This window comes from Onthophagus taurus, chromosome 11 (assembly GCF_036711975.1).
Source record: "Onthophagus taurus isolate NC chromosome 11, IU_Otau_3.0, whole genome shotgun sequence".
NCBI classification, from domain to species: domain Eukaryota; kingdom Metazoa; phylum Arthropoda; class Insecta; order Coleoptera; family Scarabaeidae; genus Onthophagus; species Onthophagus taurus.
Genome location: NC_091976.1, coordinates 26,509,550 through 26,653,728, shown reverse-complemented (window position 1 = coordinate 26,653,728; position 144,179 = coordinate 26,509,550). Strand labels below are relative to the sequence as shown.

At 31.4% G+C, this 144,179-nt stretch overlaps 1 protein-coding gene and 1 long non-coding RNA gene across 4 annotated transcripts; both read left to right on the top strand.

The window, feature by feature from the left end:
- The first annotated feature begins 45,584 nt into the window (after nucleotides 1-45,584).
- LOC111414353 (POU domain protein 2-like) lies at nucleotides 45,585-129,643 on the top strand. Of its 2 annotated transcripts, XM_023045671.2 has the most exons (9): nucleotides 45,585-46,132; nucleotides 57,153-57,191; nucleotides 99,673-99,774; nucleotides 118,081-118,140; nucleotides 124,079-124,194; nucleotides 128,023-128,253; nucleotides 128,319-128,378; nucleotides 128,491-128,824; nucleotides 129,009-129,643. In XM_023045671.2, the coding sequence occupies exons 1-9, from the start codon at nucleotides 45,802-45,804 to the stop codon at nucleotides 129,557-129,559; spliced, it is 1,824 nt and encodes a 607-aa protein (XP_022901439.1). In that variant the 5' UTR covers nucleotides 45,585-45,801; the 3' UTR covers nucleotides 129,560-129,643. The 2 variants fall into 2 exon arrangements, with proteins under 2 accessions (XP_022901439.1, XP_022901440.1); XM_023045672.2 differs by lacking the exon at nucleotides 128,319-128,378.
- A 10,099-nt stretch (nucleotides 129,644-139,742) lies between these two features.
- On the top strand, nucleotides 139,743-141,438 carry LOC139431886 (uncharacterized). Of its 2 annotated transcripts, none has more exons than XR_011641922.1 (3): nucleotides 139,743-139,951; nucleotides 140,019-140,234; nucleotides 140,381-141,438. It is a non-coding gene; the product is annotated as an uncharacterized lncRNA (long non-coding RNA). The 2 variants fall into 2 exon arrangements; XR_011641921.1 differs by having other exon boundaries at nucleotides 140,378-141,438.
- The last annotated feature ends 2,741 nt before the right edge of the window (nucleotides 141,439-144,179 follow it).

Here is a 144,179-nt window from a genome sequence, read left to right as displayed (position 1 = left end):
TACTAATTTCTAGCTTAACCTAAAAATGATTAAAAATGAATATGTTCAAATAAACATATCTACTTTATTTATGGGAATAAAGAAATAATTTATACATTAAATTAAAGCCGAAACGTTTATCTTTAGGATGATATATAAACATCAGTATGGTAGATGATAAAAATTTTAAGATAAAAATTAAAATTTAAAATACCAATTTATAGTTTAACCTAAAAATCATTAAAAATTGAATATGTTTAAGCAATCATATCTACTTTATTTATGGCAGTAAATAAATGATTTATATTTTAAATTAAAGCCGAAATATTTATCTTTAAGATGATATATAAAGATTAGTATGGTAGATGATAAAATTGTTGAGATAATAATTAAAACCTAAAATACTTCTTTATCAGAATCAACATTCTGGGCTGTTTGGACAATCGTCTATGTCAATGTTTGAATTTTCTATTAACGATTTCAACAGAAATTTTTGCCAAATTGTTTATTAATGCCAACTGTTTTGCTGTTTTTTCAAACACTTTTGCCGAATTTATCAGTAACAGTGTTTTTACCTTTCTGCACAAACTTCTGTCCGTTTTTGTATTTTAGCCTTTTTACAGAAATTTTTGCCTATACCCTTTAGCAGTGTCTTATCGTTTTTGCAGTAACTTCCATGTGGGTCTTAATTTTTTATCACTTCCCAGAATTTTTTTCTCTCTGGAAACATTTTGGGTTGGATTGGTGTGTTAATTATATCTTCACTCGATATTGTGATGAGAAGAAAACGAGTGTTGTGGGAAAAGTCACAAAAAAAGCAAAACTTTTTGGAATTTTGGATAACAATTTGAGGTCTTGAAATCTAAATCTTCTTCTTGCAACAACAAAAAAAAAGTACTGAGTTACTAGTTTCTATTTCCATAGAAGTGTATTTGTTCGCAAAGACTATGTAAAAAAACTTGGATTCATAAATATTCCATATTTTCTAAAAAAAATAACTTCCTTATTATTACTCACCACCACTTATTATAAATAATTTTGAAAAAAGTTTTAAATTAGACCAATTTAGTGCAATAACCTGATAGGTATAAACGTATATGCACAACACTAATCTGACTAACTTTAACCTACAAGTACTTCGGCGTCGTCGTCGGTTCGCCATCTCCACAAACAGCTTCTAAGTATAGTGATCTCAGATTAATTTCAATACTGATCTGCATCGCGGGAAACCGACCGACACGGTCTGGGTTCAAACGCACACGAATTTTTCCAATCGCTCAATCGAACTATTCGATCCATACCCTATTTCTGAACAGGTACGACTCAGCTGGTTAACCGTAATATTATTACACGGTCTACTATAATTACGGTGAACGGACGGAAAGGGGGAAGGCGACTCCCGTGAACTTTACTGGAATCGAATAGCCCGTGATAACGTTTATTACGCGCCCATCGTTAAGCGGTGAACAATTTAGGGAAATCACGCGGAGGTGAACCCGCTCAAATTGACGGTAATTGCGTAAATGTTTCGATGACGTGCAATTTACATAGTCGTATCAAAAACATCTATAAAATCGATCTATCTATTTTCGTATAGGCACATTATGTGGCTTCGAATTAGTTATCTAAAATTGTTTGGTCACGAACTTTCATTTTAAGAAATATCATCCCATCAACTTTCTTGCACAAATATATAATATCAAAAAATAAAGAACAATAAGAAATTCCACGAAAAATGTTATTTCGCATGATATATCGGGTTCAGAGAAGGTCTTAATGAAAAGATATGTACTGTATACGTTTTATTCAGGACGCGGTCGTGTTGACCCCACAAACGTGCCTCCCCGGATCCCTTTAGAACTCCGGGGGCCTCCTCAGTAATGTGTTGTCCGGTGGGCGTTGCCCATCTGATTATACGAGGTCCGCGAATAATTATCGCACCACGGCAATTTGTAACCGAGGCTTAATTAGTTTTGTTTGAGATAAACGATCGCAAACCTGCGTTTTAATACCCCATGTAAATCGAACTGTTATTTTTTTTTTGCCAAAATGTAAAGGGTAACTTGTTATTTATATTTCTAAGTTGACAATAATTAGCCGAAAAATGATTAATAAATTCTGATTATGTTTTTTAATTACACAAACCGAATGACAATATTTTCAAAGTGTTTCAAAGATAACAAGGAACACCAAAAGGTTATTGGAGAGTGTCAAAATGGTACGATACATCGTTTGGCACAGACAAATTAGTCTAAGCACACATGTGAAGTGTATTACAGATGATTCAAAAATTTTGTTCCTCATTGGTACCAATCAAAACGGCTCTAATACACTAGAAACATCTGTAAGATACTTAATTAGAATGAATCAAATAGAAAATATTAGTTTGATGGTTTTTGAAAGTATTTCTAAGATACCACGAAATAGAAAAAGCTTGTTGGTGTGTGTCAAAATAATTCAGATGAACTGGAAATATCTGTCTGTTAGTTAACAAGGATGAGAAAGTTAAAAGTGTTGAAGGGGGCGTTTTCCAGAAAATTCCAAGAATTTCAAATATGAGAAAGTTCCCATTTTGAAGCCCTCTATTTATGGAGTTAAATTCATTCAGGAAAATAAGATAGCTCTGATGCAGTTTTATTATCCAGGTAAATATCTGCTTATTAGTAATTTTCTGTTCGCCTTACTCTGAAAGGAGAATGAAGAAAAATCTGCATCAATATTCATACAAATTTTGTCAGAAAATCTGTAATTTAAGAAAATGTAGCCTTTTTTTCTTCAAATTCTGACATATGTGATATATAACATAATATACAGAGTATGATATATTTTGGGATAATATTAAACCACCAATTTTTAAAGAAATGATTTATACTTTAAATTAAAGCCGAAACGTCTATCTTTAAGATGATATATAAAGATCAATATGGAAAATGATAAAAATTTGGAGATAATAATTAAAATCTAAAGCACTAATTTCTAGTTTAACCTAACAATCATTAAAAATTGAATATGTTCAAACAATCATATCTACTTTATTTATGGGAGTAAATAAATGATTTATACTTTAAATTAAAGCCCAAATCTTTATCTTTAAGATGATGTATAAAAATAAATATGGTATATGATAAAAATTTTGACATAAAGATTGAAATTTAAAATACCAATTTCTAATTTAACCTAAAAATGATTAAAAATTGAGTATATTCAAACAATCATAGCTACTTTATTTATGGGAGTAAAGAAATGATATATACTTTAAATTAAAGCCGAAACGTTTATCCTTAAGGTGATATATAAAAATCAATATGGTAGATGATAAAAATTTTGAGATAAAGACTGAAATCTTAAATACCAATTTCTAGTTTAACCTAAAAATGATTAAAAATTGAATATATTCAAACCATCACACCAACTTTATTTATAGGAGTAAAGAAAAGATTTATACTTTAAATCAAAGCCCAAATCTTTATCTTTAAGATGATGTATAAAGATAAATATGGTATATGATAAACATTTTGACATAAAGATTGAAATTTAAAATACCAATTTCTAATTTAACCTAAAAATGATTAAAACTTGAGTATATTCAAACAATCATATCTACTTTATTTATGGGAGTAAAGAAATGATATATACTTTAAATTAAAGCCGAAACGATTATCGTTAAGGTGATATATAAAAATCAATACAATAGATGATAAAAATTTTGAGATAAGGACTGAAATCTAAAATACTAATTTCTAGTTTAACCTAAAAATGATTAAAAATTGAGTATATTCAAACAATCATATCTACTTTATTTATGGGAGTAAAGAAATGATATATACTTTAAATTAAAGCCGAAACGTTTATCCTTAAGGCGATATATAAAAATCAATATGGTAGATGATAAAAATTTTGAGATAAAGACTGAAATCTTAAATACCAATTTCTAGTTTAACCTAAAAATGATTAAAAATTGAATATATTCAAACCATCACACCAACTTTATTTATAGGAGTAAAGAAAAGATTTATATTTTAAATTAAAGCCGAAACGTTTATCTTTAAGATGATATATAAAGATCAATATGGTACATGATAACAATTTTGAGATATAAATTAAAATCTAAAATACTAATTTCTAGTTTAATCCAAAAATGATTAAAATTTGAATATGTTCAAACAATCATATCTACTTTATTTATGGGAGTAAAGATATGATTTATACTTTAAATTAAAGCCGAAACACTTCTCTTTAAGACGATATACAACGATTATTATGGAAGATGATAAAAATTTCGAGATAAAAATTAAAATCTAAAATACCAATTTCTAGTTTGACCTAAAAATGATAAAAATTTCAATATGTTCAAACAATCATATCTACTTTATTTATGGAAATAAAGATATGATCTATACTTTAAATTCAAGCCGAAACGTCTATCTTTAAGACCATATATAAAGATCAATATGGAAGATGATAAAAATTTTGAGATAATAATTAAAATCTAAAACACTAATTTCTAGTTTAACCCAACAACCCTTAAAAATTGAATATATTCAAACAATTATTTCTACTTTATTTATGGGAGTAAATAAATGATTTATATTTCAAATTAAAGCCCAAATCTTTATCTTTAAGATGATATATAAAGATCTATATGGTAGATGATACAAATTTTGAGATAATAATTAAAATCTAAAATACGAATTTCTAGTTCAACCTAAAAATGATTCAAAATTGAATATGTTCAAACAATCATATCTACTTTATTTATAGGAGTAATGAAATGATTTATACTTTAAATTATTGCCGAAACGTTTATCTTTAAGATGATATGTAAAGATCAATATGGTAGATGATAAAAATTTTGAGGTATAAATTAAAATCTAAAATACTATTTTCTAATTTAACCCAAAATGATTCAAAATTGAATATGTTCAAGCAATCATATTTACTTTATTTCTGGGAATAAGGAAATGATTTATACTTTAAATTAAAGCCGAAACGTTTATCTTTAAGATGATATATAAAAACCAATACGGTAGATGATAAGAATTTGGAGATATAAATTAAATAATATCTTCTATAAATAGAGTTAATAGAACTTGTAATCATAAACAACATACTTTTTAGAACTAAAGTTTTAAATTTTTTCGTAACCCATCATAATAATTTAAACATAATGTAATTGTATTTTAGATTATTAATGAGTTCATCTTCTCTTGTGATCATTATAAGTATTATTTATTCGAGTAGGGAATAATTACGGTGTGGTTTCGATTACTTTCTGTAGCGGAACCTGAATAACAACTTATATGGGCTAAAATAATCGATTGAGATAATCTTGCAACGTTACAATTAAAAGTGAAATGTGTTTTATCATCGTATCGCCCTCGGTAAGTATTTAAAGTATGAATATAATGATTCATTGTAAATTTGAAAATATTCGCGAACAATTAAACACAAGTAATCTTAATTGAATTTTACAAGACAAGTAGAGTGAGAAGGTAATTACATCCATTGTTTCTATGTTTCGCCAAGCTGCATCCAATTTCTACGCGACACGATTCTTTCTCGACACGAAACTTACACTACTAAATAATTAGTCCATAAGATTGTAATGTAAATTTTTACAAAGTTGTGTTTATTAAATTAATTAAAAAAAGTAATTAAAAAAATGTTAATATAACTAAAAATATGTTGGGGGAAAAGGAGTTTTAATGAAAGCTTTAGGTTGAGAGGGACGAATGCGTGATGGAAGCGAGATGCTGAAAGCGGGTGGATGCTGAAAGTGGGATGCTGAAAGCGTCTTGCAAATCCCTTCTTAGATTAATCAGTATTCTGCGAGCACCGGACGGGCTTATATCAGCAGTAGAGATGGAATGAAATAAGGAAAACTTAGCAATTCCTCACTCCCCCAAGCTCCAGGCGCAGTCTGTACCACTATTTTGTTATGAGGGCAAAAAGAAAAGAAAATCCCAAGAAAAATGTATTAATATCAAAATTTTTTGTTATAAAAAAATTCTATTTAACCCATAAATTATCATATATATCTAACATCACACTTACAAAAACATTGTTACCTTGAGAACTTCTCAAAGAAGTTGTTAACAAACGTATTTATATTAACACCTTTACAAAAAACTCTTGTTGAATTTCCACTTTGCGTGACTTTGAATTGTGTGACTTGAGAAGTTGACCGATTAGAGGATGGGATCGCTTAATTAATCGTTGAATAATATTGAAGACGGTGTAAAAATTCGCATGTTTAACCCACAACACGCTTGGTCATAAATATATGCCATAAAACCGGCAGCACCAGCGACGTCGGTTTCCGTGCCAACACACCGAATTATTACCATGCCAATAAAATTTACATAATAGACGCGTAAACTGTATAATCAGCAAAATGGACGGGCTTCCCGCATTCACCCTGACGATCTGATTATATCCTTATTAATTTTTTCAACGGGGCGAAACGCAAATACGTGCAAAAATCTCTATTCTAAATTGACATAAAAAATATGTATAAAAAAATATTATTTTAAGCGTTAATAATAATAATAATTACATTTATTTAGCTTACAAATGTTTTGCATGTAATAAAAGAAAATATAAAACAGATAAAGCACAGTCAAGAGAAAAAAAAAATTATGAAAATGATAGAAAATAGTAGTTAAAGAAACTCCTCCACATCATAGAAAGCGCCAGCCATCAGGATACGCCGTACAACTTTTTCGAAGCTACAATTACTCATATTTTTTATTGGCAAAGGGCATTTATTATATAATTTCACAGCTAGGTGATTAGTGCTGGTTTGTGAGATATTAATGCGATGGTAAGGAATCTGATAATGTGATTTATAACGGGTTTCGTAGATATGAACTTTTTGGAAATGAGGTTTTAGAGGAATGTACGTAAAGAAGACTCCTTAGGATAAAGATGGAGGATATGGTAAGTATCCTATGTTGTTGAAAAAGTGGTTTGCAACTCTTTTCACCTGCTAAGACCCGTAATGCTTCCTTTTGTTGAATGAAAATATCTTTGGCCGCCGGAGAATTCCCCCAAATCAGTATTCCGCACGATGCCCTACCATGAAAGTTGGCAAAGTAGGTTGCTCTAGCAGCCTCATAGCCAGCAATAGACCGTAAATATTGCTACAGCCAGGCATCTTTGAAGATATTCGACATGAGACTTCCAGCTTAGGTTTGACATAACATATATGTCCAGGAATTTAATAGGTTCTTGCTCCCGTCCAGCAATTTTAGTTGTTAATAGTAGTTTTGCGTCTTTTCCAGATTAAGTTTCAAACTGTTGGTCCCAAACCATTCAGCATATAACAACTTCTGACTTGTTTTCAAGTGCAACTCTATCTTTCGACGTTAGCACAAAAGATGTATCGTCAGCATATATATAAATGTTATCAGCTGAGATGTTAATAGGAAGATCATTTATGTAAATTGCCCAGAATTGATCCTTGTGACACCAAACATAATATTAGTAACATCCTAAGTTCGACCTTTGCCCACACTGCACTCTATTGTTAAGATAACTACGAATCCTTTGATTTGGTATACCTCTTATACCATAATGTTCCAGTTTATCCAACAGAACTTCATGTTGGACGCAATCACAGGCCTTTGACAAGTCACAATACAATAATTGAACATCCTCCTTCTCGTCAAACTGAAAAAAAGAGCTGAAGTGGTAGACTTTTGTATCCGGTAACCGTGCTGAGCTTCATTAAATAATTTGTTAGTTTCCATATACTCAATAAATCTGCTTTTTAATAGAGATTCGAAGATTTTTGAAAAAAACAGGAAGTATAGAAATAGGTCTATAGTTTTTATAATCATCTGGACTATCCGATTTGAAAACAGGGACCACTTTGGCCACTTTAAGTTCATCACGAAATATGCCGGTTGTAAAGCAACAATTTCTGATGTTGCGAAACGCCATGAACTTGTGCTAAATCCATTTAAGTCTTCTGTTCTTCTGTTTTGCGGTAGTGTTACAAGGAGAGCGATTAAGCCTTTGATATCCGGTCAATTGGTGGTGGATGGCGAACCTCTTACTGTTTCTGATATAAAAATTTTAGGAGTCACATTGGATCATCAGTTGAGGTTTGAGGAGCATGTGGCCAGGTGCTTGAGGGGTGGGTATGGCGCCCTGCGTCTCTTGTATGCCCATAGGGATGTCTTAAGTAAAAAATTAAAAATTATGCTGTGTGATAGCTTGGTTCTAAGCAAATTAAATCACTGGTCCAAATTTAACGGAGGCGAGTGGGCGTCGTATCCAGAACCTTCAGAACGGTTATCTGAGGTTTATTTACGGAATTCGTAAATATGACCATATTAGTCATAAGTTGGCAGAGACTGGGTGGTTGAACATGAAAAACAGACGTAAACTGCATGCAACTTGCGTTTATTATAAAATTATTAAAAGTCAGCGGCCTCCTTACTTGCTGCAACGCCTATCTTTCAGAAGCGATGTCCATAACATTAATATAAGGAGGAAAAATGTATTGACGGTACCACGCCGCGCCTCGCACCGATCCTTTTCCTACCAGATAGCTAAAACGTACAATGATCTACCTATGAACCTTATAGGATTGAACTGTATTTCGTTCAAGAGTAAATTAAAATCCTCCCTCCTGCTTGAGTCATCATGATTTTTTTTTATTATATTCTGAGTTATTAATGTATCGCTTTATACTGGCATGTCGTCGTATTTTGTTATTTTGTTTTTTTTTTCATTTTGTTTATTAGTATTGTTAAAAACATTCTCATTTTTGCTTTATATATATATTTCCTATATATTCTGGATTAAGTGGAAGAGCAGTTGGTTAATAACCAAACTGAACTTCGTCCAGAAAATAAGTCTATTTTCTAAGAGTGTATTATTGTTTTCTTTCCTTTTTTTTGCGACTTATTAATAAAGGCATTATTATTATTATTATTATAATTTACCACATTAGTAAAGGGTATAGTTAACACGTCAATAACATTCTTAACAAGGTAGGTTGAGACGTTGTATATGTCAGGGTTTTTTTATTCTGTAGCGAAAGGACCGTCTGGAGAATCTCATGTTCAGTAGTAGGCTTTAAGAAGAAGGAGGACTTCCGTTCAACATTCTGGAGACAAGTACACTGGGATTTAGATTAGGACCAGGGATAGTTTCGACTGTATTTACTGCAATGCTGGAGAAATAACTATCGAAATTCTGAGCATCCAAACTCGAAAAGTAATTACTGTTGTTTTCTTTCTTTCCTTTTAGCTCCTTGTTTATCAGCTGCCATATAGCCTTTTGTTTATTGGTCGCAGTATTGATGATTTCGACGAATTATATTCTCTTCTAGTATTATTGTAAAGATCATTCACTTGAGCGTTCTTCATTACTCTATTGATAGTATATAACACATCCAAACGTTTCTTAATTTCTTCAAGTTGTGGAGATAATTGTAAGAAAGTAGTACCCCCATGCGATTTTATTACTGTTTTTTCAGGAGAAGCCGAGATAAAACATTCCATAAAATGGTCATGAAAAAACGAGTATTGCTGGTGTGGAAGCAGGAATGCCATTTCACACCAATGTACATCCTCCAAGAGTTGTCGGAATTTGTAAATATTAGCTGCATTAATTTTTCTTATGGTCTGATACATTCGGTTGAGTTGTTTCCGTATTATAATCTGTTATGAGAGAATTAATAAAAAATTGACTAGAAAAAAATTGAAGTTAACTAACACGAGGAAATGACACCCACGAAATCTCTCTTTCTCGCTAAACGTTAAGTTCGTTCATTAGGTAGCATTTCCCGTTTTCGCGTTTTAACGTTGTCGTCGGTTGATCACGCGTGTGCACGTGTGACGACATGCCCGACATGCTCAACATGCTCGGTTACGGGGGAGTGCCCCGTGTGTAAGCGCTTGCCTCCGAACGAACGAGATCAAATGGTCTCTCTCGACCGAGAGGTCCTTAAAGGAGCGCCGTATAATTAACAATGTCCGCTAACGAGGGTTTGAGTGGCGTGTGATCCGCCGGATCGGGCAATTACAATAACAATTAGCGGCAATGAAAAGCGAATTACGCTTTATTTACGTAAGGTAATTGCGTTAAGCGTTCGCTTAAGCAGCACGGGGCGTATACTCGTTTTACTACGCGTGTGAGATTTTCGCCGGCCTACATCAAACATGGGAAACTGACGGTTTAAAAAAAAAGTTTAACCACTTTGGTACGAATAAAGATGTCAAGTCTTAATTAAATAGTACTAGAATTAAGAGTGTTAAGACTGCGGGGTTAAGGAAAATGTGAGAAACTTGAAATGTCACAATCAAGTAGCCTACAGCACAAACCTCGATATAACTGGTTAATTCGGGGAAGAGAGACTTTGTAACTGTTTTATGAATGAACGTTTTTAGTCCTAGTTTTAGTATTTCGAAATAGAAATCTAAAATACAAATTTCTGGTTTAACCTAAAAAGGATTCAAAATTGATCAAACAATCATATCTGCGTTATTTATGGAAGTAAAGATACGATTTGTATTTTAAATTAAAGCCGAAACGTTTATCTTTACAATGATATATAAAGATCAATATGGTAGTTGATAAAAATTGTGAGATATAAACTAAAATCTAAAAATTCGTTGTAGTGAATAGCATAGAAAGAAGGTACAACACAAAATTGGAGACATTTTTGACAATAATTAACAGCAAGGAATTTGAGAAAACGACTATAAATAAGCAGATGAATCCAGATTTTGAAAATTAAAAGTAAAGTTGACGTGGCTAAAGCTCCTGAAGATGACTAAATATAGTTGAAACCAGTTGAGCCGAAAATAAAATGTATCCATTTCAAAAGCAAAGTTATTTTATTACCTAATTATTCTAACAAGATGAAAAGTAATAATATTAATTAAAATCTAGAATACTAATTTCTAGTTAAACCTAATAATGTTTAAAAATTGAAGATGCTCAAACAATCATAACTGCTTTATTTATGGGTGTGAAGAAATAATTTATACTTTAAATTAAAGCCGAAACGTTTATCTTTACAATGATATATAAAGATCAATATGGTAGTTGATAAAAATTGTGAGATATAAACTAAAATCTAAAATACTAATTTCTAGTTAAACCTAAAAATGTTTAAAAATTCAAGATGTTCAAACAATCATAACTGCTTTATTTATGGAAGTGCAGAAATAACTTATACTTTAAATTAAAGCCGAAACGTTTATCTTTACGATGATATATAAAGATCAATATGGTAGTTGATAAAAATTGTGAGATATAAACTAAAATCTAAAATACTAATTTTTAATTGAACCTAAAAATGTTTAAAAATTGAAGATGTTCAAACAATCATAACTGCTTTATTTATAGGAGTGAAGAAATAATTTATACTTTAAATTAAAGCTGAAACGTTTATCTTTACAATGATATATAAAGATCAATATGGTAGTTGATAAAAATTTTGAGATAAACATTAGAATGTAAAATGCCGATTTCTAATTTAACCTAAAAATGATTAAAAATTGAATATGTACAAACCATCATACCGTCTTTATTGGTAGGAGTAGAAAAATGATTTATACTTTAAATTAAAGCCGAAACGTTTATCTTTAAAATGATATATAAAGATCGATATGGTAGATGATAAAAATTTTGAGATAAAAGTTAAATTCTAACGTATCAATCTCTAGTTTAACCTAAAAATGATTAAAAATTGAATATGTTCAAACAATCATATCTACTTTATTTATGGGAGTAGATAAATGATTTATACTTTAAATTAAAGCTGAAACGTTTATCTTTAAAATGATATATAAAGATCGATATGGTAGATGAAAAAAATGTTGAGATAAAAATTAAAATCCAAAATACCAATTTCTAGTTTAACCAAAAAATGATTAAAAATTGAATAGGTTCAAACAATCATATCTACTTTATTTATGGGAGTAGATAAATGATTTATACTTTAAATTAAAGCCGAAACGTTTATCTTTAAAATGATATATAAAGATCGATATAGTAGATGATAAAAATTTTGAGATAAAGATTAGAATGTAAAATACCGATTTCTAGTTTAACCTAAAAATGATTAAAAATTAAATATGTTCAAACAATCATATGAAGTACTTTATTTATGGGAGTAAAGAAATGATTTATACTTTAAATTAAAGCCGAAACGTTTATCTTTAAGATGATATATAAAGATCAATATGGTATATGATAAAAATTATGAGATAAAGATTGAAATTTAAAATACCAATTTCTAATTTAACCTAAAAATGATTAAAAATTGAATATATTCAAACAATCATATCTACTTTATATATGGCAGTAAAGTAATGATATATACTTTAAATTAAAGCCGAAACGTTTATCTTTAAGATGATATATAAAGACCAATATGATAGTTGATAAAAATTTTAAGATAAAAATTAAAACCTAAATCAACATTTTTTAATTTTATCTAAAAAATGGTTAAAAATGGAACATGTTCCAACAATCTTACCGGCTTTATTTATGGGATTAAAGAAACAATTTATACTTTAAATGAAAGCAGAAGCGTTTATCTTTCAGATGATATATAGCGAACAATATGTTAGATGATAAAAATGTTGAGATAATAATTAAAATCTAAACCACCAATTTTTAGTTTAATCTAAAAATTATTAAAAATTGAATATGTTCAAGCAATCATATCTACTTTATTTATGGGAGTAAGGAAATGATTTATACTTTAAATTAAAGCCGAAACTTTTATCTTGCAGGTGATATATAAAGATAAATATGGTAGATGACAAAAATTATGGGATAATGATTAAAATATAAAATACCAATTTCTAATTTAACCTAAAAATGATTAAAAATGTTCAAACAATCATATCTACTTTATTTATAGGAGTAAAGAAATGATTTATACTTTAAATTAAAGATGAAACGTTGATCTTTCAGGTGATATATAAAGAGCAATATGGTAGATGACAAAAATTTTTAATCTAGCGCTGAATAACAACTAAATCTAGATCTAACACTAGACTGTAGAACTAGACTGTTCTAACGAGGTCCATTATATCAATGATTTGCTGTACTTTATTTTAGTAAGAAAGAGAAGGAATTGGTCTAGTTTTTGAATTATCGATTTAGAACAAGATGTGGTTTCTATTTCCTGTGAAACATAATGTCCGATTAAATATACATCATAACCAGTCATCAATCACCCAATACGTCACGGTGGTGTGTAATTTTCCAGGAGGGAAAATCCTTAGAAGAACTCGAAGAGACGAAAATTAAAATTAAGTAGCGGTTTTGCTTTTACAGGCGCCGTACCGCTATTTTTACCTGTACCATCCTAACCAAAATAAAATTTCCCCGACCCATAATACGAACCATCCATCTCTAGGCGATGAAAAGAAATCTTGGTACGAAGTAAAGATCAGATCGCATCAATCAAAAAACTAGACTATACTTTAAAAGAACGGGGCAGGTCTAGTAAGGTTCGAATTAGAATAGCGTTTTGCTTATTATAATCTGCCTCTTTCCTAATGAGACCAGTTCGAAAAATTCATTTGCGAACGGCCGACCTATACAGGGTCGGTTTTCAGGCACATTTAATTAGTGAGCGGCCTCGCCCCGGAACGCGGTTTCTTTGTCGACCTGATTGATAAACTTTCTGACCCTTATAATTTGCTAATTACCTCGGGCGTTATAAATTTAAAAAATTAATAATAAAAGAAAAATTTAACTCTATAAGTCATAATTTTATTTGTAATCATAGTTAATAAAACTAGACGCCACATCAAACGAAACCAAAAGGATAAACCGCGTCCGGGCGAACTAATTAATTCTTCTTTCCTCCTTCTTTTTGTCTTAATTTACATCAGTTTTACGACCGACACAATTAAGACGATAACGCCTTTATTAACTATACCGCCTTTACACTTTTAATAGCACCAAATTTCATAATAAATCGTTATTTAATTTTTAAAGAGAATCTTAATTATCCCATTTTTAAATATTGCAACAATGAAAATATAAATAACTGGAGAAATGAAGTAAAATGAAGGTGCATAAACGACTTAAATTACATTTTTCAGTGTCAGTGTGTAGAGATAGTGTCGGAGATAATGTGTCACGCATACATTGTCACGCGCGGTCGCCCTCTGGTGGACGCAATTAGCGACGTCACTTCCGGGCGACGTCGGCGTCCGCCAGGACAATTTTAATATCTTCTTCCTAGTCGCAATTTATTTATTTTACGGGAGGCGGAAGGACTCGAACCGGCTCGTTAAAAATGAATTACCGCCGGCTCGTTTTCTTAATCAGGACGACTTTTGAGGGCAATTTACTGGATTTCGTGTTTAATTTTCTGCGACGAATATAATACTCTTGATATACTTAAATTTGAGGGAACTGAAATTAACTAACACTTCATGATAATAATAATTTTGAATTACAACAATAAAAAGTTCGTTAAGTCGCAATCCCAGGTAAATCTACACTCTCATTTCTGTTTGTGGTCAATTTCGTTGGCAGTGCTTTGCATAATACGGAGTTTGCCCTAGAAATTTGCAACGATGCTAAAGGCGCTTTTGATAAAACCACATTCTCTGGAATTTACAAAGCTTTATTGGAACAATGCAACACTTTATGGCACAAATCACAACCCTCTGTGGCTTGATAAGATAAAGAACTGTTAAGTTAAGAACTGTTCAAGCATCCTTCAAGGAGCACTAGGAAGTCCACAAAAATGGAATCTCTCAGCTATCTCATAATACACCTAAATCTATCCTTATAAGAAGTATGTTAATGAACACTTAACCTAAATGGAAATTGCTGTAGTAAACAATCTGACAACCAATCAAGAATGGAAAAGGTTGTTTTCTGTCTTCTTCAAAATTTCGTTTAAACTGTCCACAAAGATTAAGTACTTATCACATCTTATAAGACCGCCTGATGTAGGTACTTGATGATTTGGCCATCACCAAATTATCATGAAAACAACTGTTCCTGGATTACTGCAAAGAGATACGCAAAGGCCCATGTTACATTACACCTACAACTAAAAATATTTGGGTTTAGCTATTTTTATTCGCAAATTCGCAAAATAAGTTCTTAGTTCTTTTGGTTCAATAAAAATGTACAATAATAAAACTAAAACAACTAAAACTAGACACTAAACCTAGAACTAGAAATGTTCGGGTTTAGCCGTACATCTTCAGGCGCTCAGCTTAAATTGAGTCTAATCAGGAATTGCGAATCTCTCAAACCACATTGCAAGATTAAATTAACCTAAGAACAGAAACCGCTTGACCATTTGAAACGCAGAAACTTTTCAGACTGTACTCTGCTAAAGTTTAGAGAAAAGCTAATGGCTTTGTTAATAAGCAAAATTTGCGGAAATGGGCAGCAACAAACAAGTGACTCCAGTACAATCTCAAAAAGTGATCGTTCATCGATTATCGCCAATAGAGTCCACTTTTGTGCAATGGAAGACTATTTTTTGCAAAAATTGTGTAAACTTGACATCAAAGAAATGTGGTTCCAAAAAGTTGAGAGACACAGTTTGTCAAACAATTGATCTATTAAAGTGGAAGTATGGTAACAGTGTAATTTCTTTATCGTATTTATTTAATTAGATTTATGCCGATATGTGTAAAAGGGTGGTTCAAAATGTATATTAGATCTGGAATAAATTTCAGCTCCATATCTCAATTATTCTGTGATTTATTTTTACATAAAATTGTTATGACTACTAAAAACTCGCTAACTTTGGGTGAGATGGCTAGCCATAAGTATAATGAAAAAAACTACAATTACAGAATCTTACACCAACTGTGAAAAGTATAGTGTAGGATCTGTGATGGTAAAGAGTCGTTTTCAGCTGCTGGATCGGTATCTTTGCACTTCATCGAGGAAATAATGAATCAGAATACGTATCTGGATATTTTATGATCCAATTCACCTCGAATCGTGGATAAATTATCTCTTGGCAGCGACTGGCGATTCTATCATGATAAGAACCCAACACACAACGCTTACAATGTATGTCGCTGGCTTGTGCATAATTGTATTCATGTATTTGAAACATCACTCCAAAGCCCGAATATAAGCTCCATCGAAAGTTTGTGATCTATGAATACTAAAGTACGGAAATATGAAGTTTTTTTTGGTTTTTTTCTCGTTTCCTCTTTTTTGATTAGCATTAAAATGTAATATTGAGCCATATAAAATTAGTTAAATCAAAAAAATGTAGAAAACTTTTGATGCTCGTTATCGATATTCAATCTGTTCGCCTATAAATCCACTTATATCGTGAAAACTAGTATACGCTTCACATGGAGCTATTTTGTATACGAAACGTTCGAGTCCGGTTTTGCGCGCGGTTTATTTACCTGGTGGATAAGACTTCGGGCGGGCGACGGTGGCGGTTGTTCGGGTCGTGTTTGCGTGCCGTGGCCCGCGATCGTGCCAATTACAGGGCTTAAAGTGTTCCCCGGGAACAAAACGAACGGGCCGGACACGGGCTTTTTATTCCCCGGGATAAGGCACCGCAATATATTATTGAACTGGCTCACCTACGCCGACGCCACTGACTCTTTCTACCCACGGTGGCGTATACACAAGGCCGAGGTCGTTTTTCAGGATTTCAGATTTCCTACTAAAAATTATTGATGGGAACACGTACGATTCGTAGACCTAATACAAAGATTTTCTTGTGCTGATTTAATGTAACTTTCATAAAAAAAAGGACAATTAGTAAGTTGAGCAATTTGTGAAGACATTTAATAAGCGGTGTAATGTACGGCCTTCGGGGCAATTAGCGCGAAACGCCGCGATTTCTATATAAACATAACATAAATTGTTGAAAACGTAACGGTCGCGTCCGGAGCTGTCGAGATCCCGACAGTATTTTTATCTCTGCAAACGGTTATCTTCTTGGAACCCTGTCGTAACTTTGAACGTCCATTGGCGATTTGTTCGATGCACTTCTGCGAGCGTTCGCGCTTTATGCAATTAGAAGCTGAGAAGCATTGTATTCGAAGAAGACCTCGACTTGGCAAGGGCGCTTCTATATTTATTTCTGATATTGGCACTTGTACCGAGATTTCTAGAACTCATTAGCAATGTTTAATGAACGACTTTAACAAAGAAACAGAAATGAATCGTGTGAAAACAATTCAGTCAATTCAATAATAACGTTAAAATGTCAAATTAAAGTAATAAATCTTTCACAATTTTAGAATATTGATAAACATTAAATGTACGTATAATTAAATGGTTTGGAAAACCACATTACGATCACGTTTTGTATTCTTATTGGTTCTTATTCAGTCATATAAGATGTGATAAGTACTTAATCTCTGTGGACAGTTTAAATGGAATTTTGAAGAAGATAGAAAATAATCTTTTCTATCATTTGTTGGATGTCATTACAGCAATCCCCATTTAGATTAAATGTTCTCAGCATCCTGCCAAAGAATTCATTAACATACTTGCTTCTTATAAGAATTGTCAAGGAAACTGCGAAGCCAACAATTTTCAAATAGATTAGATTTAGGCGTATTATGAGATATTAACTTTAGAAGTTAGCTGAGAACATGGCACTTTGCGTATCTTTTTGCAATAATCCAGGAACAGTTGTTATCGTGATAATTTAGTGATAGCCAAATCATCAAGTACATCAGGCAGTCATATAAGATGTGATAAGTACTTAATCTCTGTGGACAGTTCCCAGTTAGATTAAGTGTTCGCAGCATCCTGCCAAAGAGCTCATTAACGTACTTGCTTCTTATAAGAATTGTCAGGGCAACTGCGAAGCCAACAATTTTCAAATAGATTAGATTTAGACGTATTATGAGATGTTAACTTTAGAAGATTGCTGCGAACATGGCCCTTTGCGTATCTCTTTGCAGTAATCCAGGAACAGTTATTTTTGAGATAATTTGGTGATGGCCAAACCATCCAATATATCAGGCAGTCATACAAAATTTATAAGTACTTAATCATTCTGGACAGTTTAAATTAAATTTAAATTAATTTTCCATCTTTTATCGGTTTTCAGATATAACGTATTCTTATCGGTTATTTTAAGAGCGGTTTGTATGCTAAGCATGTTTCAACAATTTTTTTCAGGAACAGTAATCTTTATGATAAGTTGGTGATGGTCAAATCATCAAGTACATCAGGCAGTCATATAAGATGTGATAAGTACTTAATCTCTGTGGACTGTTTAAATGGAATTTTGAAGAAGATAGAAAATAATCTTTTCCATCATTTGTTGGATGTCAGATGGTCTATTGCAGCAATTCCCATTTAGATTAAGTGTTCTCAGCATCCTGCCAAAAAGTTCATTAACGTACTTGCTTCTTATAAGAATTGTCAGGGCAACTGCGAAGCCAACAATTTTCAAATAGATTAGATTTAGACGTATTATGAGATATTAACTTTAGAAGATTGCTGCGAACATGGCCCTTTGCGTATCTCTTTGCAGTAATCCAGGAACAGTTGTTTTCAAGATAATTTGGTGATGGCCAAACCATCCAATATATCAGGCAGTCATACAAGATGTATAAGTACTTAATCATTTATCGGTTGTCAGATTGTCTATTACACCAATTTCCATTGAGGTTGGGTGCTCCCAGAATTCTGCCAGAATTCATTAACATACTTGCTTCCTATAAGGATTGTCAGGGCAACTGCGAAGCCAACAATTTTAAAATAGGTTAGATTTAGGCGTGTTATGAGATATTAACTTTAGCAGATTACTCCATTGGCGATTTGTTCGATGCACTTTTGCGAGCGTTCAAGCTTTATGCAATTAGAAGCTAAGAAGCATGGTATTGGAAGAAGACTTCGACTTGGCAATGCCGCTTCTATATTTATGTCTGAGATTTCTAGAACTCATTAGCAATGTTTAATGAAAGACTTTAACAAAGAAACAGAAATTAATCGTGTGAAAACAATTCAGTCAATTCAATAATAACGTTAAAATGTCAAATTATAGAAACAAATCTTTCATGATTTTACAATGTTGATAAACATTAAATGTACGTATAATTTAATGGTTTGCAAAACCACATTACGATCACGTTTTGTATTCTTATCGGTTATTTTAAGAGCGGTTTGTATGCTAAGCGTGTTTCAGCAATTTTTTCATCGATTATGGTAAACGGCGACATAAACCGAGTGAGGCCGCGACAATGCAAAGAAAGGACTTGCGTAAACTTTATATTAGGTAATTCTCATTTTAATGGTCGCCGTTAAACGTACACAGAATTCGCGCGAATATTAAGATTACGTTATTAAATTACTAACAAATCAACTCGCGTGCGCGGGATTTGTATGAAAATGGATCTAAAAATAAAACTCGCCGGTTACAGCCGACAGTTTCCAGTTATGCGTCCAATTTGAATTTAAATTGACAGCATTCAATGTCCATGCATATACTGAGTCGTTTTATCGCAGTATTACATTATAGAAGTGTTTATTAAATCCGTTCGTTGAGACGCTTTTTGCAAGAAAACGTGCGCGCGATTAAGGTTTTTCTGATAATTACGTTTAGTCGCGGTCGTTAAAAATGGTAATTACGCAAATTAAATCGACGACAACACATATATCTCCCTCTCTACTTGTCATTGTCAAAGCACCTTAGCCCACATTTACAACATGATTTATAGACAGACCTTCCATCAATTTTCACCAACATAATTTTCATACTCGTCTAGAGAATTCCAAAAAAGGATGATAATTTTAATACCTAAAGAACAGGTGGTTCATATACCACCTGGATGGTACATACTTTGTACTAATTGAAAACTTTATAAAGAGATTACTTTTTACTTATTGAAAGAAGATTCGAGATCGAGGAGTTTTATCACCAAAAGATCTTAAAAAAATATATCTTCAAACAATAACTCTTTGGGTCGGTCTTGGTCGATCCAATTTGCGCCGCTGTATAAGTACAGCACCGAGAACGTCGATGGGTTCGGTCCTCGATCACGCAAAAGCACGACTTCCAAAGTGCCCGGGTGCCTTCTACTCCTTCTTGGTCCGGTGCACCGGCAGCACGAATGCAGATTTCCCAGCGGAGAACACCATAGCCGCGGCGGCCGCTCGAACGAACGGTAACGTACGAGCACATTCAAATGAGCTGGGTTCCGCGACGCGACCGCGCGACCACCCGCGAGATGGCGCTTATCGCCTCTCGGATCTCTCGGAGCGTCGCCGAGGCAGCTCTCCACCGCCCCCGTATCTGGTGACAACATCTACAATCTAGATCATGCGCACACCTAGGATTATAACGAATGTTACCTTTATAGTAGTAAAACCAACGATGATATTGTTTCAGAGTTTATGGTTTGTTTTAACTAAAAACTATTTCTAACAAAATAACTACATTTAAAATAAATTTCTTACATATTAGTTTCCCTTATATGTGCACTTGTACCAAGCGATAAATTGCCTAAGCCCCATCAGATACTCCTGCACACAATCTGGCAATAGGAACCAAGATTTCAGAATACAGCCATTAGGACTCACAAAAATATCTTTCCTTATCTCATCGTCTTGTTAACAAGCATTAAATTGGCATTTCTTTTGGCTAATTTTAATAAGAATATGACAAATAAAAGAGAGTGTTTAGTTATACAGGGTGTTTCATAATACATGCGCAGCACTTCGGAATGTGATAGCTTGTCCAAAAATTTGAAAAAAACTTTCTATCAACTTACCCCTTAAAATGCACCATTTTCCAGATACAGGGTGTTGAAATTTAATAAAAATAATCGTTTATCATGCAGAAACTAGCGTTTGTACACTGAGAGAAAAAGTGACGATAAAATCAGTCCGATGAAAAAGTACGTTGACACAATGAACCTTTTGCACAAATGGATGAACTCGTTCATTGATTAATGTAAATTTATTGCATGAATGAATACAACAAAGTTGAACATTATAATTATGTCCAGGATTATTCTGCCAATGATACTACTTTATAGTATAGTTTAAAAATGTTCATTACTGCAATAACATCATACAATGTAATTATGTACAGGTTTATCTTTCTAACGATGCTAGTTCATAGTATCAATTAAAGCTGTTCATTGAGCCAATAACATCATAGGTTCTTATAATGTACATATTAATCCTGCTAATGAAGCTACTTCATAAAATATTCCTTTATATTATTATTATAACATTATACGTTGGGACAATGAAATTATTTGTTGCTTTAATGCTAACTGTTAATTAACACTATGTCCCTTGCTTCTGTCCTCGATTATACCTGTAATGTGACATGTGGTAAAAATTGTAAGTATGATGAGGTAGTTGATAAGTTTTTCTTATCATAATTGTCTTGAAAGAAATTCGTTGATCACAGCGTATCTTTTATCCTTTCACATTCAGTAATTTTCTAACATAAATAAGGTAATACTAATCAGATAGTTAAACACCAAACTAATTTTTTAGGCTTTATTGTACTGCAACACATCATATATAAATAGGTGTTTTATGGCAACTTCAAAACTTTAAACTTTAATTTAAAAATATTCTCGCCAATGGCTATCACAAAAGGTTGTATTAGTGCAGCCACATAGCGGCTGCTACGCCACCATCTAGAATTAACAAAATTAATTCAAACAAGTTGTGAAGAAATCCTTCATCAGCATCGTTACGCATTTCTCGTAATTGATTTATGTTGCGCATGCCTTTTTCTTTGACATGATTTTTGTCACTTAGGAATCCATAATTATCTCCTCACATTGCTTCCAATTCAGTAACAAACTATCGTGATTAGTGTCAAACCCTGCCGTAAAGTCCATGTTAATCTGTAAAATAACATGTTGTAAGCTTTTCTAGTATGATTACGAAAGAGATATTGTTTATACCAAACGAAAACCCATGGCCTTTTATAAAATCGCCATTTTTCAAGTAATTCTGATGTTCAGGTTACCGTTTTAAGATCTATAAACTTTAACTGTCTGCAAGCTTTCCAAGCATGGTCAAAATCTTCGGAAGAGAGATTATCATCTGTTAATGATGAAATCATTATTATCAACATCTTAAAATACCTATCATCAATGCACCTCAATTTAAGTATCCTACTAAAATATTAATAGACATGTTTAAAAAAAAACAAGTTATTTTATCAAAAATTATCTCAGTTCAAATATAAATCTACAATTTAATAGTTTTTGTAACAGCTAAAACAAAACAGTATTTTACTTATCAAATTGCACAATTTACTAAATTCACTTCACCCAGTAGTTTCGTTACGCGAAGAAACACGTGATATAAGCGAATGAGCTAGCACAGAATAAAGAAACGATTCTTGGAAACAAGCAGAAACCGGTAGAAACAAGTAAACAAGGTTAGTAAGGGACGAATTGTAAATCATAACTTAGTGGATTCGTTTAGTTTTTTTTAATGTTCAGTACGTTGCGATAATCATTAATTAATTTTACGAACTTGGCGTTTTTAAATAATATTGTTATTGGCACAACAAATTATTTCGTCATTATAAGGAATAAAATACGTCTCCCTAATAAAATAATTTGTTGAGACAAGAAAGGTTGTTGCCAGAATAATAAATTAAATCGGGTTCATAATGTTAATAATGTTTATCAATTTTTCTTCGATGTGTACAGGGTGTCCCAATTTCGATGTCCGCATAGGCTATCTCCGAAACTACAAGAGATACAAAAAAAGTAGCTTACATGTCATGATCTCGTTTTTCGAGAAAATGCTAATGCCGAAAACTCCGAACAGCTATCGTCTTTTGTTTTCGCCCTATCGGCAAAAACTGAAAATTTTGCGAAAACGACAATCGCGAATATCTCACTTATTATCAACGATGGAGTATTATAAATAAAACATTATATGGGCAACTTTTTACGAAGAATTCAGTGGCGTAGATAGAATTTTTTTCCCATCTTTTATTTTCGAGATTTTAGAAGTAACTTTATTTTTTTAAATGGAAGCCATAGTTGGCTATGACCTAAAATAATTTGTTATTTTCTTCTGATAACAAATATATATAGTTTGTGGGGTATATTTCTTATAGTTATTGAATAATTAACAAAAATTCATTTTATTCTATCTAAAACTAATGTATGTATTTAAAAGTTAATGTTGCTATGGTGATAACCATACATACTATGATGGAATATAATGTATCAATTTTTTTTGTTCTTTCTAAAACTATTGTATGTATTTAAAACTTAATGTTGTTATGGTGATAACCATACCATGATGGAAAACATTGGGTACGTTCAGCAGGTGTCAACAGTTGAATTAAATCAGTCAGCTAGTTGTATGAGCTTTAATACAGCGGAACGAAATCGGCTGAACAAGCAATTGAGAATTAGCTGTTCAGCATAACCTAAAACTATGGCCAACAATAATATTTTTGAAAATTTTGTGTTATTACAAGAGATAATGGATGATGATGTTGATTTTAAGGCTCATTTCATTTTATACAGTTCTGCCAGTTTTCAAAATTAAAGGGGAGAAACAAAAAATATTAATCCTAACCTAGAATTTCACAACCGCTGACAAACTAAGCGCAGATTACTTACGTTGAGATATGTACTAAACTGCTGCGTAACAGCGCTGACTTAGCATATCGTTCAGCCGCGCCTGCTAATATAGCAACTCAACAGTTGACACCGGCTGAACGTGCCCGTTGTTTCCAATTATTGCCAAAGGTTGTACCTAGTAGTATTTAAAAATTCACTAACAACTCTGGCATTATGTGCTGGTGCTCCGTCATATTGAAAATATATCATTTGAGACTTATTTAATGGCAAATTGTCGACCAAAGGCACGATGTGCTGCCTTGACATATTGGGGTATTACCTGAGTTTAAGTTTTTATGGTAGATACTATATGCCAACATTCTATTATCTAAAAGGGCACACCATACATTGAACCCCAACCTTCTTTGAACAGTCAGAGACTTCATTGGTCCAGATGACATTTTGAACAAACAGCAGATTATTTAATTTTTCTAAATATCATCTACAAAATTCTAATCTTAGATTGACATCTCCGGCACGTAAATAATGAATTAGCCCCGCTTTGTATGGTTTATACATATTTTTCTTTCATATTCGGGAGCAGCGGCTTTTGGGTCAGATGTCTTGTTCAATTTCTCTGCAAGATGTTGATGGATTTATCGCAAGTGAAGTCAACATATTGACTTCATCCTCTTGCAGGCCATTTTGGTGTGTTTTAGCACGTGGTTTGGGGAAGGACCAAAAATCTATTAAATTTTCTGCTAACCGGCTGAAGGTTCTTACGTGCGGTTGCCTTTCTTCCGGATACCTTGTGAAATATAATTCCGCGGCTAACGTCGCATTCTTATCTGATAATATATAGCATTCCACATTCCATCATGTTACATTTTCATAATTTTCGAAATTCATTGTAATGTTTTATTCAGTTTTGTTATACTTTGACACCTAACATGCTGGTGCATCGTACCAGCTCATAATGATAGAGTTGTTATTGAATTTTTAAATAAAAACTTTGGCAATTATTTGATACATTATGTTCCATCATAGTATGGTTATCACCATAGCAACATTAACTTTTAAATACATACATTAGTTTTAGATAGAACAAAATGAATTTTTATTAATTATTCAATAACTATAAGAAATATACCCTACAAACTATATATATTTGTTATCAGAAGAAAATAACAAATTATTTTAGGTCATAGCCAACTACGGTTTCTATTTAAAAAAATAAAGTTACGTCTAAAATCTCGAAAATAAAAGATGGGAAAAAAATTCTTCCTACGCCACTGAATTCTTCGTAAAAAGTTGCCCATATAATGTTTTATTTATAATACTCCATCGTTGATAATAAGTGAGATATTCGCAATTGTCGTTTTCGCAAAATTTTCACTTTTTGCCGATAGGGCGAAAATAAAAGACGATAGCTGTTCGGAGTTTTCGGCATTAACATTTTTTCGAAAAACGAGATCATGACATGTAAGCTACTTTTTTTGTATCTCTTTTAGTTTCGGAGATAGCCTATGCGGACATCGAAATTGGGACACCCTGTACATTAAGGTGATGTACTTGTTCATTGACCAATAAACGTATACATTAATACTACGAATTCGTGTTATTGGTATTTATTATCAGCATAACGAAAAGTTTCATTGATGTAATGATTGAATACTTCGCCTAAATTAAAAAGGTTGTTGCCAGAATAATTTTTGTACATTAATTTCAATAAATCAGATTTTTAATATTGATAAATGCATTATAGAGTCACCAAGAAAAATCTATAACATTTTTGATAATATCGATGAAAATTTCAATGTGACAATGAAGTTGCTATTAATAAACGCTGATTATTAATAATACGTAGAAAATTTCTTTCAGTGAGATTGATCAATTCGGCTTGGACTCACTATATCAGAGATATAAAAATATGCATAAAATAAAAGGTGATTGTTTTACATAAAAAATAAATTAACCTATATAAGAAACAGTAATCTGGGACATAGTTAAACATAGTCGTGTATCAATAGTGATTTGTCGCGGAACTGCGCGTAGCTCTTCGTCCGTGGACCGTGAGAAATGCAAGAACGTTGGCGCAATACTCCCGCCGATGACGATTTCCCAAGCGCCGTGCTGCGTCCTTTAAAGTTGTTGCCTGTGGCCGGTTGACCGAGAGGTGGACAATTTTCTATTTTCAATCTTAGGCTTGGGCGGCTCGAGTCGTTTATCGCCGAGCAAACAAACGAAGCGGTGATAAATATTAATTAATTAGATAGAACGACGAGCGGCTTAGATGCCAAGTATGCATTATGCAAATTTTATCGCAGCGCGGTTCTCTTGATGTGTCCGTCGGAGGTAATGAATACATTATTCGAACGCGTTTTGCATGCACACTCATGACGGATTTGCCACTTTTTTCCAAGAAACGTCTCTCCGCAGACCGAGTTACGCGTTTATTGTATTCAAATCGAACCGGCACGCACGAGGCTCGTATAAACCCGGTCTGCAATTTACCGTAATTATCCTTCTACTCAGACTATTGCAAATTAACTCTCTTAAGAAAAGTACGACGGAAAAGGACGTACCTACATAAATACACCACAACAGAAGTTGTTTCTGTTTGCGTTACGCGTGAGCAATTTTTACTTAGCTACTGTGGGGATAGTTATCTGATTTTCAACTCCTCATTTAAATTTCTTTGCCAACAGCAAAAACTTTATACTTAAAAATTTTTTAGCTGAGTAAAAATTTAACGGCAATCCGGTAAGTTTCGTGAAGTCTACGCTAACACGAACTCGTGGCGATCTCGTCGCCTCTTTAATGACGTGTTTCCCCCTAATAAGATAAGGTGCGATCCGAGATAATATAAATTTAATACCGCGCAATCGTTCCAAGATTACAACGAGGTGTCGCGGTACGCACCGTTGCATCCTGTTCCTCTCTCCAACTCGAGAACCTGCAACTACGGCTCGTGTTCTATAGCGATACGTCATTGGGACCAGATCTCTTATCTTTAACTCGTGGTCGCAGAGTATCGATGCTCGAAATCACATATCCTATCTAACCAAATTAATGACAATAACGCCCACATTTAAGTGTAAATAATCTATAATCATTTAATTTTTAGAAAATAAATTTTTCCTGAAACATAATATATTCGCAAAAATTTAATTGATCATGACTGATAGAATAAAAGATGAGTTAAGCTAAAGAGTCGAGTCGGTACCGAACTAATGCTATCAAAGGCAGCTGTCGGCATCCGAGCCGCCTTTGTTTAAACGGTTTAATTGGGATCGCGTTAATCCAGCCAGCCCAATTTGCGGAGCCTTTTTGAATATTATACGAATCGAGCGCGAAAGGACGACGTCTTCGAGGTTAAACGCTGTGGATGCTAATTCCGAAGCGCCCCGCGCTAATTTACATCCATTTGCGGCGTTATTTATGGCCGCGCCGGCCGCTAATGAGCGTGATTATCGCTCGCATGACTCGACATAAAATTAAAAAGGGATGCGCCAACTGGAATTCCGCCTTCTTTTCATATATTCACGTATTTCTTTTAAATCGATCCGAATTTAAAATACTTTCATATAATTATAACTGTATTGGCATCGCAATCATACTTTTTGATAGTAAAGAAAATGTGGCCTTTTTCTGCGACACATTCTTTTCCATTTGCCATTGCCGAAACAATTGACCTTTAAACCTTGATTACAAACACATCCTGAATTCTTTGTTTAGCCAAAATGTCAACGATGTTATTATGAACTAACCAGTATAACTCTTTATCGATACATATCTACACGCAATTCCTTGAAGTATCCCATAAGTTCTTGCATTGCTTTCGACATACCTCCACAAGATTAAACGACGATTATTTTGCCTTTGAAATTGTCAGTTTGTTTGTGTATGCAAAGAGGTGTTAATTAGGTTAGTCACCATATCCCAAAGAATAGGTCCCCTGGGGATATAATTTGTGAGCCTTTTCTGACGCCTTGCACGTATTGACATGACATTCCTGAATCACCTAAACAAAGTCTTGAAGCTTTTCAAAAAGCTTCACAAGATGTTGTTAAATGTTCCTAAAATGTTTAAAGTGTATTACGACATGCTTACAATCTGACTATTGGATCAATTGATTCCTAGGTTGCATCCTATATGGACTTCCACGCACTTTGCATTTATGAAGTAAAATTGGTCTATACGGAATAGCTTAAAAATGCTAGGGAGCCTCCCTTATGATGCAGGTGATAACACAATCTGTTGTTGCAAAATCTCATTTTGGATTCCTTCCTCTGCAAAACGGTGGAACACTTCCTCAACTTTATAAGAAACCATTAGTTTTCTTCTTAGCTATCTTTGATCTGGTGTTATGCTTCTGACTTCATCGCAAATAACAGTCTTCCAAGCAGAGTATATGTTGTATCCAGGCAACTCTTTTTACTTGACCTAACCTCCAATTTAAGCCCCTGGTACAATACATAATGGGATAAATCTCCGCTACAGAATTAAAATACAATTACAGAGTGAGTTCATTACATACTAGGAACTGGGAAGAAGTACAAGACAACTATCTGGTATCCGGCCTATCCGGCCATTTTTTAAAATACGGCCAAATATCTGGTTTTGGCTGTATAATAAGAACCTATTACTTAGTACTCCACCATTTACAGGAATTAGTATATCTTTTAGGTGTTGAACACTGCATATAATAATCAAGTTCAACCCCAATAGGACCTTTTTCATTGAGTACAACTTTATTTATATCAGGTTTGTCTTTAGTAACCTCATTGTAACAATACCAATACGATATATAAAATCTCGCAGTTTCGTCTAGTTTCCTTCTCTTCGCTTGTAATTCATCATCACATTCATTACTAACAGAACTGTCGCTGCTATTACTTTAAATTATTAATTAAAGTATCCTCTTCTTAATTCAAAAAGCCATTTTGAAAAATCACTTTCAGTTTTTGAGAAATAAATTTTTGAAATGATCGACTTTTTAAATTTTCGTTGATTAAGTAAAAATTCGTATAAAATCTAGTTCTTGGAATATGAGTATGAAAGTTTCCCAAAGTGTTAATAAAAGTGTCTTTTTCCCAATGAACCAACCCATTTTGAAAAATAATTTTTAGTTTTTTACAATATTTGAAGTTTTGATAAAATTTTCGATGTTGCAATTTTAATCGATAATTTTCAAAATTCGTTATAAAATTAATTTCTTGCAGGATCCTTGTGGAAATATCACCAATTATTAATTAAAGTATCCTCTTTTTTGAGTTGCTTCGTTAGTTAAATCAGCATCAAAAAAGTTCATTTTGTATCGTGGATCCAAATAAGTTGACATATCTTATCAGCTTTCTTATTAATTTCAGAAATGTACCAGAAATTATAACCATAATGGTCCGATAGATATGCCGGATAACCGGATATCCGCCTTTTCGCGAAATCACTATCCGTTCCATCACTAATATATTCTGTTCAAGGAAGTTATTGCTACATGAGAAAACTAGAAACCAGAATGTCTCAGAATTCTTGAGACATTTCTTAAGAGTCTTGTGACGCATCACATAAATTTCAGAAATCTTAGCTATCTTTGATCTGATGTTATGATTCTGACTTCAGCATCAAGTAGTAGTGTGGCAAGCAGAGTGTACGTTGTGTCCAGGCAGCTCTTTGTATATGACCTAATCTCCATTTTAAACAAGGAGAAGCCCCCCCCCCTCTTGGTATAATAATAATACGTTACATACTAAGAACTGGGGATAAGTGTGGTATATTCTATCTAATCCTATAATAACAAGGAAGTACGATAAGTTAAAGAATAAACTGATTCAACGGTATCTTTATGGTAAAAAGACGAGGAAGTTATTGCTACATGAGAAAACTGGAAGCATGATACACTGGAATGCCTCAGAAATTTTAAAATTAGAATAAATTTCAGAAATCTTAGGTATCTTATGAAATGATTAGAAATTTCTGGATTGTTTCAGAAATCTTCAAAATATTATTAGAAGTTTCAGGAAAATATTTAAAATATTAATCAGTTTAGAAATCCTCGTGAAATCCTCAGAAATCTCTAAATGTACTTAGAAATTTTCTCTTTATAGATGAACTCAGAAGAATATCAACAAACTGGATCGCAGTGGCTCAGAACATGGAGTACTTCTGTCCAGGAGTGGACAGAAATGTATCATGATGAAGCCAGATAAATGGGACTAACAGCTTTTTGTCTTATGTGGTTTTTCTGGTTATATATTCATTTTTGAGATGTATAAAATTTTGAAAATAGTGAGAATATATTAATAAACATACTAAATTTGCTATACTGAGGTTGCAGTGAGATTGGCTGATTAATAAAAATGTAAGCTACAGATTTTATTTTGATACTTACTTCACACCTCTATCATTTATGGTACACCTAGCTAATGTAAATTTTTAGATAACTTCTTGTGGTGTTAAGTTTTCTGTTTATTTGAAAGTGATGTCTTAATTTAAAAAAATAATTCGAAAGAGAATTGCGATAGCGTAATAAAAAAAAGGAAAACGAATAACACCTTGTTAATTATGCAGAACACCGAATGTGTGTACCCAATATAATAAATGAACGGGTCGCAATACATTACGTAATTACGGTCTGGGCCCGATGTCCTTTGCATATATCGGATGTAATTAAAGCCTTCGTGTCCGGAAAATATGATGTCGCGCACAGGTGTCTCGAGACAGGTGATCAATTATTATTCAAAGACACCGTTGGACTTTGCATACAACTACGTCATTGCCTTTTTAAGGCTATACAACGAACCGATTTTGTGTACAGAGGAAATTTGCTACATTCTTGAATGCATTTAAATTTTTTTTTATACGTAGTTGAAGTTGACTTCCACAATGACATTTTATGGAAAATAACATCACGGTTCTTGTAATAACACGTAGGGGGTTTGGAACCCTTCGGCGACTCTTCCCGCAGGAGTTCCACCACAAACGATTTCGGGCAATCACACGCTCCGTTGACCTTTGCCCTAGCCATTTGGTAGTAAAATTCCTGCAAATGACATCGAAGCAGGGGGGAAAACGTAGAAGTAACTAAAGAGTGTTTTTTTGTAGATAAATTTAAAAAAGTTATGAAAATAATTCTTTACCTCAGGTATATAAGCTCAACAAAGTTTCTTCAGTTGAGTGAGCAGCTAAGAAAATAAATCTGTAAAAAGTGCTTTTAAATACTATTTCACACCGAATTAAACTCGATTGGAACGTCCATCACGTTGTTACAGGTTTTATTTCTTATAAAATGATGGTTTGGATTTCTCTTTTTTATGATTTATATTTTTCTATGCGGCAGGTACATTCTTCACAAAATGGGTATTTTTGGAGGCAAAAAATGTGCAGGTGAACTTCGCTTCGCAGAAATCTTCGTGCGAACGTTTCGGGGGGTCTTACGAAACAAAGATCGCGATTTTTGAACGCGAGTAGTAATTTTCTCGGTGGGACTGCTTAATTTGGACGACTTCAGCTGCGATTCTCACGATATAATAAAAAGGAGTCGCGGGGCCCTAGAATTTTATATAAATTTTATACGAAAGGGGGAAATTGCGATGTAAGGGTTGGTTCTTTTTTTCTTTTTTTAACGAATTGCGTAAGAAAGGGTCTCCGGATTTTAGATTCACTCTTTTCTGGAATCTCTATTCACGTGGAGTAACGGATTTTGCGAGATTTTTTCCCAGGATATAAATCAGATGTAACGTTTTTTAACGATTTTTTTTTTTTAAGAAATTTTTAGAAAGAAAATTTAAAGTTTAATTAAGCTGGGTCGATGTCCTTTTACACGTTCGAAAATCGCGCTTTAATATTAATGTTTACGCGCGTTCGGAGAATCGCCCCGTTTTACGAGTATCGTTTTGCAGAAGAGAAATAAATATCTAATAAAATCCGTTTGGTGACGGTGATCGCTAATTTCCATCACGTATGCCGCCTCACAAAATAATTAACGGTTTTTTTTGTTGTCTTATTCGCCCTCCTTCTTGATATCCCCCTTTAAACCATTAACCTCTCGCTCATTTCTTTCGTTTCACCACATCTTTTTTTTATGGACCGGATCCCATACAACAATGGAGCACCAAATAATGTTAAAAAAGAAACAAAAAATTAATTAAAGCAAAGCGAAATCTCTTAATAATCTTAATATGTTTGCTTATACTTATAAAAGAAGTCCTTTCAAAAAAGCGTATCTAAATCATAGTGTCCTGGAGAGCTCAAAAAGCACTCGACTCGAATTTCCACCTAAAATATACTGCCCACGTGTCATTTAACGGCCGAACGGGCGTCGAAACGCAATAAATCGTCAGTCAGTCCGATGTTAAGAATGGTTGAGGCAACGAATAATAACTCCATTGCCCAGTATCGGTTAACACCTTTCGCCTTTGCAAAAAATATAGATAGACGGGGTGAAGGGAATGGAGACGAAGAAACCTAGCTTCGTAAGAAGCTGAAACGTCGTTCAAGAAACTGTGCTGGAAGGACAATGGCGGAGCGTTCTTTAAACGAATTCTAATGCCTTCTCTTATTCGAGCCGAAAGTGCGAGGGTAGCCTCGGCATTGTGATTGTGTAACCACCTACGATATTGTCACTGCCGTTTTGGCCGAGGACTGCTGTCGGGGCGGGCGACAGCTGTGCTAAAAAATGAAGATTTCAACCTCCGACTTAGCCACAGTTAATTTAACCGGGCTGCTCCTTCCCATTTGCCAGAAAGAGCGGAGGCAGACTAAGGACCAGATGCTTTCCTAGATAAGAACGTCACACCACTACGATTCCAACAGGGTGCACAATACTTAATTATCTTTTAGAACTTTAAAGACATTTTTAGATTTAACTTAATTTCTTTAAACAAAATAAATTTTTAACCCTTTAATTTAACACCTTTATTTTTCGTCGTGTGCCTAACACAATCCTTTTTTTCTTGAGGGTTTTTTTTCTTGTAGGACGACATAAGGTGACGTTTTCTAGCAGCCTCCGCCACGTGTCCCTACTTTCGTTCCTTTCTCTCTTAACGTATAAAAATGAGGAGGCCCACCGTCGAAGGGGTTGGGACATTTACAATTCCAATGAACCGGTTGCCACGTGGCACCGATTACTCGTTATATAAATCGCTTCCCGGTCGTAGTAAAAAAAAGAAGTAAAATGGCCACCCCTTTCATCAGCCCTTCCGCATTCTTCTAACCCGACGAAACCGTTATAGTGAAAGGTAACGCCCGATTATGGTTTTATTTACAGCTTTACATACATACACCATGGGTATAAGTTATGGTAGGTGGTGGGTGCGAAATAAATGAATCCATTTTAAGCAGATGGCGGATCTATTTCGGTTTGATATATTACCCGTTAATGTTTAGAATTGAAAATCGTGTTTGTTCAAAAGATAAATTTTTACCCGCATCAACAAAAATATAATAAAAACAATCAATTAATCAATCAATTTTCGGGTTATATGGGGGTTGTTGGTCCAGAAAAACACCAACACAAAGCGAAATCTGCATTTTTTCTACCTGAACCCGCATATTTTAAACGTGAATTTATGCAGATTGAGGCTTAGTGGTAAGATAAACCTTATAAGGTGCCAGAAATAATCTCCCGTTATTAAGAATAATTGAAGACTAATTTGTTTAATAGGTAAACATTAATTGCTAATTGGATACCAAGAAGTCGACAGGTTAAAATAAATCTTAATCGCTAATTAAGATGTAAGTGTGTAATGAGTAAACATATATATGCTGTTAAATTAACGATTTCCGATTTTAGAAATGTGTGAAAATTCTTTTTATACAGTTTCCACTTTTATAGCAACTAATAATGGCAATTATTATTCATTATACTTTTACAATTTAATCAAAAGATAGATTTAAAAACTAAAACCATAAAATAATTAAGATTATACAGTAAATTTTACTTAAAATGCAATATATAAAAATATCTTTTCATAGAAACCAGGGCGTACTTATTTTGTCTCACATAAAATGCAACATACTAGGTCAAAGTCTAACGTTAGATACATAAAGTTACATAAAATATCACTATGTTGCATATTTTTATTGAACTAACACTAGACCTAGAACTAGAAAGTTTCGGGTTTAGCCGTGCGTCATCAGAGTTTTACACTATTACTAGCACTAACATAACACCTAGAACTAGAATCATTCGGGTTTAGCCGTCTTGAGAGCCGTGCGGCTAAACCCGAATGATCCTAGTTCTAAGTCTAGTGTTAGTTCTAGCATTGCACTAACACTATCACTAGAACTAACACAAGACCTAGAACTAGAATCATTCGGGTTTAGCCGTCTTGAGAGACGTGCGGCTAAACCCGAATGATTTTAGTTCTACGTCTTGTGTTAGTGCTAGTAATAGTGTAAAACAAGAACTAACACAAGATCTAGAACTAGAATCATTCGGGTTTAGCCGTCTTGAGAGACGTGCGGCTAAACCCGAATGATTTTAGTTCTACGTCTTGTGTTAGTTCCTGTTTTACATATGATTCCAGTTCTAAGTCTAGTAACTAACACTATCACCAGAACTAACACAAGACCTTGAACTAGAATCATTTGGGTTTAGCCGTCTTGAGAGACGGGCGGCTAAACCCGAATGATTTTAGTTCTACGTCTTGTGTTAGTGCTAGTAATAGTGTAAAACAAGAACTAACACAAGACCTAGAACTAGAATCATTCGGATTTAGCCGTCTTGAGAGACGTGCGGCTAAATCCGAATGATTCTAGTTCTAAGTCTAGTAACTAACACTATCACTAGAACTAACACAAGACCTAAAACTAGAATCATTCGGGTTTAGCCGTCTTAAGAGACGTGCGGCTAAACCCGAATGATTCTAGTTCTAGGTCTTGTGTTAGTTGTAGTAATAGTGTAAAACAAGAACTAACAAGACCTAGAACTAGAATCATTCGGGTTTAGCCGTCTTAAGAGACGTGCGGCTAAACCCGAATGATTCTAGTTCTACGTCTTGTGTTAGTGCTAGTAATAGTGTAAAACAAGAACTAACACAAGACCTAGAACTAGAATCATTCGGATTTAGCCGTCTTGAGAGACGTGCGGCTAAATCCGAATGATTCTAGTTCTAAGTCTAGTAACTAACACTATCACTAGAACTAACACAAGATCTAAAACTAGAATCATTCGGGTTTAGCCGTCTTAAGAGACGTGCGGCTAAACCCGAATGATTCTAGTTCTAGGTCTTGTGTTAGTTGTAGTAATAGTGTAAAACAAGAACTAACAAGACCTAGAACTAGAATCATTCGGGTTTAGCCGTCTTGAGAGACCTGCGGTTAAACCCAAATATTTCTATTTCTAAGTCTAGTGCTAGTTCGGAAAGCAAAACTTTTTTTTTGCAAAACTACCCAATGCCTATACTATTAAGCTATGTGTTGACCCCATTTTATGTGGGTCAATGCAAGTAATAGTAGTTTCATAACTGTTTACTGCATTCATATATTGCGAGTTATTTGAAATTTCCAGTATATAAATGTGGGAAAAATCTATAAAAGAAGATTAATCAAAAAAAAAAGGTTCAATTTCTTTATATAGGGTGGTATAAATAATTTAATCAAACCTTTTTTACAGAAACTTCTTTTTTATAAAAGAAATTTCATATTCACACGATCTCTCCAAAGAAAAAAAAAACATCAAATTCGGGGATTATTCCTCCTTTATTTTTCTTCTTTTTATTAAAAAAAAGCTTCTTCCCAGGTAAGCGATTCCTCAACTCATTTTAAGTCGGTAGATGCAAAATCGCAAAGGGATGCTACCTTTTTTTACCTTTTCACCCTAAAAAAAGACGTTGCAAGGGGTTCCCTCTTTTTCCCAGGAAACGGGATTTTTAAACGATTTTTTTTCTCTTCTCTTTCAACGAACGCCGCACCTTGCGACCTACTTTGCCCTATAACGTTTTTTTAGCTTTTTATTTATCGTCTTTACGGGAAAAACGATTATTTGAGATGCTATGCGAGAGGGGGGTAAGATGATCCGATACCAGATTGCGTCTATTTATACAGGAATCATCAGAAAACGTCGGGACGTTTACTCGTTTTTTTTTAGAAATCGATTTTTAGTGTGTGTGATGTTCTCACAAAGTTTTTTTAGGATAAAAATGTTGGTTGAAGATTTCAATAAAAAAGTTTGAATAAATAAGGGATGATTTATTAGAAAAAATTTTAAATGAAATAAGTTAATAAGATTGAATATTGTGAAATTTCATTGATTCCAAATAATATTATTAAGGATTTAATAAGATTCTGCAAGAATATTTAGGGATTTATATTGAGGCTCACAAATTTCTCTCTCAATAGATATTTAGAAATTTCTAGACAATTGCAATGTTATTTTCCAAAATATTCAAGGATTTTTCGTATCATTTCAGAAATTAACAAAAAATTTTAAAGAATTTCTTGGAATTTCCAAAACTGTTTAAAGATACATAAAGATTTTCCGAATCCTGTAACTTATCTTCAAGCTGCTCAAGCTTTTAGGATACTTCCAGAAATTTAGAAAGGAATTTCAAGGATTTGAAGAGAATTTCTTGAAATTTCCAAATGATTATACGGTTTTCTAAAAATTATCAAGGATTTTATAAGGTTCTCCAATAATACTCAGGGATTTTTATTGATCCTCATGGATTTCTGCGGTTTTGGGGACATTTAAAAAGAGTTCTGAAAGATATTTAGAGAAATTCCTGGAATTTTAAAGTGTTTCCTTGAAATTCCAAACATTTGTCAAGACTCAAGTATTGTCAAAGACTTCAAGAGTATTTCTTGCAATTTCCAAGAGAGTGTAAGGATATCCAAAGCTTTCCAGGGATTTTATAAGCATTATAAAAGACATTTAAAGACTTCCAGAAATTTATCGATTTCAAAACTAATTTTTCAAAAATTTCAAAAGAATTTCTCAGCATTTTTTTAGAGTATCTAGGATATCTAAAGATTATTAAGGATTTTTAAAACTTTTTCAATGCTATTGAAGAATTTCTAACAATTTCTCCAAGTTTTTGGGTATTTTCAGAAATTTGCAAGTAATTTTAAGTATTTCAAGAGAATTTCTTAAAACTCCCAAGACTTCAGTTCGGGTTCCAATGTTATTTAGTTATTTCTACTTATTCCCATGGATTTTCCAGGATTTTCAATAAATTAAGGATTTCAAGAGAACTTCTAAAATTTTTTAGCATATCCAGGCATTTTAAAAAAATTTCTGGGATTTCCGAAGGTATTCAGGGATTTCTCGATGTGGCAAGAAACTTACAAAGTATTGTCAAAGACTTCAAGAGTATTTCTTGCAAGTTCCAAAAGTGTCTAAGGATTTGCAAAGATTTTCAGGGATTTTTATAAGCATTATAAAAGACATTCATAATCTTCCAAAAATTTTTGGATATCAAAAACACTTTTTCAAAAATTTCTAAAAAATTTCTCCGCATTTTTTTAAATTACCTAGGAATACCTAAAGATTATTCAGGATTTTTAAATTTTTTTCAAAATAATTCAAGGAAATTTCTAACAATTTCTCGAGGTTGTTGAGTCTTTCCACAAATTTACAAGTAATTTTAAGTATTGCAAAAGAATTAGCAGCGTTTTTGGAATTTTAAGGACTTCAGTACGGTTTTCAAAGATATTCAGGGATTTCTACCTATTCCCATGGATTTTCGAGTGATTCCAAATATTTATAAGGGATTTTTAAAGATTCAAGAGAATTTGTTAGAATTTCTAAGAGTGCCCAAGGACACATAAAGACTTCCACAACTTCTATAACTTTTTTTCAATCTGTTCAGGATTTTCTAACTATTCTCAGAGATTTCAGAGCTGTTGCAAAAATGTATAACTGATAAATTAACGATTTCAAGAGAACTTCTTAGAATATCCTTGGAAATCCAGGCATTTTAAAAAATTTTCCGAGATTTCTAAAGATATTCAGGAAATTCTAATGATTCCCATTGATTTCTGGTTGTGTCAAGAAACTTACAAAGTATTGTCAAAGACGTCAAGAGTATTTCTTGCAATTTCCAAGAGTGTCTAAGAAGTTCCAAAGATTTTCAGGGATTTTACAAGCATTATAAAAGACATTCCTAGGCTTCCAGACATTTTTGGATATCAAAACCACTTTTTCAAAAATTTCTAAAAAGTTTCACAGCATTTTTTTAGGGTATCTAGGAATACTTCAAGATTATTAATGATTTTTAAAACTTTCAAAGTTATTCAAGGATTTCTAACAATTTGTCGAGGTTGTGGGATATTTCAATAATTTACAAGTAATTTTGAGTATTTCAAGACGATTTCTTAAACCTCCCAAGAGTGCCTAGAGCGTTTTTGGAATTTCAAGGACTTCAGTAAGGTTTTCAAAGATATTCAGGAATTTCTACCTATTCCCATGGATTTTTGAGTGATTACTAATATTTATAAAAAATTTTTAAGGATTCAAGAGATTATCTTAGAATTTGTAAGAGTATCCAGAGACACATAAAGACTTCCACAATTTTCTTTAATCTGTTCAAGATTTTCTATCTATTCTCAGAGATTTCAGAGCTATTGCAAAAACGTATAAATGAAAAATTAAGAATTTCAAGAGAACTTCTTAGAATATCCTTGGATATCCAGGCATTTTAAAAAATTTTCTGACATTTCCAAACATATTCAGGAATTTTTAATGATTTCCATTGATTTCGGGATGTGTCAAGAAAATTGCAAAGTATTGTCAAAGACTTCAAAAGTATTTCTTGAAATTTCCAAGAGTATCTAAGGATATCCAAAGCTTTTCAGGAATTTTATAAGCATTATAAAAGACATTCATAGTCTTCCAGAAATGTTTGGATATCAAAACCACTTTTTCAAAAATTTCTCAGCATTTTTTTAAAGTATCTAGGAATACTTAAAGAATATTACGGATTATTTTCAGAAATTTACAAGTAATTTTAAGTATTGCAAGAGAATTAGCAGCGTTTTTTGAATTTCAAGGAGTTCAGTACGGGTTTCAAAGATATTCAGGAATTTCTACCTATTCCCATGGATTTTTGAGTGATTATTAATATTTATAAAAGATTTTTAAGGATTCAAGAGATTATCTTAGAATTTGTAAGAGTATCCAAAGACACATAAAGACCTCCACAACTTCTATAACTTTTTTCAATCTGTTCAGGATTTTCTTACTATTCTCAGAGATTTCAGAGCTGTTATAAAAATGTATAAATGATAAATTAAAGATTTCAAGAGAACTTCTTAGAATTTTCTAGCATATCCAAGAATTTTAAAAATATTTCAGGGATTTCTGATGATATTCAGGGATTTCTAATGATTACCATTGATTTCTAGATGTGGCAAGAAACTTACAAAGTATTGTCAAAGGCTTCAAGATTATTTTTTACAATTTCCAGAGAGTGTCTAAGGATATCCAAAGCTTTTCAGGGATTTTTATAAGCATTATAAAAGACATCATAGTCCTCCAGAAATTTTTGGATATCAAAACCGCTTTTTCAGAAATTTCATCCGCATTTTTTTAAAGTATCTAGGATATCTAAAGATTATTAAGGATTCTTTTTCAAACTTATTCAAGAATTTCTAACAATTTCTCGAGGTTTTTGGGTATTTCCATAAATTTACAAGTAATTTTAAATATTGCAAGAGAATTTCTTCTTCAGTACGGTTTCCAAAGATATTCAGGGATTTTTATTTATAAAAGATTTTTAAGGATTCAAGAGAATATCTTAGAACTTCTAACAGTGTCCAGAGACACATAAAGACTTCCAGAATTTTTTTCAACCTGTTCAGGATTTTCTAACGAATCTCAGAGATTTCATAGTTGTTGCAAAAATGTATAAATGATAAATTAAGAACAAAGATATTCAAGAATTTCTAATAATTCCCATTAGTCAAAGACTTCAAGAGAGTTTCTTGGAATTTCCAAGAGTGTCTAGGAGGATTTGAAAAATACTCAAGGTTATCTAGAAATATCTTAAAAACTCTTCCAAAGGTATTTAGGGATTCTAAATGACTGATTTTTTTTTTAAATTTTTGTATGCATACATTTTTTAAAGAAGACAAATAAATTTAGTATCACAATGCTATAAAACTTTTGGTGGTGGGTTTTAACAATAAAGGTCGAAGCAGCCGGAGCAGAAATTTCGTAAATAATTCCGGACGAATAATTGCTTTATCCGGGCAACCCCTTTATAACGTCCGGGTAGTAAACCGGGGAGTAACTTTAATATTAGAGTGTTTATTATTGAGGAAGCCGGGGCGGGCGGCTTCGGCGCGCATACGGAACGTGCGACCCGAGATTCCCGGGACATAAGGGCGCGAATTGAACGGGGGCCCCGACATTAAAATCAATACAACACGGCCCCGTATATATGCCATAATATATCTGCAGTTCCTACGCTGACTTTCGCGCACAACTCCTAGACTTGACCGGATATACTCAACAATTTTTCATTTTAATCAAAAAGAAAATTTTTATTCCTTTTTCAATTTTTGTTGTTTCAAATCAATCCAAATTTTTTGATGGGCGTTTTTTTTTAGGATCTTAAGAAACGCCCAGGTTCTTTTTTTAGAATCACCCAGGAGTTTCAACGCCCTTTCCCCATTGGCGTCCCGACGCCTGGCGTCGCTCACGCATATTCAGATTTTATAGCAGAAAGGGCGCAGACGCTGCCACCCCATTAGATATGCACCAATGCGGCGGTTGGAAACGGTGGATGACAACCAAGATATTTTATTTTAAAACGCTCCCCCATTGGAGGATTTCGAGGGTGGAAGCCGATCCTTTTAAGATTTATTTTTTATCTTATTGCGAGAAAATTTTAAAACAACTTTAACAATGCTTAAACTTAAAAGAAGCTAAAAAACTAAGAAGTAATAAATTAACTTTGAAGAAAAAATACGCATGAGTCATAAAAAAAGGTTTTTTTTTTCAAAGAAAGAAAGTGTAATAAACTAACTTCTTTTAAAAAAATATATGCGAGACTTTCCTACTGGTTAGTAGCCTGGGTTTTGTTTACAAGTTTTATGGTGGCTATCAAATCGTTTTCTGTCATAAAGTAAAATTGAGATTTCTTCCAAGTAAAGAGAGTAATAAAAAAATAAAAGCACTTAATTTACGGAATCAATATAATAAAGTTGACGTTAATAGTATAAATTGAGTTTATTAACTCAACATAATGATTAAAATTTTAATCCATCAAAAAAAAACCGAAATTGTTATTATGTTACAAAAGTAATAAGCAATATCTAACCTTGTATGATACAACTATGAACGTAAACGTGGAAGCGCCCGGCGCAACTTCTCTCCATTTTTAGAACGCACTTAGCCAATGGCAAGGAGTGGGACGGTCATGAGATGCCATAAAATTTTACAGCTCGCGTTCGCGACTATGATTTCTAACGTATCTCGACACCAAAAAACGTTCAAGAATTCACTCCAACCGCATTTTTCTCTCTCCCGATTCTTTTTACAACCAAATTTTACATTTCAAATAATAACATATCAAAACCGATATGGACCATAAACATTTCTTGTATCTACCACAAATATACTCTACTATTAGAATCATAGTCGTTATTCTCAAAAGCATTTCACATTTATATCGATATAATTATTGGGTTTAACCAGAAACTAAAAATCTTGAATCGACTCCAATTTCAGGTAGATATTTCTTTTGTTGTGTTAGAAGCGGTAGTCTTTTACCTTTTTAAAGTGATGGTTTTGTGAAACGGAAATGATTTTGCAAATTTTTGTTAAGTTTTAAATGGTTTATTATGTCTTTATTTAAAAATTATACAGGGTGAATTATACAGGGAAATAATTTAGATGTTGTATGAGTCCAAAAAAGTCCAAAATATTTTGCCCGAATTGTCTGATTCATAAAAATTAAAGAACTACATAAACACAATAACCCATATATACGTCTAATGCATAACCATCGTGCAGAAGAATGCAAAAACATTCTGAAAGATTAATTTAAAACTATTATTGAGTTCCTGGTTTCGGTGGGTAGCCATAATTAGAATTCAACTGGTTGAGGTTCAATCTGAAAGGACATGAGACCACGTAATAATGTTCATGAAGGTGGTATTGTAATCACAATCCAGAGTATGGAGGAGTCACTATAATAAAATACCCATACAATCATCTTCCAACCCATCTCAAATACCCTGTGGAAGATTTGGAAAAAAGTAAAAAAGATAACATTAGTTGATTTCTAGAATATGTATTTCTGACGACAAGAATTGTAATGTGATTAATGCATAACACTTATTCTGGTTGTTCTGGAGTTTTTATACAAAATATAAGGTTACTAAATTGGTCAAAACTAATAGAGATTTGAATTTTTGTGTTTTTGGACTAGATTGGTGATGATGTTAAGATTAGCTGCTTCTTCATTTTTCTAAGATTTTCTAAATTAAGATTTCAATACTTTTTTGCCCAAGAAACTTTGATTGACTTTTTAATTTTAAGCGGTTTAGCACACCAGGAGGAAAGTGGGGTAACATCAGTATTGGAATAGCAGTATAGAATATTTCAAAGATTTTTTTTAAACTGGGTTGTAAGACGTTAGTGGTAATTACTCAAACTGAGGCAGTGATACATCTTTAAGTCGTTAGAGTCTGAATTACAAGCAAAGCATACAAACATTTTTGGAGTAAATCCAATATTCTTCTTCTATATTGGGGATATTTATTTTTGCAAACTTCTGACAAAGGTTTTTTTAATGCACCATGTTTAATTTCTAGCAGCTCTCCTTTACGTAGGACGCATTTATCACGCATGGTGTCCCATATTTTACCTCTGTTGTTTTTCTCATGTTGCGAGATTACCCTCCAGTACATCATTATACTCTGTTACCAGAGTTACTACTTTGGAGTTACCTTTTAGATAAATGTCATCCAATAGAGAGACTATTAGAGTCTATTAAGAGATACTAAAGTCTTTTTGATGCTTTAACAAGTAATACCAAGTCATCAGAAGAAAATATCTTGTTGTGGTGGGCTTATTTCATCCTAATTCATCAAGTGTCTTTGCAGTATAAATTAAATTTTATGATAAAAATGTGAGTTAAGAACAACATCTTCATTAATTGTTTCCACAATATCTATCTACTATATTGATTTATTAATTTTAAGCTGTTTAGCAACCCAGGAGGAAATTGTGATAACAGAAGTATTGGAACAGCAGCATAAAATATTTCAAGGTTACCTAATTTCTCGTTCACCAAGATTTTTTTTAAACTGGGTTGTAAGATGTCTTTAAAAAGATGAAAGATCAAATCTTATCAACAATTACCTATTATTAGTGGTAATTGCTCAAACTGAGGCGGTGATACATCATTTCGAGTAAACCCAATATTCTTGGATTATTTCCCTTTAATTTCTTTTTCAGGACGTGAAGTTATCTGGTTGTTGGGCACCTCTCTGTTGCAGATATTTATTTTTGCAAACTTCTGACACAGATTTTTTCTTTACATAGGACGAATTTATCTCGTATGGTGCCCCAAATTTTACCTTGTTATTTATCTCATATTGCAACATTATCCTCCATTATACTCTGCTACCAGAGTTACTACTTTGGAGTTACCTTCTAGATAATCGTTATCCACTATTAAGGTCTATTAAGAGATAGCAAAATCCTTTTGATGTTTTAACAAGTGATACCAAGCCATCAGAAGAAAATATCTTGTTGTGGTGGGTTTATTGCATCCTAATTCATATCACCAACGTTTTTTTTATATTCCCATACATCAAGTGTATCTCCTGTTCGGCATGTGTCTTTGCATAATTTAAATTTTATGATAAAAATGTCCATATATAAGTGACGTTTGTTAATACAGTGACGTTTTTAAAATTATTAATGTTTAATTTTTGTTCTTACAAAAGTTTACAGAATTGTATAATGAAAGAAATAAACTGGTGCAAAATAACCTTCTTTACTATAAAACTAAATAATAATAATAAACTAGTTATTTTTGATACAAGATAGCGAAATGACACTTTTGCATTCGAGAACGAAAGTTAATATCATCTTGCTGTTCCATAAAATTTAAAAAGTTTCAGCACCTGCAAGTGCTTTCTTGCAGCTGACTTGGGATTGTGGACCAGATCATCGTCGTTGATATATTCGCAGTCCAAAATATTCCAGGCAATATTTAGCCATTCCAGAATATTTTCATCATCCAGTTCTTCACAACCCTGAAAATTTTTTAACTACTGAAACACATCTAAAGCTGATTCATGGCATAAAATATTGTTAAAACATTTTTCAATTGTAGCTTTCACATTTTCATCATTAATTTTTTTCTGTACAACCTCTTCATTGTTTCAATTAACCCTGATCTATAGGTTGAATTAGGACGATCACATTTGGCGGAAGATACAAAACTGTGATATTTCCGTCCTCAGCTGACAACGCTTCAACTGGCGGATGAGATGGCGCATTAAAAGAAGCAATACTGCTTTTTGATGGAGACCTTTGCCGTCCATACATTTTTTTACGTGTAGAACAAATTTATTTTGAAACCACATATCAAAAATGTTTATCGTATCGATACACACTATAGATTTTTTTTCGAAAAGAAATTAGGCATGGAGAAGTACGCAATTTAATACAATAAGTATACGTAATTTGATGTAATCCTAATACAAAAATATATAGTGTTAATTAACGGTGTACGTGAAGACTCACATTCCGATGAGTTAAGAAATGAAATTGCTGACGCTATCACTAACATCTTCATTGTTTCCACAATATCACACGACAATGTAACTGGCGGCATTTTTGTGGTTGAGTAATTTTGTCATGGCACATTTGTAGTTAGTGAGTGCAGAAAATATACGATAGATTAGATTTTATATCAGCTTCAGTATTTTATCCAAAAATTGCAAATTATGATTTAGGCATCTTTTTCGTTAAGAGATTTTACTTAATTAAAAGCACTACTATTAATAATTTGAGTTACAATAAAAAAAATTTATCATCCATCACACCGTTTGCATCAAAAAAGATTATCAGCTATGTTTTTGCTCATACATTCTGGGTTGTCAAATTCTTTCTTAGCAATTCCATAACATACTTTCCATATGATATGATGTAATGGTGTGGTTGCCGAAATACCTATACTTGTTCTAATGCTAATATACTACAATAAGCAAACATTACGTACTTAGGTTCAAAAAAGAATTAGGCATGAATTAAAATCAACTTTGGAATACCAAGTTTATTGACACTTCGGATTTAGGTAAAAAAATGCATAAGCAAGATTATTGGGGAGATGCATGATCTATATATTTATATAGATCATATAAAAGAAAATAATTTTGATCATCTTTACTGAATTTCTTAGGAAAAGATGCAAGTAATACAGTCTGCACGCAAAGATAGGATCTTAATCACGATATTATTGATTTAAGTTCCCATTAAGGACATCCCGACGATGCGAATGAATGTTGGGGGGATTGAGGGGAGGTTCCTGGGAAGGGGGGACGAGGGGGCGGGAACGCGAAAAATAATCCTTTTCCACCTAATACATATATTCATACATACATAACGCTCGGCATAAATAAATAATCCATACAATTTATGTACTATTGTATATTGGCGGAGCCAACGTTGCGATTGGACGAAGAGTCATCCCCACCAAAAACTCTTCGGGACCGTCTTCCCCCACCGGAGGCGCGCACAGCATCTCCTTCGATGCAAATGCACGCTGTTATATGACTGTTGACTGTTGTGGCGGTAGCAACAGCGTTCGCATTCCCGTTTCAACCCCCATACAGACTGAAAGCAACCCCACAGTTAAAGAGACTTGCGATATAGTTACTGTCAGTATTCGGTTAAGAGTGGACGGGTGTTTTGCTGTACGTGCGTTTTATTTTTTTAAAAACAATGTTTCTAGAAAGGATTCGAGACTAGTATTTAATAATAATACAAGTTGCAACAAGGACAATCTGGAAATTGAGTTTTTTTTCTTATAGTTTGACTGTGTTTAAAAAAAATTGACTGATACAGAAAAAAATTGAGTGGTGCGGTTTGGACAGCTCGTAACCAAATCTGGCGGATTATAAAAGTGACCACGTGAGAAGGTGGGTAGATACCAGCTCACCAACTACCCACCAAAATCGTCACCACCGCCAACATCACCACCACCAACATCACCACCACAATCATCATCACCATCATCATTCGACCAACAACAATCTAAACGATCTCAAACTGAAGAACAGTCTCAATAATAATAACATCGACTTCTTGTCGTCGCACCAGCCTTATTGGAGGCCGTCGAAGGAAGACATGCCAATGCTTCTTCAACAGCCCTCACACGTTCTCCTTCCACCCCACGAGACGACGGACCAACCCTTGGACTTCACCATGTCCAAATTTAAAACAAAATCATCAGCTACCGTCGCCTCACAACTTAAACAACAAATTTCTAATTTGGCTGCACAAAGACAAATGATGCTGTTACAAACGAACGGAGTTTATTTTAACCGTACTACTAATAATAATAAAGGTTTTACTAGAGGTAGTTCACCATCTAGTAGTAGCGAAGAAGAAGGTGTTGGACCACCTACATCATCACCTAGATCATCACTACCAAGTCCTGGACCATTAAGAGGAGAAGGTAAGAAAATGTTTTAATCAAAAAAATTAATTGGTTTAAATGTAAAATTGAAGTGAAAGGATTTTTTTGTTAATGTTGCAAACAATTTTTAGGTACAACACATTAATTTTTTAATTAAATTAATAAATTAGACACATTTTTAGTATTTTTTATCTAATAAATAAACATGAAATATTAAACTCAACACTTATTGTTAGGCGGTAATAAATAATTTCAAAATCACACTTGATCATAAACTCAATACTAATTCTATACTATTACCACAACTGTTCCATGTAATTATTCACAGATATTGTGTTAAAATAACCATAACATTTAATCGGATAAATAATAATTTAAGTTTTTAGTTTAACTAGACGTTATCATTTCACCCACAACAAAAATGAATCTACCAGGACTTTTAAAAATTTCGCGTCTACCTGATGTGTTCGTTTTTCTTAACACCTGCGGTTCCTTTTGCTTAAAGTAGTCCTACTCAGGTAGATGGACTCCGCATTCTATACCGTTTCCTTTTGCATACGTTTTGACGAATTTGAATACAAAATGTATCAGGGGAGACCTTTAACATAAATCAAACGGTATAAGGAAACTGTTAAACTTTTTCTAAGTAACAGGATTTTTACAAAAAAAAAAACCTTTTTGAGGATGTCCTTGTTAGTTATTATTAACGATATCGCAGGTGCTACCAAAAACCGAAATAAAAGTAAATTTTTTTTTGCGGTTTCCTTAATATATAATTCTTTGGTTCATGGCGGCAAATTACCTCAGCTCCCTATTTTTTCGTTCCTTTTTTTGTTGTTGTTCTGTTGGTACTAATACATGTATAATTCGTTCTTGGAAGGGTTGATGGCCCACGCCATCCCGTGTATATCATGACAAAGAAACCAATTCAATTAAAAAAAAAACCAACAAACATTCTAATAATAAAATCGGAAGGTGTAAAAGCAAAATTCATTACTCATTGTCAGTAAGTTGCCACGACCGTTTATGTTAACGAAGATACGTTAATTAATTATGGTAACGAGCTCGCGGAGAAGATTAACGTCTTCGTCCTAAACGTTAACACGAAACTTTCGATAACTGAATTTTCTCAATAACATTTTAATTTCTGATGAATTTTTATTGAAAAATTAATTAATATAAACGTTTGGAATGTAATTAATAAGCGTTAACTTAAAATGTCGTTGAAGAAATACCTTGAATTAAAAAGAAACATAAGGATATTTTAGTAATTAACTTACTCACATATAGATAGTTTTATCAAATATTAAGAAAATGTTTAAATTATTGAGATAATCGTTTATTCAATCAAAACGTATTCCTATTAATAAAATCTTATCTTCTAATCTATCAGTGTTATAAAAATAGAATATCTCGTAAAGATTCTATGAAGATTAAGCTCTAAAATAAAAGTTATTTCATCTTTTAATTATCATTATAAAGATAGTTATGAATTTTTAAACATCTCACTTTTTAAGTATTCATAATGTTGTTTTTAATAAAATTATATCTTTTAATGTATGGGTGTTTTAAAAATGGAATTTCCCATAAAGATTTTAAAAAGATTAGGCTTTAAAATAAAAATAAATTTATCTTTTTATTCTAATTAGAAGCTTAGATATGAAGTTTTAAAGCTTGAGTTAAAATTTAATTAATTTAAATAAATGAAAACAATAAATTTCAATAAATCGCTGAAGCATTATTTTTGATGATTATTATGTCAAATTAAAGCTCAATTCTTGATCTTTAAGAAAACATTCAGTAATCATAATGTTTGGTAATCAAATTTTGAAGATATTCTAATTTATGGTTAGCTCTACTTTTTCATTTATACAACCTATTTGTGATATTAAAATCTTATCTTCAAAACTATTGGTGATATAAAAATAGGATTTCCCATAAACATTCTATGAAGCTTAAGCTTTAAAATAAAAGTTAGCTTGTATTTTTATCTTAATTAGAAACTTAGTTATGATTTTATTAAAATTTTGTTAATAATAAGATGAAAATAGATGACAACAAAAAATTAATAAATTGCAGAAGTGTTATTTTTGAAGATTAAGAAATGATTTTGATGTCAAATTAAAGCCCAATTCTTCATCTTTAAGAAAACACTCAGTAATCATAAAGTTTGGTAATAAAATTTTGAAGATATTCTAATTTATTGTTAGCTCTGCTTTTTCATTTATACAACCTATTTGTGATATTAAAATCTGATCTTGAAATCTATGGGTGATATAAAAATGGGATTCCCCATAAATATTCTATGAAGCTTAAGCTTTAAAATAAAAGTTGTTTTATATTTTTATCTTAATTAGAAACTTAGATATGAATTTTTTAAAATTTTGTTAATAATAAGATGAAAATAGATGACAAAAAAAATTAATAAATCACAATAGCGTTATTTTTGAAGATTAAGAAATGATTTTTATGTCAAATTAAAGCTTAATTCTTCATCTTTAAGAAAACAATCAGTAATCATAATGTTTGGTAACAAAATTTTGATGATATTCTAATTTATTGTTAGCTCTGCTTTTTCATTTATACAATCTATTTGTGATATTAAAATCTTATCTTGAAATCTATGGGTGATATAAAAATGATATTCCCCATAAATATTCTACGAAGCTTAAGCTTTAAAATAAAAGTTAGTTTGTCTTTTTATCTTAATTAGAAACTTAAATATGATTTTTTTGAAATTGCGTTAATAATAAAATGAAGATAGATAACAACAAAAAAGTTAATAAATCGCTGAAGCGTTATTTTTGAAAATTAAGAAATGATTTTTATGTCAAATTAAAGTTTAATTCTTCATCTTTAAGAAAACAATCAGGAATCATAAAGTTTGGTAACAAAATTTTGAAGATATTCTATTTTATTGTTACCTCTTCTTTTTCATTTATACAAGCTATTCGCGTTATTAAAATCTTATCTTATAATCTATGGGTGTTATAAAAATAGGATTCCCCATAAATATTCTATGAAGCTTAAGCTTTAAAATAACAGTTATTTTGTATTTTTATCTTAATTAGAAACTTTGATATGAATTTTTTAAAATTATGTTAATAATAAGATGAAAATAGATGACAATAAAAATTAATAAATCGCTGAAGCGTTATTTTTGAAGATTAAGATACGATTTTTATGTCAAATTAAAGTTTAATTCTTCATCTTTAAGAAAACAATCAGGAATCATAAAGTTTGGTAACAAAATTTTGAAGATATTCTATTTTATTGTTACCTCTTCTTTTTCATTTATACAAGCTATTCGCGTTATTAAAATCTTATCTTGAAATCTATGGGTGATATAAAAATAGGATTCCCCATAAATATTCTACGAAGCTTAAGCTTTAAAATAAAAGTTAGTTTGTCTTTTTATCTTAATTAGAAACTTAGATATAATTTTTTTGAAATTGCGTTAATATTAAGATGAAGATAGATAAAAACCAAAAAAGTTAATAAATCGCTGAAGCGTTATTTTTGAAGATTAAGAAATGATTTTTATGTCAAATTAAAGCTCAAATCTTCAACTTTAAGAAAACACTCAGTAATCATAAGGTTTGGTAACAAAATTTTGAAGATATTCTATTTTATTGTTATCTCTTCTTTTTCATTTATACAAGCTATTCGCGTTATTAAAATCTTATCTTGTAATCTATGGGTGTTATAAAAATAGGATTCCCCATAAATATTCTATGAAGCTTAAGCTTTAAAATAACAGTTATTTTGTATTTTTATCTTAATTAGAAACTTTGATATGAATTTTTTAAAATTATGTTAATAATAAGATGAAAATAGATGACAACAAAAAATTAATAAATCGCCGAAGCGTTATTTTTGAAGATTAAGATACGATTTTTATATCAAATTAAAGCTCAATTCTCCATCTTTAAGAAAACACTTCGTCATCATAAAGTTTGGTAATAAAATTGTGAAGATATTCTTATATATTGATACCTCTGCTTTTTCATTAATTCAATCAAAACATATTTGCTTTAATAAAATAGTATTTTCTGATCTATAGGTGTTCTTAAATTACGATTTCCCATAAATATTCTACGAAAATTAAACTTTAAATCTTTCTATCCTACGGAAAACCATAGATATGAATTTTTAAAGATGGTGTAATAATGAGGTGAAAATTAAAATTATAAAATTCAAAAAATTGCTAAAATGTTATTTTTGAAGTTTAAGAAATGATTTTTATGTTAAATTAAAGCTTATTTATTACTTTTTAAGAAAATGTTTAAAAACCATAATGGTTGATAACAAAATTATCGCGATATTTTCTTCTTTCAAGGAAAACGTTCGTATTAATAAAACTTTATCTTCTATCTGATAAGCGTTATAAAAATGGTTTTTCCCATAAACATTCTATGGGGAGTAAGCTTTAAAGTAAGAGTCATTTCATTTTTATACGCTAAATATGTTGGAGAAATGTTATTTATCATAAATTTTGTATTAAAATTAAGCTTTAAGATAAATGTTATTTCATTTTTTAATCGCAATTAGAATCAACATAATCGATTCTTAAAGATTGTGTTATAATTTGTTGTTTTACTCAAATCATGACATACGTTTGATGGTTACCGATCATTATATAATTTCCAATGAAGATTTATATAATAGATGCATGAGAATCATGTAAATCTAATAAGACATGGTGTATAAATCGACATGAAATCAGTAATAGGTTAACATATCACGCCCTGTTTTGAAATTTATATTCACTGCTACAAAAGCTGTAATAAAAAAGTCTGAAGAAGAAAAATGATCACTGAGACAAAAATCTTAAAATCGTTTAAGACTCGTTAAATGAATCTGAAAAAGTCTTAGGAATGATCCAAAAGTGTTCGATTTCATGTGAAATCGATTGAAATAGTTTAAATGATTGGAAAAGCGATGATGATAATTGACAATCATTTAAGGTACGTTAAAATCACCTTAAAATTGTTAACTTATAAAATAAAAATAAATGGGTTTTTTATTATCTAAAAAGAAAGAAAACATTACATCCTAAAATAAATCTTAACCGCAAATAAATCGAGCAACAATTGATTTAGAAAATAATAAACTTAATCGAAAGCTCCACTAATTAACCCAATTAGAGATAAATATTTTTTCATTTATTTTTACTTCTAATATTAACTAAAAATGACAGTACACTCCTTATTTATTCATCATTGAATAATGATCAAGAATAAATTGTGGTTTTTCCAACAAACTATTTTAGTATAGCATAATAATAAACGTTTTTTTTTTTCATAACAATAAACGTTTTTAAATGTTGTAACTGTGACAATGCATAACTAAATGTTAATTGATCATTCATTATAGAATTTTATACATTTTCTTTTGACTTATTTTTTTGTGTGCAGTGTTTCTTAATCACAATTAGTGTCGCAATTGAGTACCCGCCCGATCAATTATTGCTTTCCAAAAGTTAAAAAGATTACGAAACAAGAAACGCGAGCCCCCGGGACGTTTTCGAGTACCATTAGATGATGTCGTCGTTGTAGTAGTGGTAAACGGGGATCCATTAAAGACCATTAGAAAGAGGTTGTGGAAAAAGGGGCGATGAAGTGTGAAAAAAACTTTTTCTTTTGCTGCATACATTAAGTAATAATATGACAGGTTGACGATATAATACAAATTTAAATACGTCAATTAAGTTTTAGGGGGCTTCCTCCCCATTTGCATTTTTTTTCTGGCTCAAACTGGTGCGAACCATTTTCGTGATTCGAACGTAATGACCATTATCATCACTCTATGGAAAACTAATAATGAACCATTAATACCGGCCAATTTGTTTCATTATTGTAATTCATCGGTCGGCTTCGCGCGCCGATGGTCTTCGTTCTTCGCGGTGGGGCCCCCATATGAGTGAGTCAGCGGATTTTCAACGACGGACAGACGGCAAAGACGACGTACCACCAGAAGAAGTGACCATTAGTTGAACCGTACGGCGTCCCCGGCGCGATCTACGTTTGCTGGCTTCTTCAGATGGTACGGTCTCGGAGTATACCTGGACCCGCAAATCATTAGCATGGGAAAGGGGCCGCTGACTCAAAAACAAAGAGCCGCCGGCCTTTGATACCAAATGGTTTCGACCCGGTTAAACTCCTCTACTTCGTACCATGCAAATTTTTCAGTCGGCAAAAAAGTGACGGATGACGAACGATTCAACTTCCAAGAATCACATCAAATCAAAAAGAATATTAAAAAAATAAGTAAATTAAATACGATTTTTTGATTCAATTATTTTATCTTTGGCAGATTTTTATCATTATCATGTCTAATGTCTAACTAGAAAATGATGTAGTTATTAGCTTTTAGAATTATGTGAAGATATTTCCAAGATTTTTGATAACGTTTAACCTTTCCAGGTTATTTTTATACATAAATTTAACAACAAAAACGTTACTTTCTGCCACTCCACAGCAATGAGAACAGCATCTCCAGTCATCCACCAACCTAAATATCAATAAGAGCAGAAAATGCTAGATCTTTGAGATTTACACTCTCGAACAATGTAATCCTTAAACCATACAAGATTACACTTTTTTATCACAGCCACAACATCTTTAACATCTCTAAGTAGCTTGGTACTCTTGGGTTAGCTAACAACTTACGAATAACTATAAAACAAATCACTAAGATATTACAAGGACAAGACGACAGGTTGGGTGGCATTGGGTAGGGTGTGGCAAGTGTTTAGTTGAAGCAAATGTCTACGAAAGTAGTGATATTAGACACCAAATGCAGTACAAGAAACCTGTAAAGCAAACCAGAAAACAGTTTCGGTTTAATTTGAATTTTTCTGGTTTCTTTCTGCCATAACCATTAAAGAAGCCAAAGATAAAATAAAAGCCTGAAAGGACCCAATATAAATAGGAAAAATGGCAAAAAATGTCAAAATGAACTATGGCTAATAAATAAATCACAGTATCTTACAAATTTTCTTAAATTTGACACAAAAAAAGCTCTCTGGTATTAATAGCCCGATCAAAATCTTTATTCTCTTTGAAAACCAAATCTTACTTAAGCCCATAATTAGCTTGTAATAGCTAATAAAATCAGAGATTACGTGTTTGTTAACTTTATTCTCAAAAGACATCAAATTCAATTCTATAATACTTGATATTTGGAAATTTGGTATAGTAGACCTTTCTTCCTAAACACAAAAAGTTTAATTTCTCATTTCTGAACAGTTATGGAAAAAAAATTTTCTTTAGCCTTATCTTAGAAAAGGATGAATATAAATCGAGTGTTCAAATAACTCCTTGGAATTTCAAAAGAACGTATAATATAACTTTCAACATTCTTTTTTTTTAGAGAAAAAAGTTTTTTAACATAAAATACATCATGCTACTAAGACAACTGTTTGTAAATTCTCCTTAAATTCTTGATGTAAAAATAGAAAAATGATTTTAAAAAGTGTCCCATTGGATTAAATTTGATGATGATCTTCATTAGAAGTTTTCTAAATAAAGGTTTTACTCAGTGATGATAAAGGAAACATTAAAATAATGTTAATTTAAAACGGAAACCAATTAATAATGTTTTATTAACCTCATATAATTATTCCACTATTAAAAAAATAAATGGTACTTAACTTTATGAGATGATCTTTACAATCTTTTTTTTTTATAGAATTTAATTAATTTTTTTCCTTCTGAAATATGACGCAAGTGTTTTGTGTTAAAATTGAATGTTAAATAACAACTAAAACTAGAACTAACACTAAACCTAGAACTAGAAACATTCTGATTTAGCCGTGCGTCTTTTAAGACGGCTAAACTCAAATAATTCCTGTTCTATGTCTAGTGTGTTAGTTCTAGTTTTAGTTCAATGAAACATATATAACAATCTGGAGGTGAATAAAAACTAAAAATAGAGCTAACACTAGCACTAGAACTAACACTAGACCTAGAACTAGAATCATTCGGGTTTAGCCATGCGTCTCTTAAGACGGCTAAACCCGAATGATTCTAGTTCTAGGTCTAGTGTTAGTTCTACTTTTATTTTAATAAAAATATACAGCAATCTAGCTGAATAACAAGTAGAACTAGAACTAACACTCGATACTTGAACTCGATACGTTCCAGTTCTAGGTCTAGTGTTAGTTCTAGTTTTATACTATTACTAGCACTAAGACCTAGAACTAGAATCATTCGGGTTTAGCCGTCTTGAGAGACGTGCGGCTAAATCCGAATGTTTCTAGTTCTAGGTCTAGTGTTAGTTTTAGTATTGCACTAGCACTATCACTAGAACTAACACAAGACCTAGAACTAGAATCATTCGGGTTTAGCTGTCTTGAGAGACGTACAGCTAAAGCCGAATGATTCTAGTTCTAGGTCTAGTGTTGGTTCTAGTTTTACACTATTACTAGCACTAACACAAGGTGGTTAGCTGTCTTGAGAGACGTGTGGCTAAACCCGAATGATTCTAGTTCTAGATCTAGTGTTAGTTCTACTTTTATTTTAATAAAAATATAGAACAATCTAGCACTGAATAATACGTAAAACTAGAACTAACACTAGACGTAGAGCTAGAAAGCTTCGGGTTTCTTTCTTTTATTGAATTTATCCCATAAATAAATCAATCTGTTATGTATGTAGTCTTCTTTAATCATTTTTCGAGCCTTCCGCATGCAGTATCTGGGTTTCTATTAGCAGAATTTAGCCTACCGCCTGCAGTATCTGATCTTGTTTTAGCAGTATATACTCTTCTGCCTGCAGCATCTAGTCTGCTACAACCAGTGAGTTTACAAAGGACTAATAAGGTAGATTTAGTCTACCATTTGCAGTATTTACCATTCTAGTCTTGTTTTAGCAGTATTTAGCCTTCTACTAAGCACTAATCTAATTTTCTGTCAACATTATCTAATCCTATCTTAATGATATACACAGTCTATTTATCACTTTCTAGTCATCTTGGTGTAGATTGTTTTCTTCTGCCAGCAGTTTTCAACTAGTTTTCTATTACATAACTGGAAAATTCGTATCATGATTAATAAGCAAAACTTTTTGATCATTATTTTATAATCTTTATAATTAAACAAATTAAGACTTTGATTAAGAATTGGTCTGTTAGAAGAACTTTGCCAAGTGTCTCCTTTACAATAACGTACAACAATGATTTTTCAGTACGTTTCAGTACCTGCACATACTTGTTCAAATTGTTGTTTTTTAGATATTAGTATTTATCTTAAAAGTGATGAAATTCTCCATATTTCTCAAGAATTAAATAAAAAATGGAAAAAGTAAAAATTTTTTGTGAGAAACAACAAAAGACTTAATTTATTTTAATAAATAGACATGTTTCGAAACAAATGTTTCATCTTCAGTACTTAAAAATAATTACAAAATGATGGAAAAAAATTTTAAATATGTTGGGAATAGGTATGAATTTTAGTTATTTTTCTTAAATATTTTTCTTCTTTTTTTAGAAGTATTTTGTTTTTAAGAAAAATAACTAGAATTCAGACCTATTTCCAACATATTTAAAAAACTTTTCCATCATTTTGTAATTATTTTTAAGTACTGCAGATGAAACATGTCTATTTATTGAAATAAATTAAGTATTTTGTTGTTTCTCACAAAAAGTTTTTACTTTTTCCATTTTTTATAGTATTCATCTTCTTATCCTATTTATAACTATCATTCAAAATATTTATTATAATTTCCAATAATAACATAAAGTACATACTGAAATGTCTGAAGACGCACGGCTAAACTCGATACTTTCTAGTTCTAGGTCTAGTGTTAGTTCTAGTTTTATACTATTACTGGCACTAACACAAGACCTAGAACTAGAATCATTGGGCTTTAGCCGTCTTAAGAGACGTGCGGCTAAATCCGAATGTTTCTAGTTTTCGGTCTAGTGTTAGTTCTAGTTTTACACTATTACTAGCACTAACACAAGACATAGAACTAGAATCATTCGGATTTAGCCGCACGTGTCTCAAGACGGCTAAATCCGAATGTTTCTAGTTCTCGGTCTAGTGTTAGTTCTAGTATTGCACTAGCACTATCACTAAAACTAACACAAGACCTAGAACTAGAATCATTCTGGTTTAGCCGCACGTCTCTCAAGACGGCTAAACCCGAATGATTCTAGTTCTAGGTCTTGTGTTAGTTCTAGTGATAGTGCTACTTTTATTTTAAGTTTAATTTTAAGTTTCCGAATGTTTCTAGTTCTCGGTCTAGTGTTAGTTCTAGTTTTAGTCAAATTGAAGATGAGCAATCTATCGATGAAAAATAATTAAAACTACAACTACCCTTCTTTATTTATATATCGTATAGACAACTCGGGGAATACCCCCATTATCTATGAGGTTGGAATAGAGTTCAATAGAGCAATTGGGGGAATACCCCGAGTTGTACTATATCGAGATTTTACTTACTTACGTTGATTGGAATGAAATGAAGTGGAAAAAGTTAAAAAAAGGAAAATGTTAATTTTAATTATTAATGTAATTAATATTTTTTTAAATGTGACAAAGTGTTTTGTGTCAAAATCGAATGACTAAATAAAAGGAATATGAATAAAAGTAAAAAGATGATGGTGGAGTACGGCGGCGTCCTTCTTAATGGAAATAATAAAATTTGACTCGGGCAAAGCGTCACAATGCTCAATTATAAAGTAATTAGTCAGAAATCGCGCGCGAGTTCGCGGCCGAATCGATTTCTCTTTCTCTCCTCCTTGCTCACCTCTTCCATGGGACCCGTTTCGTTCGAAAACCCCCTTATCTTTATCTCCGTGCTTTTAATGCGAGAGGCTTCGCTCCTAAAATTAATCGAACTGCAGCAAACCCACAAACCGAAGTCGATATATCTGGGCGTACGGTCGGGGGCCGCCTCTGCGAGCTCCGCCCCACCGGCCGTATTAAAATACGTTTTGCATACCAATGATTTATTAGGGGTATAACCTTTTATTTTATTTTTTATTTTCGTTTTTTATCTTCTCGTTCCCTTAAGTAGTTAATAACCTCTAACTCGTTCTCTTACGTTTTCAGATATCGCGACCTCGCCCATCGAAACGGAGAAACCTTACGGTAAGTTTACAATAAAACTTTTTTTTTATTAACATTTAGTTTTAAATTAAAGTTAGAAGTCCTTCTCTCACTTATTGTCGTATTAAGAACTGTTTAATAATCATAAATCCGTCGTTAAATGATGATTACTTGACTATAAATAGAGGTGATTATGCTTAATATACATATATATTTTATTTTAACATTAAAACTAATCCTTGACATTCTATTAAATTTTAATGGATTTAATGGAAATTCTTAGGATTGGACAAAAAACGCTTTACTCATTGTTCCAAAAAAGCTTTTCTAGAAAAAGTAAAATCTTTCAAAACAATCCTTTTAGTTAAAAAGGAACGATTCTTTAAATAACTTTTTAAAGAATTCTTAAAAAACCCCTTCTGTCATAAATCAGAACACGATGGGGTTCTGCCCCCTGATAAAGAGGTACTCAATAAGGGTGACAAGTGTTTTGTAAATTCTTTCGCTAAGGGAACATAAAAAAAAGTATCGCGTCGTGCAGGCAACTGGTGTCTTGTAGCAAGTAGCATATCTTCTATGGGGCAAGGGTGTTTTACCCCGCGGCAAATGGGGGTGATCCAACAGGTTTAAATGCGCTTTTCATATCGCATATACATATCTCGTGGGGTTTTCGTCCCCCTTAGATTACTAGTAAACGCGTTGACAGAAACATGGATTTTATTCACCCCCAAGAACTAAAATAATATCAATTCGAATACGAAATATAACAACATTTTTATTCTAATTAATATAGACTTTCCCCCCGAAGAAATTCTCACCGCTTGTTTTACGAGCTTAATCTTTACTCGGATCGTAAAGTTTAAAAAAAAGGAATTTTTTTATTTAATTCAATAACTCGGTTGAATATTCATAGTGTGTTCGTTTTCTTTTTTTGTGTTCGTTGTAACGAACTGAGTTAATTTATTCGTCTGTGGGTTGTAAAAGTTTCAATTAAATTTTTCTTATTAAGAAAAGCTCTTCATATCACGATTCTTGATGTCACCAATTTAAAAATTCTCGTTAAAGGTGCCGCCGTAACGCGGTAGCAAAAATGCCCTCCAGGTACCACACCATCGAAACCGAGGAGAATCGCCCGAAAAACGAACCTCTACCTGGTGTGTGTAGCGAAACTCCGCCCAACTGACGCTGTACATATTTTAAAATGCATTAAGTTATAAAAGGGGGGCGCCAGCTGACCGTAATTTTGCGGCCTGGGACGAAACAAAAGAGGAAGTGAACAGGTATAAATTAAGGAACCTTCTTTTCTTCCGTTCTCTCGTTTTTTAAATTTTTTTTTCGCCCCTCGAAACCATCGAGGTGGTTTTATCTCTCGCAAATAGAAGACAACCGACGACGACGAGAAGAGTGAATGAACGTCTTCACTCTTCTTCTGCGAAGAAGAATGCCACAATGGTGATGCCACGCAGAACCTTCTATGGCCACCGGGAGGAGGTAAAAACTCGAAGATATTCCGCATCTTTCGTTGTCGTCGTTTAACTTCGCGGTTTTCCCTTCGCGTCTCACTCACAACATGAGAACGACCTTGAGCAAAACGCGGTGATATATTTATGTTGTTTACTTCTTTAGTCGTTCATTTAAAGTTCTTGGTGACTCGATTCAATGGTATTAACTTATTGAATATGTTGTTACTTTATAAAAGACTTTTACTTGTTTTTGTTACTCACTACGTTTTAATTTCACTCTTTTAAAACTGATTTCCTTCGCATTTTGTTCCAATTAAAGCAAATTTAATAATGATATCACATTTTTAATTGGAATTTACATAGTTTTAGAAAATTTCGTGTACTTTTTGATTTTATTTCTAGTTTATTAATGATTTCGTATTTTTTATCGAATTCTACACACCTTTTACTATAATTACTAAAAATTTCATAATTCCAAATCAATTTATAACAAAGCTATGGATTTTTCTATTCTTAAAAATCGAATTTTTTGTTGTTCTAGATTAAATTTAAATAATTTAAATGAAACAATACGATGTTCGATAAAACTTCTTTCTTGTTATATTTATTAAATTCCTCGCTACCAGTTTCAACCTAATTTTTTAGGTCATCATCAGCCGAATCTACATGACCAAGAAATCACAATTACAAACATTCTTTAAATAAGTTATCCCATACAAAGACAAAAAATAATAAACAATTCTTAATTAGAATTTTAACTTACGTTCAAATAAAAGTCTTTATAAAAAGGAGACACGAAATACACAATTAAACATTTTAAAAAATATAAGTTATAATGTATCAAAATTTACACACATTATAAAAATGAGAACTCTGCAAAACTGAACATACATTGGACGAAGCAAGATCTAAACTGCTTTATAATAAAATCTCTGTTATAAAACAAACAGGTTTCGCAAGAAAATTTAACAGACATAAATAACCTTTTACCAAAAAATATACAAAGAAAACGAAGCCACAGAAAACCAAAAGAAATTTATATTTTACTTAGGTGACTAACCAAAGGTGTAAATTTAATATCCAATTGCTCATTGATAAGTTAATATTTGTTGTTTTTAGTATTTGTTAATTTCTAGAGCTTCCTTTCTTTTGTTTTTTAGTATTTTTTTTTTTCAATAAATTTCGTGATTCCAATTCAATTTTTTTAAAAGTTACGATTTTCTTAATCCCAAATAGCTTAGTTTTAGGTACTTTTTGACAACTTGTAACTATTTTATTTCAACTTTATTAATGATTTCGCATTTTTTATCAAAATCTACACACTTTTTGCTATAATTACTAAAAATTTCATAATTCCAAATTAATTTATAACGAAATTATGAATTTTTATATTCTTAAAAATTATTTTTTTTGTTATTCTTGAACACATCTTACTTTCATGGTCCAGGACAATGTTAATTGAAATTTTTAAATTGTGTCGTATTTTTTATTTAAATCTACAATCGTTTTAGTGTAACTCATAAAAATTTCGTTGTTTCAAATTAATATTTAAAAAAGATATGACTTTTTATAACCTCTTAAACCTTCATTTTTGATGATTTTGGATACTATTTGATTTGATCACCTATAACAGCACCATCTCAAATTTGGTAACAATGTCTTAATTTTGATTAGAATCTGCACACTTTTTAATATAATTTCAATTAATGTCGTGATTCCAACTCGATTTTTTAAAAAGTTACGATTTTCTTAATATAAAATAGCTTAGTTTTAAGTACTTTTCGATTTGACAACTTGTAACTTTTTTATTTCAACTTTATTAATGATTTCGAATTTTTTATCGAAATCTACACACTTTTTACTGTAATTACTAAAAATTTTATAGTTCCAAATCGATTTATAACGAAATTATGAATGTTTCTATTCTTAAACATCAAATTTTTGTTATTCTTCAACACTTCTTACTTTCATCACCCAGAACAATTTTATTTAAATTTTTTAAATTCTGTCATATTTTTTATTTAAATCTACAATCTTTTTGGTGTAACTCATAAAAATTTCGCTGTTTCAAATTGATATTTAAAAAAGATATGAATTTTTATAACCTCTTAAACCTTAATTTTTGGTGATTTTGGATACTATTTGATTTGATCACTTATAACAGCACGATCTCAAATTTGGTAACAATTTCTTAATTTTGATTAGAATCTGCACACTTTTTAATATAATTTCAATTAATTTCGTGATTCCAACTCGATTTTTTAAAAAGTTACGATTTTCTTAATCCCAAATAGCTTAGTTTTAGGTACTTTTCGATTTGACAACTTGTAACTTTTTTATTTCTACTTTATTAATGATTTCGCATTTTTTATCGTAATCTACACACTTTTTGCTATAATCACTAAAAATTTTATAATTCCAAATCAATTTATAACGACATTATGAATGTTTCTATTCTTAAACATCAAATTTTTTGTTGTTCTTCAATACTTCTTAATTTCATCACCCAGAACAATTTTATTTCAACTTTTTAAATTGTATCTTATGTTTTATTTTAATCTACAATCTTTTTAGTGTAATTCATCAAAATTTCGTTGTTTCAAATTGATATTTAAAAAAGTTATGAATTTTTATCACCTCTTAAACCTTCATTTTTAGTAATTTCGGATACTATTTGATTTGATCACCTATAACAGCACCATCTCAAATTTGGTAATAATTTTTTAATTTCGATTAAAATCTGCACACTTTTTGATACAATTTCAATTAATTTCGTGATTCCAACTCGATTTTTTAAAAAGTTACGATTTCCTTAATCCCAAATAGCTTAGTTTTAGGTACTTTTCGATTTGACAACTTGTAACTTTTTTATTTCAACTTTATTAATGATTTCGCATTTTTTATCGAAATCTATACACTTTTTACTACAATTACTGAAAATTTCATAATTCCAAATCAATTTATAACGAAATTATCAATGTTTCTATTCTTAAAAATCAAATTTTTTGTTGTTCTTCAATACTTCTTACTTTCATCACCCAGAACAAATGTATTTCAATTTTTTAAATTGTGTGGTGTATTTTATTCAAATCTACAATCTTTTTAGTGTAACTCATAAAAATTTAGTTGTTTCTGCACACTTTTTAATACAATTTCAATAAATTTCGAGATTCCAATTCGATTTTTTTTTAATTACGTTTTTCTTAATCTCAAATAGTAAGACTTGTAACATTTTTATTTCAAATTTATTAATGATTTCTCATTTTTTATCGAAATCTCTCACAAATTCATCTCAAAATTTACATAAATAACATAATGGTTGTAATTTTTTACAGATATACTGAATTCACCCTATATTTTTGCTATTAAGTAATATTTTTTGGCAAGATGTTGTAGAACGTTATATCTTGAGATATAGCCGGAGGGTATGGTTTCTTTTTTTACCTGGGGCTAATGAATACCGCCCTCAACTACCTGTGCAACTCGCAGAACCTTGGCAGAGCGGCGCCAAATTTCTACAAATCATCCAGAAGAGACCACAGCCGTTCCGAATCCATGGGAACAATACATCAAAGTAGCAAATTAGAGGTTTTGGACGAACCGCGCTTTGTGTTTCGAAAATTACCTCTAAATGGAGAGGACGAAGCGATTTCTCCTCGTTCCTCTTTGAGATAACGAAGAAATAACCAAATATTCGTTCACGTCAACTTGAAAATAGCCGGACAAGTTGAAGAGGCCGGCGTGAGAGCTAATTGAAAATAACGTTGACATAACTCCGGGAATCGGCCTGTTTCATTATTCATTAAATTGTTCCGCGTAGAAAAATAGCGGATTTAATTGCGGCAAGTCGCGGACGTATATAGAAAAAGGTATTAAGCGGGAACGCGCGTTAAACTTAATGTCCCGGAATAGAAAAATGCGGTGGAAAAAGCGGCGACGAAATAATAAAAAAAAATCCCGCGGAGAAAAACCCGACCTTGGGTTCGCACTGCCACACGTGACGTTCGAAAGATACGACAATTTGCATAAATTATTGTCGGTCGCGCGACAAATCGTATGGGAATTAAGCCCCGGCCATCGCCTTATATGGCTCCCGCCCTACGATAACAATAAATACGTGGGTTACATGCTGAGTGTACGCAATAAATCGACTGAATAATTGCCGCAATTATCATTTATTGTCATCGACTAGAGCTACTTGCAGTTTTCAAGTCGACATTCCATCGTAATGTGTTAAGAAGGATTATGAACATTTACGTCGTTCTCGTTGTTCAGAAAACTCGATCCATTGTTATTAACTCAAAACTTGTTTTCATTGGTACAAATATTAAACATGTAGGTGTGGTTTTTATTATTAATGTAAAACCTCGTAAAACCACTTAATACAGGGATGAGAGTGTCTGTTAGACCCAAAAATTCGTTATATGGACTGCTACCTCCCAGCAACAAGTGTACAGCTCGAAGGCCCGTTCGTGACGTCAACGCTGAGTAACCATTAAATCTAGAACTAACACTAACAAAAGACCTAGAACTAGAATCATTCGGGTTTAGCCGTCTTGACAGACGTACGGCTAAATCCGAATGTTTCTAGTTCTAGGTCTTGTGTTAGTTCTAGTATTGCACTAGCACTATCACTAGAACTAATACAAGACCTAGAACTAGAATCATTCGGGTTTAGCCGTCTTGAGAGACGTGCGGCTAAATCGGAATGTTTCTAGTTCTCGGTCTAGTGTTAGTTCTAGTATTGCCCTAGCAAATTCGTTATATGGAGTGCTACATCCCAGCAACAAGTGTACAGCTAGAAGGCCCGTTCGTGACGTCAACGCTGAATAACCATTAAAACTAGAACTAACACTAGAACTAGCACTAACACAAGACTTAGAACTAGAACCATTCGGGTTTAGCCGTCTTGAGAGACGTGCGGCTAAATCCGGATGTTTCTAATTCTAGGTCTTGTGTTAGTTCTAGTATTGCACTAGCACTATCACTAGAACTAACACAAGACCTAGCACTAGAATCACTCGGGTTCAGCCGTCTTGAGAGACGTGCGGCTAAATCCGAATGTTTCTAGTTCTCGGTCTAGTGTTAGTTCTAGTATTGCACTAGCAAATTCGTTATATGGAGTGCTACATCCCAGCAACAAGTGTATAGCTAGAAGGTCCGTTCGTGATGTCAACGTTGAATAACCATTAAACTAGAACTAACACTAGACCTAGAACTAGAAAGTTTCACTAACACTAGATCTAGAATGTTTCTAGTTCTAGGTCTAGTGTTAGTTCTAGTTTTTGTTCAATGAAAAATATAATAATCTAGCGTTGAACACAACTAGAATGCTCTTAACGAACCTTAATGTCTTGCTCGGTGAAAAATCATTCAGATCCTTTGAGGAGATAACTGCGACCCAAAAATCGAGAATCTGATACGATTAATAGCAGGACAGAGGCATAAAACATGCTCAACCTCGTCTTTCGCACATAGTCGGTATTCAACATCATCGGCTAGGTCTAACAAGTTGAGGTGTGACCCATTTGAACTTTAATACTGCTAAGAGTCTTTGGAATATGGCTATAAAAATAGGTGTAGTAACTGCAGTTTTATAAACATCTTCTGGAGCCACAAAAATTTGATGGTATGCTCGTACGAGATTAATTTTCGCACAATATTGATATATAGATATGTGAAGCAGAAGCAACTGAACATGAAGATAGTCTACAAATGCCTAAAACAACCATTTGCTCAAATTTAGATTTTGCTATATTATATTTTGTTTCATCCAAGCGTCGTGGACGACAAAAAGGAAGATGAGTTTGCGTTATAATTCGATGTTTAACAAGAATATCTGATTTAACAAGAGAACCTGATGTGGATAAAGTAGTCATAGTATCAATTAATTTATGATTTCTAATAAGCCCAAATTTGTGAAAAAATCAGCACCAATAATAGGACGTGTTACGTCTGGAATGGTAAAAATAAAAGTAAAGTTTCTGCGTAGGTTTAAAGTAACGGTTAGCATCTTTTTACCATAAGTAGAGATAACAGAGTCTTCCGCTGCTGTGAGCAGTGAACTAGTGTTTAGAAGCATGCAGAACGTCGTTGAAGAGAAACTGGTTGATTTTTGAAATTTGAATGAGATTTACTACGTGAGTATCGATAATTTTGACAAAAATTAGATTTTATAAAGCTATTTCTGTCTTGTAATTTTTTCTCTAAGCTTTTTCTGGCTTTTGAGTAATGTTTTGAAGCATTTTTTAATAAATTGAATTGATTTGAATTGGATTGAGGTTGATAAGATGGATTTCAATTTTAATTATGACTATTAACTTGAAAGATTTTTTGTGATGAATAATTTTGTGTATTAATAATAATGGATTCCCAAACTTTATCTGCTATTTGTAAAAGGTTGCTAGTATTTTTTTTACCTGAGGCAAGGAAAGCTACAGGAATAGTTTGTGGTAATCTTCGTTTCCACAATTTTAGACTAATCATTTGTGTATAACCTACAGTATTTAACATGCCTCTGTAAAAATCAGAGGGCTTTTTTGGTGATTCCGAAAATTAACTGGTCGAGATGTTTTTCCTCACTATTTGATAAACGAAATCAATACATTTTTGATGTAATTATACAAATCTTGCTGTAGTGGACATGAAATAACATCATAAATACTAGCAAACATTTCTAGAGGTAAATTTGTAATTACTAAATTGTATTTTGTCTTGTCAGAAGTAATTCTGGATAAATTAAAATGTGCTTTGATTTGAGACAACCAGATTTCTGGATTTGAAATCTAGAAGGCGAAATCTCTCTTTAGCCTATGGTCCAATTCTATGTTTGGCCATCGCAAATGATACACCAACTGCTGCCTCTGAACTCACAAATGCTTTAGCGTTGCTCTCTCGTTCTAGCTCATCCGCCGCTTCATTGCCAGCAACCTCAGAGTGACCTAGAACCCAGATCACAAAAACTCTGTTATCACAACTCAGTGTGTTTAGAACTTTAAACTTCTATAGTCATTAACCAGAGCCAGAAATACTTAGCCAGATGAAATTAATTTGTAATTAATCTCTTCGTTAATTGACGACAATGTATCATTGCCTCAGCCTGAGGAATTTGGTATTTTGGATTTGATTACTTCAAATATCATCTCAAATCTTCAAGTAGTTAAATTACATGTTGGCCATGGTAAAAACATAAAAAAGTTAGCAACAATCTATTTGTAGGTGGGCTTGCCAAATTTCTAAAAAGAATCTTTTTAATACCTCTCCATTCGAGGTTTGATGTATGAACTTGTGTTAACAAATGATGAAAATATTCCTCTGACAATCGATTTTTTTAATGAATTTATCATCTGACTCATGGTGGACACGATCTAGTCCTAATCAATTCCATTATGGTCATAGTTTTTTTTAATTAAATCGCTGTATAACACCATTTAAAGCACTATTATAGAATTTTAGGAGGTTTGTTATGATTTGAGGTTAGATATACATGATATGCCATCTAGTAAAAAATGAGTTGAACGTATTTTATTGGATAAACCGGTAGGTACGGATTGACCGAAAATATCTACCAGTTAACGCTATCAACAAGATAAATCCGTTAGTTAAAGTTAACAACCACTTTAACTAAAAGTAGGCCTAAATAGATAATATTAATAGTATAACTTAAAAATATTTTGTTTTACTGTATAATTATTAATTTACAATACAAATTTTGAACTGTTAATTTGAAGTTGAACAGAATGCAAAAAAGGTGAATAAAGTTTTTTTTTGGTTGGTAGCAGGTACCCAACTGACCTACCTCACGGGTTTCTGAATTAATTTCTACGGTTGTTTGAGCGACGTCATCCATTGAGAAGGATACAACAGCCGACCAGGCTGTATACGTGGGCAATCCATCATCATCGTGAAAACTGTAATAACGCATCTGCATAATTTGCTTGCCGCAAATTGGGTTGGTTCTACCGCGTTAAGAAAACCAACCGTGCTGCCGCTCTTAAAGTTACTTAATAGCAATCGTGTCATTCTTTTTTTCGTATTCTTTTGAAGTTAACAAAATTATTCACTACTAACTTAGTTCAATTTACAATAATTAATTTACTTTCTATTGTATGTATAAATTCTTTGTTTAAGGACAGATATAATTGATTTAGTTTCAACTTCTATACCTAACCAGATAAACTAAATAATACGTCATGTTCAATTAATTTAAATGTCATATTACTTTCAACGTGATGATTAACGACTTAAACTATATCGTATCTCTATCATATTGTACGAATTACTCTCGTGTAATAAATATACTTTATGTCGTAACGTCCGAAAGACCTCGAACGTTTTTCGTGGTAGACATTATCTATTTAGAGTCTTCGTATTTAAACACAAGTGAGAGTCACGACAACAGGACTTACTATGTCACGCAAGAAATAAACACTTAAAAAGTAATTAGGGATAGTTTTGGTATCTAGATCATGCAGTTATGGACACGTCTAAAATGAAATATGCGCCTATTAACGAATCAAATAGTGTATTTTTTTGTTGTTGTTCACGTCACGGTGAGGATAGCTCATTAAAATTTTTAACGAATAAATCAGAGGGGAATTTTTAAATTTTCGTTTTGCTCCAATAGGATTTCGTGAACTTGGATGTGTCATTAAAGCTGGTCCTTTTCGTGATGTTGTGCGCCATTGGTGTACGTTTCCGTTCGGTCATTACGTTTTCCTTTGCAAAATTTCTCGTTCGGGGCCATCTTCGTCTCTCGGCATCTTTGTCTTTCTGAAGAGTAAAATTAGCATCTTTTATTACTTTTTTTTTTCATTTTTTTTTCATTTCCTCCCCGTGGAGATCCGCAATTAAATCGCGCGAGCTTTACAATTTAGATTAAATTAGTCCTCCTTTTTCTTCGCTCTTCGATTTTATCGCGTGGAGGACCCATTTGAATATGCATTACCAAGTCTGTTATTAAGACATTTGCGTGCTATTAAAAATGGGTGTTCTGATTATGAACAGACCCCGCTGCGAAAGATCCAACGGTGCGAATCCGGTACTATATATACAAGTTGACCCCACTTTTATGTTGCTATTTTACATTTCGAAATATAATTACAATAGAATGTTTTAAATAAAACTAGGTTAGTGGATCAAGAAGTTAGAAATAAAAGTATTTTTAAATAACCTAATTAATTAAAGAAAGATAAGTTAATCTTAATAATTTCTGTAATATTTTAATAATCGGTTTAGCAGTTCTTCGGCGAACGGAAAGATAATTATAATAAAAATTAAGGAATCACAGGTGCACTTCCGGTCGGCGAGCGTTCGACCGACCAGAAGAAGTTATTAGTCACACGAAACAGACCGCTGCATCCTACATTCTTTAGCTAACGACAACGAACGCCTCCGGATTCATTTCGTATGCACCTCATGCACCGCACGTTAGTTTTTAAAATTTTATATGTTAAATTTAAACGATTCCCCAAGAATTATTTTCACGAGAAAAGAAAAAAAAAATTTCATAACCGCCGCATTCGATGGCACATTAATTTTTTAATTACCGAACAGATTGCTCGATCCGAGAGATAGGCTCTGCGTTATAATTAGCGTAATTAATCCATTAATAACGAAAGAGAGCGGAGAGGTGGGCTCTACGAATAAAGGTTGCTTAAAAGTTACAAATATTCAGATAACCAACGAAAGAAAACCGCCGAAGTAGATTTTGGTCGTTATACCTCCAGTCTCTAAAGTTTTCTAAAAAAAATTGTTATAATTGGTCTTGTTTTCATGATGACTCTTCCCGTTTATTGTTGCTCTCGTTTACTCATCTTAAATTAACTTATCATTAAAACGCAATTTGGGTTGATTAATTTTTAAACGCACTTTTACTTAGATATGAATACACGTTTCAAATTCTTTTAGGGATGAATAAACTTTCTCTTAATAAAGATTATTCAATAAAAACTTGGGTAACAGTTTCTTAATTTTTATTAGATTCTGCATACTTTTTAGTACAATTTCAATTAATTTCGTGATTCCAACTCGATTTTTTAAACAATTATGATTATCTTAATCCCAAATAGCTTAGTTTTAGGAACTTTTCGATTTGACAACATGTAACTTTTTATTTCAACTTTATTAATGATTTCGCATTTTTTATCGAAATCTACACACTTTTTACTATAACTACTAAAAATTTTATCATTCCAAATCGATTTATAACGAAATTATGAATCAAATTTTTTGTTGTTCTTTAATATTTCTTACTTTGATCATCCAGAACAATTTTATTTCAATTTTTTAAATTGTGTCGTATTTTTTATTTAAATCTACAAACTTTTTAGTGTAACTCATAAAAATTTCGTTCTTCCAAATTGATATTTAAAAAAGTTATGAATTTTTATAACCTCTTAAACCTTCATTTTTGGTGATTTTGGATACTATTCGATTTGATTACCTATTACAGCACCATCTCAAATTTGGTTACAATTTCTTAATTTTGATTCTAATCTGCACACTTTTCAATACAATTTCAATTAATTTCGTGATTCCAACTCGATTTTTTAAAAAGTTACGATTTTCCTAATCCCAAATAGCTTAGTTTTAGGTACTTTTCGATTTGACAACTTGTAACTTTTTTATTTCAACCTTATTAATGATTTCCCATTTTTTATCGAAATCTACACTTTTTACTATAATTACTAAAAATTTCATAATTACAAATCGATTTATAACGAAATTATGAATGTTTCTATTCTTAAAAATCAAATTTTTTGTTGTTCTTCAATACTTCTTACTTTGATCACCCAGAATAATTTTATTTCAATTTTTTTAATTGTGTCGTATTTTTTATTTAAATCTACAATCTTTTTAGTGTAACTCATAAAAATTTCGTTGTTTCAAATTGATATTTAAAAAAGATATGAATTTTTATAACCTCTTAAACCTTCATTTTTAGTGATTTTGGATACTATTTAATTTGATCACCTATAACAGCACCATCTCAAATTTGGTAACAATTTCTTAATTTTGATTAGAATCTGCACACTTTTTAATATAATTTCAATTAATTTCGTAATTCCAACTCGATTTTTTAAAAAGTTATGATTTTCCTAATCCCAAATAGCTTAGTTTTAGGTACTTTTCGATTTGACAACTTGTAACTTTTTTATTTCAACTTTATTAATGATTTCGAATTTGTTTTCGAAATCTACACACTTTTTACTATAATTACTAAAAATTTCATAATTCCAAATCGATTTATAACGAAATTATGAATGTCTCTATTCTTAAACATCAAATTTTTGTTATTCTTCAACACTTCTTACTTTCATCACCCAGAACAATTTTATTTCAATTTTTTAAATTCTGTCATATTTTTTATTTAAATCTACAATCTTTTTAGTGTAACTCATAAAAATTTCGCTGTTTCAAATTGATATTTAAAAAAGATATGAATTTTTATAACCTCTTAAACCTTCATTTTTGGTGATTTTGTATACTATTTGATTTGATCACCTATAACAGACCATCTCAAATTTGGTAACAATTTCTTAATTTTGATTAGAATCTGCACACTTTTTAATATAATTTCAATTAATTTCGTGATTTCAACTCGATTTTTTAAAAAGTTACGAATTTCCTAATACCCTAATAGCTTATTTTTAGGTACTTTTCGATTTGACAACTTGTAACTTTTTTATTTCAACTTTATTAATGATTTCGAGTGTTTTATCGAAATCTACACACTTTTTACTGTAATTACTAAAAATTTTATAGTTCAAAATCGATTTATAACGAAATTATGAATGTTTCTATTCTTAAAAATCATTTTTTTTGTTATTCTTCAATACTTCTTACTCTCATCATCCAGAATAATTTTATTTCAATTTTTTTAATTGTACCATATTTTTTGTTTAAATCTACAATCTTTTTAGTATAACTCATAAAAATTTCGTTGTTTCAAATTGATATTTAAAAAAAATATGAATTTTTATAACCTCTGAAACCTTAATTTTTGGTGAATTTGGATACTATTTTATTTGATCACCTTTAACAGCACCATCTCAAATTTGGTAACAATTTCTTAATTTTGATTCGAATCTGCACACTTTTTAATACAATTTCAATTAATTTCGTGATTCCAACTCGATTTTTTAAAAAGTTGTCATTTTCTTAATCCCAAATAGCTCATTTTTAGGTACTTTTCGATTTCACAACATGTAACTTTTTTATTTCAACTTTATTAATGATTTCGCATTTTTTATCAAAATGTACACACTTTTTGCTATAATTAGTAAAAATTTCATAATTCCAAATTAATTTATAACGCAACTATGAATGTTTCTATTCTTAAAAATCAATTTTTTTGTTATTCTTCAATACTTCTTACTCTCATCATCCAAAATAATTTTATTTCAATTTTTTGAATTGTGTCGTATTTTTTATTTAAATCTACAATCTTTTTAGTGTAACACATAAAAATTTCGTTCTTCCAAATTGATATTTAAATAAGTTATGAATTTTTATAACCTCTTAAACCTTCATTTTTGGCGATTTTGGATACTATTTGATTTGATTACCTATAACAGCACCATCTCAAATTTGGTAACAATTTCTTAATTTTGATTCGAATCTGCACACTTTTTAATACAATTTCAATTAATTTCGTGATTCCAACTCGATTTTTTAAAAAGTTACGCTTTTCTCAATCTCAAATAGCTTATTTTTAGGTACTTTTCGATTTGACAACTTGTAACATTTTTATTTCAACTTTATAAATGATTTCGAGTTTTTTATCGAAATCTACACACTTTTTATTATAATTACTGAAAATTTCATATTTCCAAACCAATTTTTTCTATTATTAAAAATTTATTTCATTGTATGTTATAGCTTATTTTTAGATTCTTTTTGATTTATATATATTTTTAATTAATTAAAAATGAATTAATTCTTAATCAATTCATCATTTTGGCCACATCCAAATTTAGATTTCGTTTAACGTTGCATCAAAAGGAGTCGAAATCTTTACGATCGCTTGATGTGACTAAATAAGGAGACGGCATTTAAAGGGAACAATTTGCGCGTATGGAAATTGTCGAACATTAAAAACCGATTTCTCGACTTACATTTCCCACGGACAGAAACGACGTAGACTGACGTTTAGTAAAGAAATGACAGAAACCGTTTACGGAGGCGACCAGATCAGCAAAGAGACAGTTTCTTTTTTTTTCTGCTTCTTCGCCTTAGTGCCGCCGTCTTATGCATTACAATATGTGTTTGGAGTTTTATGTTGCAGCATTAGAAATGCAAAGTGAACGCCCGCGTTGCGCTCCAGTTTTTGCTCACCAAGCGACGCATTAATATTTAACCGGACCGACCATTATCGTTAATCACAAATGATCACGTTTCGTATTTTATACAAGGATGACCATAAGAAAACAACTTTTAAGCGGAAATTAGAATAACGAGTTAATTTACTTAGTGTTTTCTCTTCTTGAATAGAATATTACAAGAAGCAATTTTCTTGTGGTGTCGTTTATTGCGGTGCCGTTTGCGGTTGAATTTGCGTATTACGGATGGGATACAAAAAAAGTGGACAAAAACGGCGGTGTAGTTAGACTAAAGACCGTCAGTGAACGTCGGTTCTCTGTTCGTAGTCTTATGGCTAATTTGATTTTAATGTTCCAGACCGAGACAATGACGGCGTAACACCTATACCCACCGGCATAACATTTTAATTTAATAATCTCTTTTTTGTTTCTCGCGTCACATTCACTATAGTCAAGGAATCGGTTTTCACTACATTCAAGTCACTCTGCGTTAAAGTTGTTTCCGTTTTCTTAGTTTTCCTACAATCATAATTCTCAGTGTCCCAGAACTACTTTAAACTTGTAACCTAATGAATTTATCTAAGCGATGTAAAGAACTATGTACTATAAAATACATAGGTAAAGTGAAAGAATTTTTGAAAATGTCACGCTTGGTTCTTGAGATATCAAGTATTTATGTAAGTACAAAGGCTTTCATCTTCTGCGAAAGCTTCTTCCTGCGTGTGGCAGCCTCGGCACAAATTACTAGATATGTGGAAAAAGTGCTACCAACTGACTCGTATTTCGCCGATAGCAACCCTACCGACAAAAAACAGTTTGTACAACAGCGAATATCTGTATCCTCCCGATAACTTTATCGGCCGGATAGTTATCTGATAGATTTATCGGTATATTGTATAACCGGCCCTTAGTCATATACTCTTCACTGCCTCTGAGGCTTCTTAATAATGCATTTCTATTAAAAAAATGATTAAACCGCTACCTCTGCTGTTAAGTTATAATTTTGTGTTAAAAATAGTCTGAAATTTTTGTTTATATTCAAATTCACTCCCCTGCCTCGGCTGGTAAGCAGCCTCGGCTTCTATGTTACAGTTTCAGATCAAAAACCACATCATATTTTGTTAAGTTATTGAACCACTGAAAAAACTAATGTTTTTTTAAAAGAATTTGTAATCTTGAACTGCTTATGCTACGAATTCCATATCATAATTCACTTCCGTGTACGTCAACAGGAAGTAACATCGTAACTAGCTGTTGTATGTATGTAGTTTCACGTGGGTGTGAATTTCTTCACAACACTTAGGTTCTAGCAGGCCCTTTGCAGAAAACCAACCCAAGGTTTTAATGTTTTAAAAATGGTTTTATATTTTTTGAGGTCTAGAGGTGAAAGAATTTTTGAAAATGTCATGAATTATTAACACAAGCATCTATTTTGTTATAAAGATGTCCTTTTTGAAATATCACGCTTGGTTCTTGAGATATCAAGTATTTATATAAGTACAAAGGCTTTCACCTTCTGCGAAAGCTTCTTCCTGCGTGTGGCAGCCTCGGCACAAATTACTAGATATGTGGAAAAAGTGCTACCAACTGACTCTTATTTCGCCGATAGCAACCCTACCGACAAAAACAGTTTGTACAACAGCGAATATCTGTATCCTCCCGATAACTTTATCGGCCGGATAGTTATCAGGTAGATTTATCGGTATATTGTACAACCGGCCCTTACTCATATACTCTTCACTGCCTCTGAGGCTTCTTAATAGTGCATTTCTATTAGAAAAATGATTAAACCGCTACCTCTGCTGTTAAATCATACTTTTGTGTTAAAAATAGTCTGTCTAAATTTTTGTTTATATTCAAATTCACTCCCCTGCCTCGGCTGGTAAGCAGCCTCGGCTTCTAAGTTACAGTTTCAGATCAAGAACCACATCATATTTTGTTAAATTATTGAACCATTGAATAAACTAATGTTGTTTTGAAAGAATTTGGAGTCTTGAACTGCTCATGCTACGAATTCCATATCATAACCAGGATAAAAAGCAACCAGTCATAGCCAGGTTGCTTTTTATCAACATTGAAACTATTTGATTTATTATTTTGAATTGCAAAAGAAAATGCAATCGTCCTCACATCAACCGATGTAAGTGTTTCTTCATACTTCGAATGTATTTCACCAAACTTGCTTCATAATCTGAACTCAGACAGCTTTAACGACCTAACTTTCCTTTGTTCAAGTTACCAGATTGCATTCTTCTCATCAAAGTACGAGCAGAAACATTGTACGTACGACTAATTTGGCGAACTGATCCTTTACCATTTCTAAGATCTCCAATGGTATTTTGAAGATCTTCTTCGGACCATAAAGCCCTTTGGTTTTTTCGAATATACGTTCGAGGCATCTTAATTATCATTGAAATAAAAAGAGAAAGTAGGTAAAAGGGGTATATGCCGCTGCTTGAGGTATTATGCCGCAGTTATGAATTCTGACACATATTACCCCACAGTGAAGTTCATAGTTTAATAAATCACATCAGTTATTTTAGATGCACATGAGTCCTACTTTGTCATACCCCTATTCAAATGAGATCAAAAGATTTCGAACTGCTTTCATCGCTACATATAACCACACATAAGAAGATTTTCTTAAGGGTACTTACCTTTATACTGACGTTACCTACTAAAAACTTGATTAATTTGATTTGTGGATAATGTACACGTGCTTGCCACCTTACACTAATGTTTTGGTGCTAACACCGACATCCAGTGTGGATTGGATGTCGGGGAAAATTATGTGGCTTTATGTAGATGTAGTTGCAATTACCATCAACTTTTTTTGGTCTTCTTGTCATATTTTTATCTTATTCATGGTTGTTGATTCAGTGTTGGCCTGTTGATGAAGGAATCATCAGAAGTTACTATTGTGCTGTGGTTTATGTCATTGCTTAGTGGAGATAAAAGAAAAGACTTCAAGAACAAATAATCTTGAATTTTTTTGTAGTTTATGTTTTTGAAGTTTCATCATAATCATCAAATAAATCATTATTTTATCAAAAATGTTCTTAATATTTAAATAATTGAAAAAAATGATATATTTATTAACTGTTGGGTATCGTGTGTCGGCGGATGTTTTAGTTCTGCAGGTAAGGCAAAGAAGTCGCAGTCTATGGCGTTGATATACGAGGCAACCGGGCGGACTAATGATTAGGGAACCCCCCATAGAGAACGCTATGCCGGGGCATCGTAATAAAATCATCTCCGCATATAAATATTAGCCTACGATTATAAATACACGTGTTTTATCGCGTTACTTTGATTTCTATTGCGGGTTCCGTGCGCCGACCGCCCGGGATCGCTGAGAAAACAGGACCGATGAGAGCTCCTCGACTACGTCTTCGGCGGTGTTTCGTTCTTCTTTGCCATCCGCTTACCGCCCGCCTGATTAATGGCCCGACCCGCGTTTTCATTTGTTACCGCGCTTACATAATACCCCAATAATACGTTAATCAATTTTAACAATTCACTACTGCCATACATCATCTTGTGATCTTGTTTATTTATTTCCTCTTTGTTTTCCTTTTTGATACCACCGCTGTTTTGAAGTGGGGCGAAACGCTGTTTTGCTGACAAAAACTTAATAACTTTTAAATACATTTTTTTTTGTCGAAAGTTATATATATAAAATGATATTAATTTTTAAAGAGCTTTCCATTGATATATCACACATGTGCCAGAGGGTTGCATGCAATTACCTTATCGATTCTAAGCACATTTGCCCAACCCTTATAGTATGTTTAAAAGTGTTAGTTATTTTTTGTAATCTTTATTTCTAGCTTCTTGTGCATCTTCTGAAAGTTGTCCTATTGGTAATACAGCTTTCACCAAACTTTTTGGCATCTATAGCTCTTCCGCTGGCTAATGTTTGAAGAATTATGGAAAACCTTTTAATTAAATCCTACTCCTGTAATATCAAGCAAGAAGGATTAGAAAAGAGTCTTCTAGCATCGTTGCAATTTCTAGTACCTTGTCGAGGCTTATCAATAATTATACCTACTTCATCTCTAAATCGGTCTTCTACTTGTTTTTTTCTTTGTGTAAAGGATCAATGGCAGACCATTTTTTAAATGAAAGATTGTACGGGATATGAAGAACCAACTCCATAAATCTGATGTAAACGTGTAAAGATGATAAACCAAATTTATATGTATCTACCAGAGATGGTCTTGCTGTTACTTTCTCCAGATTATTGGTAGTTTACACTAAATTGCTTAACACCTATCATTATAAGTGTTGGCGCTAACTTATCAATTTGAGATTCTATATTTGAAGTTTCTTTTGCAAACTCTATAGATATCGGTCTATAGAATCAAGTTGAAGAAAGAGTTGGGTTATCCCATAATGTTGTTGTGGATGTTTTGGCAGAATTTGTTTATATTGGCCATCATATCCCCACTTACACATTAATATGAGATCACTTACCTCAAGATATTTTAACACTTCCTCTGATTTAAAAACTGTTTTAAAAGTCTCTTGGTGACGTGGTCAAGTCAACTTTGTAATGTTATACTGGCACTTACTGGTGTTATAGTTATCGATAGAGGATCTGGGTAACAATCTTTCTTTATGCTCTGAACTTGGTAATAACTAGATAAAAATTTACATCCTTGTGTTGCATAATATATTATACTGATACCTAGATAGTCCTATATCTGCCATCAGAGCCAACGAATTTTCTTTACTCAATGGACTTTCGATACCTTCATTTTGGAATAATACACGATAAACCAAATCTTGCTGTTCCATTGATGTATTTTTATAATATTTGCGTTCCTAATTTTGCCTTCTGCTCGTAGTCCTTGCAAAAATGCATGACATAATTGGTCGAAACTTTCAGCCTGCAGAGTTGAATTTATTCTCTTTGTCCTTTCATTGGAATCATCAAATGTTTTACACGGACGGTCTATTTTTGAGATTACTGCAGACATAGATGGTAGATTTTCCTCTTTTAGATTCATAACGAAATCTTTATCTAACCATTCAGAATTTTGCACTAAAAACGTTCTTTCGTTCTATGAGATGCAGACCATTTAATTTTGAAAGACGGCAGCAGATGTTGTTGAATAAATTCATTAAATTCGAGGCATAATTTTTTGATTTTTATACAAACTGAGACATTTTACCAATTGTCACGGTACTTACACTCGTATTTATACGTAAACCTAAACGTTTCGAAAATGTTTTTCTTTGCGGTGTAGCTAAAAAACAAACAATGTTTATAAATTTATTAATAACCTACATATTTTAGAATTCACCAAACAATACCAGTTTTAGAGTATAATATTTAAATTGACATATCACTTCCATGCCAATAAAGACGTAACATCAGATCCTTAGAAGGTTGTACCGATCGGAGAAAAAAAAATATATTTCTTTGAATGGGGCAAAAACGGGCAAGAGATTTTATTATGAGCAGATTCTACATTAAATGGGGAATCTTTTGATACCAAATCTAGTCGTAGGTAGATTTAGCTCAAACATAAATTATTCATTAACTAGCAGTCTTATACAAAAGAAAATCTAGCAAGAAAACTAGTGAAGGTAATGACATGTTCTTGTATAAAATGAATAAAATACATACCAAAGTTAGTATATACAAAAAATCAGAAGTATTTTCGAAATGGTTTCTAAAATAAAAAGATTTGAAGTTCGGCTAAATTTTCGGATTGTTTATTCTCTCTCGATTTTAACAGAGTTTTTTCCATACTTATAATTTTTTATGGTTTAATTTGATCTGCGTACTAAAATTGTCATTCTTTTTAGTACCTATATATCATTTCCTCCTTGATTTGAATATGTTTGATAAAATAGGTTTTATTGGAGGTTTAACCCACTTAACCCTGAACTATGTTAAAAATAATAAATAGATGTAATCTTTTAAAATACTTTTTATTGCATATACTTAAGCCAGTTGTACAATGGCTTATTGATGTACAATAATGTTTGCTAATTGAGTCGCGAGAATGTACTTCAAAGATTTGTTGATTGCTTAGAAGAAATCAGACTCTTTCTGCAAAAAGAAAGAAAAGTTGAAGAATACCCACAGTTGTTAGATGTTATGTGGCTTTCAAAATTGGTATTTTTTACAGACATATGCCAACATTTAAGTAACTTAAACATGAAGCTTCAAGGCATAAATGAAACAATTATCGTCATGATACATCTCATTCGCGGTTTTGAGGCGAAACTGCAAGTTTTCAGGTACGATATGAGAAAGCAGACGAAGACCAAGATACTGAACAATTTATTTCTGTGATTGATTCTTCAATCAGGGAATTTTCAGCGAGATTTTCTCAGTTCAAAGAATTATCGGAAATACTCAAGTTTATTATGTACCCTGATGTGACGTCATTTGATAAACTGAATTTGTCCCAATTCGATTGGTTGGAAATTGAAGAATTTGAAGTGCAGCTGATTGATTTATAATCTAGTTCAATATGGATTCAAAAATGTATTCAAAAAACCGCTGACAGACTTCTGGGACAGGTAATACATCAAAAATTAAGATGAAAAGTCTTAATATACCTGAGGTCGCAAATGCCTCCTTAACGAGATATAGCGGGTCAAAGTTTCTTTAAAATTAAACATTATCTGCAATAAAAATCCCTTTTTTAAAAATATTTTCAACTCCACTGCTAATTTTGTCAAACGGACAGTATTTTCGTGTAAAGTGATCATTTATCCATCAATTGGTCTTTTACAAAACTTTGATTAAAGCAACAGTTTTTGATTGAATTAACAAATTTTCTACAAACGTGTTTTTCTTAGAAACTATTGCTTTGATCAAAGTTTTGTAAGAGACCAATTGATAGATAATTGATCACTTTAGACTCGTAGAGAGCAATGGCGTAGATAATAGTTTTAAAAAAGTGCTTTTTATTGCAGATATTGTTTAATTTTAAAGAAACTCGCCAACGAGGCATTTGCGACGCCATTTATATTAAGACTATTCACCTTAATTTTTCATGTATTATCTACTCTATAAGTCTGTCGGCGGTTTTTTGAATCACCCTGTATAAACAGAAACATGGAATGCGTTACCAGACACATTTAATTGTTTGAGGATGCTGGGTCATGCTATTTTAACAATATTTTCATCAACCTATGCCTGCGAGTCATTATTTTCAGAGATCAATAACATTAAAGACTCGGTTAGAACCCGTTTGACAGATAACTCCAGTTTAGCAGAATGCATTCTGCTAAAAGTAACATCTTACAACCCTAACATATGTTATTTGTCATTTAGTCTGCAACAACAGAAGTCACACTAATTTTACTTTAATTTAAATTACGCGTATACAGGGTGTTTTAAAACAACGTTTAAATATTTATAGGGGTAGTGCAAAACAAGTCGAAAAGTGTTAATAAACATGGGTCCGAAAATCAACCGTTTTTGCGATACAGGATGTTCAAATTTTTTGGGACTCTACGTTTTTTCTTTTAAACTGTAACTACTCCAGATTTGATACTTGGCAAATCGATACAGTATGGAACTGTTTCTTTTTGAGAGTAGTATGATGTTTCCATTGCTTCCAGTTAGTATAAGTTATTCCATTACAAAACGTTATGCCATTAGTTACCAAAATTTGGCCATTACAAGGAGTAGGCTTTGCCTTACGTACAATTACAGCTAACATACATTAATTAAATGTTAAATATCGAAATAACCAAACTCTAGTAATTTGATTTTGCGAAACCTGAAGTGAAATCGTTTGCAATGGTCTTGTATTCAAATGCTGAAATGAGTGATATGGTGTTTATGTACGGCCGTGCCAATGGAAATAGTTTGAGAGTACATCGTTTCTATGCTGAAACACTTCCCAATTGCCGGCTAACAGGGTTGCCAGACAATTGGTGAAAACTACGGGCTACTTGAAAGAGTTCGGGCTTCCGTTGAACGTAGAATGAGAAACTGTATTGATTTTGCAGGTCGACATTTTGATGATTCAGTAAAAAGCTTCGTTTTGATTAGTATTACGTTGTGTCAATTCAATTTTTCTAATAATTTATTTTTAAAAATGTTTTCTTTTTCGGAAACCTTAAGGAGTACAATTTTTTGTTCTAATTAATGTTGATTAGAATTAAGCTATCTAATTAATTGTTAAATAAAATTTTTGAATTTTGAAGCAATGGAAACATCATACTATTCTCAAAAAGAGACAGTTTTATACTGTATCGATTTGCCAAGTATCAAATCTGTAGTAGTTATAGTTTAAAAGGAAAAAGTAGAGTCCCAAAAAATTTGAACATTCTGTACCTCGAAAACTGTTAATTTTCGGGCTCATGTTGATTACTTTTCGACATGTTTTCGACTGTAGTACTACCCCTATAAATATTTAAACGTTGTTTTAAAACACCCTGTAATTGAAAAATTGCAAAATGTTCCTATTTTTTTATAGTAAATAAAGATTTTTGAGTTGATAGTATTTATTATTATTATTTTCCCAATAATCACAAAGTCAAATACTAGGACGTTAGGAGCATTTGGGGGGAGAAAAAGTTTTTAATTATATTAAAAAAATCGTGACAATATCTATTTATTCATTTCTTTGCCATATACTTACAATTACATCGACAAGAATGGTCACTGCGTCTACCAAAACCGCAACCGCCGGTTCTCGTTTCGAACCAACAAAGAGTTGGTGTATATTGGTTGCAAAGTCCGCGGTGGTAATGAGGTTGCCACACTTACTCCAGTTTTAAAACCAACGCCATAACACCTTATGGGACTAAACGAGCAATATTAGAATGAACGAAGAAACCATATTTTGCCATAGAAGGAATCCGCTTATTTAGAACCGCGCGCGTCATAGAGTTACGCAAACGGCGCAAAACTAACGCCATCTGCAACCACCATTATCCCTCGAATCTGATGAAAACGTATCGGTATCGCCGTAAAAAAAGACGACTAAGTTGTAATAAAAACGACGACCGCAATAATAAAACAAACAGTATTCGGAAGGAATTCGATCCTGGTACATGAGATAAAAATTTTGGGGCGATAAAAATTTTTTGGGGTGACAAATGCGAGGTCGAGAGGTCAGCCCAATCCGTCCATTATCTCGTAATGGATATTCATTCTCTTCCCGAATATAAAGGTAATGATCGAGGTTCGGGGTGATTTTTCCCCTTTTTTTTTTGGTTTTTTCGCGGGGGTAGATACTATCGCGAAGAGCGCGGTAAAACGATTGGCCGTGCAGGGGGCCCTGTCAGATAACGGGAACGCAATGGACGGGAATTCCATTCCCGAATTCGAATTGAAATTTCTAAAAATTCCCCGGCCTCACCGCCAACGGTCAACATCCACCAGCGGTCTCTTTGTGATAACGTTCGATTGGAAACGAGAGCAGCTTCTCGGCATAATGGTCTTTGTGAAAACGTTTTCTTTGGGAAAAACCTTTCCCCACACAAAGATCAATAGACGGTCATGACAGCCTAAAGATAGATTCATTTAAATGTAATCTTGGATTAAATTTTTTTTTTGAAATTTTATAATAAGTACTTATAAAACTTGTTAAGTCTATTTAAGACAGAGTGGAGGAGATAATATAGATGATAATCTCTCAACAATTTAAGCGCGTGCTTTACCACGATGCCCTCAGCTCGTACCTCTTGATAATGACCTGGTACCTCGTACGGTTTTAATTAGTGCACGCCGACTTAAACGGTATACGCAACCGATATACGAAGAGAGAGGCAGGTGCGGTACCGGGTCTCGATCATATAACGAACCACTTAACGGGAAATAAGTCCGAATAAAAATTTTAATAACCGATCTCCGGTTTGTACTTTGTACCGGCATCACAGGTAAACAACCATATTCGAATACAATTGATTGACATCTGAATACACTCCTCAAAAACTATTTATTAAATCTTCGAGTATGGTACTACTAGAATTTCGCTTGAACCCAGGTATATTCCAATTTATTTAGGAATATCGTGGTGGTGGTGACGCGGGGGCGGGAAATTCAATTACCCCCAGCACGCCTGGGGCGCGAAGAACGAGCAAGAGAGAAAAGACGTAAGGGGCGTTCGTCTCCCTTTATCGTCCCCGGCCGACAAGACAATTCAATTACCAGTTCTATTTCTGCGCGAGAGTATTTAGCTACACTACTAGTTCGTGAGTTATAATGGGAAGACCCATCGTTTAAATCAAGGTGCAATCGGAAGAGGTACCTTCTTAACTCGGTCGGGTTTATTACACCTTCCAAACTTAATCGAACACATTATTAACTGAAGAATACAAATTTATATTGCACCTTTAATTAAATTAAACCAAAATTAATACAATGACGAAAACCTATATAAGTAAGGCTCTCAGACTTCTTCAAAGAAACCACGGCCTATATATGTATATACAGCGAGAAGGCTAAGAAAAAGCATAGCCGTGCCGACAAAGAGATCGAACGGGCCACTGATTAATCATATCGCATGTTTCAACATGGTATTATGGTACACAACATACTAACTGGGATCATAATTAGCATACCGTGATATAGAGACCAGTTTCAGGTAATAAATGCCCGCACTTCACCGCACCGCGCGCTTCTCCCCAGAGGTCGTCAGGGTCCCCCCTTTTCCTTCTTTCTTTTACCACCGCCGCGTGGCGTACCGACGAAGAAGAAGACGGAACCAAAATGAAAAACGACAAACACGAAGAAAGAGAAAAGGTCGGGTGGTTCTCTTTTGCAAATGAGATATTGTTAATAGACCAAGCGGAACGATGATTCTGTTACGGTTCACAAGTTGTATATTAATATTTTCGATTGTATTGAGAAATTGATTAAAACAAACTTCTATTGTTATATTACCACAATTTTTGCATCTTATTGCTTTAATTATAACCTAGTAACAACCTCATTAAATCTCATTGAAGCTAATTTCACATTGCTTGATTTTACGTACGATTTGTACATCATTGTACAAGTTATACACGTAAATATGCTATTTAACAGAATACAAGCTAATTAATTGTGAATTACTGTGGTAAATTAAATCTCCCGCTCAAACATAGAAAGACGGAAATGGTTTTATTAAGATCTTTGATCACCATTTACAATCAGTACTACACATAACAGAGCTATTTTACTAAATCTTCTTTAGTTTTCAAGCTTGCATACTTGTAACACCATAATAACGAGATTTATGGAAAATAAGAAATTATCTATGGCAGATTCAATCGTTATGAAATTAGCTTTAAAATGGTTTTTATTTCATCCTGATATCTCAATTTGTTTTTGAGATACGATTATTTAAAATTGGATTCCTCAAATCTATTACAATCAAATACGCAGATTTAGGTTTAAATAATAACCAAAACAAGGTTTATGGAAAATAAGAAATAATTTTTAGCAGATTTAATCTCAATAAAATTTACTTTAAAATACTTCATATTTCATCATGATATCTCAATTCGTTCTTGAGATACGATTTTAAATTAACGAAACCGCATAGTTATGTTTAAAACATCATAATAATGAAATTTATGGAAAATAAGAAATTATATATGACACATTTAATCGTTATTAAATTTGCTTTAAAATGGTCGTTATTTCATCGTGATGTCTCAATTCGTTCTTGAGATACGATTTTTTTAAACATCTAATGCTCAAATCTATAACAATCAAATACGCAGAATTAGGTTTAAATAGTAACCAAAGCAAAGTTTATGGAAAATAAAAAAATATTTTTAGCAGATTTAATCTCCATAAAATTTACTTTAAAATACTTCATATTTCATTATGATATCTCAATTCGTTCTTGAGATACGATTTTAAAATAACGAAAATGCATAGTTATGATTATAAAACCATAATAACGAGATTTATGGAAAATAAGAAATTATCTATGGCACATTAAACCGTTATTAAATTATCTTTAAAATGGTCGTTATTTCATCATGATATCTCAATCCGTTTTTGAGATACGATTATTTAAAATTGGATTCCTCAAATCTATAACAATCAAATACGCAGATTTTGGTTTAAATAATAACCAAAACAAGATTTATGGAAAATAAGAAATGATTTTTAGCAGATTTAATCTCCATAAAATTTACTTTAAAATGCTTCTTATTTCATCGTGATATCTCAATTGGTTCTTGAGATACGATTTTAAAATAACGAAAATGCATAGTTATGATTAAAAAACCATAATAACGAGATTTATGGAAAATAAGAAATTGTCTATGGCACATTACCCCATTATTAAATTAGCTTTAAAATGGTGTTTATTTCATCATGATATCTCAATCCGGTTTTGAGATACGATTATTTAAAATCGGATTCCTCAAATCTATAACAATCAAATACGAAGATTTAGGTTTAAATAAAAAACAAGGTTTATGGAAAATAAGAAATCATTTTTAGCAGATTTAATCTCAATAAAATTTACTTTAAAATACTTCTTATTTCATCATGATATCTCAATTGATTCTTGAGATACGATTTTAAAATAACGAAAATGCATAGTTATGATTAAAAAACCATAATAACGAGATTTATGGAAAATAAGAAATTATCTATGGCACATTAAACCATTATTAAATTAGCTTTAAAATGGTCTTTATTTCATCATGATATCTCAATTGGTTTTTGAGATACAATTTTATTAAACTTCTATTCCTCAAAGCTAAAACAATCAAATATGCAGAATTAGGTTAAATAATAACCAAAGCAAGGTTTATGTAAAATAAGAAATTATTTTTAGCACATTTAATCTTCATAAAATTTACTTCTAAATGCTTCTTATTTCGTCGTGATATCTCAATTCGTTCTTAAGATATGGTTTTTAAAATAACAAAATGCATAGTTATGTTTAAAACATCATAATAACGAGATTTATGGAAACTAAGAAATTATGTATGGCACATTAAACTGTTATTAAATTAGCTATAAAATGGTGGGTATTTAATCATGATATCTCAATCCGTTCTTAAGATACGATCTTTTTAAGCTACTATTCTTCAAATCTAGAACAATCAAATACGCAGAATTAGGTTTAAATAATAACCAAATCAAGGTTTATAGAAAATAAGAAATTATTTTTGGCAGATTTAAACTCCATAAAATTTACTTTAAAATGCTTGTTATTTCATCGTGATATCTCAATTCGTTCTTGAGATACGATTTTAAAATAATAAAAATGCATAGTTATGTTTAAAACATCATAATAACGAAATTTGTGGAAAATAAGAAATTATCTATGGCACATTAAACCATTATTAAATTAGCTTTAAAATGGTCTTTATTTCATCCTGATATCTCAATCCGTTTTTGAGATATGATTATTTAAAATTGGATTCCTCAAAACTATAACAATCAAATATGCAGAATTAGGTTTAAATAACCAATACAAGATTTATGGAAAATAAAAAATTATTTTTAGCAGATTTAATCTCCATAAAATTTACTTTAAAATGCTTCTAATTTCATCGTAATATCTCAATTCGTTCTTGAGATACGATTTCAAAATAACAAAAACACAGTTATGATTAAAACACCATAATAAAGAAATTTATGGAAAATAAGAAATTGTCTATGGCACATTTAATCACTATTAAATTTGCTTTAATATGGTCTTTATTTCATCATGATATCTTAATTCGTTTTTGAGATATGATTTTTTTAAACTTCTAATCCTAATTGATAATGGCCGATCGTTGTTTCTACTTCTTACAAACATTTAGTCAATAAAGTTAACGACTTTCATGCTATTTTGCTAAATTTTAGCTTTAAAGCTAAATTTAGAATTTTCTATTGCATATCCTTCCACCCCTTCATATCAGCAGTAAATCTCTAACATTTACAGCTGACTCTCTATTTGGTGTCACCAATATCCCTTGCAGTGACTTTATTTGATTTTTGAAAACTACTTTAATTTGCAAAATTAAAATCTACAGTTAGAAAGAAACTTTAAAACATCTTTTGTCAATGTTATAAATTAGCTTATATCATTACTACTAAGATTGTAGGAAATTGTAATGCAAATTCTTTGGAATTTTGAATATAAAGTACCGTTTGGTTTGTTTCCTTGTAGTTTCTAGTGGATCCTAGAGGGTAATTAATAGAGACGGGTTGAATAATCGTTCGATAAATCTCAACATCTGCATGCCGCCGTGCGCACAGCGAAAACGTGTTATCGTGCGCGACGCCCATAAAATCGCGCTTGGTTATTTATCAACGTCCGATATTTAATCACGGTTTGGTAATTTACTTAGTTTAATTTATCGGCTTCGAATGAATATATCATAAGTGAACGGACGTAAGAGTTCGCCACATTGTGCGAGCTTGATTTGTGATCTCGCGAACTCTTAAATCAAATACATTTTTGGACTCTTCCCAACTTCTCTAACGCGTTCCTGGAATGTTATATTATGCAAAACCCGCTTTATACCTCATTCAGAATATAAATTAAATCCGGGAGCTATTTTCTATTTTTTTGGTATTTACAGGCACCTATGTAATATATTCTTTGAACAAACTTATTATTTAATAAATAACAGATGGCGATACTGGTATAAAATAAAGATAAATAGTCTTATCTGAGAAGAAGAAAACGGTCTCGATAATTATCGCGAACCTACCGCGTTCGTCTCAATGTAAAACCAAACCTGGAAAAATCTCTACGAATTCAAAGGAAAAATCGCTCTCGCATCCATATCGGGTTAGGGCAAGTCGTTGTAAAAAACGCGACTTGAATGAATTAAACTTCAAGTTGTCGTCGTCGAGACGCCATTTATGATTTTAGAAAGTTGCGTGGGCTTGACTCTTTGAATAGTCCAGAGAGAGGTAGCAAAACAGTTTGCATAAATCATTACACCATTGGTTCCCATTTTTAACCAATCCACACGCGCACTAGCAGCTGACGCTTTGCTGTGGAGGACCATTTTTTTCAGCAGCTGGATTTAAAGGGTGACCCACCCTTTTTTAAAAAATAATATATAGTGTAGCGATTTTTTTTGGGTTGAAACATCCCTATTTGAACGCTTTTCCAGAAAAAATCAAAATTCCCATAGTTATATTTTTGTGATTTTTATTGAGGGGTGACAAAACCGTTTTTTCTACAAAAAAATTTTAACAATCTTTATTCTCTTATCTAATTAATAAGATACTGTTATGTCTCGATAATGCACGCGTTTCCACTCGTGTTTAAAGTGTGTCTAATTTTAATTATTTTAAATAAAACATATTAATTTAATAAATTCAATGTAAATTTAAAAAAAATCAGAGCGTTTATATGTTTTGTTAATTAACTCTAACAATGTAAAAATAATTGGAATTTTTTCATCCACTTTGGTGCGAAATGAATTTAAAATCCTTTCTACATTCAGACCACATCGTTCTTTGTCTTTCCCGAACTTCTTAAAGTTCTCGACTTGTTATCGTCTCGTTACTAACTTGTTAACATAGTCACAAAATTGCTTAGGGTTGTAGTAATTGTTTGTTACTTGTTATACTAAAAATACAACCACCACCACTACATTTTATTAAATTCTTAAAAAAATTCCTATTTAATTAATTAATATAAATCGTCCTATCTCAATTCGTGGATAATAAATGCATAGTTTTGTTTAAAACACGATAATAGCAAAATTTGTGGAAAATAAGAAATTAGCTATGGTACAATTAAATTTGCTTTAAAATTTCATCATTATATCTCAATTCGTTTTTAAGATACGATCTTTTTAAGCTTCTATTCCTCAAATCTATAACAATCAAATACGCAGAATTAGGTTTAAATAATAACCAAAACAAGGTTTATGAAAAATAAGAAATTATTTTTAGCAGATTTAATCTCCATCAAATTTACTTTAAAATGCTTGTTATTATATCGTGATATCTCAATTCGTTGTTGAGATACGATATTAAAATAACAAAAATGCATAGTTATGTCTAAAAAATCATAATATCGATATTTATGGAAAATAAGAAATTATCTATGGTACATTAAACCGTTATTAAATTTGCTTTAAAATGGTCTTTATTTCATCATGATATCTCAATCCGTTCTTGAGATACGATCTTTTTAAATTTCTCTTCTTCAAATCTATAACAATCAAATATACAGAATTAGGTTTAAATAATAACTAAAACAAGGTTTATGGAAGATAAGAAATTATTTTTAGCAGATTTAATCTTTATAAAATGTACTTTAAAATGCTTCTTATTTCATCGCGATATCTCAATTCGTTCTTGGGATACGATTTTAAAGTAACGAAAACGCATAGTTATGTTTAAAACACCATAATATCGAGATTTATGGAAAATAAGAAATTATCTATGGTACATTAAACCGTTATTAAATTTGCTTTAAAATGGTCCTTATTTCATCATTATATCTCAATTCGTTTTTAAGATGCGATCTTTTTAAGCTTCTATTCTTCAAATCTATAACAATCAAATATGCAGAATTAGGTTTAAATAATAACCAAAGCAAGGTTTATCAAAAATAAGAAATTATTTTTAGCAGATTTAATCTCCATCAAATTTACTTTAAAATGCTTCTTATTTCATCGTTATATCTCAATTCGTTTTTGAGATACGATATTAAAATAACAAAAATGCATAGTTATGTTTAAAAAATCATAATATCGAGATTTATGGAAAATAAGAAATTATCTATGGCACATTAAACCGTTATTAAATTAGCTTTAAGATGGTCTTTATTTCATCATGATATCTCAATCCGTTCTTGAGATACGATGTTTTTAAACTTCTATTCTTCAAAGCTGTAACAATCAAATGCGCAGAATTAGGTTTAAATAATAACCAAAACAAGGTTTATGGAAAATAAGAAATTATTTTTAGCAGAATTAATCTCCATCAAATTTACTTTAAAATGCTTCTTATTTCATCGTTATATCTCAATTCGTTCTTGAGATACGATTTATAACATAACAAAACGCATAGTTATGTTTAAAACACCATAATAACGAGATTTATGGAAATTAAGAATTTATCTATGGCACATTAAACCGTTATTACATTAGCTTTAAGTTGGTCTTTATTTCATCATGATATCTCAATCCGTTCTTGAGATACGATATTTTTAAACTTCTATTCTTCAAAGCTGTAACAATCAAATCCGCAGAATTAGGTTTAAATAATAACCAAAACAAGGTTCATGGAAAATAAGAATTTATTTTTAGCAGATTTAATCTCCATCAAATTTACTTTAAAATGCTTCTTATTTCATCGTTATATCTCAATTCGTTCTTGAGATACGATTTATAACATATCAAAAACGCATAGTTATGTTTAAAACGCCAAAATAACGAAATTTATGGAAACTAAGAAATTATCTATGGCACATTAAACCGTTATTAAAATTGCTTTAAAATGCTCTTTATTTCATCATGATATCTCAATCCATTCTTGAGATACGATCTTTTTAAGCTTCTATTCTTCAAATTTACAACAATCAAATTCGCAGAATTAGGTTTAAATAATAACCAAAACAAGGTTTATGGAAAATAAGAAATTATTTTTAGCAGATTTAATCTTTATAAAATTTAATTTAATATGCTTCGTATTTCATCGTGATATCTCAATTCGTTCTTGAGATACGATTTTAAAGTAACGAAAACGCATAGTTCTGTTTAAAATACCATGATAACGAGATTTATAGAAAATAAGAAATTATCTATGGCACAATTAATCGTTATTAAATTAGCTTTAAAACGGTCTCTATTTCATCATCATATCTCAATTCATTTTTGAGATACAATCAAATAAGCAGAATTAATACTAAAAAATAACTATCGAGATAATAAGAACATTTCTTTCAATAATAACCCAACTTAAAATCTATAAAAATCTCGCGTTTCTATTCACCCTTTCTTATCATACTTCCTTTCGCTTTTATCCAAAGAAAAAAAAATTAACAAAAGACCTCTTTTTAGCAATCCTTTAATGTTCCTAAAACTACCTGTAACCGAATACATTTTTAGAAGACGTGTGTCAGAAATGTATCAACCCTCTTAGACAATTTACAAAAAAGGATAAAGTACATAATAAAAAGTTCCTAAGCAACCAGTTAAAGAAAAGGGATTTAAAAAAAAACCTGGATTGATACACACGAACACACGTCGTGGTAGTTCGTGTGTTATTTACCATTTTTTTATTTACGAATGGTGAACATGTGGTGGTCCATTGTGTAGGCACGCCTGAGCACACAAACGCACGCGTTTACCTGAGGGTGCAACCCCTTCACGTGGAAACAACCCTAAAGTTTTGGCACATCAGCTGTACATAAAGCAAATAATGTAGCGAAATGGCCGCAAAGGTTGTTTAAAATAATAATAAAAAACTTCTTTTGTGGGGGAGAAAACGTCTTAGATTGACGAGAAGAAAAAAAAATAGATTAGTTAAGGGTGTCTAAATTTACAAAACGTGAAAAGAATAAAAAATGATTCTCTTTTCTTTTCGATTCGAATGAATCGAATATCTTCAGGGTGTAAAATTTGTTTTTTTTAAAACGATTTTTTCTGGATTTCGATTGAAAGGGGGTTCCAATCCAATTGAATTGATGATGGCAGATGGCTTTTTTTTTAATTTTTGTAACGGAAAATTTTATGATTTAATAATTTAAATGTAAATTAATAACAAGAAAAGTAATGTTTAGGAAACATAAAAGAAACACTAAAAGCCAAGATTACGTTTCACACGTTTTCATGCAAACATCATTAATTAATGTAATCGTTGTTTAATTTGTTGGTTTCGCATCAAATCAAAGAAGAAAAAAACATCAAGGATGTCTGTTTAATCAACAATATCTGTTGTTGACTCAAAATACAATTTATTCTCTTTTAATTAAATTTAAATTTTATTCTCTTTGAGGTAAATGTCAGCTCATTGATTTTTATTATATCTAAATAAACATGAATAATGGATGAAAAAGGAGTCCTTTTATGGGTTTATTGGCGAAAAAGGGTTAAAAACAACCTCTCAAACGAAAGGCGCATGCTCAAAATAAACTCGCCCCACATATTTTCCATCGATATTATGTAAACGAAGGACGCGTGCGCGAGTTCACGCGCTTTCCATGCACATACACGTACCGATTTCCATGAATCCCGCCGCCCCGCGATATAAGATTTCAACCCTTATTCAAAGGGTAGCCAATAGCAACGCTCGTGTGCCGTACGGGTGCCAGAGCCTTGGCCCTTTTATTCCCCACCGAACCAACACCCCTTTCACCGACCTCCACCGCTTATATTCGATCACAGAGGTTTACCTTTCTTATTTGTCGTTTTATTTATTTTTTTTACCTCTCGTCTTGTTCAGGGACGACTTCCGGTGTTACTACATCCCAAAGATTCGAACCTAAAGGGGTTGGGGTGTTTTTTTTTGTGCGAGGGCACATCAAGGGCTTTTATAATTACGTTTTTATTAGGAGGTGTTAAAATAATAATTGCAAATTCCTATATTACGTTTCGTTTAATATACAACTAAATATTTGCATTATTGAAGACATTAAAAATTCTTTATATAAAGTTCACCTCTATAAAGCTTGTTTATAGTGTGTTGTAAAAATTTATCCAGTTGACGCTTGAAAATATAATTTGTCTGGTTAATACAACTATAAAATTTAACGTGACATTGGCTATGTATAAATTAATATTTTCGCTTCATAACATTATAACAAGTAATTTTATAGATTATAAATCAAAGTTATATTAGCTAATGATGAAATTAATTTAATTTAAATGATACAACATTTTAAATTTCGATTTTTCAAATATAAATAAAGATTTATGATAAATAAGAAATTATTTGTGGCATATTAAATTTGCATTAAAATGTTCTTTATTTCATCATTATATCTCAATTCATTCTTGAGATATGATTTCTTAAATTATTATTTTTAAAATATAAATAAAAATGTAGAGTTGGGTTTAAAAAATTATAATAATGAGATTTATGAAAACTAAGATAGAATTTATGGCACATTTAATCTTCATTAAATTTACTTTGAAATGCTTCTTATTTCATCCTTATATCTCAATTCGTTCTTGAGGTACAACATTTTAAATTTCGATTTTTAAAATATTAATAAAGATGCAGATTTGTGTTTAAAAAATCGTAGCAACGAGATTTATGGTAAATAAGAAACTATTTGTGGCATATTAAATTTGCATTAAAATGTTCTTTATTTTATCATTATATCTCAATTCGTTCTTGAGATATGATTTCTTCAACCATTATTTTTAAAATATTAATAAAGACGTAGATTTGTGTTTAAAAAATCATAATAACGAGGTTCATAAAAACTAAGATACAATTTATGGCACATTTAATCTTCATTAAATTTACTTTCAAATGCTTTTTATTTCATCCTTATATCTCAATTCGTTCTTGAGATACAACATTTTAAATTTCGATTTTTAAAATATTAATAAAGATGCTGATTTGTGTTTAAAAAATCATTATAACGAGGTTCATAAAAACTAAGATACAATTTATGACACATTTAATCTTCATTAAATTTACTTTCAAATGCTTCTTATTTCATCCTTATATCTCAATTCGTTCTTGAGATACAACATTTCAAATTTCGATTTTTAAAATATTAATAAAGATGCAGATTTGTGTTTAAAAAATCGTAGCAACGAGATTTATGGTAAATAAGAAACTATTTGTGACATATTAAATTTGCATTAAAATGTTCTTTATTTCATCATTATATCTCAATTCGTTCTTGAGATATGATTTCTTCAACCATTATTTTTAAAATATTAATAAAGACGTAGATTTGTGTTTAAAAAATCATAATAACGAGGTTCATAAAAACTAAGATACAATTTATGGCACATTTAATCTTCATTAAATTTACTTTCAAATGTTTCTTATTTCATCCTTATATCTCAATTCGTTCTTGAGGTACAACATTTTAAATTTCGATTTTTAAAATATTAATAAAGATGCAGATTTGTGTTTAAAAAATCATAATAACGAGGTTCATAAAAACTAAGATACAATTTATGACACATTTAATCTTCATTAAATTTACTTTCAAATGTTTCTTATTTCATCCTTATATCTCAATTCGTTCTTGAGATATAACATTTTAAATTTCGATTTTTAAAATATTAACAAAGATGCAGATTTGTGTTTAAAAAATCGTAGCAACGAGATTTATGGTAAATAAGAAACTATTTGTGACATATTAAATTTGCATTAAAATGTTCTTTATTTCATCATTATATATCAATTCGTTCTTGAGATATGATTTCTTCAACCATTATTTTTAAAATATTAATAAAGACGTAGATTTGTGTTTAAAAAATCATAATAACGAGGTTCATAAAAACTAAGATACAATTTATGGCACATTTAATCTTCATTAAATTTACTTTCAAATGTTTCTTATTTCATCCTTATATCTCAATTCGTTCTTGAGGTACAACATTTTAAATTTCGATTTTTAAAATATTAATAAAGATGTAGATTTGTGTTTACAAAATCATAATAACGAGGTTCATAAAAACTAAGATACAATTTATGGCACATTTAATCTTCATTAAATTTACTTTCAAATGCTTCTTATTTCATCCTTATATCTCAATTCGTTCTTGAGATACAACATTTTAAATTTCAATTTTTAAAGTATAAATTAAGATGCAGAGTTGTGTTTAAAAAATCGTAGCAACGCGATTTATGATAACTTAGAAATGACTTATGGCACATTTAATCTTCATTAAATTTACGTTCAAATGCTTTTTATTTCATCCTTATATCTCAATTCGTTCTTGAGATACGATATAAGTTATTACGATATTATAAACTTCAAAAAATCTTTTCATCAAGTCTGATAATCACTTCTATTCAGGGTTGGAACGCAAACATGTTAAATATTATTTTACATATTTGATAATCAAGGTCATAATTGTCGTTTCAAGTTGATAACATCTCCCTACCATTTCTCAACATTCTTCTAGATATCTATAAACATCATCTCTGATGCTTCTCAACAACATCCTTGATATCGTCTCTGACTTTCCTCAACATTGTTCACGGTAGTCTTCAACATCATCTCTTAACATAATAAGCAACATATCTTAATACTAACCCAACCTTGCTCAACATCTCTTTCCTTAACATCTTTACGTCATCTGTTAATATCCTTCTCAACACCTTGTAACATGATTCTTGATCAAAATCATCTTTGAAATCTCCCAAATTTGTTATTAACATCGAATATCGTATTTAGCATCCAAATCCAACATATCTCAAGAGTTTCACTCAATATCTTCCTCACCATCTATCAATATCGACCTTAACATCGCTGTACATCGACTCTGACACCATGTCTGACAAGTCATTGATGGTGTTTTTCCTAACACAATCCTCGCACCTTTCAACGTCTTTCCTTTCGGTCCTTAACATTCCTCAACTTTGGCACCAAAATCGTTTAATCCGCTTCCCTACTATTGTTCAACATCATTTTTGATATTTTCATATCATATTGTTGTCTGAAATCATTATTTCAACTAAAAATTTTGATTTTGTTATTTTTTTATGAAATATATAAAGCACAATAAAATTAAATAAAGATAAAATACAATTTAATAAAAATAAAAATCGAATAAGATGGAACAGATAGATTTGGGAATTTTGGATCCTATACGTTAGAATTTTTTTTTTTTGGTAGGGGTCTAAAAACCTTGGGGGCATACCATCGTAGTCGTCCTTTTGAAGATTCGCAATTTGATTCGGAGGACCTAAGTAAATTGCGGCCTGCTTTTGCCAGACGCTTTCGCAGTGGCCTGCCCTTGTGCTTTGGGTTCCCGGACGGACACAAATCAGTGAATACGGAAGGAGCGGTGGCGTGGCATCCCCCGGCCCTTATGTTTACCACCCCCAAGATTCTGCCGGTCGAACGAACCGTCTTGTTTGAACAGGTCCACACGTTCACGTGTTTTAGAACGCCCAGCGTTAATGGTACCTTTTATTTCTAACGGTGATTTGATTATTCCGGGCCGAAAATCCGGATGGTTCCGGATCATTTTGATCCTTTTGAGTCGAAAAATTAAATAAAAATGTTTATGGAAGTACAAATAAATATATAGCGTTGAAGTAAAAGCGGTTTCTGGAGGTCGAAGACCGAAGAAGGGAAAAATGGCAAAGTTTGTTGTGTCGGGTCCAGCTAGGGAAAGAGAGAGAGTGAGGATAAAGGGGATGCAAGGGGGGCGGAAACTGCGTGGTGGGACGCGGGGGCGGTATTGATTAGGCGACCCTAGTTAGCACTGCGCCCTCCCGGCCACCCCCTTTGGTGCCCGTCGTCCCGATAGAAATAAAGGCGATGGCTACGAACTATCGTAGGACTGGAAATGTCTATTTGCCTAATCTACACGAATATTTATGTGTGTTAGCCCAAGGCTGGACCTTTTCATTTCATTCGACATCCCCTTTAATATCTCCCCGATGAATAATGTGTTTAAACATTCTCTCAACAATTTTGCTCAAAATAAAACTAAAATTTAATTTTGATGCATGTGTATTAAGATGGGTAAATCTAAATGTTTCTAGTATAGTTTTTAGGTATAGTGTTAGTTCAATACAAATATGACAAAACAATTAAAACTAGAACTAACACTAGAATTAACATTAGTCCTAAAACTTGAAAGATTCGGGTTTAGCCTCACGTCTCTTAAGACGGCTAAACCCGAATGTTTCTAGTAGTAGGTCTAGTGTTAGTTCTAGTGCTAGTGTTAGTTCTTATTTTACAATATCATCTCTAGCATCTCTGAACATAATAAGTAACATATTTCAATACTAACCTAACTTTGCTTAAAATCTCTTTCCTTAACACCTTTCCGTCATCTGTTAATATTCTTCTCGATACTTTGTAACATTATTCCTGATCAAAATCATCTTTGAAATCTCTCAAATTTATTCCTAACATCTTCGAATATCGTATTTGGCATCAAAATCCTTCCACACATATCTCCTCGTAATCCCTAACATATCTCAAGAGTTTCTTAGGTTCAGTCAATATCTTCCTCATCATCTATCGATATTGAAGTTGCCATCTCTCAACATCATATCTGATAATTAATTGATGACCTTTCCCGTCTTTCTTGGAAACTATCAACACCAACCTTAATATCACTAAACTTTGTCACTAATATATCTCAACATAATCTCTAATATCTTCCAATGTGGTCCTTAACCTTCCTTAAACTTGCGTATGGCACCAAAATCGTTTAGGCATACTTAGATATTTATCAAGATCGTTCTTAATATCTCCAAGCATCAACCCTAATATCGCGCAACATCATTTTTAATATTTTCTATCATCGTCCCTGTTTTCTTTATTTAACCTTTTGAACCATTTTTATTATTAGACAATTTTCTTCGAACTGATTATTTAGGCCCACTTTTACCATCCTCCTGAGAAACTATCTAGAGGATAGTTGCCATGGTTACGGCGGTTTTAAGCACTCTCATTGGCTAAGAGCTGGATTTATCTATCGGATAAATTTATCAAGAGATGGTAAAAGTGGGCTTTAATGAGGTATTGAAAAATAAATTACACCATAAAATTTGTTGATTAATATAAAAAAAGAAATGCAAATTTTAAACATTTAAAAATGAGACGCTCATCCATAAAACGATGATAACTGTTCTCTAGCTAGAACACTTTCTTGACACTGACTAAATATTGCAGATGATTGGGGATTTCGATTAGATAGGATATTTAAACTACCACTTTTTTTTTTCAATAGTTTCCCTTTGCAACCGTCAGTCTTTTAACACTAACAAAATCAGCTCTCGAATCCGCTAGTAAAGTACCAGAAGATCTGCAAATATTAATCTTTTTTTTTTATTATTTAGTAAGGTTACAATCTAGCACTGAAGAACAAGTAAAACTAGAACTAACACTAGACCGAGAACTAGAAACATTTGGATTTAGCCGCACGTCTCTCAAGACGGCTAAACCCGAATTATTCTAGTTCTAGATCTTGTATTAGTACTAGTGATAGTGCTAGTGTAAAACTAGAACTAACACTAGACGTAGAACTAGAAAGTTTCGGGTTTAGCCGTGCGTCTTTAGAAGGTCATATCTTTATTTATTATATTAGCGTGTCACTCAATGTGTTTTGATTGAAATAAAATACGTTTTTGAAAGTAAATTTTTGAGTTTAAACTCAAAATTATGGATTAAGCTGTATGGGATTGTTGATTTGAAACTATGTTCTTTGAGAGATAAGTTAAACTAAAAGCAAATCAGATGGACATTTTGCTCAACGTTTTGATAGCTGATTTCACATCTCAATTGTCTCCATTTCTTAAAAAGCACCTATTAAAAATTTACCATATAGAAAGCAATTAAAAGTCTTAAAACAAACGAGTGGGATTAAAAAAGAAGATGCCAACATAATAACAAAAATAGATGATGAAATGAAGAGAAAAGACCATTCATGATACTTCTTGCAACTTCACCAATGCGTTTTAGGCAATAATTTCGGAATATTTTATAGCTTTGTGATCCCTCAATAAAAATTAACAACTGACAAATTTCATCAATCAGACAAAATCATCATTTTATTTTTCCAAGTTTTATATTTTAAGTATTCTTCCTATAAAGGCAATAATTGAGGCGATTTCTTAGGTCATTTCATATCATTAGTATATTCGTAATTGAATCTTGTTAGTCCTTTTTGTCTCCAATATCGGAACACAACCTTTAATACTTTGTATGGGATCACACATATCTCCTCATAATCCCTAACATATCTCAAGAGTTTCTTAGGTTCACTCAATATCTTCCTCATCATCTGTCAATATTAAAGTTGCTATCTCTCAACATCTTGTCTGATGATTCACTGATGGCCTTTCTCCTAACACAACCCTCGCATCTTTCATCGTCTTTCTTGGAAACTATCAATACCATCCTTAATATCACTAAACATTGTCACTAATATATTTTAACATGATCTCTGATATCTTCCAATGTGGTCCTTAACCTTCCTCAACTTTACCTATGGCACCAAAATCGTTTAGGCATACTTAGATATTTATCAAGATCGTTCTTAATATCTCTAAGCATCATCCCTAATATCGCTCAACATCATTTTTGATATTTTCTATCATAGTCGCTGTTTTCTTTATTTAACCTTTTGAATCTCGACGGTTTTCTTCCAACTGATTATTTAGTAAGATTACAATCTATCACTGAATAACAAGTAAAACTAGAACTAACACTAGACCGAGAACTAGAAACATTCGGATTTAGCCACAAGTCTCTCAAGACGGCTAAACCCGAATGATTCTAGTTCTAGGTCTAGTGTTGGTTCTAGTTTTACGCTATTACTAGCACTAACACAAGACCTAGAACTAGAATCATTCGGGTTTAGCCGTCTTCAGAGACGTGCGGCTAAATCCGAATGTTTCTAATCCTAAGTCTAGTGTTAGTTCTAGTGCTAGTATTAGTTCTTATTTTACTAACATCATCCTTGATGTTGTCTCTGGCCTTCGTCAACATTGTTCACGGCAGTCTTCAATATCGTCTCTAACTTCCTTGCTCAACATCTCTTTGCTTAACACCTTTCCGTCATCTGTTAATCGTCTAGTGTTGGTTCTAGTTTTACACTATTACTAGAACTAACACTAGACCTAGAACTAGAATCATTCGGGTTTAGCCGTCTTAAGAGACGTGCGGCTAAACCCAAATGTTTCTAATTCTAGGTCTAGTGTTAGTTCTAGTTTTACTTGTTATTCAGTGCTAGATTGTTGTATATTTTTATTGAACTAAAAGTAAAACTAACACTAAACCTAGAATTAGAATCATTCGGGTTTAGCCGTCTTGAGAGACGTGCGGCTAAACCCGAATGTTTCTAGTTCTAGGTCTAGTGTTAGTTCTAGTGTTAGTTGTTATTTTAGTTATTATTTAGCTTTAGATTGTAATATATTTGTAATGAAATTATCGTTGTTATTCACTGCTAATTAATACAGAACGCGAATTTGTGTTTATTAAAATTATTCATTCAATCAGTTTAAAGTGATATAACATACTTTTGGTTCTCCCTTCCCCATACTAATTCATTATATCGAGATTTCACCGTAATTTGTTATTTGTTTAAATGTTTAAATTAAAAATAAACACACGTGTAAGATATTATTATATTATGTTTTTTTTCTTGGTGGATTTAAAGGTGTATTAATTTCATACTATTCATCAACGATTTGATAACGGTTATAAACAACTCTAATTTTAGATGTTTTTAAGAAGATTGTTTATATTAGATTATTAATTCTTTCGGGTTTATTTTTGTACTTCAAATTAAACCGAAACGTATTATTTGGATATAATTGTTTGAAAATAATTATTTTAATATAAATATGCACGTTATCCTGTAATTTTCAAGAAATAAACCCAAGGAGGAGACTGTCGGCGTGGTCATTTCATGTCTAGCACTAATTTAACAGCCGTAAATCCACTTTTTGTTCCGTAGTCGTCCCTCGAAAGACGCTAAACATTTCGTCATCGCCGGTAGTAACAACGTGTTATTTGGACATCGGATAATATCACCACACCGGTCGGTCATTAGTAAAATTATCCACCTCCTTTTCCTCTCTCTCGAAAACTTTTTTTTATCTTTCTGTTGTCGTTCGTTTCTTTGAACTGATTATGTACGTCTGAATGTCATTATAACAATTTTTTTTTGATTTTTCAGGAAAATTATGGCTAAACGACTCTACGAATCCATGGAAAACCGAACTTCCCTCCGTCGAAGAATCAAAGTTAGCATTCGAAGCACGTTTAGGGCTGTCACCAAGTGAGTATTTACCATTTTTTACCCCTCAAAAAACAACCGTGACAAAGACACATTAAAAATAATGGATCTTCGATAAATCTTATCGGAATGAAAAGGTTAATTAAAAGAAGATCCCCTTCACGTAGAAACCTTTCAATGCATAATAAAGTATGGTGGGTAAAAGCTTCTTAAGAAGATCGTTTTTCTTTTGGCGTGTTTTGGTGAATTTGGAGAAAAATTTAACACCTCGTCGTCTTTACCCTAGTATGGTCCGTGTTCGACGCCATTTAGCTACCCCTGCTGGCAACCAAATTGCCCCCTAAGTGTCGTCCATAGTTTCCCCCCTTGAAAAAAAATCCCTCCCACACACGCGCAGCTGGGAACTTTCTCTTATTTAAATTGAATTATACTCGAGTTGAAAGGCACTCGATGTCCCGTGATGTTGTCCTAGATGGCGCCGCGAAGATTGGTTTATCCCTGCTTTTATCGTAAGCTTTATCTACTTGTCTCGATTGATCTACTTTCGCGAATAAGGGTGAAAAAAATTAATAAAAAAATTTTTTGTTATTGTTTTTAAATGTATCATATTTATAACCGAGAATTTTAAACTATCACATAATTGTGTAAAAAGATATGATTGTGTTTTATTGATCTAATCTTAGAAAAACCCGACATCATAAAATAACAACAAGAATTACATTCACGATGTGGCAAACGCTTGCGCACTTGCCATTAATATTGATTTGTTAATTAATCGTCGAATTAATTCCAGGAAAAATTTTTTAATTTACTAATATGTGTACAAATATAAACCGAATTTATGTTTTCGTTCACCTTTTTATCTCATCGAACGATCTGAAGTGGCCTACATTTTATCTTGTTTGTAAATGTCGTAAAAAGTTTTTCGTTTACCGTTAGAAATTTTCGATTACTTATTAAAAAAGTGTTTAGGTAATCTCTTGGGTACATATTTTTCATTTCAATATTAACTTTATATATAAAAAATAAAATATATTAAAGTTAAAAGTCTCGTTTTCGAAAAATTTACGTTTCTTGTAGAGTAGTTTCCTTGGGTACACTTATATGGGGCCGTATATTACCGGAAGTCTTAGAGGGGCTGACCCGAATGACCCTTCTGTAGCACCTTGCAATGATAGACCATGCTGATATACGACCCGTGCAGGTTATACATTCCATAAAACATATATTGAAATGTCACACGATGAACGACATGTGTAACTGAGAGATTTGAACTCATTTTATTCATCCCTAAGGACTTTTTTTACCCCATCCATCAAAAATAACACTTGTCAGGCAAGAAAACAACCCAATCTGTTCACCTTACCACCTTCGGGATCGCCATAGTCATCCCCCTTCTTTTAAAACGATGTAAATGAAGCGCGCGTTTTCGTCGTGTGGAATTTAAAGCTCTCAAGAGTGAGAGGGTGTCAAGGGATAGATTCGAAAAAAAAACGTTCCCGAGGGATTACTCGCGTTAACCACCACATCAACAAGGATGACTCCCCGATACCTGTTCACCCCAGGTATTTAAATTCACCCCCTTCTCAACAACCGTTTATCATATTAATCTATTTAAGCGGAAGTACTTGTTGAATGAATGTAAAAAAGCGTTAGGTAAAAATCGACACGCGACACAACCCTTTTAACCCCTTTTTTAACCATTTAGATTAGGTGTATATTTAAACATGTCAAATCTATTATGGGTATGTTTATTCATGTCACGGTATATGGTAATAGGGTGAGGTTAAAAAAAGGTTAAGTGGATGGTGATATGTTTATTTATTTTATTAGCGTGTCACTCAATGTGTTTTGATTGAAATGAAATATGTTTTTGAAAATAAATTTTTGAGTTTAATCTCAAAATTATGGATTAAGCTGTATAGGATTGTTGATTTGAAACTATGTTGTTTGAGAGATAAGGTGAATTAAAAGCAAATTGCTCAACATTTTCGCTGATAGTTGATTTCACATCTCAATTGTTTCCATTTCTTAAAGCACCTATTAAAACGAGCTTCGATACGACAAAATTTACCAAACGAGTGGGATCAAAAAACAAAATGCCAACATAATAACAAAAATAGATGATGGCACAATCAATGAAGAGAAGAGACCATTCGTGTTACGTCTTGTAACCTCACCAATGCTTTTTAGGCAATAATTTCGGAATATCAACAAAAACTAACAACTTTCTTCTTGATTTCAATTAACTGATATCATCTTTTTATTTCTTAAAGTTTTATATTTTGGGAATTCTTCCGTGAAATGTCAATGATTGAGGCGATTTCTTAGGTCATTCCATATCATTGGTAGTCATAATTGAATCTTATTAGTCCTTCTTGTCTCCAATATCGAAACACAATCTTTTTTAATACATTGTATGGCATCTGTTTTTTCTTGATTTTATTTAAAAATGTGTATAAAATTCATTTCTTTAAATTTTATTATGTAAATTACATGAATTGTTAATAAAAATGTTTAGTTTTCAATAGAGACGTCCGTTTTGGAAATACTCTCTTTTAGTTTTTGAGAAATAAAATTTTCAATTTTTGGATTTACAATTTTTTCAGTAAATAAATAAGTCTATATAAAAGTCATTTCTTGGAAAATCATTTTGAAACAATTCTTAATTATTAACAAAATAGCCAAGGTTTCAATAAACAAATCCATTTTGAAAAATCACTTGTTATTCTTGAGATACACATTTTTCAACTTTCCCTCAATTTTTAAAGATTACAATTTTATTCGATCCAGTTTAAAAACCTGTGTAAAATCCATTTATTTGTATCTTATTATGAAAATTACGTGAATTGTCAATAAAAGTGTCTACTTTTCAATAAACAAATCTGTTTTGGAAAATCACTTTTAGTTTTTGAAAAATAAATTTTGCAATTTTTGAGGTTTACATTTTTTTTCGATTCAGTTTAAAAATCTGTATAAAATTCATTTCGTGGAAAATCATTATGAAACAACCCTTAATTATTAATAACATTGCCAGCTTTTCAATAAACAAATCCGTTTTGCAAAATCACTTGTAGTTTTTGAGATATACATTTTTCTATTTAACCTCAATGTTTAAAGTTTACAATTTTATTCGATTTAGTTTAAAAATCTGTGTAAAATCCATTTATTTGAATGTTATTATGAAAATTACATAAATTGTCAATAAAAGTGTCTATTTTTCGATAAACAAATCCGTTTTTAAAAATCACTTTTAGTTTTTGAGAAATAAACTTTTCAATTTGTTCTTAATTTTTGAGGTTTACAATTTTTTTCGATTCAGTTTAAAAATGTGCATAAAATTCATTTCTTGAAAAATCATAATGACAAAATCCTTAATTATTAATAAAACTACCACCTTTTCAATAAACAAATCCGGTTTGAAAAATTACTTGTAGTTTTTGAAAAATAAATTTTTCAATTTGCCTTCAATTTTTGAGGTTTACAATTTTTTCGATTCAGCTTAAAGATCTGCATAATGTGTATTTCTTGAAAAATCATTATGAAAAAATCCTTAATTATTAATAAAACTGAGAGCTTTTCAATAAACAAATCCGTTTTTCAAAATCACTTGCAGTTTTTGAGATATACATTTTTCAATTTGACCTCAATTTGACCTCAAAAATCTGTATAAAATCCATTTATTTAAACCTGATTATGAAAATTACATGAATTGTTAATAAAAGTGCCTGCTTTTCAATAAACAAATCAATTTTGAAAAATCTCTTTTAGTTTTTGAAAAAGAAACATGGTAATTTGCCTTAAATTTTTGACGTTTAAATTTTTTTTGATTCAATTTAAAAATGTGTATAAAATTCATTTCTTGGAAAATTATTATGAAAAATTCCTTAGTTATTAATAAAACTACCAGCTTTTCAATAAACAAATCCGTTTTGAAAAATTAGTTGTAATTTCTGAGATATAGACTTTTCAATTTCCTTCAATTTTTAAACTTTACAATTCTATTCGATCTAGTTTAAAAATCTATGTAAAATCCATTTATTTAAATTTTATTATGAATATTACATGAATTGTCAATAAAAGTGTCTACTTTTCAATAAACAAATCCGTTTTAAAAAATCTCTTTTCGTTTTTGAGAAATAAACGTTTTAATTTTCCTTCAATTTTTGACGTACACCATTTTTTTCGATTCAGTTTAAAAATGTGTATAAAATTCATTTCTTGGAAAATCATTATGAAACAATCCTTAATTATTAATAAAACTACCAGCTTTTCAATAAACAAATCCGTTTTGAAAAATCAGTTGTAGTTTTTGAGATATAGACTTTTCAATATTCGCTAAATTTTTAAAGTTTACAATTTTGTTTGATTCCGTTTAAAAATGTGTGTAAAATCCATTTATTTGCATCTTATTACAAAAATTACATGAATTATCAATAAAAGTGTCTACTTATCAATATACTTTTCAATATTTGATTTATATTCATTTTTATAAAAAGAAAATTTTAAATTTAATCTTTTACATGAATTTCTTAAAACTCAATATTGTGTTTATTCAACCAATTTTATTATGATAAGTAATAAAAAGTTATGAAATCATTCGAGTAATTCCAGATTGTTGATAACAGGTAAAAAACTATGTCATTGCTTTTATCTGTATCAAAAAAAAAGTCTCATTAAAAAACTGATTACTAATGTCCCATTTAGATATATCAAAATAAAGTAATAAAAGTTAAATTTGAAAATAAAAAATCGAATGGATTAGAATTATTATTTGATCGATTTGTAAAAAGAGTCGGTGGTAAAAGATGAAAAAAGGAGTAGCTAACGATCGGATGTAAAACGCCCCTTTTGTATGTATGAGGTTTTGGCGTTTTTCAGAAAGAAAAAGGGGCACCGCGTTCGTAGGAAGCAACGGGTCCGAAAAAGGGACGGTCTCCTTTTAAAATGTTGGTCAAACATTGCGAATACGGCTCCTTTGAAAATGTAAATGATTTGATTTAAAATCACTTTAAATGCTAAGGGCATACACCCTCTCGTCGTCGTCGGTCGGGGAAAAAAGTTGGGGCCTGAAGAAACGGTTCCGGCGAACTCTCCGGTTCTCTTCGGAGCCTCTCTGGTATGCATTGTTTGTATAATCCTTTCTTATGCAGTCTTCTCGCGATTCGACTCCAGAATCCGTGGCATTCCAACGAGATCCATCCGGCCAAATCGACGCTGTCCATCATTTCTCTTTTTAAAAAAAAAGAAACAACGAAGGACAAATAGTACAAATAAAAAAATCGACAAATTTTTTTATCAAGTGTCAAATCAATCTTTATATTTACGGTAAACGAGTAAAGTTTCAGAAAAGAAATAATTAATAAAGAGGCTTTGTGTGTTGCAAAATACGAGCGAAACTGCTCGCCAATAACTGTCAATTTATTGGCGGAAGACGTTCCATCGTCTTTCCGAAAGAAGAACGTTAACCGAGAAAATATGAAACTTTAGCAGCGAGCCGTTAATTAATTTAATTATCAAACTTCGCGACATTTACGGAACGGGGTTCACGTTATTTACGGTCCCGATATAAGATTATATTTTATATTTTTCTAATAACCCCAAAGGAACGTTAACGGATTATTTTTTTTTCTTATTTTATTTACGGCCCAATAAGAGACGCAAACTCGATCGTACTCTAACATACTGATGTATTATGCAACGTTTAATTCCTGACGTTCGGAACGTTCTAGCTCTTAATAAATAACATGTTTGCGTGCAATGTACGTGTGCCGCCCCAGCATAAGAAACGACCCCTTGCTGACTGTGTGGGCAAATTTTACCCAGTATTTACACAGTATATCAATAAGGGACCAAACGTTTGACCATTGGGACCCTGCGGAATACCAAAAGATCCTCTCTTTGAAATAACCATACGTTATTTCAAAAGTATAAAAGTATTCGATACTGGAGATACGTGACAATATTTTTAGTACATTTTGTTTATATTAATTATAAGTAATACTTGGTATTTAGCTCAGCGTGGGAGATAAATGTTGAGAACTGTAATGAGATAATATTAATGTAACTAGACCGATTACTCAATAAAAAAATCATTAACGTTTCGTAACAAATTTGTATTACTTGAAAATACGCAATCGATAATAAACATTAAATGTTTTGAAATGTTTACTATTAAATGAGAATTATGATTTTTATTCAATACTTTTTGTAATACTTGAAGAGTCTAAGTATGTAGCAAAATAAATTATAAAATCGAAAATACACAAACGGTTTTTAAGACCACACACGTAAATAAACATAATTAAGTAAAATTATTGACCAAATACAAATAAATATGTTATTTGTATTGAATATTTGTATAAAATTCATATTAAAAAATTGGTATTTGCGTTGATTATCTTATCGAAACGCAAAATATTTCGATTTCTTCCGCATGTTAAATTTTATAAACACTTGAGATCGATTTATATTTTATTAAACTAGAAAGTTAAAAACATTATTAAATAAACCAATTTGTATTAACTCCACGTTGTTCATTATGTTGATTAGATATACTTAATTTATTGAAATTAATAACACGATATAATATCGAGTAATGATTAATTTACTTTTTTATTATTAATGATTGATTTATGTATGGTACTTGAAAAGAATTTGTATCATTTACATTTTAAATCCAAAGTTCATAAAATGAAACATACATTTAAATGTATATTTATTAACAATGAAAATAAATTTCGTTAAATTCATCATACTAACTTTATTTATGAAGATTATGACATAATCAAATTAAAGCTTCTTCTTTAAAATGATATAAAACTATCATATATTGTATGTGGAGAAGCCATCAAAAAAGTCTTTTAGCAATTATGGTTTCGATTTAATATATAAAGAAAAATCATCAAGCTTTAATAAATGATACCAACCTTATTTATGAAAATTATGAAATGATCTTTATACCAAAGTAAAGCTTAAAGCTTCTTCTTTAAAATGATATAAAACTATCATATAATGTATGTGGAGAATCCGTTAAAAAAGTTCTTTAAGCAATTATAATTTCGATTTTAAATTTAAAGAAAATTGATCAAACTTTAATCAATCATACCAACCTTATTTATGAAGATTATAAAATGATCTTTATACCACATTATATCTTAAAGCTTCTTCTTTAAAATGATATAAAACTTTCATATAATGTATGTGGAGAATCCGTAAAAAGATTTTTTTAAACAATTATAATTTCGATTTTATATATAAAGAAAATTCAACAAATTTTAATAGCTCATACCATCCTTACTTATAAAGATTATGAAATGATCTTTATACCACATTATAGCTTAAAGCTTCTTCTTTAAAATGATATAAAACTTTCGTATAATATATGTGGGAATCCGTCAAAAAAGTTATTTAAACAATTATATTTCGATTTAATATATAAAGAAAATTCATCAAATTTTAATAAATCATACCAACCTTATTTATGAAGATTATGATATGATCTTGATACCAAATGAAAGTTTGAAGCTTCTTCTTTAAAATGATATAAAACTGTCATATATATAATCCGTCAAAAAAGTTTTTTAAGCAATTATAATTTCGATTTAATATATAAAGAAAACTCATCAAATTTTAACAAATCATACCAACCTTATTTATGAAGATTATGAAATGAACTTTATACCAAATTAAAGCTTAAAGCTTCTTCTTTAAAATGATATAAAACTATCATATATTGTACGTGCAGAATCCGAGAATAAAGTTTTTTAAGCAATTATAATTTCGAAAGAAAATTCATCAAACTTTAATAAAATCATACCAACCTTATTTATAAATATTATGATATGATCTTTATACCAAATTAAAGCTTAAAGTTTCTTCTTTAACGTGATATAAAAGTATCATATATTGTATGTGGATAATCCGTCAAAAAAGTTTTTTAAGCAATTATAATTTCGATTTAATATATAAAGAAAATTCACCAAACTTTAATAAATCATACCAACTTTATTTAAGGAGATTATGAAATGAACTTTACACTAAATTAAAGCTTAAAGCTTCTTCTTTAAAATGATATAAAAGTATCATATATATAATTCGTCAAAAAAGATTTTTAAGCAATTATAATTTCGATTTAATATATAAAGAAAACTCATCAAATTTTAATAAATCATACCAACCTTATTTATGAAGATTATGAAATAATTTTTATACCAAATTAAAGCTTAAAGCTTCTTCTTTAAAATGATGTAAAACTATCATATATTGTATATGGAGAATCCGCCAAAAAAGCTTTTTAAGCAATTATAATTTCGATTTAATATATGAAGAAAATTCATCAAACTTTAATAAATCATACCAACCTTATTTATAAAGATTATGAAATAATTTTTATATCAAATTAAAGCTTAAAGCTTCTTCTTTAAAATGATATAAAACTATCATATATTGTACGTGCAGAATCCGTGAATAAAGTTTTTTAAGCAACTATAATTTCGAAAGAAAATTCATCAAACTTTAACAAAATCATACCAACCTTATTTATAAATATTATGATATGATCTTTATACCAAATTAAAGCTTAAAGTTTCTTCTTTAAAATGATATAAAAGTATCATATATTGTATGTGGATAATCCGTCAAAAAAGTTTTTTAAGCAATTATAATTTCGATTTAATATATAAAGAAAAGTCATCAAACTTGAATAAATCATACCAACTTTTTTTAAGTAGATTATGAAATGAACTTTACACCAAATTAAAGCTTAAAGCTTCTTCTTTAAAATCATATATAAGTATCATATATATAATCCGTCAAAAAAGATTTTTAAGCAATTATAATGTCGATTTTATATATAAAGAAAACTCATCAAATTTTAATAAAACATACCAACCTTATTTATGAAGATTATGAAATAATTTTTATACCAAATTAAAGCTTAAAGCTTCTTCTTTAAAATGATGTAAAACTATCATATATTGTATATGGAGAATCCGCCAAAAAAGATTTTTAAGCAATTATAATTTCGATTTAATATATAAAGAAAACTCATCAAATTTTAATAAATCATACCAACCGTATTTATGAAGATTATGAAATAATTTTTATATCAAATTAAAACTTAAAGCTTCTTCTTTAAAATGATATAAAACTATCATATATTGTACGTGCAGAATCCGTGAATAAAGTTTTTTAAGCAACTATAATTTCGAAAGAAAATTCATCAAACTTTAATAAATCATACCAACCTTATTTATGAAAATTATGAAGTGATCTTTATATCAAATTAAAGCTTAAAGTTTCTTCTTTATAATGATATAAAACTTTCATATAATGTATGTGGAGAATCCGTAAAAAGATTTTTTTAAGCAATTATAATTTCGATTTAATATATAAAGAAAAGTCATCAAACTTTAATAAATCATACCAACTTTATTTAAGTAGATTATGAAATGAACTTTACACCAAAATAGAGCTTAAAGCTTCTTCTTTAAAATGATATAAAAGTATCATATATATAATCCGTCAAAAAAGTTTTTTAAGCAATTATAATTTCGATTTAATATATAAAGAAAACTCATCAAACTTTAATAAATCATACCAACCGTATTTATGAAGATTATGAAATAATTTTTATATCAAATTAAAGCTTAAAGCTTCTTCTTTAAAATGATGTAAAACTATCATATATTGTATATGGAGAATCCGTCAAAAAAGCTTTTTAAGCAATTATAATTTCGATTTAATATATGAAGAAAATTCATCAAACTTTAATAAATCATACCAACCTTATTTATAAAGATTATGAAATAATTTTTATATCAAATTAAAGCTTAAAGCTTCTTCTTTAAAATGATATAAAACTATCATATATTGTACGTGCAGAATCCGTGAATAAAGTTTTTTAAGCAACTATAATTTCGAAAGAAAATTCATCAAACTTTAACAAAATCATACCAACCTTATTTATAAATATTATGATATGATCTTTATACCAAATTAAAGCTTAAAGTTTCTTCTTTAAAATGATATAAAAGTATCATATATTGTATGTGGATAATCCGTCAAAAAAGTTTTTTAAGCAATTATAATTTCGATTTAATATATAAAGAAAAGTCATCAAACTTGAATAAATCATACCAACTTTTTTTAAGTAGATTATGAAATGAACTTTACACCAAATTAAAGCTTAAAGCTTCTTCTTTAAAATCATATATAAGTATCATATATATAATCCGTCAAAAAAGATTTTTAAGCAATTATAATGTCGATTTTATATATAAAGAAAACTCATCAAATTTTAATAAATCATACCAACCTTATTTATGAAGATTATGAAATAATTTTTATACCAAATTAAAGCTTAAAGCTTCTTCTTTAAAATGATGTAAAACTATCATATATTGTATATGGAGAATCCGCCAAAAAAGCTTTTTAAGCAATTATAATTTCGATTTAATATATAAAGAAAATTCATCAAACTTTAATAAATCATACCAACCTTATTTATAAAGATTATAAAATAATTTTTATACCAAATTAAAGCTTAAAGCTTCTTCTTTAAAATGATATAAAACTATCATATATTGTACGTGCAGAATCCATGAATAAAGTTTTTTAAGCAACTATAATTTCGAAAGAAAATTCATCAAACTTTAATAAATCATACCAACCTTATTTATAAATATTATGATATGATCTTAATACCAAATTAAAGCTTAAAGATTCTTTTTTAAAATGATATAAAACTTTCATATAATGTATGTGGAGAATTTGTCAAAAAAGTTTTTTAAACAATTATAATTTCAATTTAATATACAAAGAAACTTCATCAAACTTTAACAAATCATACCAACCTTATTTATGAAAATTATGAAGTGATCTTTATACCAAATTAAAGCGTAAAGCTTCATCTTTAAAATAATATAAACGTATCAAATATTTTATGTAGAGAATCTGCGAAAAGATTTTTTTTAAGAAAATCTCATTTTTACACAATATATAAAAAAAATCCTCTACTTTAATAAATCATGCCAATTTTATTTATGAAAATTATGAAATAATCTTTATACTAAATTAAAGCTCATACATTCTTCTTGAAAATAATATAAAACTATCAAATATTGTATGTGGGGAATCCGTCAAAAAATTTTTACAACATTTTAATTACACTTATTTATTTTACAAATACAAATGTTGTGCATATATATTCTTAATCGGTAACCCCAATTCGAATCTGATTGCCATTGTTTGGACATTTGCAACAACCAAGTTGAAGAGTATCAGAATTTTCCTTCAAAAACTGCTTCAATGAGAAAACCACCAAAAAAGAACAACTACAAATAAGTCTAATAACAAACCTAAATAATTCAGCACATTAAATAACCACAAACGATTTTAAGATACACAAAGAAATATAATCCGTTTGTGAAATTCAAATAAATTGATTATTTTATATTGAACATTACATATCAATTCAACGAAAGAATGAATGGATAAAGATTTCATAAGAAGCACATCTCAAGTTACGTTTTATTTGCAAATAAAACCTGTGATTCGAAATTATGCGTCCTATACATATTTATCTACAATGATTTAATAATTTTCTACTCTATTTGTATCCCAGTCGATCACCGCGAGAGATACTAAAAGTAAATATTGGCCATTTCTATGAAATATTTACGCGTTTTTTTTGATATAAACCTTTAGAGGCTGTAGTTATCGATGAAAAAATGATTCTAGGTGTGAAGGGGAAAGGTGGGCAGAAATCGTCGTCGAGATGACGAGGTTTCATCATCATACAACATGTGTAAACAGATTTATCGATTCAGAGCAAATTCTAATCGATTAATTTATTTGTCCCATCTTCACCTTATTATCTATTTATTTTGTAATATTGAAATACCTGTTAAAATATTACCATCGTATCAACGGTAAACATCAAACATCCAACATTACCATTGCCACATCGGCGTCACAGAAACACACTACGTCCAGCAGAACTCGGTGGTACTAGTAACAGTCTTCTGACGTGCGAGCTTTCGTAAGTATAGGTACAGCTTTCGGAAAGGGTCGGTGTGCAAAAGTAACACACATGCGGGCGTGAGGGTGAATACATTTCAAAGGGAGTATATCCAAGAAGTGACCAGTGGCTATTCGGACACGAACCGAGTTAGAACTGTACATCAACCCCCTTTTAAAAGTTCAAAAATTTAAAAATGTATTTGTTGGATTGTTTAATTTTCATCCCTTTACTCATATTAAGCGCGATAATTTATGTAGTGATATTACTGTTGTTAGTGAATGTTGTTTAAAAGGAAATTTTTCGAAAATTACCGAGATAGTGGAGATTATTATCTTTCTCGGAGCTTCTCCCGAAGCAAAAGTGGAAAAATAATTTATTATGAATATCTGGGATCTCTATCTTATCAGTTCCGAATCGTTTTTAAATATTACCTCTAAAATATCTCGCGCACCAATATTTAATTATCGACAACACTTGCATTAGCATTAACGTGAACGCTCATTAATAAATTATAAGTTTTTTTTAACTATTTTTTTTTAAATAAGTAATTAAAATAAATCGTTAATTAAAAATGTCGCCGATGTTAACCAGCAGTATCATGCAACCAAATGTGATTGTGAAGAATTTCTTTGAAAATATCGCCAACAGTCATCATTTTTATTCAGGTTAGTTAAACTTTAAAAAAACATAATAAATAAAGAGGAAATTAATCTAGGTTTTAATTTTTTTCTGCATCCACTTTCTTAAATGAACGGTTTATTTGAAATTGGAACAGTTTATTATTTCGATACACAAATAACTCTAAGAATTTAAGAAAGTTTTTAAGCACTAAAAATAAATTTGCTTCTGTAAATTCCCTGAAAGTAGGTGCTGATAAGAGTATCAAATGCTCAAAAAAAATTATTTACATACTCGAATCGTGATGAATAATCAATCTCCACGTGTAAAACGTTTTTTTTTATTTGGGTATTTTTTATTTTATATTAAATTATCTCAAAATAAAATTATAACACCACCATGACTAAACAACTTAAAAATGAGTAATTAAATTTTTCTTGGTATTTACGCCATGTATAAAAATAAATTCCATGTAAATCTACTTCCCTTATCTTACTAAATGATCAATTACGGACAATTAAAAAAAAATTGATAAAATGAATAATCATGAATAAGATAAGTAACAATAAAAGGAATTAATTCCCTTTTTTGTGGGTATGTGGTAAAGTGTCTAAGACACGTGACGATTTTTATTAAGGACATTATTAATTACGGAACTGGTTTCGATGGGTGCTAATAGGAAAAATGAACGGTTCAACCGATACGACCCGGAAAATACCAATTATCGAACGTTATTGCTTATGTTTCGAGTCATTAATTTCTTTGGGGCCCAAGACAAAACGTTTTTCCAATATATATAATATATTTTATATATAATATATATTTTTAATAAATAGTTCTAAAAGATTCTGGATTAAGCACATTTTAATCTAACACTTAAAATTTAAAAATTTAATTAACGTAATCTGTAAAAAATGTTCCGAAAAATTGATAATTGCTGGCATTAAGATCATGAGATGGTAATCTTTATTCCGTCGTTTTATTAAATAGGTATCTTGTTTGATAAAATGTTTGTAAAATGTGATTAAGATGAGATACGTTTAATAAAATTATAAATTAATAATTTTTTTTAAAAAACAAATCAATAATTGTTTAATTAAAAAAATGATTTCGTTATCTTTTACGATTATTACAATAATTATAATAAATTTAGTTTTTAATGAATCATATTTATCTATTTTTATTCCTCATTTAAATAACTTGATACGAAAAAAGAGTTAACAACGAAGAAAGAAAATAAAAATTGTGTTTGTAAAGGAATTTTCATTCGAGGAATTACCTCAATCGCATGTCAACATCGAAATGTCAATGGATGAATGTTTCCATTGTATCAATTTAATTGCCTCGTGAATTTTTGAATAATCCGCGGTATCATAAACGTAAAAGTAGAAAGATCAAAATGACGCAGATGTTCTATTCGTTACCCCAGCTATATTCATAGCTTTCCATATTTCCTCATTGAATATTTAAAAAAACCGAAAACCCACTCACTTCATGCAAATGTCAGATGACCGCGAAAACGAATTGGGGGATTTTTATTTTGTATATATATATCTTTTTTGGGGATAAGGTGATCGAAAAAATGGGTTGAGAGGACACCGAGACGTCGAGCGACGTCTCAATAACGCTAAAAGCGAACCGTTAGCGATACCCGGTGCATATCTATCAATAAGTGCATTATTTATACTAGGGACGTTTGGACGCCAACGTCCTGTCTCGGGTAGTTTGGTTCCCTTACGACCCCCAAAGGACTACTGACCCTATGCTATTATTTTTCACCCTCGAACCGTAATGCTTTTGCATATATCCTATCTTATCCCTATATTTATTTTCTCATTACGTTTTGGTGAAAATAGATAAGTAAAATATCAGAACATAAATACGAATTTATTATTGAAATTTAAAAAAAATTGAAAGCAAGAAAAATATAACTACATTACGGTTGTACCATACTTAAAATATATTCCGATATGTTTCTTTGCAAAACCAACACTCATCTACGCCTGCCTTTTTAATGTCTTGCAAGTAACCTCTGAATACACCATGGTCTATCAATTTTTAGAATCCCTCGATATTCTGATCATCATCCTACACCATCCCTAATGAACTCAAATCGTTCTACTTCTCCTATTTGATCTTATCAATCAATCTGTTGATGTCTCGTTTAGTTAATTTCTATGTAGAAAAGAGCTTATCACTCAAACTTTGTTCTGATCATATAAGCAGTTCTGCAACTTCCTTATATCATCAATTATTCTACATTTTCGTTCAAATTGGTATTTCTTTAGAGTCTTCTAGAGCTCTTCTAGCATATCATACATTTTTCTTCATTTTCTCTTCATTTTCTGACATCCAAGACACTTTTGCCATGATTACCATTCTATTCCTCAGTGAATGAAAAGAGTCTATGCAGAAAAGAGCTCATCACTCAAACTTGGTTCTGATGATATAAGCAGTTCTGCAACTTCCTTATATCAACAATTATTCTTCATTTTCCTTCAAATAGGCATTTCATCATTCTGGCGTATCATACATTTTTCTTCATTTCCTTTCATTCTCTGACATCCGTCACATTTTTCACATAATTGCTATTCTATTTCTCAGTGAAAAGAAGGAAAAGCAACTTTTCATTGTCATTATGTTTTCATCCAACTCACTCTTCAAATTATTTTACTTCTATTATTTGATCTTATCAATCAGTTTGTTGATGTCTCGTTTAGTTGATTTGCATATATCCTATCTTATCCCTATATTTATTTTCTCATTACGTTTTGGTAAAAATAGATACATAAGTATTATATCAGAAAATAAATACGAAATTTATTATTGGAATTCAAATAAAATTGAAAACAAGAAAAATATAACAATATTAAACTTTTTTATTTTAACTTTTCATCTGAATATTATTTCAGAGATGTTTTCCTCAGCATAGTTCCACGTTCCATTAATCATCTCATTACGGTTGTAAATAACTCCACCACACTTAAAATATATTTCAAGGTATTACTTTCTTTGCAAAAGCAATACTCATCTGTGCCTGCCTTTTCAATGTATTGCATGTAACCGCTGAATACACCATGGTCTATCAATTTTTAGAATCCCTCGATATTCTGATCATCATTCTACAACATCAAATAGGCATTTCATCATTCTAGCGTATCATACATTTTTCTTCATTTCCTTTCATTCTCTGACATCCGAGACATTTTTGACATAACTTCCATTCTATTCCTCAGTGAAAAGAAGGAAATGGACGTCATAACTGGCGTGTCATTACGATTTCATCCAACTCATTCCTCAAATCGTTCTAGTTCTCCTATTTGATCTTATCAATCAGTTTGTTGATGTTTCCTTTAGTTGATTTCTATGTAGAAAAGAGCTCATCACTCAAACTTGGTTCTGATGATATAGACAGTTCTGCAACTTCCTTATATCATCAATAATTCTTCATTTTTGTTCAAATTTGCATTTCTTTAGGGTCTTCTAGGAGTCCTCTAGCATATCATATTTTTCTTCATTTCCTCTTTATTCTCTGACATCCGAGACATTTTTGACATAATTGCAAAGCGACTTCACAGCGCCTTCTTGAATCAAGACGTCATAACTGGAATGTCATGGAATTCTAAAATACTCCCGCATTTCGGAAATAAAGATTTTTTGGTCTGTATTAAATGAGAGAGGAAGGACATAACGCCATTTTCGCATTTGAGGAGCTTTCCACTGTATGATTTACTGCATATCTCGTTGTGTCTTCTACATCTCTTCTCATGCTTTTTATATGCCTCTTATAACTAATTCCAAGTCGTAAACATACATAGACTATTAAATTAACACATCTTTCGAACGATAGATCCCTGAGGGAGTTCTCACGGAGCAGAATTAAATGCATTCTCAATATTTAAGATAGTCACCATAATGCATAATTTTTGGATGTTTAGATTCTCTTTTAATTTTCACTAAATCTCAAAACTTTGTACTTTCTGATTAGGTAATTGGGCCTCTATGAATGATTTTAACCCGTAGTCCAACAAGCAGTCCAACCAATCATGTCCCAACCCAATCCATGCAAACTAAAGCCAACCCTACCACATACAAATTAGACTTAACCCAATCTTAGCTCACTAACCCTCAATGTAGTCGTAAATTATACCCGAGTAAAGCTCTCCTCACTAACTTCAAATCAAGATCTAAATTTTAAAAGAACCTAAATATAAGCTTGAGAAGTACAAAACTTAATTTGGAATTATCTGATATTTTCACCAATTTGTTTATACACTTTATAACCTCGATATAACATATTTATACCAAGGACGATAGAATCTAAGACAACTGCTACATTTTGGGAATAGGTGCATAGATCGAATAAGAATTAAAACAATTCATTAATGCAATTATGAGCACAGGTTTGGAGTTCTGCATCGCGTCGACTCTATTTAAAATTTAGGTATCATTTTAGATAATTAATTACTTTTTGATCAACATTGATGAAGTTGTGGCTAGAGCTAATAGAATGCTAGGATTTGTATGACATTGCCTATAATTTCTATGTATATCCTTTGTATATAGTGTTTTATGTTTTGGAAGCACTGTTTGGATTCCTCACTATCATGTTTATGTTAATAGAATAGAGAGAGTTCTGATTAGGTTTCTGAAACACCTTTGATATCGATTCTGTCATCCTTATACTGATTATTTGTCTGCCTGCCAAATCTATCATATGCCCATGCTTCAATTGCGTAGATTTTAGTAGACTTCTCATATCTCCTATCAAGAATTAACTTGCATGTTCCTCCTAGTCGTTTATTTCTTATTTTATGCACCAACAGCTTGAACTAGTTCTTATAAGAATTCTCCATATCGTGCAGATGGAAGAAGTAGTTAGGTTGAACATATAAAAAATAACATAGTGGCTTTTCTTAAATTACATATGTAGTATAGTTGTGAGGTAGCTCCTGACTACGCCGAATAATTACAAAAACTAGAACGAACACTAGCATTAGAACTAACTCTTAGACGGCTAAACCCGAATGCTTCTAGTTTTAGGTCTAGTGTTAGTTCTAGTTTTCGTTGAATAAAAATATGCAACAATTTACCAATGGATAACAATTAATTCAGAGTTAGATTGTTGTATATTTTTTATTGAACTAAAACCAGACCTAGAACTAGAAAGTTTTGTGTTTAGCCGTGCATCTTCAGACTTAAAAATATTTTGTCCGTTTCATCCGAAGTCTTTATTCGGTATCAAAGTCAATATAAAACTCACTTAAAACTTATTCTGAATTGAAAAATCTTAATAAATTAATTTTTTATTTAATTACAGTTGTTTAAACTTTGATGATAAAGAAGAAAAAATTAATTAATTTCTCTATTAAATCTTTTGAAATGCTTTGGATAAAACGTTTTTTTTTACTTTATATTACACAACCTCAATTTTATTATATTTTAACAACTTATTATTAACTGGATTGTAATTTTATATAAAAAATAAAGCGGTTGAGAGAAAAAGTGATCTGATGTTGCGGTTTCCCTTAAACCCAATGGAAATTTCTCGGTTACTTTAAACGGACGTTTTACGGTTGTTAACAAGGAAGAAAACTAACCGCAAAACATTATGCCAACGAAACCAAGTTTTTATTATAAATGGGCCAAGAAATCATTCAAAATTATATTTTGAATTTGAAATTAAGTATTATTTTTATTTTCAGCGGAACAACGGCCGTTAAACAGAATGGATAAAACACCTTCAACACCCCATTCAAACGATGGTAAGTTTAAAAAAAAAATCTTAATCACTATTTAAAAAAATGGCGCGTGTATCCAACAAAAGGGGGTTAAAATCTTCACCAACCCCCTTGAGGATGATTTGAAAACGAGTTCCCCGCACGCGTTAATTCGATTGGATGAAGGGTTAATCGTTTTTTTACTGTCACATCAACCCTCTTTTACATCACCCCCTTTTTATTTTCTCCTTTTTATATGAATCAAAACGAAAGATTTCGACTTTTTTTTAAGAAAGCTATGGTTTATTCAAATTTTTATCCAGCTTCTTTTACACAATCCACACCCCTCCCTTAGGGGTTGTAGTTTACTTTTATCACCTTTACTGAATGCCGAGTAAACGTATTCAAAGTGTTCTTCGGATTTGAATAAGAAATATAAAGATGTGTTTTTTTTAAAGGAGATGTAAAGAAATAAAACGATTTTTTATTGATATCAAATTATATTTAAAATAATTTATTTACGCCACGTGTTATTAAATCCAAACACGTGATCTAAATCGAAAGGGATTTTTAAAAGGGGAAATAATCGCAGCGTTTTAGGTCGTTTAATGGTTAAAAAAAATTCTTTTTAATTATCCAAAAGGTTCGTTTAAAATCGTGTGTGGGCTAAGCAGTAAAATATTCATGTCGTCGTCGCCAAGTCGAAAAAACGAGATTCCATAATTTGTTGGATGGACGCGAAGCGATGATGGTACTTTTTCTTTCACTTTGGGGCCAGCGAAATGACCTGAAAATAAGTACAATTCGTCTCCTGTAGGAGAAACGACCTTGCTTTAAGACAAAAGACCTCGCGGTCTTTCGACGAAGCGAGGAAGAAAAAGACAACAATAAAATTACCATTAACAAGAACAGTGACTTTATATATTTCTTTTTCGTCGAATCCCTCTAATTTAAACCGAGGGGCCGTGCTTATTATTCAATTTTTATGATCGTAATTGCTTATTAAAATAGAGTGATTTAAAATTGTTTGAGATGTTGGACGTAACGTAAACTTTTTTACAAGATACTTGAAATTTTTGGGGTTGAACGAAGTCGGATCACGTTCGATTTAAAAATCAGACCGCTATTTTACATATTCAAAAGAGGCAAAAATTCCTCATCCGCACTATTTAAATTTCGAGGGGGGCTGCCGAGTGCACGCTGACCAAATTGATATTCAATCGGGGTACGATTTCTTATAGAAAAAATTGCTCCGACCGTCCGAGAAAACGGTTGAAGGGTTTTCACCATTCTGAAAAATCAATTTAATAACCAGAAAATTCTATTAAGCCTCAATATAAATTTTCATTTTTCTATTCTGTAATATTAGTTTTTTTTCTAAAATATTGAGAAAACGTGTGGAAAATCTCAATTTTCCAATACATAGGCGTTAAGTCCTGCATAAAAGTTGATAAACCGGCACCGAGTAGATAACGTTCATCCCTTCAGAAAGAACGTCGTCGCCCTCCTTATGTGCCACGTTTAAGAATTTCACACAGACTTGACTTTTTGATATTTTAGGGATGCAGCGGTCAGTTTTGCCCCTATTTTGAAGACGAGAACTGCAGCGTCGCGTTTTCGTCGTCGTCCTCGTGTCCGTTCATCCCGAAAATTACCCTTTATCCCTGAGCCCGGACGACATAAAACGAATACGTTTTCACGAAATTTTTCCAAGTTATTAATGGCGATCACCCTTCGAACATAATATAAAAAAAATCTATCGATCATCGAGTCTCTATGCTTTAACTCGATGACATCGACGTTTGAGGGAGTGATTCTTATAAAAAAGGGGGTGGTGGCAAAAATAGGGTGAGAAATATTTTCGAATATATAGAGAATATTTAGTAATGTTAAAAGAGAGGAAAAAAATAAAGAATGGGGTAGAATGGGTAACTAGTAATTGATTATTATGGACATCTGGCTCTTTTCATACGTGATTTATTTCCTTAAAATATCAAAATAATAAATACACTAGTAAGTTATTAAAGATATCATTTTTTTAATAAGTTTTGTCAGTAGTTTTCTACGTAATTTATCAATCGGTACAGTTGTAATCCTCTAACACGAGATTATGTGCACTTAATTTCAAAGACTATTAAGAGAATTGGTAATAGTTAACATATATGCTGTGAATATTCAATCAGAAACAAACCATACGGAAAAGAGTCCAAGCTGGAGAATTTTGTTCGATAATGTAGCAGAATGAAGTGTACTATATTGAGTCAACTAGCTTCTTTAAGATTTGCAACATCGAAAACCAGCCTTAAGCTCCATCTGATTTCTCACGTTCTATGAAAAACGCTCTCCTCTTTATGATGTCCATAAAAAACTCCACAACTGTTTAAATGAGATAAAACGATTAAGGAAACTGCTTAAATTGAGGTTGAAACAAACCTAAATCTAATTTTTATGCGTAAAATCTTAGAATAATTCAAAAAACTTCACCAAAATTAAAATTATTATCACAAAAGTTTATTATGAAGCTAGGAAACTTCAACAAAACCAAATATAATGTATAGAATTTCATTACAATCTAATGTTAACTCACGAAACTTCATTGGAATCTAATTAAGTTGATGAATCTTGATTAAAACTTGAAATTATAACTACAAGGTGTTAATATGAAGCAAAAAGTTATTGGTACCACGCAAAAGTGTCTTATCGAGCAAAGAAACTTTATTATTATCACAAAAAACTTAATTGAATCCTAAGCAAAAACAAGAAACTTCATCAAACCCTCAAATTATTACCCAAATTTTGTTATTAAGTTAAGAAATCTCAATGAAAGTAAGCATTATCCATAAAAATCTTAATTTTCAACTCATCAACCTCATCAGCTTGATGAAACTTCATATAAATTTGAAATTATAACGATAAGTTAGTAGTATTAACTAAACATTTCTTATCAAGCAAAGAACCTTCACTCAAACATTAACATTGATTGCAAAATTTTATTTTATCTCAAAAAACTTCATCGAAATCTATTCAAATCAAAAAAGCTTTATTCATCAAACGTTCAACCTTCAATGAAAATAATATATGCCAGAAAACTTCATGAAATGATTTAAAAATTTAATGTTACTCAAGAAACTTCATCGAAACCTAACTAAGTTTCTTCTTAGTAAAGTAGAGAACTTCTTAAAACACAGTTTTTGATGTCAGGGAACTTTTGATGTGGTAATTAATAACTCCAATAATATTGGATGAGAAGATCTGCAAATTTCTAGGAGTTTGCTTTCTACATGGAGTATCTACTACTTCATGTAATCTATTTAATCTTGTTCATAATTCGAAATCTTGATGATACTGAGGTCTTACAATGATCATCACTGAGGTCTTACAAGAACTTTAGTGATGATTAGGGTTGAGGACGTCATGTTACTCAGTGGCTCAACCCAACCCAACGACTTTAATGATTAATATTTAAGAACTCAGTCATAACACTGTCATAAAAATCGTTGAGTTGGGTTGAGTCACTAAATAACATTACGTCATCAACCCTGATCATCAAAATCTTGAGTGATGATCAGGATTGAGAACGTGATGTTATTTAGTGACTCAACCCAACCCAACGGCTTTAATGATCACTATTTAAGAACTCAGTCATAACATTTCATAATAATCGTTGAGTTGGATTGAGTACCATGACGTGTTCAATCCTAATCATCTCTCGAAATCGTGATTAAACTATAGATTAAAATCGTTGGGTTGGGTTGGGTCACTAAATACCATCACGTCATCAATCCTAATCATCAAAATCTTGAGTGATGACCAGGATTGAGAACGTGATGTTATTTAGTGACTCAACCCAACCCAACGACTTTAATGATCACTATTAATTTAAGAACTCAGTCATAACATTTCATAACAATCGTTGAGTTGGATTGAGTACTATGACGTCTTCAATCCTAATCATCTCTCGAAATTGTGATTTAACTATAGATTTAAATCGTTGGGTTGGGTCACTAAGTAACATCACGTCATCAACCCTGATCATCAAGATCTTGAGTGATGATCAGGATTGAGGACGTGATGTTACTCAGTAACCCTTCCCAACCCAACGGCTTTAATGATCACTATTTAAGAGCTGAGTTATAACATTTCATAACAGTCCTTGAGTTGGCTTGAGTAACATGACGTCTTCAATCCTAATCATCTCTCGAAATTGTGATTAAACTAGATATTAAAATCGTTGGGTTGGATTGGGTCACTGAGTAACATCACGTCAGCAACCCTGATCATCAAGATCTTGAGTGATGATCAGGATTGAGGACATGATGTTACTCAGTGACCAAACCCAACCCATCGACTTTAATGATCACTATTTAAAAACTCATAATATTTTCATAAAAGTCGTTGGATTGAGTAATATGACGTCTTCAACTCTGATAATTTTTCAAAATCGTGATGAAACAACGAATTAAAATCGTTGGGTTGGGTTGGGTAACTAAGTAACATCACGTCATCAACCCTGATCATCAAGATCTTGAGTGATGATCAGGATTGAGGACGTGATGTTACTCAGTAACTCTTCCCAACCCAACGACTTTAACTACTCAATCATAACATTTCATAACATTGCCATAGAGGTCGTTGGGTTGGGTCAATGAGTAACATCACGTGATCATTACTCGAGTTCTCGATGATCAGGGTTGATGACGTGATGTTACTCAATGACCCAACCCAACGATTTTAATCTATAGTTTAATCAATATTTCGAGAGATGATCGAGATTGAAGACGTCAAAAATGTATCTCATAATTAGTATTAATTTAAATTTTTTAGCAAATCCTAATTAACACTTATTTTAATTGCTACAAATTATCGAAATAGGTTTCTTTAAGATTTTTTTTCTCCTATAAAACTAAAAAACTTTTACACACAAAGTGTTCTTAAATCTTTTGTTACCACACACATTCAAATGTAATTTTCAATGTCGCTACTTTATTTTAGAATTAAACATAATATAAATGCTTTAATTTTAATTGATTGCCGTACAAACAAAGGAAAAAGAAAATAATTCCGACGTTATATGTTGATGAGCATGAATTTTGTAGCCATTAAAATATATTTTATTCTGGGAGCGTAGCGTCATTAGAGCATATTTAATGGTATGAACACGTCTTAACATCTCATACGCTATCTGTTACATCAACAAAATTAGAATCACCAACTCCTAGTGAATACCTTAAAATAGAAAGAATAATGATTGTAATAAGATTATAACAAGTTAAATACAAGAAGGCTAATATTGTATTTGAAAATGTTTCTTTAATATTATTAAATTTAAAAGTATCAATAAAATATATAAATCAATAATAAAGTTTTTTTCTAGAACACATTGATAGAGTGTTGGAAAACATGTGTACATTAGACATTGATAAATGAGATACCGAAGCATTATCTTTATCTTTATACGAGCATATTTCTCAATAATTGTTTAAAATATTGCGTGCTTAATAAATACACTTCACATATTATTTGAACAAACAAAAATGGCGGGACTCTTTCGACGCCAGATTTTTTTGCACTATAATTTTCGATTACAACGGCAAAAATATTTACTCGCAATAGAAAGTTATTTATCGCTTCGTTAATAATGTTGTTATTCTCGCACGTAATCGATTTATAAGCACCTGATTTATCATCGATCCTTTTAACTGGAAGATTTGTTAATAATTCACTTCTAATGAATTAAAAAACTATTTTTATAATTAGATGAATATAATAAAATAAAACGTTAACTTACCCAATTTTCTTGGAATTTTAATTATAATAAAAGGAAATCAAATCGCTATGTTTGTAGTTCCTAATTAGCCTTTTCCTTCTTAATATGTTAACTCCGTATTTCTTATCTTATCTGAAACGGAAATAAACCGTTATTAAATGAATTATTAAAATTCGTTGAAATCAATAATTTTAATTTTTAATCATTCTTTTTTAGATGGTGATGTTAATGGGGATTTAAGTGGAGATGATCAAAGTATATCGAGTGATCATCCCGCAGATCGGCACGATGAGGATTCAATGGATTCAGATAGAGATGGAGCATTAAACTTGGTGAGTTCCTAATTTTATTAGAAAAGATGTTCAACGTTGTTATGTAACGCACGAGATTTTTCCGGCAAACATAATAAACGAAAAACGCCGCGAGATATTTACCAAACGAAGAACGTTGCCAATTCGTTTTCCTCCACAACCCGGAAAAATCTAAGGGTTGTACACAAAGTTTTAATCCCAAACTGGGCGGAAATCAGTTGAACCCCCTTCAAGAAGTTAAAATGTTTAAATTCTTCGGGGACTACACCACCCCTGCGTTTCTCTTTCTATCGTGTTTTCCTTCAGTTCAGATTTAATCCTGTTTGTTAGCCGAGAACACGACAAGAAACAAGCGCGATCACGCCCACATCACGCCATTTACATGATTTATTAAGTTCGAAAAGATCAATTTAAACGATATTTATACTATTACTTGTAATTAAATAAATTTACCATTTTAAACAAAAAAGAATTGATTAATCGGTAATAATTACAATTGTAATTATTAATTGAAACTAATTTATAATTAACAAAAGCGATTTTATTTAAAGATAACAAGAAATATTAATTCTTAATAAATTAATCTAATAAATAATTTCAAGAAATTTTCTAAAAATCTTTAATTTATAACAACGTTATTATTAATGTTATTAAAGTTTTAAAATCTTGAAGGTTTAAAAATTACAAAATGACTTAGGTATATTTTGTTGAATATGTGGATCCATAATTTTAACCAGTGTGACGAATAAATAAAATCCAAAAGAAATGTTTTACAACTGATTTTATTTTAAATATTAGATCAACCTGACATGTTTCGGTCACTATTGGACCATCATCGGAGGTATCGTTAAATATAAAAGTGATATACGAGGAAATTTAACATGAAACAATGTTGCTGCTAGCAGAAAATATGTAAATTTTAAAATGCCACGAAGAAAATGCAGGAACCCCGTTAAAATATATAGGTTAAGTGGTTTAACGTGGTTCCTGTATTAACGTGGCATTTTAAAGTGTCAGGTTGATCTAATATTTAAAATAAAGCCTGTTGTAAAACATTTGTTTTGGATTTTATTTAGGAATATTTGTTTCAATAAAAATAAAAAAAGTTAAACTTAATTATTTTATCTGATCATCTTTGGAAATTGTGATTAATTTATAGATTAAAATCGTTAGGTTGGGTTACTAAGTAACATCACGTCATTAATCCTGATCATCAAGATCTCAAGTGATGATCATAATTGAAGACGTCATGTTACCCAATCCAACTCAACGATTTTTATGACTGAGTTCTTAAATAGTATTCAATGAAGTCGTTGGGTTGGGTTGGGTTTCTGAGTAACATCATGTCCCTGATCATCACTCGAGATCTTGATGATCAGGATTGAGGCCGTGATGTTACTCAGAAACCCAACCCAACCCAACGACTTTAATGATCACTATTTAAGAACTCAGTCATAACATTGTCACAAATCGTTGATTAAACAGGGATTAAACAGGGTTGATTAAACTATAAATTGAAATCGTTGGGTTGGGTCATTAAGTAACAGCACGTCATCAACCCTGATCAACAAGATCTCGAGTGATGATCAGGATTGAGAACGTGATATTATTCAGAGACCCAACCCAACGACATTAATGATCACTACTTAAGAACTCAGTCATAATATTGTCATAAAAATCGTTGGGTTGGATTGGGTAACATGACGTCTTCAATCCTGACCATCTCTCGAAATCGTGATTAAATTATAGATTAAAATCGTTGTGTTTGGTTACCAAGTAACATCACGTTATCAACCCTGATCATCAAAATCTCGAGTGATGATCAGGATTGAGAACGTGATGTTACTCAGGAACCCAACCCAACCTAATGATTTTAATGATTGCTATTTCAGAACTCAGTCATAACATTGCCATAAAAATAGTTGGGTTGGATTGGGTAACATGATGCCTTTAATCCTGGTCATTTCTCGAAATCGTGATTAAACTACACATTAAAATCGTTGGGTTGGGTTACTAAATAACATCACGTTATCAACCTTGATCATCAAAATCTCGAGTAATGATCAGGATTGACGACGTGATGTTATCCAATTCAACGATTTTAAAGCACCCTTCACACGATCAATATATATTGTCAATATACATATGCAATAAATGTTGACAAACTGTAATTGCCTCAGACTATCAATATTTATTGACAATTTACTTAGTTTTGCGTTGGCGGTCAAAGATGTCATATCGTCAAAAAGCTTGTTTAGCTATTATTTTAGCTTTAACAATAAAACGCTGGAAGCAAAAGAGAATATAGGCTAGGGAATGGCTTCTAAAGGGAGACACGTTTTCTCAAATGAATTTGTTGAATGAATATCAAATATTTTCGTTTTCGTCAAACCATGCCATCAATATTGACAATATGTCAATCTTTCTACTCACACGTTCAATAATATTGTCAATACTCTGATATTGACAATATATATTGATCGTGTGAAGGGCGCTTAATGATCACTATTTAAAAACTCAGTTATAACATTGTCATAAAAATCGTTGGGTTGGATTGGGTAACATGACGTCTTCAATCCTGATCATCTCCCGAAATCGTGATTAAACTATACATTAAAATCGTTGGGTTGGGTCACTAAGTAACATCACGTCATCAACCCTGATCATCAAGATCTTGAGTGATGATCAGGATTGAGGACGTGATGTTACTCAGTGACCCAACCCAACCCAACGACTTTAATAATCACTATTTAAGAACTCAGTAATAACATTTCATAACATTGTCCTAACACTCGTTGAGTTGGATTGGATAATATGACGTCTTCAATCCTGATCATCTCTCGAAATCATAATAAAACTATACATTAAAATCGTTGGGTTGGGTCACTAAGTAACATCACGTCATCAACCCTGATCATCAAGATCTTGAGTGATGATCAGGATTGAGGACGTGATGTTACTTAGTGACCCAACCTAACCCAACGATTTTAATGATTACTATTTAAGAATTCAGTCATAACATTGTCATAAAAATCGTTGGGTTGGATTCAAATCGTTAAGTTAAGTCAAGTCACTAAGTAACATCACATCCTCAATCCTGATCATCACTCGAAATCTAGATTGAGGACATGATGTTACTCAGAAACCCAACCCAACGATTTTAATGATTACTATTTAAGAACTCAATCATAACATTGTCATAAAAATCGTTGTATTAGGTTGCCAAGTAACATCACGTCATCAACCCTAATCATTAAGATCTCGAGCGATGATCAGGGTTGAGGACGTGATATTACTCAGAGACCCAACGACTGTAATCATTGTACTACACTTTAATAATCACTGTTTAAAAACATGACTATGTTTCATTACACTTGTTGGGTTGGATTTGATAACATGACATCTTCAATCCTGATCATCATAAAGATATCAAGAAATATTAATGTTTTTTTTTAAATTATTTAGTTATATAATGAATATTATTATGGTGGTTTTAATAAATGAATCTAATAAATATTTTCAAGAACTTTTACCAAAAATCTTTAATTGGTCAACGTTATTATGAACGTTATTAAAGTTTTAAAATGATTTTATAATGTTATTGCGGTTTTAAATTAATCTTGAAGGTTTAAAAGTTACAAAACGACTTAGGTATATTTATTTCAATAAAAATAAAAAAAAGTTAAACTTAATTATTTTATCGTAGGTACAAATTACGTCATCGAACAATAAAAATAATCGGGTCCAGATAAAAAATAAACTTTGTATTTAGCGTTTTTATCGCCGCGCCACCGTTTTGGTTCGATGGTCACGATATTTTATAATTAATCGTTTATAATTTTCGCACAGGTGACGACTGAAAGTGAACCAGCACGGTCATCTCCAAATTCCCAAGTGAATAATTCGAACCAAGGGGTAGGAGCCGCGTTGGCAGCACTGACCGGCCTCGGACCGTTACTAGGGAATCCCCTACAAATGTTGGGCAACCTGTTTCAAAACCCTCAAATGCAACAATTCGCTATGTTACAACAACAGCACGCCGGCAACCAACTTAACCCACAATTTTTCCTTCAAAACCAAGTAAGTATCTTTTTTTTCGTTTAAACATCCTCCCATCTTCATGTTCAATTCTCTTCATTTTCAAGGGGTTTCTACAAAACTTTCCAAGATCTAGTCTTCCTACAAGACCAACGCACAACATCCAGGTGCGTTCGGTGTTTATTTCCTTATTTATAATTTTTTCTTCTTCCTCATCTTTTTGCATGTTAAATACAAAAATTAGCATCACATTTAATTTTTTTTGTTTTTTTTGTATAGATCGCCCAACAATTACAGCAACTCCAAAAGCAGCAACAACAGCAGCAGCAACAGCAGCAACAACAGCAAATGCAACAACACCAACAACAAAACTCTAATCAACATAACACAAGCATACCTTCAAATAACCCGATTCCTCAAACACAATCAACGCCGCCAAATAATTCACTGATTCCTCCGAGTCTCCTAACACCAAATACTCCAGGATCTGCACCACTTACACCTCAATACAAAACAACACCAAGATTGTTGGAACCATCTCCTGAGGAAACGACTGATTTAGAAGAATTGGAACAATTTGCAAAAACATTTAAACAAAGGAGAATTAAATTAGGTAAATATAAATTTCTATTAGGCGCCATAAGATAATTTTTTCTTGATAGTTCTTGATCCCAATCTATTCTTTGAAGTACTAAATTATCAATCTGTCACTTCATGATTTATAACGCGTTGCAAAAAAAATTCTTGACCTTTAATTTTAAAATGAAAAGTAATTTTTTTTGTTTTAATCTTTTTAGGATTCACCCAAGGAGATGTTGGTTTAGCAATGGGAAAACTTTACGGAAACGATTTCTCCCAAACAACAATTTCTCGTTTCGAAGCTCTAAATTTAAGTTTTAAAAACATGTGCAAACTAAAACCTCTCCTCCAAAAATGGCTAGAGGATGCGGACAGTACATTAGCAAATCCGACCGCTTTAAGTAGTGCAATGACAACGCCGGAAGCGATCGGAAGGAGACGTAAGAAGCGAACGTCGATAGAAACGAGTGTACGAGTTGCTTTAGAAAAAGCTTTTGTTAGTAACCCAAAACCTACATCCGAAGAGATTGCTTTATTAGCTGATAGTTTATGTATGGAAAAAGAGGTGGTAAGGGTGTGGTTTTGTAATCGAAGACAAAAAGAGAAAAGAATTAACCCACCAGCAGCAGCTATGGGATCTCCTTGTTCGGTGGCTAACTCAAACGGGGCAATGTATGCTATAGCTAATTCATTATCGACGAGTCCTTTATCGTTGGTGACTTCTTCTGCGCACAACTTTAATCCGAATGTTATGGTGAAACAAGAATGACCACACGCGAATTTTTTTGCGGATCATTACATGGACTAAAAAATTCGACTTGAACTTTAAAATGTGTTGTGCAATATAACCGAGAAAAGTTGAGGAAAGATAATAAAATCTTTTTACAAAAAAAAAGATTAATCATAAGAGACACTCTTCGTTGCCATTAATTTTTTATTATTACTTTGATAAATTTATTATTATTTATCACTTAAACGAAAAAAATGAAAGCCGAAACGCCAGTTTTTAATGTTTAATTTTAATTTTTTTGTCATTTTAATGTAAATATTCTTGGACTCGACTTTTGTTGCCAATTTTATTATTATTATTATTACTATTTATTCGTTTCCTTGCGTTTTATTATTTACTACATTTTTTTTATTTATTTCTTTTAAATAATTCCTCAAGTTTTTAAAAGTCTTTTTACACACGACTATCTTTAAACTTTTAAAGGAATCGTTCAAATTAATTTTAAAAAGAAAACAATAACATATAGGGTGTTTCAAAATGTAATTGTTTTTAAATTTAACTTTATTTGTACTCGTTCGATTATTTGTAGCATTTATTTGAAGCTATGCATTTTTTTCTATATATTGGAACTTTATATGATAAAGCTATTTGTGGTTTAGGTATAACTTAAACTGCGAATGAAATCCATGATATCCATTATATTGTCATAATGAGCATACAATGTGCACTCAAGAATTGTGGGGTTTCTATTAATATTAAATATTAATGGAATAAGTGACAGCATATCTTGGATAAAGATTGAAGATATCAGATTTAAAATATGCTACATATCCGCTAAAGCATTTCTGATACGTTCTGGTGGTTCATCAAATTTTATGGCAACTTTAAGAAATGGTTTAGAAACTCCTCCAAATATATTACAATGTAGTGATATCCAAATATCCCTACTATTTGATTTGAACACCTCTATTGGATACATGAATCCTAAGAAATCTTATAACCATTTTTGCTATTCACACAGAGCTGTTTAGAAAAGATTAAATAATTTCTAAGGATCTACATCAATTCAATATAAAGCTGAGAATTTGCAAGAATGTATGACTTAGTTAAGCCGCGACGATATTTCAATGCCTTATCGATACAAAATTAAACCATTTCATGAAACCAAGGTCATTTAAGGCCGAGACGCTACATCGATACCATTTCAATGGAAAGATGGAGTTTTCAATGATGTATGACTTAATTAAAACGAGGTTCGTTGCGGCCAATGCCTTATTTGATGCCATAAAGATACAAAATTACACTGTTTTTAAGGAAGCACAACTTCATTAAGCCGAGATCGCTTGCGGTTGAGGCACTACATTGATGTGGTATCGAAATCTGAACTGTTTTCAAGGATGTATAGCTTAATTAATATCGCTTGCGGCTTAGGTGCTATTTTAATGCCATTCCTAAAAAACTTTTCAATGATGTCTGTTGTCATTAAGCCGAGGTTGATTGCGACCGAGGCGCTACATCGATACTATTTCAATGGAAAGATGAACTTTTCAATGACTTATGACTAGGTTGCTTGCGCCCAATGCCCTATTTAATGCAATAAAGATCAAAATTACACTGTTTTCAAAGAGGCATAACTTCATTAAGCCAAGGTCGCTTGCGGCCGAGGCACTACATCGATATGGTATCGAAATCTGGACTGTTTTCAAGGATGTATAGCTCAATTAATATCGGCTGAGGTGCTATTTTAATGCCATATCGAACAAAACTCCACAGTTTTTAATGATGTATGATTCCATTAAGCCGAGGAGCTACATCGATACTATTTCAATGGAAAGATGAACTTTTTAATGATTTATGACTTAATTAAAACGAGGTTGCTTGCGGCCAATGCCCTATTTAACGCAATAAAGTTCAAAATTACACTGTTTTCAAGGACGCACAACTTCATTAAGCCAAGGTCGCTTGCGGCCGAGGCACTACATCGATATGATATCGAAATCTGGACTGTTTTCAAGGATGAGCTCAATTAATATCGGCTGAGGTGCTATTTTAATGCCATATCGAACAAAACTCCAGTTTTTAATGATGGATGATTCCATTAAGCCGAGGCGCTACATCGATACTATTTCAATGGAAAGATGAACTTTTCAATGATTTATGACTTAATTAAAACGAGGTTGCTTGCGGCCAATGCCCTATTTAATGCAATAAAGATCAAAATTACACTGTTTTCAAGGAAGCACAACTTCATTAAGCCAAGGTCGCTTGCGGCCGAGGCACTACATCAATATGGTATCGAAATCTGGACTGTTTTCAAGGATGTATGGCTCAATTAATATCGGCTGAAGTGCTATTTTAATGCCATATCGAACAAAACTCCACAGTTTTTAATGATGTATAATTCCATTATCGCACTGTTTTCAAGGAAGTACAACTAGGGGTAGTACATTGATGTGGTATTGAAATCTGGACTATTTAATAGATAGCTTAATTAATATCGCTTGCGGCTGACATGCTATTTTAATGCCATATCGAACAAAACTCGCCAGCTTTCAAGAAGATATGACGTAATTAAGTCAAGGTCGCTTGTGGCTGAGGCATAATTTCGATACCATATCGATAAAAAGCTCAAAGATGCTTGATTTGATTACAACATTCAAAGATACATAACATCAAGTTCATTTTCCTCGATGGTCCTTCCTACAGATTAAAATTGTTTGCACTTTTAACAAGACATAGTTAAAATTGACTTAGAATATGATCGCCTGGCAAGCTGTAAGAACTTCTTTAAATTGTTTGATTTCAACAGAAAACTATACTCTACTTATTAGCAAATTGTGTAGATCAAAATATATTTTGTTATGGTCTAATTGCAATTAAGACCTAATCGTTTAACACCAATTATTAAATTGAAATCATAGAACAGCAAAGTTAAGTCTAACAACTCTATTGCATTCAGGTTAGGACTTCAATACTAACGATACCATCGAATTATATGTTTGAAATAAAGTTGTGTTGAAACCACGTCTTCCCCAAATTCGTCTGAGAATTTCGATTAATCTGCAATGAAGGATTTCTGTTGCAGGTACTTGAAAGTTCAAGTTTTGATCTCTTCTATTATATCAGTTTTCATGAATATCTGATAACCTCCAAGACAAAATAATGGTAAAAACTCTGTGTTTTTGAAGAGCATGCATACGAAAATATCTTCTATCAAGTTGGAGCCCTGGTGATTAAACCAGCTTCTTTAAGCTTTTATAACACTTCGAACAAAAAAAAGAACTTTTGTCACAACCGCTTGTAAAGCATATCCAAATCTATCCTATCAAAAATAAAACTTTGTTACTTCGATATATTATATCGAGGCTGTGGAGTTTTATTTATTCACTCAATTTATTTCATTTCTCACTATTTTGAGGTTCGTATAAAAAGAAAACTTGCCTCAATTGTAATCGAATTCAGTATGAAAAGTTTCCATCAAAAATGTCAATATTAAAAAAATTGTCTTAATTTAACTTAACAATCATAATGATTATTATATATATATATATATAATTTCATTATTTTTGAAACATCCTATATAAATAAATTGTTTTCTTTTCTTTTATTTCGATTAATTTAATTATTTTTTCATATTCTTCTGTATAAAGAAAAATAAATAAATACCGACGAAAAATTATTAAGTACGACTCTGCGCGGAACAGCCATTTGTAAAGCAGGGTCTCATAATTATATATTTTGGATGGCTGTTGCTCGCCGACGCTCGAAAAATGAAAATAACTTTTACTGTGTAGATAGAGATACCCCAAAAGTAAATGAAATGAAATTTACACAAAGAAAAGATTTTTGAAAAAAAGAAAAGAAAATCTTTTAAAATACGAAAATGAAATACCGCCCTAGACGAGTAGCTATTATCTATTAAATTAGATATCGATATAGATATAGAACATTTTAGCGTACATGGAATTTTTATTATTATACAAAAATTTAATATTATATGTTTTTATGTATTTCAGTGTAAATATTATAAATAGTGATCGAATGTTTTTTAGACGGTTCTTTTTTACCGCGGAGGACCAAAAAAACGTATAAGAAAAAAATAAACAAAAAGAAATGAGAATGAAAGAGAGAGAGTTAAACGATATAAAAGAAAGTTCCTAATTATAAAAACAGCACGATATTAAGAAGGACATTATTATTTACTTGTAATTTAATTTGTATTATAATGGGAAATAATTTTGATAATAGAATTTTCAAATCATAAAATTTTTACTTTTTATACACTCATCCTATACAAGTTTCTTTTCTTTACCTTTTTTATATTCATCTAGTCATATTTTTGATACTACAACAAATAATTTTAAAACTCAAAATAATAATTCTTAAAAAAAATTATTTCCCATTATCGAAAATTCTTGATATCAATTTATTAATTAATATTATTTTACTAAATACGTTGTTCTTTTTTATTAGACTGATGTATATTTATGTTTATAGACCTGAGAATGTGTAGAAGAAAGTATAGAATAGGGTCATTTCCTTTTATTGTAAAAAGAAAAAAAATTTTGTTGTAAAAAATTGTTTGTAAACATTTTTATTTATTTATTTTACACACATATACGAAACATACTTAAAAAAATACTTTAAACCGAAAATGTTTTTAAGTAAAAAGAAAAAAGTTTAAATCGTGTTTTAATTTTATCTTTATAAACATGATTTAAATTTTAAACTTTTCTTATTTCCCGGGAATAAAAAAAAAATATTCACATATCTAAACACGAAGTATATATCAACAAAAAAAATATTTAAATACGGTCCTACGAATATTGTTTTTTAAACAATCCCCCATCATATCACTACTATGTATTTATTATTAGATATTAGAATTTTTTGACTGTATAAAAGTGACAAAAAAAAGTAGTCATCGGTAAATTAACAAAGTAAATGTTTAAACTTCCATAGGACATAGAGACTTTCGTAGTTATAATACGAGATATGTGTGTAGTATAAATGAGCGGCAACCGTTATTTAGGAGGTTTGCGGTTTCTAGATTCGGAGGGAATCTATACTCTTTACGAAAAAAAAATATAAATAACGTGAAAAAAACTTTTAGTGTATAACGGAGAAAAAAACTGATGTATAAGACCCTATTCTGAAGTGTAATATAAATTTTTGCGGTCTAGGCAATAATATGTACATTATTTTCATTAAAGAAATGGATTCGTAATCAATTGTATTTTTTCTTAATCCACCTTTTTTCTGTTACAAACTCATTATGGTGACAGAAATCAGTTGCGCATGCGCTTTAGACATACTTGGAACCAATTGGGGACATTTAGACACACTTGGAATTAGTTGGGTACAGTTAGACACACTCATAAAGAGTTTTCCCCTACCTAAAGAAGATATTTTATTACATAAGTTTGGTCCGTTCCTCAAGAGTACGGAAGCACAGCTTTCCTTCATAGATATGTCAAAAGCACTATACTTAGATATTTGTGTATAAATAACCAAGATGCAAATATACACACTTCGCTTTTTAGGAAAAGCAATTGCTTCACAAGTAAAAGCTAGCAATAAAAGCAATGGCTAGATCATCACATGAATAAAAATTTTAAGCAAATGCTGCCGTTCCTACATCTCTATGGCAATTGCTTATTCGAATAGGTCTCAACCACGAAGTAGTATACTACTAAGAAATATACTACTTCGTGGTCTCAACCTGCAAATTTAGATAGTTCAACTTTTACTACTGTGGAGTGCGGGAAGTTAGCCCTCCATTTTTTTATTTTTAAATTTTTCATTGTTGTTCTAGATTGTTCTAGAGTTGTTCTACACTGTTCCAAAGCGGAAAATAGAAAAAATAAAAACTCGGCGAAAAAATCGAAAAAAAGGGTTTTTTGACTAGCCTCCCATTTTTGAAAAAATCTGATTTTCTTTGTTGTTCTGGGTTGTTCTAGTTGTTTTAGTTATTGTTCTAGAAAATCAAAATTATAGTATACAGCATTACGAAGTTATAACTAAAAATAGGTTTGGCTGCCAAAATGTCTAGTTGATTGCTGTGACCATAGTTTTTCTATTTTCAATTCCATATTACAAATATATACTTATTACACCTAAAGCAATCTGGAACAGCTATTATTTTCACTAGAACAACTCTATAAAGGACACTTTACTTTTTTAAAATTAAAGTTTTTGGAAGTTTCAGTCAGTAATTCTTGCGTCAGTGGTTTTAAATTACACAAAAAGATTTAAAACACATAGAACAATATAAAATAACTCAAACTTTGCTGATTCAAATTGTTCTAGATGTGTTTTACGTTTAAACTAGGCAAAAAGAGGTTTCTCTGGTTACACGGATATTAATTTTACAAAATTATATCTTCTTAAAAATACAGCGAAATGCAGACCGAGCAAGAAAAATAATAAATCAACAAATGAATAATCCAACTATTCGATCAGCAAACAAAAATACACTATTTGTATTATACATTGTATAAAATTATACATTTGTATTAAAAACTAAATATCTCTGTGTCCCACCCACACAGAGATATATTTATATATACTATATACTTATTATATAGGTATATATACCCTACTCAAAAGAATTAGGGGAACACTTTTTTCGAAATCTGTCACCATCCCTTATTTTTTGGATCATAAAACATAAATTTTTAAAAAAATCGTATCTCTAGAACGAATTGAGATATCATCATAAAATAAAGAACATTTTAAAACAAATTACACTAAAACGGTACAGCTAAAAATATAAAATTTTAAAAAAAGAAGACTAGAAAAGTAGCCCTAAGAATGACTCGGCTCGTTGTTTATACAAGTATGGACAACCGAAAGTCTAGCCCCAAAAACGCAAAAATGAAAATATTAATTTGGACCTAAAAAGATAAAAAAAATTTTGAAAAATTGCCGAACCCCACTTTTTGATATTTTAATTTTATTAATACCATTCAATAGTGAATCGTTGGTACCCGTTTGTACCACTTTCGATTTCGTTGGTACCTCATCCGGTTCCAAAATACAGCGATTTTTTGATTTTTCAGAATACTGTTGAAAGTGTGTATCTCCGTTATTAATAGAGATATCACAAAACGATCTATGGAGTTCGAAAGAGATTCGCTTTTACTCGTTTGTACCACTTTCGATTTCGTTTGTACCTCAACCGGTTCCAAAATACAGCGATTTTTTGATTTTTCAGAATACCGCTGAAAGTGTGTATCTCCGTTATTAATAAAGATATCGCAAAACGGTCGATGGAATTCGATAGAGAATAATTTGTACCCGTTTGTACAACTTTTGTTTTCGTTTGTATCTCAACCGGTTCCAAAATACAGCGATTTTTTGATTTTTCAGAATACCGCTGAAAGTGTGTATCCCCGTTATTAATAGAGATATCGCAAAACGGTCGATGGAAGTCGATAGAGAATCGTTTATACTCGTTTGTACCACTTTTGTTTTCGTTTACAGCAATCCGGTTTTCGTTTTGTACCAATAGATTCGACACGGAAAGAGAAATAAACTTTTTCGGTGAATCAAAGTCGATCGCTATTGGACAATAGCGGATAACTTTAACTTTTCCCGTGGGGTTATTATAAAGGAAGATACGGGAAATCCTGTATATTATCTTTTGGTCTTTTGATGCTCGCTAAATCTCGCAAAAAAACTTTCGTTCTTGAATGCAAAAGTGTCATTTCGCTATCTTGTATCATTGACCATTTTATACCAGACTGCTAACCTCTACGTAAAAATTGGTAACGCGTAAAGTGTTATTTTTGGTTTGTCCGCTATGGGGGCGCTGGTGGATTTTATAATAATAATGGATATGATTAAGAGATGGCAGCACTATTTTTGATTTATATTCCCCCTCTTATATTTTCTTGTACTATACTCTGTTTTTGAACCAGGAGGAGTAAACGCGAAAGTCAGATTTACACTAGGAAAAATCACCAGAAAATGTCACTAGATATTTTGGCGGTAAATTTAAATTAATAATTATTATTATTTATTTATTTACTTATTATTGTATTTATTTTCGTTTGTTATCGTCAACACTAAACATACACATTGAAGTTATGAGTGTATTTAATTCAAAATATAATAAAGAAGGGTTTAAGAACACAAAATTTACAATAATGACACGAAACTGTCGAATTGTCAATAACCTAACCTTCAAATTCAAAATTGCCTCTGTGTGAACCTTCCTCGCATTCAACCAATCACGTGCAAGATCAATCTGGTGACAAATTTAAAATACTCCTCCTGGTTTAAAAACAGAGAATTGCCAAAGAAAACTTCAAGGTATAATTAATATTTGTAAACAAAACTAACCTTACCTCACATTCCTTCACGCTATAATTGACATTACAAAAGAAAACTTCACGCTATAATTGCCATTACTAATTGCCAAAGAAAACTTCATGGTATAATTAATGTTTGTAAACAAAACTAACCTTACTTCACATTCCTTCACGCTATAATTGACATTACAAAAGAAAACTTCACGCTATAATTGCCATTACAAATTGCCAAAGAATACTTCATGGTATAATTAATGTTTGTAAACAAAACTAACCTTACCTAACATTCCTTCACGCTATAATTGACATTACAAAAAAAAACTTCACGCTATAATTGCCATTACTAATTGCCAAAGAATACTTGATGGTATAATTAATGTTTGTAAACAAAACTAACCTTACCGAACATTCCTTCACGCTATAATTGACATTACAAAAGAAAACTTCACGCTATAATTGCCATTACTAATTGCCAAAGAATACTTCATGGTATAATTAATGTTTGTAAACAAAACTAACCTTACCTAATATTCAGCGTCTGAAGACACAGGGCTAAACCCGAAACTTAAAAATATACAACTTAGCGCTGAATAACAATTAAAACTAGAACTTACACTTGCATTAGAACTATACTCTGTTTTTAAACCAGGAGGAGTAAACGCGAAAGTCAGATTTACACTAGGAAGAATCACCAGAAAATATCTCTAGATATTTTGGCGGTAAATTTAAATTAATAATTATTATTTATTTATTTACTTATTATTGTATTTATTTTCGTTTGTTATCGTCAACACTAAACATACACATTGAAGTTATGAGTGTATTTATTTCAAAATATAATAAAGAAGGGTTTAAGAACACAAAATATACAATAATGACACGAAACTGTCGAATTATCAATTACCTAATCTTCAAATTCAAAATCAAAATTCAAAATTGCCTGTGTGTGAACCTTCCTCGCATTCAACCAATCACGTGCAAGGTCAATCTGGTGACAAATTTAAAATACTCCTCCTGGTTTAAAAACAGAGTATAATAATAAAAATTGTTTAGTATTTCTTTTTTAATTAATAAATTAAATTTTATTATATGAAAACATTATACGTTTTCCGTAAAAACCGGTTGTTTCTACCAGTTTATTTTCATTAAAAAATAATATTAATTTTTAGAGAAATTTTTTCAATACTTTGAACAATTTTAAGAGTTGTTCTATCTGGTTTTAAGTTAAGTACTTGGGGAAATCCCGAGATAACTGACAGGTTGTTTCCACCAGTTTCTACGGAAAAAGTTGGTAAAGGCGAGCTTAACGTCGCAGGCGGAGTTTATTTTAGTTTATTTGCTTTAAATATCTATAATTATTATTTAAAACTAGTTATTAAACCTAAAATTATTGGTCTTTAATTGTAAACAAGCTTTATCTTTTATTAATATTTTGAAATAATATATTAATTAGACAAGGGGTTAAAAGGCACGGAAACAAAATATATTAAAAGGTCGAGCTTGAGCCGAGAGTAGAGGATTTCCATTAAAGTCCATCCTAAATAAAATATTGAAACATTTATTATAGTACTTGAGGTAGAGGTACTTCAGATAGAGATACTTGAGGTAGTGATAGAGGTACTTGAGATAGAGATAGAGGTACTTGAGGTAGGGGTACTTGGCTAGAGATACTTCAATGAAGTGGCGAACCAGTTCGCGTATCGTGTAGATCTAGCTTTATACAAGCATATGTTGTTTCTTCTAAGAAGAAAACCTTTCGGAAGAAGAACGCATCCCTGGAAGAGCTAGAGAGATAAAGATAAATAAATAAATAAACAAACAAAGATAAAATTATTCTTAATTTTTAAAATGTTATTTTCTTTGAAAAAAGTTAATGTCTTTTTTATGTATGACTCTTTATTTTCTATTTTAATTTTATGTTTCAGATTTTTAATGATGCGAAGAATTAATTTAGTATGGAAAGATTTTATGTTGACGTTCTTATTCCCACTCGTTTTCCCTCACTCTTTCACCTTTATCATCTGGCGAACGTTCCTTATGACCTTCAGTCCAATTTCATCCCTCATCATGTTGACTCAAATTACTTAATTTTAAAGGAAATTTTAACGTGTTAATTGTAAGTTTAAAAATTTTCTTTCTTTTTTGATTTCTTATATTTAGTTATTATGGTTCTTTCTCTACAGGTTTGGTAATTTGTTTTGTCGTTAATTTTTAACATTTATTTTTAAATACTTTGAAAAACGAGATTTACGATGAATAGAAAAACGATATTTTAATTTTTTGGATTTTTCAATTTACTCTTCAAGTTTTTTTACATTAAAATTTTTCGTAAACGGAATCTTTTTGAAGAAATACTCTGAAACAATACTCTCTTCACTCTCGATGCTCCTACACCGACGGTAATTATATATATTTTTTATCTGAGTTTTTGTTATATCTGAATGTTCCTTAGTCCTGCCTGAAGAAGAACGATAATCGTTCGAAATCTTCGAAGATAGAATAAAATATTTTCATCGTTTATACGACTTTTAATTTTTTTTAGCAGCAAAAAACCATACAACTTACCTGGAAAGAAACCACCAAATCGATAATAGAGGCATCTCCAATAGGCCCCGAGATCAAGAAAACCTTAATCCCTCAGGAAAAATCAAGCAGGTGCCCCAAACTCTATGGTCTGCCCAAAATCCCCTCCCTCAGGAAGGCTGTTCCGGATCGGGGACGGTGTAGGACCGTTTTCCAAGTGGCTGACAAGTGCACGGCGACATCTCTCTTGTTGAAGGTACCGTTCTTCTCTATTTCGATGGACTCGCGTATGAGTCTGGTGCTCCAATGTGGAACGTTGGCTATTTCCATATCTGAAGCTGCTAGTTTTCCATATATACATATACATAGAATAATCATGCAAAATAATTTGATATTAAAATAGTATTATTTAAGTGTTTGCCTAACCTATCCTTTGATATGGACTCCCCCGCTGATAGAATGAGAGTCATTCAGCTTGCGCATACTACATATCAATCCTATTATACCACGTGGAAAATAACCATGATGCTCTGATCTCCATGAGAGTTAGTACTTTCATGGAGGCATTGTCGTTAGTGAGGCTTACAAACCCTCCAGCATGCCTATGACGTGGGTATATCTGCATCATGGTTATTTTCCACGTGGAATAATAGGATTGATATGTAGTATGCGCAAGCCGAATGACTCTCATTCTGTCAGCGGAAGGAGTCGATATCAAAGGATAGGTTCGGCAAACACTTAAATAATACTATTTTAATATTCAATTATTTTGCACCAATTTTCTATTTATATGTACATATGGTACACTGGCTCAAGATATAGAATTATTCAATATATTTTCCACGAGGAATTATAATAAAAATTGTATATACAGTGTGTCCCCGGATAGGTGAAACGACTCTTATAAAATGTAAATTTTTTTCGATATTAATTGTCATCTTTTGGGGTTCAGCCCTGCTTAGTTAAAGACTAATTTTAAACATATTTTCAAGTTTTAAAAGTTTAAGTGAGTGTTGATACTGAAGCGAAAACTTCTTGTGTGTCAGGTAAAGTACCTTTTCTGTTTACGGTATGGTAAAATGTTACTAAGAAATTTTATTCAGAATAAAAAGTTATGGCCATATGCAAATTTTCGGAATCATCGGCCCACTTTATAAGATTAGATACTTTACTAAGATTTTTTGTTTTGAGATTCAAATTGTTCGGGAGAAATAAACAAACCGTTGTTAAAATGTTCACAAAAAATTAATTGTGTGTTCGCCCACAAAAGAAAACAGTTAATCAGTTTCATCATAATTTTTTTTTTTAGAGTGAATACTTCCTGCTGTAAGAAATCTTTTGATTAAACGCCAACAAGTACTTCTTTTAATTCCAGTATTTGAAAATTTTCCACTAAATAATGCAATAGCCATATTTATCGGTTTTTCCCCGGTTTCATAACGTTGAATCACGTAAACTTTTTCCTCTAATGTTAACATTGTATTTAAAAAACACTTTAAGTTTACTAAATTACAGTTTGGCAGATTAACATTGACAGGAAAGCAATTTTGGTTTTCCATGGCAGTCTTTTTAGAAATAAAATGGTTGATATGGATTTTTATCAAAGTAGGCCGATCATTTCGAAAATTTGCATATGGCCATAGTTTTTCATTCTGAACAAAACTTCTTAGTAACACTTTCACGTACTGTAAACAGAAAAGGTACTTTACCTGCTACAAAAAAAGTTTTTCTTTCACTGTCAAGGCTCACTTGTTTTTTAAAAGTTGAAAGTATGTTCAAAATTAGTCTTTCATCAAGCAGGGCTACACCCCAAAAAATTACAATTAATATCGAAAAAATTTTACCTTTTATAAGAGTCGTTTCACCTATCCGGGGACACACTGTATACGTATAACTAAAATATTCGTGCAAAATAATTTGATATTAAAATACTATTATTTAAGTGTTTGCCTAACCTACCATTTAAATGACTCCACGTATCTATCGACTGGAAGTCTGGCCCCTAGTTAGAAAAAAAATAATTTTGATTGAATTCGCTATAACTAAAGAACGGTTTGACCGATTTTAATGTTCTATATCTCAAACGAAAGCTTGCGTCTGGCTGAATAATTATGTGTAAAGTATATTGAACACTTCCATATCTGAATCTGCTAGTTTTCCATATGTATATGTAAATAGAATAATCATGCAAAGTAATTTGATATTAAAATAGTATTATTTAAGTGTTTGCCTAATCTATCCTTTGATATGGACTCCCCCGCTGATAGAATGAGAGTCATTCAGCTTGCGCATACTACATATCAATCCTATTATTCCACGTGGAAAATAACCATGATGCTCTGTTCTCAATGAGAGGTAGTACTTTCATGGAGGCATTGTCGTTAGCGAGGCTTACAAACCCTCCAGCATGCCTATGACGTGGGTATATCTGCATCATGATTATTTTCCACGTGGAATAAAGGGATTGATATGTAGTATGCCCAAGCCGAATGACTCTCATTCTGTCAGCGGAAGGAGTCGATATCAAAGGATAGGTTCGGCAAACACTTAAATAATACTATTTTAATATTAAGTTATTTTGCACGAATTTTCTATTTATATGTACATATGGTACACTGGCTCAAGATATAGAAGTATTCAATATATTTTCCACGAGGAATTATAATAAAAATTGCATATATACGTATAACTAAAATATTCATGCAAAATAATTTGATATTAAAATACTATTATTTAAGTGTTTGCCTAACCTACCATTTAAATGACTCCACGTATCTATCGACTGGAAGTCTGGCCCCTAGTTAAAAAAAAAATAATTTTGATTAAATTCGCTATAACTAAAGAACGGTTTGACCGATTTTAATGTTCTATATCTCAAACGAAAGCTTGCGTCTGGCTGAATAATTATGTGTAAAGTATATTGAACACTTCCATATCTGAAGCTGCTAGTTTTCCATATGTATATGTAAATAGAATAATCATGCAATAATTTGATATTAATAGTTATTTATATTACAAGTGGGCTAGAAACATAATTACAGTACGAGTGTGGAGAATTGCACGACGAGGTCGTAGACCGAGTCGTGTAATCACACGAGTACTGTAATTATGCTCTAGCCCACGTGTGATATACAGCATTTTATCTACGACTGCTAAAAATTACTAAAAAATCAATTTCTTTAAAAAAGTCTATTTGACATTTATAAAAATATTTTTTCTTCAAACGTCATTAAATGACAACTTTGTTGTCGTGTTTACTCGCGGTAGAAGTAAGTCATTGTTGCATAACGACGGTTGCTAAGATCAACATAGCAAAAAAGTACTTCAGCGTTATGGCGCTAAAGTAAATTTCACTTTAGCGCCATAACGTTGAAGAACATTTCACTTTAGCGCCGTATTATTTGCAACGTTTGAAGAAAAAATACTATGTTTTATTCGGAAGAGAAGCAGATTCGTTTGTGGCTGGTCCGTCATTGCCGGACTCACTTCGTTCGTCCGGCAAACTGTCGGACACGCCACAATTTTAACGGCTCATCTGTCATTAGCGACTCACTGCGTTCGTCGCTAAGCGACAGACCACGCCATAAAAAGCACTGCTTCTCTTCCATATAAAACAATATACTATTGAAATGATTGTTGTCAATTTTGAATTGTCAGTTTCAACATGTTTACTTATCTGGAATAAGTGTTTTGAAATGTAAAAACATAACAATTAATGTTTATAATAAATAGTATTGTTTCTCTGTAAGTAGACAGCACTTTTTCTTTTGTATTGTCGCTCGTTTCAATAAATTAAGTCTGTTCTGATTAGGTTAAAAATG

Bases quoted from the DNA above. Each gene is read 5' to 3' on its own strand.
- LOC111414353 (XM_023045671.2), top strand. From the start codon at position 45,802: ATGCCAATGCTTCTTCAACAGCCCTCACACGTTCTCCTTCCACCCCAC. The intron at 99,775-118,080 runs GTGAGTATTTAC...TTTTATTTTCAG, and splicing joins ACGTTTAGGGCTGTCACCAA to CGGAACAACGGCCGTTAAAC. The intron at 128,379-128,490 runs GTGCGTTCGGTG...TTTTTTGTATAG, and splicing joins GACCAACGCACAACATCCAG to ATCGCCCAACAATTACAGCA.